This window comes from Xenopus tropicalis, chromosome 8, assembly GCF_000004195.4.
Source record: "Xenopus tropicalis strain Nigerian chromosome 8, UCB_Xtro_10.0, whole genome shotgun sequence".
Taxonomy (NCBI): domain Eukaryota; kingdom Metazoa; phylum Chordata; class Amphibia; order Anura; family Pipidae; genus Xenopus; species Xenopus tropicalis.
Window position 1 is genome coordinate 137,864,918 of NC_030684.2, and position 124,647 is coordinate 137,989,564.

Consider the following 124,647-nt stretch of genomic DNA (forward strand, 5'->3'; position numbering starts at 1 on the left):
CAGGCAAGAAGTATTTCCAAAGGTTCTAGTCAGGTTCTGATTGGGTTACCACAAATAGGAACAAAATGATCCATGCCTGGAGATGCAGCCCTCGCACGCCATTGGTGCCTTGGGAAAGGCCAACCTGGATTTTCCCTGATATCCTGGCAGCCCAACCCTGGTGCCGATATCCATTATTAACCAATGGTAAGATGCAACCAGCACCTGGTTTCCCCTGACTCCCCTAAAAAAGTAGATCTAGATATAAAGGCCCCTAGGTTTCTGTTGCCTGGGGCCCATGTAGATTGCCTTTCACATACCTGGGCCTGTGTTATTCTAACATTTCATAACAGAACCAAGTCCAGATGAACGATTCATGTCCCCATATTTCCTGTTTGTTCCTGAGCGTTCGAGACGGTGTTTAACCCTTATTGGTACATCTGTTCTACACTGTTACTCCTATATACATGCCAATAACCCAATGAACCCATGTAATGGCGGCCACCCTCAGGGACATGGATCTAAAAGGCTCAGCTACACCTGCGCCAACAAAAAGCACCCACAGACCTAATATTATAGACAGTGACTGATGATAAAGTTGCTACGACAGGGACCCATTCCCCATGTTTGGGGTAGAACAGGGAGACATTGGGGTGTCACTTCTGGAGTGTTCCGCTAGGCCGGCAGCTTACCTACAATAGTCTATGCCCAACAAAATCTATTGGGACCCAGGCTGACATACCTGTATACCCCTTCCTGCACCAATAGGCCCTTTCTCTTTTCCCAGAATCCCCTACCTGCTGGCACAGGTACATGGGGCAATAATATGGCTGCTGGCACAAGTACATGGGGCAATAATATAGCTGCTGGCACAGGTACATGGGGCAATAATATAGCTGCTGGCACAGGTACATGGGGCAATAATATAGCTGCTGGCACAGGTACATGGGGCAATAATATGGCTGCTGGCACAGGTACATGGGGCAATAATATGGCTGCTGGCACAGGTACATGGGGCAACAATATGGCTGCTGGCACAGGTACATGGGGCAATAATATGGCTGCTGGCACAGGTACATTGGGCAATAATATGGCTGCTGGCACAGGTACATTGGGCAATAATATGGCTGCTGGCACATGTACATGGGGCAATAATATAGCTGCTGGCACAGGTACATGGGGCAATAATATGGCTGCTGGCACAGGTATATGGGGCAACAATATGGCTGCTGGCACAAGTACATGCGGCAATAATATAGCTGCTGGCACAGGTACATGGGGCAATAATATGGCTGCTGGCACAGGTACACGGGGCAATAATATGGCTGCTGGCACAGGTACACGGGGCAATAATATGGCTGCTGGCACAGGTACATGGGGCAATAATATGGCTGCTGGCACAGGTACATGGGGCAATAATATGGCTGCTGGCTCAGGTACATGGGGCAATAATATGGCTGCTGGCACAGGTACATGGAGCAATAATATGGCTGCTGGCACAGGTACATGGGGCAATAATATGGCTGCTGGCACAGGTACATGGGGCAATAATATGGCTGCTGGCACAGGTACATGGGGCAATAATATGGCTGCTGGCACAGGTACATGGGGCAATAATATGGCTGCTGGCACAGGTACATGGGGCAATAATATGGCTGCTGGCACAGGTACATGGGGCAATAATATGGCTGCTGGCACAGGTACATGGGGCAATAATATGGCTGCTGGCACAGGTACATGGGGCAATAATATGGCTGCTGGCACAGGTACATGGGGCAATAATATGGCTGCTGGCACAGGTACATGGGCAATAATATGGCTGCTGGCACAGGTACATGGGGGCAATAATATGGCTGCTGGCACAGGTACATGGGGCAATAATATGGCTGCTGGCACAGGTACATGGGGCAATAATATAGCTGCTGGCACAGGTACATGGGGCAATAATATAGGCTGCTGGCACAGGTACATGGGGCAATAATATGGCTGCTGGCACAGGTACATGGGGCAATAATATGGCTGCTGGCACAGGTACATGGGGCAATAATATGGCTGCTGGCACAGGTACATGGGGGCAATAATATGGCTGCTGGCACAGGTACATGGGGCAATAATATAGCTGCTGGCACAGGTACATGGGGCAATAATATAGCTGCTGGCACAGGTACATGGGGCAATAATATAGCTGCTGGCACAGGTACATGGGGCAATAATATGGCTGCTGGCAGGTAATGGGCAAATGGGGCACAGGTACATGGGGCAATAATATGGCTGCTGGCACTCCAGCTCTGATAAAATGATATAAGAGCAAAGACAACTGAATTTTAGTGAGTTCAATAAATGTTTATCCTGTTCGCCCCGCAACCTAAAGTGTGTTTTGAATTTTGGCCCGCTGTGCAATTGAGTTTGACACCCCTGCTCTAGTGAGTGCCCCCCCCCCTCCCCAACCTGGGAGTTGCCTGTAACCAAAGAGAGGTCTGAAGGCCTCGGAGACGTGTTTATCTTGGGCAAGCGCTCAGGGAGCAAAGGTTTATGTTAGGGATGGGACTATTTATAGAGACATTTGGGTCATTTTTATCCTTATTATTACCACATCATTCTTTCCCATCTGTAAACAACAATATACAGAGCAGGATCTGCTGAATGCTTAATGGGAAAATCCACTTATAAGAGTTTATTTGGCCTTTAAACATCCTTATGGTCTCATTCATTATCTGTTAGTGGCACCTAAATACAAATACGCAATAACTCCCCCTCCCACGTCAGCACCTACAGGTAAGGCGCGCTGGCCGGTTTTCTGTTACACCGGGGATATTAATTATTGACACCACACCTCGGGACAAAAGAGTTCCTGACCTGAGCTGCAAGCGGCACTGGAATACATTACATTTGCCTAGAAAGTGCCAAGTCTATAGGGGCAATGTACGCAGGCAACACACACCCCTCTCTTATTTTATCAGATCCCTCCTGTTGTTTCTTACATTAAAATTTAAAGGTCACCGTGCCTTTAAAAAAAAAAAGAAGAGTAATAAATTTTGGTCCTGTGCTTCACTCCGCTCGAAAAAAACTTCCCAATATACACTCATTTAAAGTTACTTGTATCTATAATTACTACTGGGGGTAGCATCTGTTTAGTTCCCTGCACTGCTGGTTCTGACTCTGTATTGTGGGGAAGTACTGCAGGGCTGCTTAGAATCCAGTGTAGTTTATATTGGAACCTTGTTTGGAAAGGAGGGGTGGGATGATGTTGTAAAGGGGCATTAGGCAAGGCAAAAATTTGGGGCTGGGGGGGAATGGAGGGCCAGGAGAGGACATCTAGAGACTGGTATTGGAGTGCATGGTCGGATTGAGGGGTGCAGGGCCCACCGGGGCTGCCGCTCAGGGGCCTGGCAGGTGCCCCCTCTGGCCGAGTCCCCCACACCCCATAACCCCTCGCAGGGACCCCCAGCTGAGCCTCCCTAACCCCCCGCAGGGCCTCCCTAACCCCCCGCAGTGTCCCCCCGCTGAGCCTCCCTAACCCCCCTGCAAGGCCTCCCTAACCCCCTACAGGGACCCCCCGCTGAGCCTCCCTAAACCCCTGCAAGGCCTCCCAAACCCCCTACAGGGACCCCCCGCTGAGCCTCCCTAAACCCCTGCAAGGCCTCTCGAACCCCCTACAGGGACCCCCCGCTGAGCCTCCCTAAACCCCTGCAAGGCCTCCTGAAACCCCTACAGGGACCCCCCGCTGAGCCTCCCTAACCCCCCTGCAAGGCCTCTCGAACCCCCTACAGGGACCCCCCGCTGAGCCTCCCTAACCCCCTGCAAGGCCTCCCGAACCCCCCGCAGGGTCCCCTACCTGATGTCCTCCCCTGAGCACGCTTAAGTTTAATGCGTCAGGGGAGGAACAGTCGGCCGGGGGAGCTGTGGCAAGGGTCAGGTTGACCAGGTTTTGGGGTTCTGTTGGGGTACACTGGGAGCTTAACAGCAGGTAATTACAAATTTACCAGCAAGTACATTGCTGGTAAATTTGTAACACTGGCCTGGGCTTGGCTGGCATTTTACTGGCTAGGCCCGGTGAAATACGCCAAAAATGTACAAATGCTGCGGTGAAGCCAAAAATTGTTACCCATACACATGCAACCGCTTCTGATGACCGAAGGCTTGCTACTCAGTCGGGAGAATAGCATCGGGTGACGGGAGACAAGCTAAAATCAGGTAACTCCCCAAAAAAAGAGGGGGTTGACAGCTCTGCAGCTCTACTTATCTGTACCGACTAGGGATGCACCGAATTCAGAATTCAGTTCGGGATTTGGCCAAGATTCTGCCTTTTCAGCAGGACTCAGATATGACCGAATCCATGCCTCTGGCCGAACCAAATCCTTAAAATCATGTGACTTTTTGTCAAACACGGAAGTCTTTTTCACTACGAGTTCTGTTTAACCCTTCTATATCCTAACTTGCATAAGCAAATTAGGATTCAGATTCGGTTTAGTATTCACAAAGGATTCGGGTTCAGCCGGATCCTAACATAGTGGATTTGGTGCATCCCTAATACAAACTAGTAACCATCTCTGCAGGACTGGTGTATATATGTATAGGGGTTATTTCCACGCTAAAGTGGAAGCATTACTGCTAGGATAGATCAGAGTACTGGTATGGGCAGGGTCGGACTGGGCCGCCGGGACACCGGGAAAAATCTCGGTGGGCCCCGGCCCTAGTGGGCCCCAGCAGCCCAGTCCGACCTTTGCCGGCGCTCCCCCTACTGACTGTTCCTCCCCTGACGCGTTCAATTTATACGCGCTCGGGGAGGACGTCAGGCGGGGGCCCTGCGGGGGGGTTAGGGGACGCTGGCTGGGGCACCTGCAGGGCCCCCGGGGCGGGAGCCTCGGTGGGCCCTGCACCCCCCAGTCCGACCCTGGGTATGGGACCTGTTATCCAGAATGCTCTGGACCTGGGGTATTCCGGATAAGGGATCTTTCCGTAATTTGGATCTCCATAACTTAAGTCTGCTAAAAATCATTTAAATATTAAATAAACCCAATAGGGCTGTTCTGCCCCCAATAAGGGGTAATTATATCTTAGTTGGGATCAAGTACAGGTACTGCTTTATTATTACAGAGAAAATGAATCATTTAAACATGAAATAAACCCAATAGGGCTGTTCTGCCCCCAATAAGGGGTAATTATATCTTAGTTGGGATCAAGTACAGGTACTGTTTTATTATTACAGAGAAAAGGGAATCATTTAACCATGAAATAAACCCAATAGGGCTGTTCTGCCCCCAATAAGGGGTAATTATATCTTAGTTGGGATCAAGTACAGGTACTGTTTTATTATTACAGAGAAAAGGGAATCATTTAACCATGAAATAAACCCAATAGGGCTGTTCTGCCCCCAATAAGGGGTAATTATATCTTAGTTGGGATCAAGTACAGGTACTGTTTTATTATTACAGAAAAAAGGGAATCATTTAACCATTAAATAAACCCAATAGGGCTGTTCTGCCCCAATAAGGGGTAATTATATCTTAGTTGGGATCAAGTACAGGTACTGTTTTATTATTACAGAGAAAAGGGAATCATTTAACCATTAAATAAACCCAATAGGGCTGTTCTGCCCCCAATAAGGGGTAATTATATCCTACCTGTACAAATTATTGACTTTTTTTCCTGAGCTAATAGCAAGTAGGGCTAGGGAACTGGCAGCAATAGGAAAATAATAAACAAATGGACGGCCTCCCATGGGCCTCCTCCTTCTGGACCAGGTGCTTGATATATAGCCCCAGTCCTGTGAAACAATGGCACACCTCGCTCCCATTCATTCTGGCCTGCAGTGGAACAGATTTCTCAGAGAGGAAATAGAACTGTAACGCTGGTTTCCTGTCCTCTTCCTGTTTCTTCTCGCTTTTTGGTATCTTTGTAGAGGAAGTGCCTGTAAGGGGAGAGCAGCTACGCTGCGGGCCTTGCTTGGAGGGGAGAGACTTTGATTGTTTCTTTAGTTACAAACAATACTGCAGGTGTGTGACTGTGAGGTAATGCACAAAATGGCTGCCGCAAGGCCGAAGCCTGACTAAAGTTATAGTTTTATTTATCCACAAAGACCCAGATATTTCCAAGGCAATCAGTTCCCACACAGGAGTAGCTAGAACTGCTTCAACAAGGCCTAAATGCTCTAAATTGCCAGTAAATTTGTAATACCCTCAAGATAAGCCTTTGGTTCACCCTCAATCTGCCCCCAATCCACCCCTTACTTAAGTTTTTTTTCTTCCTGGATTGCTCCATATCCTGCCCTTTGGCCATTACGCATCATAGCACCGCTCCCTTTATGCCATAGGTCTGCTGGTAGGGGACCAAAATGTTTTACCTCATGTTAACTCCCACCCCACCCCCCTCCCCACCATATCACAAACTCCTCCTTACCTGCAAGCTTGGGACACAAGGATCAGGGGAAAGAGAAGCTTTAATTCTACTGATCCCTGGGGCATTGCAGGGAGTAACAACACTCCATATAGTCATTTATTGTTTGGATTGAATATTTGATGATGAAAATATGTTTATTGTCATTTAACCACCCTACTCATATCCATAAAAATCTCCTCAATTCAGCCATCAGTGATCAATACAGCCATTAGTGATGCCATAGCTTTTAAAAGGTAAAAATGGGATTGGCAGCAGTCAGAAAATAAACTTAAAATGCTAAGCAATGTTATATTTCTGAGGAGTTCCTGGGTAGCCAGTGAAGGGTTAAATGTGACATTGCTGAATGGTTGTCCCTGCACAGTAAACAAAGGGTTAAGTGATAGCTGTAGGCCATGCCCAGCCATGCATGCAGCCATGGAAGGGTTAAGAGCAGGCTCTTTACACACACAGGCTTCAGGGTCACTGTACAGCCCATTAGCCTGGGGGCAGGGTGGTGTGCGGAGGTGCTGCCTGTGGCGGAGGGATCGCCTGAGCCCAGTAACTATACAGTATATTCCTGCTATACCGGGTACGGTATGTGTCTGCATTTTGATTATAGCATCTTTTGGGGTGCAGAGAGGGAGCTTTAGGCTCATAGTGGGACCCAGCAGTTGTAGGTGGGGAAAAGAGAAGCATATGTAGGTATGGTAAGGCAAGATGGTGACAGTAGGACAAGATGGTGGCAGTAGGACAAGATGGTGACAGTAGGACAAGATGGAGACAGTAGGACAAGATTGTGGCAGTAGGACAAGATGGTGGCAGTAGGGCAAGACGGTGGCAGTAGGACAAGATGGTGGCAGTAGGACAAGATGGTGGCAGTAGGACAAGATGGTGACAGTAGGACAAGATGGAGACAGTAGGACAAGATTGTGGCAGTAGGACAAGATGGTGGCAGTAGGGCAAGACGGTGGCAGTAGGACAAGATGGTGGCAGTAGGACAAGACGGTGGTAGTAGGACAAGACGGTGGCAGTAGGACAAGACGGTGGTAGTAGGACAAGACGGTGGCAGTAGGACAAGTTGACAGCATTTTAATCATTATTAACACGTATTCATAAAGTGGCAACATATTCCACAGCGTAGTACATTAAATAGTGATTTTTACATCCAAAAACAACAAATAACTAATAAAAAGGGAAAAAGATTGAGACAGTAAGGCAAGATGGAGACAGTAGGGCAAGACGGAGACAGTAGGACAAGATGGAGACAGTAAGGCAAGATGGATACAGTAGGGCAAGATGGAGACATTAGGGCAAGATGGAGACAGTAGGACAAGATGGAGACATTAGGGCAAGATGGAGACAGTAGGACAAGATGGAGACAGTAGGGCAAGATGGAAACAGTAGGACAAGATGGAGACAGTAGGGCAAGATGGAGACAGTAAGGCAAGATGGAGACAGTAGGGCAAGACGGAGACAGTAGAACAAGATGGAGACAGTAGGGAAGATGGAGACAGCAGGTAAGGATGAAAACAGTAGGACAAAGATGGAGACAGTAAGGTAAGATGGAGACAGTAGGACAAGATGGAGACAGTAGGACAAGATGGAGACAGTAGGGAAGATGGAGACAGCAGGTAAGGATAAAAACAGTAGGACAAAGATGGAGACAGTAGGACAGGATGGTGAGCATAAGGAACAATAGATACAGTAGATGGAGACAATAGGACAAGATGCCAACACTAAGGCAAGATGGTAAAGTAGAACAACATGGACAGAGACACGATGAATACAATAGGGACAGCAGGGCAAGATAGTGACGATAAGGAAAAATGGATACAGTAGATGGAAAGAGTAGAGAAAGATGGAGACAGTAGAGGACGGTGGTTACAGTGGCATTCATTTGGAGGTGTTGAACTTGATGGACTTTGGTCTTTTTTCAAACCAACTTAACTGTGTAACAGTAGGGCAAGATGGAGTCATTACAACAAGGTGGCAATAGTATGGCAAGATGGTGCCCATAGGGAAAGACGGAGACAGTAGGGCACAACATCTCAAAAAATCTGGTGGCAGAGCTGAGTGGGACTGGGGATATGGCACAGGTGCCAAATGGGCAGAAGCAGCGGGCAAGGTCATGTGTCTAGGGCAGCACCATAAATTCATCTGTGGGTTATCCCCCCATCTATTAATTAGATATCTGCATTTTCTGTATGAATCTACTGACTCTCTGCCAGGACTATAGCACGTACAACTTGTATTTCCTGTTTATTTAGTAGTTTTCCCATCCTTGCTGAAATGAATGGGCTACTATCATTCCCCATATTGAATATATTGCTTCGTTTTATGCACTAATTAGTCTAAACACGCAGTTTTATATAATTATTTATAATTGCTCTAGAGTTGTTCTCTTCAACTCTCAAAGCCTTCTCATCTCAATTACTCTTCTAATTAATCCTCTAACAAGCTCACAATTTGCCATAATGGGTATCAGATAGAATCTGTGCCACTGTGACAGAATGCTCTGTTATACAGATAGCTAGAATCTCAGCCATAAAGCAGGGCAGGACTGCTGCTTACAATGGGGGGGGGGGTCAGATAGGATCTGTGCCACTGTGACAGAATGCTCTGTTATACAGATAGCTAGAATCTCAGCCATAAAGCAGGGCAGGATTGCTGCTTACAATGGGGGGGATCAGATAGGATCTGTGCCACTGTGACAGAATGCTCTGTTATACAGATAGCTAGAATCTCAGCCATAAAGCAGGGCAGGACTGCTGCTTACAATGGGGGGGATCAGATAGGATCTGTGCCACTGTGACAGAATGCTCTGTTATACAGATAGCTAGAATCTCAGCCATAAAGCAGGGCAGGACTGCTGCTTACAATGGGGGGGGGGGATAGGATCTGTGCCACTGTGACAGAATGCTCTGTTATACAGATAGCTAGAATCTCAGCCATAAAGCAGGGCAGGATTGCTGCTTACAATGGGGGGGATCAGATAGGATCTGTGCCACTGTGACAGAATGCTCTGTTATACAGATAGCTAGAATCTCAGCCATAAAGCAGGGCAGGACTGCTGCTTACAATGGGGGGGGGGGATAGGATCTGTGCCACTGTGACAGAATGCTCTGTTATACAGATAGCTAGAATCTCAGCCATAAAGCAGGGCAGGATTGCTGCTTACAATGGGGGGATCAGATAGGATCTGTGCCACTGTGACAGAATGCTCTGTTATACAGATAGCTAGAATCTCAGCCATAAAGCAGGGCAGGACTGCTGCTTACAATGGGGGGGATCAGATAGGATCTGTGCCACTGTGACAGAATGCTCTGTTATACAGATAGCTAGAATCTCAGCCATAAAGCAGGGCAGGACTGCTGCTTACAATGGGGGGATCAGATAGGATCTGTGCCACTGTGACAGAATGCTCTGTTATACAGATAGCTAGAATCTCAGCCATAAAGCAGGGCAGGACTGCTGCTTACAATGGGGGATCAGATAGGATCTGTGCCACTGTGACAGAATGCTCTGTTATACAGATAGCTAGAATCTCAGCCATAAAGCAGGGCAGGACTGCTGCTTACAATGGGGGGATCAGATAGGATCTGTGCCACTGTGACAGAATGCTCTGTTATACAGATAGCTAGAATCTCAGCCATAAAGCAGGGCAGGACTGCTGCTTACAATGGGGGGATCAGATAGGATCTGTGCCACTGTGACAGAATGCTCTGTTATACAGATAGCTAGAATCTCAGCCATAAAGCAGGGCAGGACTGCTGCTTACAATGGGGGGATCAGATAGGATCTGTGCCACTGTGACAGAATGCTCTGTTATACAGATAGCTAGAATCTCAGCCATAAAGCAGGGCAGGACTGCTGCTTACAATGGGGGGATCAGATAGGATCTGTGCCACTGTGACAGAATGCTCTGTTATACATGTAGCTACAACTGACTTTAGGGAGAGTTCCCCTTTAAGAGTTGGAAGACAAGGGATCTGTGTTATAACATCAGCTTATTCCCCTGATGAGAAATAGAATACATGAGCCAAAATGAATGAGGAACACATGTTCCTTAATCCCAAACACAAACCACATGTATTGGGGACTTCAAGCTAACAAGCACCCAGCTGTCCTGGGCTGTCCCACTAAGGATGCTGGGAATTCTGCTTTAAAACATCCTGAAGGCTGCTCATTGGCCGTCCCAGACAAAGAGAGCATTGGCTGTTTGGGAGCCTCTAGTAAAGGGGAAATATTCATTTTATTATTTCTCATTTTACTACTTGATCTGGCTCCGCTACTGCGCTAATATACCCCCTGTATGATTGTATATTACTTGTCTTTCTTTTAAGGCCCTTTCCTAGAGTCTTGTTGCTGGGGTCTGTGGCATCCTAGCAACCAGCTATTGAATTTTTTCTTTTTCCCTTTATTAAGCTATGCATTACTTGCCCTTTAAACTGATCCCCCACCTTCTCACTGGCGGCCTGTGCGAATGTAACCGTGCGTAGGTGCCGGCCTGACGGTAAGATGAGCCCTCGGTAATGACTTATTTAGGCGCTGTCAGTACAATGTGGCGCATCCTGGGCTGCCAGGTGGGGAGACGGCTCTGGGATCACAATGGCCGGGCTGAGGCTAACACAAAAGAAGGAAATTTCCATTAGCCCAGGACAAAAATAAAATGCTGTGACTGTGTATAAATGTGGGGCAGTGATATTTATACCCCATTACTTGTAATAGTCTATTCAGCCATCTGTCAGTAAGGGACTATAGAGATTTTATTGTAGCTTGTATGTTTCCTATATCTGTCTATCAGTAAGGCCAAGATGGAGACAGAGACTATGTATCATCTATCATTTATCTGTTAATCAACCAGTCAATCTATCTATCTATCTATCTATCATCTATCATCTACCTATCTATTAATCTATCTATCTATCTATCTATCTATCTATCATCTGTCTGTCTATCTATCTATCTATCATCTGTCTGTCTGTCTATCTATCTATCTATCTATCTATCTATCTATCTATCATCTCTCTGTCTGTCTATCAGTAAGCGCAAGATGGAGATAGACAGAAACTATGTATCATCTATGATTTATCTGTTAGTCAACCAGTCAATCTATCTATCTATCTATCATCTATCTATCTATCTATCTATCTATCTATCTATCATCTGTCTGTCTGTCTGTCTGTCTGTCTATCTATCTATCTATTTATCATCTATCTATCTATCTATCATCTATCTATCTATCTATCTATCATCTATCTATCTATCATCTATCTATCTATCTATCTATCTATATTACTATCTATCTATCTATCTATCTATATTACTATCTATCATCTATCTATCTATCTATCTATCATCTATCTATCTATCTATCTATCTATCATCTATCTATCTATCTATCTATCTATCTATCATCTCTCTGTCTGTCTATCAGTAAGCGCAAGATGGAGATAGACAGAAACTATGTATCATCTATGATTTATCTGTTAGTCAACCAGTCAATCTATCTATCTATCTATCATCTATCTATCTATCTATCTATCTATCATCTGTCTGTCTGTCTGTCTATCTATCTATCTATTTATCATCTATCTATCTATCTATCATCTATCTATCATCTATCTATCTATCTATCTATCTATCTATCTATCTATCTATCTATCATCTATCTATCATCTATCTATCTATCTATGTCTATCTATCTATCTATCTATCTATCTATCTATCTATCTATCTATCTATCTATCTATCTATCTATCTATATTACTATCTATCTATCTATCTATCTATCTATCTATCTATCTATCTATATTACTATCTATCATCTATCTATCTATCTATCTATCTATCATCTATCTATCTATCTATCTATCATCTATCTATCTATCTATCTATCTATCTATCTATCTATCTATCTATCTATCTATCTAATCTATCTAATTAAATCCCTCGCTCCAGTGTTAGAAATCCCATGGTCACTCCATAACCAGAGACCCTCAGTACTATTTATTAACTCAGTTGGCTGCTCTGGAACCTGAGACCCTGGCACTTTCAGATGCCCTCATTTTGCCAAATAAGACACCAATATTCACATAACATTCTGAAACCAACTGCAAATTCAGCTTGTTTAGCCGCTTTTAGTAGGTCCAACCTGTATTTCTTCTGAATATAACGATCCCTAACTAGTATTTAAGTCAGGGGTGGGCAAACTACGGCCCGCGTGCCACATCCGGCCCCTTTGCCTTTTTAATCCGGCCTGCCGACGACGCCAAGTCTCATCACGCGAGACTTGGTGTCATTGGCGTGCCGGAATTAAACAGAGAGGGGGGGCCGGTCCGGCCCGGGGGTGAGTAAATGTGGCCCAAGAGCCAAAAAGTTTGCCCACCCCTGATTTGAGTGGTACCTTTGGCCCACCTGTCCCCAAGGGTTCACCATAATGCCCCGCCCCTGCTAACCCTCACCAGGACTGGGGCCCACCAAGATTCTTCCAGTACCATAGTGAGCCACACCGACCTTGTCCTCCATGGACTCTCCTTGGACTGCACCGTAGCAGTGATTGCTTGTAGCCCTCAGGCCCAACCCATGAAGCCAAATCTTTCATCCTTCTTCTCACACAACTTTGTCATTCATTATAAGGAGTCCATGGTAGAACCTGTAGGGATGGAACTGCCTCACACCTCTTTATGGAGCTCCCAGCATGGGCAAAAGCCATTGGTCCCTCACGGAGAGGGTAGGTAGGAACTTGAACATCAGTACAAGAATAGAGGCTTATTAGACTCATGGGATATGGGTATATTGTCAGTGGGTGCTTCTAAGCATGGGGTTTGAGACAAGCAGTTATATTCTCAGGGTGGGGGTGCCTAACATATTGATACCCCCAATAAATAACACTTTCCTTGTCCATTAAACAACAGGCTCCTTGGATGCTTCTTCACTGGTGTAAAAAGGTTGGTGGATTATAGGCCCCATGTGCAACAGTTCTAGCCCCTGCCCCCTGGGGAAAAATAAATGTGTTAAACCTGAATTCCTCCTTAGCATAAAGTAGTCCGCACCAGCTTCAGGCAGGTGAAGGATTTTAGGTGGGAAACACAGGTGTGTAGGCGCCATCTCAGTGCATTGTGCCTGAGTCTGAGCTTTCAGAAGGAGCCAGCGCTACACATTAGAACTGCTTTCAGCTAACCTATTGTTTCTCCTACTCCCATGTAACTGGAGGAGTCCCAAGCCGGACTTGGATTTCTTACTATTGAGTGCTATTCTGATACCTACTGGGAGCTGCTATCTTGCTCCCTTCCCATTGTTCTGCTGATCGGCTGCTGGGGGTGAGGGGGGGGATATCACTCCAACTTGCAGCGCAGCAGTAAAGTGTGCCTGAGTCTGAGCTTTCAGAAGGAGCCAGCGCTACATATTAGAACTGCTTTCAGCTAACCTATTGTTTCTCCTACTCCCATGTAACTGGAGGAGTCCCAAGCCGGACTTGGATTTCTTACTATTGAGTGCTATTCTGATACCTACTGGGAGCTGCTATCTTGCTCCCTTCCCATTGTTCTGCTGATCGGCTGCTGGGGGTGAGGGGGGGATATCACTCCAACTTACAGCGCAGCAGTAAAGTGTGACTGAAGTTTATCAGAGCACAGGTCACATGGCTGTGGCACCCTGGGAAATGAAGAATATGGCTAGCTCCATGGGAAAAACAGTTTACAATGCTGGAGAAGCTCTATTAACTGAAATTGGCCAGATATCGATTGGGCACGTTAAAAAATTCAGTCTGATCAGGGACCACATCGGCTCGTTGATGCGGTTACCAAACCGACTTTGCCTATACCCGTCGTTATAATTCGATCGTTTGGCCCCAGGGCTAAACGACGAATTCCCCTGGATTCGCCCGATATCGCCCACCCGTAGGTGGGGATATCGGGAGAAGATCCGCTCGCTTGGCGACATCAGCAAGTGAGCGGATCTGAAGAGGTTTGGCCACCTTAAGAGTTAATGTAAAGGTAAACAACCCCCTTAATAAGCACTCACACCTTAAAAGGAAAAGGTGTTTTGTCGAGCCGTGGGTACCACTGTGGCACCCATCCCAGTCTCCTCTTGTGTTTGGTCAGGGCTGACAGCTGGGTTATCGGAGCATCCCTCCCGGCGGTGAGGAGGGCAGGCAGGCTCAGGTAACAGGAGATCCTTATGACAAGGGACTCAGGTTTGTGCTGAATTACGTCTCTTAAGGCAGCACTGCCCTCTTACCCCCACCTTCTCCCTCCTCCCCAGCAGATGGGCGGGCTGCCTCTCAAGTTCCTCAAGGAAGTATCTGAGGACTCAGCTGAGAAGTTTGTAGGTCTGAGCGAGGCGGGAGACTCTAACAGCCAAGGTACAACGAGCAGCTGGAGTGGCAGAGCGGCCCGGCACGGTAAGTCCAAGGGAAACGGAGGGGGTGGTTGCCATTACGGTGGGGCACTGCGGCCCCCCATTGCAGTTCCAATATCTCCGTTAGCCTCGCAGCTGACTGCCAGCCCGAGTTCATGAGTCACATCGTCTCTTAACTGCACAATTAAGATGAAGAAATAAGAGAAAAAGGAGAAGTCTGATGCTTTCGCTGCTGCAGCTGCTTCCACTTCTTTTGGGCAATGGTGCCAAGTGTCACCGTCTACATGCACCCAGCACTCAGGCACTAAGGAGCTGAGCGGGGCACATAACCCAGATATTATTAACATTTATTTATAAAGCGCCAACATATTCCGCAGTGCTGATATTGGGTACCATGAAGCTCCGGTGCCAGCTTGGTGTGTAATTACAGAAAGACGATTTTGATGGTGGATTTTGATGGTGGCCAAAAAATGATGTATTGGTAATATATACTGAAGCTGACAGGGGTTGCTGGGAGATGAAGCTGCAGTCGTAGTTGTGGGAATTACAGTCAAGCAATTGTAGGAATCAGCCAAGGCATCCATCAGCCCCCCAACAATGGAGCCCTGTGCCGAGTTGCTGCAGGATGCCGGTGTATATCTCCTAGCTAGCGGAGGATGCTGGGAATTGCAGTTGGAAAAGGGGGCTGTCTCCAGGTGTTGAGTTTCCATATGACAATGTAATGTTTGTATGTGACTGTCACTGCCTTCTGGGCAGGAATAGTGGGTGCTCCTCTGGCACCCGTGTAGATGCCATGCTGAGCGGAGCTAGGAGATGGCAGCAACATCAGCCCAGTTTAAGCACACAAAGTGCTCTTTGCTTCCTTTTTATTCTGCCTCCCAGGCTGGGGTTTCTTGTAGGGACACGCCGAGCGGAATGCAAGGATCTCTAGGAATTGCCACCTTCTCTGAGCTGGAGGGCAAATCCCTTTGCATTATAATTATACCATGTCAACCTTATGCGGGCGATGGAGAGTTAGGGGCAAACTATGGTGCCACTTCAGTATAAGACAATCCTTCTTATTGATGGGTTATACTCACCCATATCGGAGATAACACTGTTGCTAGAAGGAAACCGCAGCCTTCCTCCAATCTAATCATTTTCCTGTTTGTTGTAACGCACGAGGCTGAAAGTGACATCTTTATCTTATACAAATCAGCAGGGGGGCCCCTAACTCCTCATCAAGCCTTGGGCCGATCCGTATCACCACTGCCGAGGGACTAGCCCCTGTAGCCACCAATCTTTCTGGCTTGGTGATCCCTCCAGCATTCTCATGACTTCTTATGCATATGGTTTTTTAATCATTCACATTTTTTGGGGGGAGAGAGGGGTCACGGCACAGATGAAGTGCAATGGCAAAAACAACAGGTCAGAGGAAGAAGAGGAGGAAGCAAAGTGAAAAGGGGTCAAAATGTGAACAGGCTGTGAAAATAACCGATCCTGGCCATAGGCAGCCAGCGGGGGCGGCAATTGGCACAGCACAGGAACGGGCCGCTAAACATACATCCAGGCAGCATGGGCATTTTTGGCACGGGCACATTTGGCACAGGCATTTTTGGCATGGGCATGTTTGGCACGGGCACGCTTGCCTCTTTTGTTTGCATACAGTCACCAGGGTGTGGGTTACACCTCCCATCAATTACTTATCTTCATCTTATCTGCTCTGGTGATTGATGCCCGTTGGCTGGGGTGCACGGGATAGTTGCCATGCTGAATTTGATAACAGATAAGGACCAACTGATTAGCAGGCTCTCTGTCCCTGGCCAATACGGAGGAGATGTCATTCTATTGCAAATCCCAGATAAAGGGCTGTACATGGGTGCTGGGAATGGTGGTTTAACAATACATGGTGGTGAATTTTGTGTTTTTGTGTTTGGGTAAGATAATTAAATACAATTTTGATACAGATTACTTTACAGTAAGCCAAGAGCCAATTCCACCCTAACCCTAATACCCCACAACACATGGGGGATAAATTCCATGTATAATACCCCAGAATACACAGCAGCATAAATTCAGTGCCAATTCCATGTATAATGCCCCAGAACCCACAGCAGGATAAATACAGTGCCAATTCCATGTATAATACCCCAGAACCCACAGCAGGATAAATACAGTGCCAATTCCATGTATAATACCCCAGAACCCACAGCAGGATAAATACAGTGCCAATTCCATATATAATACCCCAGAACCCACAGCAGGATAAATACAGTGCCAATTCCATGTATAATACCCCAGAACCCACAGCAGGATAAATACAGCGCCAATTCCATGTATAATACCCCAGAACCCACAGCAGGATAAATATAGCACCAATTCCATGTATAATACCCCTGAACCCACAGCAGAATAAATACAGTGCCAATTCCATGTATAATACCCCAGAACCCACAGCAGGATAAATACAGTGCCAATTCCATGTATAATACCCCAGAACCCACAGCAGGATAAATACAGTGCCAATTCCATGTATAATACCCCAGAACCCACAGCAGGATAAATACAGTGCCAATTCCATGTATAATACCCCAGAACCAACAGCAGGATAAATACAGAGCCAGTTCCATGTATAATACCCCAGAACAGACAGCAGGATAAATACAGTGCCAATTCCATGTATAATACCCCAGAACCCACAGCAGGATAAATACAGCGCCAATTCCATGTATAATACCCCAGAACAGACAGCAGGATAAATACAGTGCCAATTCCATGTATAATACCCCAGAACCCACAGCAGGATAAATACAGTGCCAATTCCATGTATAATACCCCAGAACAGACAGCAGGATAAATACAGTGCCAATTCCATGTATAATACCCCAGAACCCACGGCAGGATAAATACAGTGCCAATTCCATGTATAATACCCCAGAACCCATGGCAGGATAAATACAGTGCCAATTCCATGTATAATACCCCAGAACCCACAGCAGGATAAATACAGCACCAATTCCATGTATAATACCCCAGAACCCACAGCAGGATAAATACAGTGCCAATTCCATGTATAATACCCCAGAACCCATGGCAGGATAAATACAGTGCCAATTCCATGTATAATACCCCAGAACACACAGCAGGATAAATACAGCACCAATTCCATGTATAATACCCCAGAACCCACAGCAGGATAAATACAGTGCCAATTCCATGTATAATACCCCAGAACCCACAGCAGGATAAATACAGTGCCAATTCCATGTATAATACCCCAGAACCCACAGCAGGATAAATACAGTGCCAATTCCATGTATAATACCCCAGAACCCACGGCAGGATAAATACAGTGCTGATTTTATGTAAAATACTCCTAAAATGAATTGTAGGATATATATAATGTATGGAGGGCCCCAGACTGCCATCGCTAATCTTTATAGACCTGACCCAATCACTGACAGGTTTCCTGGTTACAAAAGTCAGAACATCTCTAGAAACCAGATAATTTCCACCTCTAGAAGGTCAAATTGCCCTGCTGCTATACAATAAGCGTGAATATGATACCATAGTAATGAACAGCATGGTAGAACCCCAGGGTCTCACAAAGACATATCACAGGTTCCTCACATGTGTGAGTTTCTTGTATATATACTGTAGTATAAGTGAATCGCCCTAAACCAATATGGCGTCACCAGTATCACGTCAGATGTCTGTGACCAGCTCTGACATGTTTGTAGGGGAAACAAGTAGAACAGATGCCTTATTTTTATACAAGACTCTGCTCTGTAATGTACCGTTGTTTTCTTACCAGTGTTATGTGATTTTCCCTTTGGGTGTTGTGAGCAGTCGGCTCGGTATTGACATATGAGACTGTTAGTGACACATTAGCAGTAGAATGTGTGTTTCCAAGTAACAATATCCTGACAAACTCTTTGAGAAGCACATTCAGAGGATTGCCATAGGTGTGACTGGGAACAGAACTATATATCACAGGTGCCTAAAAGTCTCTGGGTACCACTGCCTCCTATCTAATCCCCCCATTGTAAGCAGCAGTCCTGCCCTGCTTTATGGCTGAGATTCTAGCTATCTGTATAACAGAGCATTCTGTCACAGTGGCACAGATCCTATCTGATCCCCCCCATTGTAAGCAGCAGTCCTGCCCTGCTTTATGGCTGAGATTCTAGCTATCTGTATAACAGAGCATTCTGTCACAGTGGCACAGATCCTATCTGATCCCCCCCATTGTAAGCAGCAGTCCTGCCCTGCTTTATGGCTGAGATTCTAGCTATCTGTATAACAGAGCATTCTGTCACAGTGGCACAGATCCTATCTGATCCCCCCCATTGTAAGCAGCAGTCCTGCCCTGCTTTATGGCTGAGATTCTAGCTATCTGTATAACAGAGCATTCTGTCACAGTGGCACAGATCCTATCTGATCCCCCCCCATTGTAAGCAGCAGTCCTGCCCTGCTTTATGGCTGAGATTCTAGCTATCTGTATAACAGAGCATTCTGTCACAGTGGCACAGATCCTATCTGATCCCCCCCATTGTAAGCAGCAGTCCTGCCCTGCTTTATGGCTGAGATTCTAGCTATCTGTATAACAGAGCATTCTGTCACAGTGGCACAGATCCTATCTGATCCCCCCATTGTAAGCAGCAGTCCTGCCCTGCTTTATGGCTGAGATTCTAGCTATCTGTATAACAGAGCATTCTGTCACAGTGACACAGATCCTATCTGATCCCCCCCCCCCCCCCCATTGTAAGCAGCAGTCCTGCCCTGCTTTATGGCTGAGATTCTAGCTATCTGTATAACAGAGCATTCTGTCACAGTGGCACAGATCCTATCTGATCCCCCCATTGTAAGCAGCAGTCCTGCCCTGCTTTATGGCTGAGATTCTATCTATCTGTATAACAGAGCATTCTGTCACAGTGGCACAGATCCTATCTGATCCCCCCATTGTAAGCAGCAGTCCTGCCCTGCTTTATGGCTAAGATTCTAGCTATCTGTATAACAGAGCATTCTGTCACAGTGGCACAACTCCTATCTGACCCCCCCCCATTGTAAGCAGCAGTCCTGCCCTGCTTTATGGCTATATTGATTAACAGAAAAGTGCCCAGAAATGAAGTGCATAAAGAATGGAATATAAATGTAGAGATGTAGGTATAGGCTTATCCTTTAATGCTCCTTGAATGATCCCCAGCAGACATCCTGGTGCCCTATATTAAGCATTACACTGGTTTCCCATTCATTGTACCCTGGTACTATTATTACCAATAACACCAATAATGTTGCACCCCGGCCCCACCTTGTTATGTGCATAAAGAATACATACAGTGTGGTCACGGAAAAATCCACCCGCGCCCCTGAGCCAATGGCACGACAAGGCTATATTTACAGGCAGACACGCTCTGTGCTTTGACATGTAGCTACACGGCCATTGCTAGAGTGTGGGAGAGTAAATAAGCCCTTCTTCCTGCGAGCTTGTCTATTCTACAGCTCCAGGGCAAGGGCAAACCTTGTTATAACCTGGTTATGGGCTAAGGGGGCCCAGCCTGAAGGCCAGTTAGGGGGGGATTTGGGGTGAGTGCTTATTTGTGCCCTGGGTACCCCTGGAACTATAGCGGGGTGACTGTTACCCCAATGTTTCTATATATCTGTAACCTTGTTATGGGCTAAGGGGGCCCAGCCTGAAGGCCAGTTAGGGGGGGATTTGGGGTGAGTGCTTATTTGTGCCCTGGGTACCCCTGGAACTATAGCAGGGTGACTGTTACCCCAATGTTTCTATATATCTGTAACCTTGTTATGGGCTAAGGGGGCCCAGCCTGAAGGCCAGTTAGGGGGGATTTGGGGTGAGTGTTTATTTGTGCCCTGGGTACCCCTGGAACTATAGCGGGGTGACTGTTACCCCAATGTTTCTATATATCTGTAACCTTGTTATGGGCTAAGGGGGCCCAGCCTGAAGGCCCGTTATGGGGGGATTTGGGGTGAGTGCTTATTTGTGCCCTGGGTACCCCTGGAACTATAGCAGGGTGACTGTTACCCCAATGTTTCTATATATCTGTAACCTTGTTATGGGCTAAGGGGGCCCAGCCTGAAGGCCAGTTAGGGGGGGATTTGGGGTGAGTGCTTATTTGTGCCCTGGGTACCCCTGGAACTATAGCAGGGTGACTGTTACCCCAATGTTTCTATATATCTGTAACCTTATTATGGGCTAAGGGGGCCCAGCCTGAAGGCCAGTTAGGGGGGATTTGGGGTGAGTGCTTATTTGTGCCCTGGGTACCCCTGGAACTATAGCAGGGTGACTGTTACCCCAATGTTTCTATATATCTGTAACCTTGTTATGGGCTAAGGGGGCCCAGCCTGAAGGCCAGTTAGGGGGGGATTTGGGGTGAGTGCTTATTTGTGCCCTGGTACCCCTGGAACTATAGCAGGGTGACTGTTACCCCAATGTTTCTATATATCTGTTCTATATAATCTGTTCCATTAAATCTAAAATATCAGTCCATCCCTTAATCTCAGACTCTGTGCCCCCCACCCCCCTGACACCCTTTATCCTGCCCTTCCCCATGGGTGCCACATCTGTCAGCTTCTGCTGCTTGAAATATTGTGGGATGTTCCATTGTAACAACATCCTCTTTCCCATTGTCCTGCATGCCCATGAGAGGCCTGGCTATTCCATGGCCAAGGTTACAGACCTGCCAATGGCTAGAGATTGCCAGGGTTGGACTGGGCCGGGGGGTACTAGGTGGGGGGATTGACATCACTACTGAGATGTGAGGGCCCCCATGTATCAGCCCTGGTTGGCCCCAGACACCCCAGTTCAACCCTGTCACTTGCTAGGGTCTTCCATAAACGTAACTGCTCTTACAGTACAAAAAGCCCTTCCTATGCTGATTGTGACATCCCCCTTCCTCCCCACCAATGAATCACCCTTCTTCTTCCTTTCTAGTACAATCTTTTCTGTCACTGCTGCCATATCTTTATCTCAGCATTAGTAAGACTTGATGCCAGAGACATGAAACTGAGGGCACGGGGCCTGGCAGAAAATTCGAAATCAGTTATGGGAATAGAGATTTCATTTGTCAGCTGCTGACGTGTTCCATGCATTGTATAGCCTGGCAGTGTGGCGCTGCCATGGAGCTGCCAGCTCCAGTTAATCACCAGTCTGCTGCCTGCCAGCTTGATTAATGGACGCCTTCAACATGTTAGTATTGGCGCTGGCACCACTCTGCAAGGGTTAATAATATGGTGAGGTAGAGACTTGGCCAGTTTAGTCTTTTGGATGCCTAGTGTACAGATAATATTGTGTGATTATTGGTCAGTTGATGCGCACAAGATGGCAGTGCCAGGCTCATTACATGGCACAATGGAGCAGGTACCGGGGCTGCATAAGAAACCATTTTGATTTTGTTTATTGTCCTGCGGTATCTGTGGCCCTTGGAAAGGAATGGATCCTATGGGGCCTACTGCTTCACCTTCACTGTGCTTGCTGCATCCGTTGCAGCCATTACAGGGACGTGCCCCAGTAAGAGACGTAATATGAGACTAATAGAGACTTCTCCTAACCCTGAGAATGGCTAAATTAGCGCTAATTGCCCATCTCATAAAGGGCCATTTCACTCAGAAAGGGGTGTGGCGCTGGAAGCAGGCCAACAGCCAATGGGGAAAGTGACATCTGCAGACAAGGAGCCAGTCAGAGATGCCTGGGGAAGCACACCTCTCCATATAGGCTGCTTCTTCCTGTTTCTTTTTAAACTCAGTAACACACCAACCATAGCACTGTTTAGTGCACCCCTCCCTCCCTGTTGTTTATTTGAGGGGTTCCCCATATCTAGGTGGGTTTTGCCCTCACTAATTCAGTGATACCATGTGACACACACACAGAATGATGGGTAAGTGGGAGGGGCCTGTAACAAGTAGTTTATATGAGGGGTTCCCCATATCTAGGTGGGTTTTGCCCTCACTGATTCAGTGATACCATGTGACACACACACAGAATGATGGGTAAGTGGGAGGGGCCTGTAACAAGTAGTTTATATGAGGGGTTCCCCATATCTAGGTGGGTTTTGCCCTCACTGATTCAGTGATACCATGTGACACACACACAGAATGATGGGTAAGTGGGAGGGGCCTGTAACAAGTAGTTTATATGAGGGGTTCCCCATATCTAGGTGGGTTTTGCCCTCACTGATTCAGTGATACCATGTGACACACACACAGAATGATGGGTAAGTGGGAGGGGCCTGTAACAAGTAGTTTATATGAGGGGTTCCCCATATCTAGGTGGGTTTTGCCCTCACTGATTCAGTGATACCATGTGACACACACAGAATGATGGGTAAGTGGGAGGGGCCTGTAACAAGCTGTTTATATGAGGGGTTCCCCATATCTAGGTGGGTTTTGCCCTCACTGATTCAGTGATACCATGTGACACACACACAGAATGATGGGTAAGTGGGAGGGGCCTGTAACAAGTAGTTTATATGAGGGGTTCCCCATATCTAGGTGGGTTTTGCCCTCACTGATTCAGTGATACCATGTGACACACACACAGAATGATGGGTAAGTGGGAGGGGCCTGTAACAAGTAGTTTATATGAGGGGTTCCCCATATCTAGGTGGGTTTTGCCCTCACTGATTCAGTGATACCATGTGACACACACACAGAATGATGGGTAAGTGGGAGGGGCCTGTAACAAGTAGTTTATATGAGGGGTTCCCCATATCTAGGTGGGTTTTGCCCTCACTGATTCAGTGATACCATGTGACACACACAGAATGATGGGTAAGTGGGAGGGGCCTGTAACAAGTAGTTTATATGAGGGGTTCCCCATATCTAGGTGGGTTTTGCCCTCACTGATTCAGTGATACCATGTGACACACACAGAATGATGGGTAAGTGGGAGGGGCCTGTAACAAGTAGTTTATATGAGGGGTTCCCCATATCTAGGTGAGTTTTTTCCTCACTGATTCAGTGATACCATGTGACACACACAGACTGATGGGTAAGTGGGAGGGGCCTGTAACAAGTAGTTGGAGGGGTTTCTCATATATGGGCTGGTTAGGGAGTTGCTGAGGCAGCGGTTGGTGTGAGTGTATGTAGCGCTGTGGCTAAACGGCTGTAAGGGAGGGGCCGCCCCATACAAGCAGCTTTGTTTTCCTGCTCAACTTACAAAACAACTGTAGTTTAAACTTTAACCCCAGTGTTCGCTGTGACTCCTGAATGGCCCCAGGGCGGCTGCAGACATGATGACATAACCTAGTAGCTTAGGCTGGGAAAAGACAGACGTTCATCAGGTTCAACTATATTCAGTCAGGGTGGCGGCACTCCGCTTTCTAAGCAAATTACATATATTTTAAAGGCCCCCTTATCAGCCATTGGCCTACAGCTCAGTACATCTTGTCACCTGTAGTGAGTAACCTCCTGTTAGCCCTAATTCTACTCTCAAATCAAGGCCCTTCCTATACTTCTCAAGGCAATCACCATTATACATGCACCATTTATGTGCTTCATAGACTGTAAGCTCTTCAGGAGAACCCCCTACATTTGCTCATAGCCTGTACAGAGAGATCCCATAAAACTATGGCACATAGGGATTCCCCTGTACTAAGCACAATTCAGCAGGAACAGCCCCCTAAGTTTGCCCATAGCCTGTACAGATAGATCCCATAAAACTATGGCACATAGGGATTCCCCTGTACTAAGCACAATTCAGCAGGAACAGCCCCCTAAGTTTGCTCATAGCCTGTACAGAGAGATCCCATAAAACTATGGCACATAGGGATTCCCCTGTACTAAGCACAATTCAGCAGGAACAGCCCCCTAAGTTTGCTCATAGCCTGTACAGAGAGATACCATAAAACTATGGCAGCATAGGGATTCCCCTGTACTAAGCACAATTCAGCAGGAACAGCCCCCTAAGTTTGCTCATAGCCTGTACAGAGAGATACCATAAAACTATGGCACATAGGGATTCCCCTGTACTAAGAACAATTCAGCAGGAACAGCCCCCTAAGTTTGCTCATAGCCTGTACAGAGAGATACCATAAAACTATGGCACATAGGGATTCCCCTGTACTAAGCACAATTCAGCAGGAACAGCCCCCTAAGTTTGCTCATAGCCTGTACAGAGAGATACCATAAAACTATGGCAGCATAGGGATTCCCCTGTACTAAGCACAATTCAGCAGGAACCGCCCACTAGTGCTCACCTGACCGTGTGTGCTGCTGGGTGCTGATCGCAGGTTGTGTGGTGCTCGTTGAGCTCAATCATGAGCAATTGCAGCCCTGGAGGGTGTGGTGCGCCCAGGGATGCTGATCCAGGAAAGCCCCAGGCCTCATCTGAGTCACCTAGGCCTCGGGGTGCTTCTGCAGAAGGAGGAGTTTCTGAGGGGCCCCAAGCGGAGTCCCCAGTGCAAGTTGCGGGGTTTGACCCTGACATGCTGCCGCATGAACCGGGATTCCAGGAAAATCTGGCCAAGGGAATTCAGAAGTTTAAGGAGAAAAGGGCTGAGCTTGCGGCTCTGAAATCTCTAATAAAGACCAAGAGGTATGAGTGCGCTAAGGCCTACAGCCTGGCCCGGCCCCGCAAGAAGGTAGAGATTGCTGCCCTGTGCGACAAACAGCGCACTCTGGAGCGGGAGCTGGACTTCCTTGGCAAGGGAATCGGTGCGGTAAAGGAATCGTTTGATAATGCCGAGCGGTTCCGGGAGATGGAGCAGAGGCGCCAGGAGGAAAAATACAGGGCATCGCTGAGAAGCAGAGCCATTACTGAGGTGTCCAGCGATGAGGAGCCTGAAAGCTCTGGGGCCCTCCAGCCAAACCGGCCAGTTCCAAAGAGCCCTGGGATCCCCACTGGCACTCCTACTGGTACCCCCACTGGTACCCCCTCAGGTACACCGGGCCTCCTAAGGGAGATCAGGCAGGTGGAGTCTCCTTGCTCCCTGAGACCGCAAAAAATGGTCTTTTCTATGGAAGAAATTGAAGATATTGACCCCAAGGAAAAGGTAAAAGCGAAGGAAAAGAAACAGCAGCTGGAAGTAAGTAGCTTTGTCTACACAGAATCTGATTTCCCTGTCCTGCCCTCACCCCAAAATCAGCCTATATCTATGGGTGTCTCCCAGGCTGCCCCTCAGTCAGCTGAGGATGTTGGGGTGCAGTCAGCCCCTGCTGCGTTGGCCAGTTGGGCACACAAAGCAAATGCCAATATGGCTGCAGCAGGGAACAGTGAGAATCTGCCATCTGGGAGGAATGTAGGGCAGCCGGCGCAGAACATGGCTGAAAGGGAATCAGTTTGCCACACTGCTGCAAATATCGGTGCAGAACAACTAGCGGGCCCTGAGGGTGTCATCTCACAGCAGCCAGAGGCCATTACATCCACTACTGTGTCTCTCCCAGAGCAGGAAAAAGCCAGTTGTGATGGGAACAACTCGGAGCGGAACCATAAAGGCAAAGCTGCAGTCGCTGAGCAGCAGGAGGAACAGCGAAAGGGAAAGAAGAAGAAGAAGACCAAGCCTGCTCCTAAATCTGGCAGGAAGAAGGCGGCTGCAAAAGACTCTGCAGCGGACTCTTGTAGTTCAGCAATTCCAACTGCTGCCATTTCCAATGGTGCAAGTGTGCGTGGGCGTGACTGCAGTGAGGGGATCGGTGAGCGACTGCCTGAGGCTGGTGAGTGCACTGGGAATGTGAATTCTGTGGGTGTAAATGTGTGTGGGGGGAAAGTGTTGGGGGGCTCGGGTCCAACTGTGCAAGGGTCAAATGCTGTTGTGCAAGAGGTGAATGTGGGTGCAGATACAAGTGTTGTGGGTGCAGGTATGAGTGCTGTGGGTACAAGTGCTGTGGGTGCAGGTACGAGTGCTGTGGGTGCAGGTATGAGTGCTGTGGGTGTGGGTACAAGTGCTGTGGGTGCAGGGGTGAATGACCCAACTGGTGCAGTTAATGCCACAGCGGCGGGTGCGAGTGCAGCGAATGAGGTGGCGGGAGTGAGTGGCCAAAGCTTTGCTAATATTGTCCGTGGCAAGGCTAAAGTGCCTGGCAGTGTGAATGTGGCGAAGGTGGCAGTGAGTGGGGCGCGTGTGGGTGACAAACCTGCAGTGGGGAATTACCCCCGACGTGGGAGGATCTACCCCGCAGACTCGGGGAGGCGCAGGAATGTGGTGCGGTTGCAGTGGGAGGGGGAGGGTCCCTTGCCTGAGGGAAATAATGTTATTGATAAGATCTGTGATATGGGCTTCACTGCAAATGATATTTATTGTTTTGTGCATAACAAAGTTTTCAAAGATTATACCATCAGCTTCATGAGGCCCCAGGAGTTAGATGAATTCTGGGAAAAGTTTAGGGATGCCACAGGGATGTGGGAGGGGTTTCGGGCAGTGCCCGTGTCTAGGCCGGGGGTCTGCAAGGTCACCATTCTAATAGAGAATGAGTCCATCCCCCCCGCAGACCTTAAGATCTGGCTCAGAAGGTATGGGGATGTGATAGGGGAGCTGGAGAGGGACTTTGGGTACAGGGGGATATGGACGGGGGGCTGGCAGGCTAAGGTGCGCCTACGCACAGTAGGCAATGTCACCCAGCACATCCCCAGCTCCGCATACATTGGCCGGGATTTAGTCTGCTGCTTTTATCCCGGGCAGCCCAGGGAATGTTGGAAGTGCGGCTCCACCAGGCATTTCAGTATTAGTTGCGATGTACTGAAATGCGCCATGTGCCTTGGGGTAGGTCATGTGGCAAAGCACTGTCCCAAAAGTATCCGGTGCAACTTGTGCGGAGAGCTCGGCCATGCGTACGGTTCCTGTCCTATGTCGTGGCAAAGCATTGATGAGGAATACCACAAGGAAATGGGGGTGCTGGAGTCCGAGGCCACACAGGGTCAGGTGGTTGGGGAAACTCAGCCTGTGCCTGATCCTGACCCCCCGTTCATCCCCCATAATTCATCTCAGCCTTCCCATGGCCCCCAGCCTCCCCAGGGCCCCCAGCCTTCCCGGGCCCCGCAGTCTTCCCAGGCCCCGCAGTCTTCCCGGGCCCCGCAGTCTTCCCGGGCCCCGCAGTCTTCCCAAGCCCCGCAGTCCTCCACATCCGTTAGGGCAACACGGGGAAGGGGGAGAGGACAACCTAGTGGACGGTCACTAATGTCCCAAAGGGTAGTTCAGGAGACCCCCCCTTCTGAGCGGCCTAGTGCGGCTAACAACACATTGGGGGATTGGGTCAAAGTAGGCGAACCCCAGAAAGCCACCTTGGCCAAGCAAAAGGCTACCAACTCGAGTGGGGGGAATCACAGAAAGAAAGAGGAGAGGGCAGAGGGTGCCCATACAAAGGAGGGGGCTGATCCCTTTCCTTTATCCGTAAACAGATTTGCTCCTTTATCTTGGGGGAGAGGGCAGAGTTGGAGGAGGAGGAGGAGCTAAACAGGGAGCTTGGCCAGTCTGATAACGCCAACTCTTCCTCTTCGGAATTTGAGGACATAAGTCCTGCTGAAGCTGAAAAGCTTCCATCTGGTCTCTCTGCAAAGAGGGAATGCTCTGACGATGATAGGAAGGTAAAAAGGAGGGTGGAAACCTCCTCATCTTAATCACCCTGTAAATGGCTGTTCCCCCTCCGATACGCGTCGTGACCATTAATGTCGCGAGCGTTAAGTCTGTAGGTGCAAGAGACACGGCCTTCTTTTTTCTCTCCCGAGTTGAGGCAGACATTTTATTTTTGCAAGAGACCAGATTATGCAATCTTCAGGTGCTCCATAGGGCCAAGAAGGAATGGGTGCACGGTCCTTCCTACTGGTCTCTTGCGGCCGAGATGTACAGCGGAGTGGCGGTCCTTTTTAAGACCAGTAAGGTAACAGTCAAACGGGTGATTGAGGTAGAGATGGGCAGATGTATGGTCTTAGACGTCCTGCTGAATGGGCAGAATCTTCGCCTTATTAATGTGTACGGTCCTCAGACCCTAAAGGCGAGGAGGGACCTGTTTAGCAGGATTAAGCCCTTTCTTTTTACAGCCCGGCCGATAATTTTTGGCGGTGACTTTAACACCGTGACTAGGCCTATGGATAGGGGAGGTGCCGCAGGTCGGCTGGGCTATGATAGCATTTACCTGAATAGCATAGTTAGTCAGGCCGGCCTAGAGGATGTGCACATTCGCCACTTCCCTGACCGCACGGGTTTCACTTTTTATAGAGGAACATGTAGAAGTAGGATAGACAGGTTTTTTGTTAAACAGGACTTCATAGTGTCTCCTCCTGAGGTGACAGCCGTGGAGTTCTCCGATCACTGTATGGTGAGTGTGTCCTTGAATGTTTCAGAGTCCCCTCAGAGGGGAAGGGGTCTTTGGCGCCTGAATTCGGCCCTCCTGGGGGAGGAGTGTGTAAATCAGTCCTTCAGGGAGTTCTTTCAGGCTCAGGAATCCTTATTAGATCTGTGCAACACTAAGGCGGAGTGGTGGGAGATGGTCAAAAAGAGGGCAGCAGGACTCTTTCGAGGCCTAGCAAACAAGATACAAATTGATAAAGATCGTGCCTACCAATCTCTCAGGAGAAAGTTAGACAGACTGGTGTCTGATGGGGCCCAAGGTGGGGAAGTTGCCAGGGTCCGTGCCCTCATGAAGGAGTATCAGTATGACAGGTACTCTTCCCTGGTTTTGGAGAGGGACTACGGGAAGCACCACTCGCCCGACCCTTACCAAAACTGCCGGGAAGTGTTTTCCCGCAAGTCCATACACGGCTTGCAAAATGAGGCTGGGGTGCTAGAGACTTCGGTCCCTGGTATTCTCAGAGTTGTTAAGAACTACTATGCTAAACTCCTGAAGGGGCAGGGGCTCTCCCGGGCCAGTATGTCTTCCTTTCTGGAAGAGACCCCTATTCTGCAAGATGAGAATATTTCTTTTGACGAATTGGAGTGTGAGATTGGAGTTGAGGAGGTCAGGAAGGCAATTGAAGGCTTAGGCCTCAAAAAGTCTCCAGGGCCTGACGGTTTAACAGCCGAATTTTATAAACAGTTTGTTGATGTCCTGGCCCCTCGTCTCACAGAGGTATTCAATAGCACCCTGGAAGAGGGCCTACTCCCTCCCTCTATGAGACACTCAGCTCTTATTCTCCTCTCCAAGGGTTTGGACCAGTCTAAGGTTGAGAACTGGCGCCCCATCGCTCTTCTCAATACAGACCGAAAGATTCTGGCAAAGGTCATGTTCAACCGCCTTTTTCCTTTTGCAGAAAGGCTTCTTTCCCCCTCTCAGCACTGCACAGTGAAGGGCCGCAGCACCTTTTCCGCTGTCCTTGGCATCCGGGAGGTCCTAGAGCGGTGCAGGATCTGCGAGTGGGGTAAGTATCTGCTGACTTTGGATCAGTCAAAGGCTTTCGATAGGGTAAACCACGAGTATCTCTGGTTGCTCCTTGACAGGTACGGTCTTCCGGGTAAATTTGTTAATTGGCTAAAGATTTTGTATAAAGGGGCCGAGAGTTTCCCACTTGTGAATGGTTGGTCCGGGGAGAGCTTTGGGGTTTCTTCTGGGGTCCGACAGGGCTGTCCTTTGAGCCCTTTGCTTTATGTATTTGCCATTGATCCCCTCATAAGGCGGATAGAGTGCGATGCATTAGCAGGGGTTCCTCTGTCTCCCGGGAGGGCCCTGAAGGTCTCCGCTTATGCAGACGATGTCACAGTAGTCGTGTCTAGTGGGGAGGAGGCAGAGACTGTGGCACGGGTGCTAAGGGACTACTCAAGGGCCTCTGGGTCCTTGATTAATCAGAATAAGTGCAAAACTTTCTGGATGGGGAAGGGAGATCCTGCCTTCGATCTTCCGGATGTCTTCCCAGTGGCCCAGCCCAAAATTAAAATTCTTGGTATCGAATTTGGCCATGGCGATTATGCCAAGCAAATTTGGGAGGGCAAGTTGGAAACCGCATCTGTTCTGGTGAACCGGTGGAAAGGGTTGAAATTTACCCTCAGAGAAAGGGTGGATCTTATCAAAACCTACCTGATTCCAATCTTTTTGTATCTCAGCCATGTGTGCCTTTTGCCAGAAGCTTTCTACGTTAAGATCAAAGGTCTCTTCTTCCAACTGTTATGGGGGAATAAGACAAACCTCATCAAAAGAAATATTACCTACCTACAAAGGAAGGAGGGGGGTCTCGGTATGGTGAACCCCGTTGTGTTCTTCGTGAACACCTTTATTAAGTATAACTATAACAACCTCCTGTTGGAGAAGCCTCCTTTGTGGGTGGAGATCTTCAGAGTTTGGGCCCTTCCTTTTCTTGAGTGTTGGAAGAGAGGCGGCTTGGTAAAGAGCGTGCGTGCTCCTCATGCCCCTCTCCCGCCTTATGTTGCCGTGAGTCTGAAGGTGATGAGGCGGTGGTGTGTGTCTGTTGGGGAGATCAGGGCTTCTCCAAGAAGGGACATCGATAGGAGAGTCTTGGGTTCCTACTTTCATGCATCACTGGCCCTGAAAGACTGTCCAGACGAGGTGTTGAGATCAGGGCTCTCTTTAGTCAATTCCCCAAGGGTTCCCCCGAAGCTCAGGGATGTCGTCTGGCGCTCCTTCCACGGGAAGCTCTATGTTAATGGGAATCTGAAGTACAGACGCACTGATGACCGTGACTGCCCACGAGAGGAATGCTCTGGGGAAGTGGAAACGATGGACCACTTCTTGCTTCAGTGCCCCTTTAACATAGATGTTTACAAACAAGTCTCTGCTGCCTTGGGCATTCCTTGCCTCTCTGGTTGTAATTACCAGGAGTGGGCCTATGGGGCATTCAAGCGACACAGGGGGTATGATTTGGGCACTCTTTTCTTAGTCAGCTCTGTTGTCCGCTTTTACACCTGGAACACACGGTGCAAGGTTTCTCTCAGGCGTGAAGTCCTCCCCTGTCCAGTGGTGGTGGATATGGTACTGGGTGAGCTCGGGAAGATACGCTCTTTGGAGAGACAAAGGATGGATGAAGCAAGGTGGAAGGGTCTGTGGAGGGGCATTCAGTTTGACCCACCGTGAGTCTCTTGCTAATTCTGATGTCTCTTTGGTGTTGGGCTAGTTCTTTTCACCCCCCTTAGATTTTTGCCTTCGTCGTATTTTTCTGATGGGGCTTCATACAGTTTTAGGTGAGTAGCCCAATCTTTTGTCTTCCTGGAGTCAGAGCCATGTTTTGTGTATATAGTTGTTTATAGTAGAGTGGCCCCCAGCCAGGCTGAGCCGCTCATTGAAGTTGAGTTAAAGTTGGAAATTGAGCAGCGTTGTATAGCTCAGGTGCGACTATACATCAGCTTTGTAACATTTGTACAGTTGCCCACAGAGCAAGCGGATACGTTTTATGGATAAGCTAATTATGTTTACTGCATGTAAATCTATTTAATGCTTTTGCTTATTTGTTATGTTATTTTAAGCTTTATTGTATTAGGATGCAAGAACTCAATAAACAAAAATTTCCCCTGTACTAAGCACAATTCAGCAGGAACAGCCCCCTAAGTTTGCTCATAGCCTGTACAGAGAGATACCATAAAACTATGGCAGCATAGGGATTCCCCTGTACTAAGCACAATTCAGCAGGAACAGCCCCCTAAGTTTGCTTATAGCCTGTACAGAGAGATACCATAAAACTATGGCAGCATAGGGATTCCCCTGTACTAAGCACAATTCAGCAGGAACAGCCCCCTAAGTTTGCTTATAGCCTGTACAGAGAGATACCATGAAAAATATACCAGTGTAGGTATTCAGTACTAAACTCCCAGCATCCCTTGAAAGCTCTCAGCGCCGCCTCTGTTGTTACACCTCTAGATGATACACAATACTGTGGCACAGCAGAGGTTAATGAGGTTCAATATAAAAGCCTATATAGAGCCCTATAGTACTAACACTCCTTTATTTAGCCCGGGGGCGGAAGCAGACAAAATCCCTTTTATTCAGCCTCTATGGTTAAACCAGTTTGGAAATGCGACACACAATCCAGTGACAATGGCCTGGGCGCACCTGATAGGACAATATGGCAGATTTGCTATATTTCCCTCCCCTGTGAGCCACTATCACTAATTGCAATGGGACAGACATAATAGCGTGCCGCTTCAAGGGCCCTTTTCTATTCTGATTGAACAGGAAATATTTCCTGCATCCTGCGAATGTCTGCAGTCTGCGCCGAGAGAGCCAAGAGAGAGAATGCGGAGGCAGGCAGGGAAGGGACAGCAGAACTGCTGCTTCTTTGCATCGTCAGAATAATTACATTACATTGCCTAATTAGTCCACCGGTGATCCAGCTGTTCCCGCAACCATTCATTAATCATTCCACGACTATCTGTAAATGTAACAGATGTTGAAAACGGTGTGGGTCTGTCCCTTTCGAAACTGCTGGTTCCGACTCCTGAACAATGTAGCCGAAGCCATGCCTTCCATGTTTCTTTATAGGTCTGTTAATCAGCTGACTGCCTTGTTTCAGGAGTCAGAGAATAGAAAGAGAAAAAGTGTTCATACCGCTATTTGTATGAGTCACATGGTATACGTGAATCTGTAATGGATATATTCTCAGCTTCAGGGTGAACTAAAAGAGACCAATTTTAACAAATTAGTAATAGCAAAACACAGCTATATAAAAGTAACACTTCATTTCAACTGCTTGTTTCAGGCCCCATCTACTTACCCATCCTCCATAGGCGGTTTATATGTTTATATGGGGAGGCTAATAAAATACATTTTCTGCACAGGTGCCTTCTTAGCATTTAAGGGCCAATTCCATGTATAATACCCCAGAACCCACAGCAGGATAAATACAGTGCCAATTCCATGTATAATACCCCAGAACCCACAGCAGGATAAATACAGTGCCAATTCCATGTATAATACCCCAGAACCCACAGCAGGATAAATACAGTGCCAATTCCATGTATAATACCCCAGAACCCACAGCAGGATAAATACAGTGCCAATTCCATGTATAATACCCCAGAACCCACAGCAGGATAAATACAGTGCCAATTCCATGTATAATACCCAGAACCCACAGCAGGATAAATACAGTGCCAATTCCATGTATAATACCCCAGAACCCACAGCAGGATAAATACAGTGCCAATTCCATGTATAATACCCCAGAACCCACAGCAGGATAAATACAGTGCCAATTCCATGTATAATACCCCAGAACCCACAGCAGGATAAATACAGTGCCAATTCCATGTATAATACCCCAGAACCCACAGCAGGATAAATACAGTGCCAATTCCATGTATAATACCCCAGAACCCACAGCAGGATAAATACAGTGCCAATTCCATGTATAATACCCCAGAACCCACAGCGGGATAAATACAGCGCCAATTCCATGTATAATACCCCAGACCCCACAGCAGGATAAATACAGTGCCAATTCCATGTATAATACCCCAGACCCCACAGCAGGATAAATGCAGTGCCAATTCCATGTATAATACCCCAGACCCCACAGCAGGATAAATACAGTGCCAATTCCATGTATAATACCCCAGACCCCACAGCAGGATAAATACAGTGCCAATTCCATGTATAATACCCCAGAACCCACAGCGGGATAAATACAGCGCCAATTCCATGTATAATACCCCAGACCCCACAGCAGGATAAATACAGTGCCAATTCCATGTATAATACCCCAGACCCCACAGCAGGATAAATGCAGTGCCAATTCCATGTATAATACCCCAGAACCCACAGCAGGATAAATACAGTGCCAATTCCATGTATAATACCCCAGAACCCACAGCAGGATAAATACAGTGCCAATTCCATGTATAATACCCCAGAACCCACAGCAGGATAAATGCAGTGCCAATTCCATGTATAATACCCCAGAACCCACAGCGGGATAAATACAGTGCCAATTCCATGTATAATACCCCAGACCCCACAGCAGGATAAATACAGTGCCAATTCCATGTATAATACCCCAGACCCCACAGCAGGATAAATGCAGTGCCAATTCCATGTATAATACCCCAGACCCCACAGCAGGATAAATGCAGTGCCAATTCCATGTATAATACCCCAGAACCCACAGCGGGATAAATACAGTGCCAATTCCATGTATAATACCCCAGACCCCACAGCAGGATAAATACAGTGCCAATTCCATGTATAATACCCCAGACCCCACAGCAGGATAAATGCAGTGCCAATTCCATGTATAATACCCCAGAACCCACAGCAGGATAAATACAGTGCCAATTCCATGTATAATACCCCAGAACCCACAGCGGGATAAATACAGCGCCAATTCCATGTATAATACCTCAGAACCCACAGCAGGATAAATACAGTGCCAATTCCATGTATAATACCTCAGAACCCACAGCAGGATAAATACAGTGCCAATTCCATGTATAATACCCCAGAACCCACAGCAGGATAAATACAGCGCCAATTCCATGTATAATACCCCAGAACCCACAGCAGGATAAATACAGTGCCAATTCCATGTATAATACCCCAGAACCCACAGCAGGATAAATACAGTGCCAATTCCATGTATAATACCCCAGAACCCACAGCAGGATAAATACAGCGCCAATTCCATGTATAATACCCCAGAACAGACAGCAGGATAAATACAGTGCCATATACATGTATTGGCAGTTTCATACTACAGTACAAATACCATGTATAATTTGTAATTCATTGTTTTTTTTATGCTCAGCAGACCATGGAGACTTTTAGTTCCAAGGACCTGGCTCTCCAGGCTCAGAAGAAGATACTCAGTCGTATGGCCTCCAAGTCTATGGTCAACATGTTCATCGATGAGACCAGCAGCGAGATCCTAGATGAGCTCTACAGAGTGTCCAAAGAGTACACAAAGAACAAGTCGGAATCCCAAAAAGTCATCAAGAATCTCATCAAGATTGCGGTGAAGATCGGTGTTCTCTTCCGTCACAACCGCTTCAGTCCAGAAGAGTTGGTCTTAGCCCAGGACTTCAAAAGTAAGCTGCACAACGGGGCCATGACAGCCATCAGCTTCTACGAGGTGGAGTTCACCTTTGAGAAAGATGTTTTGCCTGATATTCTCATGGAGTGTAAGAACCTGCTTCTCCGGCTTGTGGAGAAACATCTCACCCCCAAGTCCCACGGGCGCATTCAACACGTTTTCAATCACTTTGCAGACCCTGAGATGCTCTGCCAACTGTACGACCCAAAGGGAAGCCTTTGGCCTCACCTACAGAAAATTTGTCATGGACTCAACAAACTGATTGACGAGGGAAAACTGTGAAGGAGGAGGGATTAGGTCTGAACTCGTTCATAAGGAATGGAAAGGAGGTGATCATTCTGGTTTCTGTCCCTCCGCGGCAGCAACTTGGGTTTGGGTGGGACTTTCACCTCCCATTGATACTCATCAAAACGTATGATCCATATGTTTTTGCCAAAGAGAAGTCCGAGGCTTGCTGCCTTAGATCCATGGTTGGTCTGCCAACCATAATGGGACACCATTGAGTACTGGTTGTGCTTGCAAACTGATGAAAAGGGAACCTTGCCAACATCTTTTTCAGGCAACACCAATGGGAACTTTGCACCAACTTGAAGACAAGTTGTCGCGCACCAGAAACTGAGTACTGTTATGTTGAAGGACACCGCCCCACTTTGCCCTTCAAACCCCTTTATGTATAATAAGACTGCTGGGCTTGATTCCCAATTTCGGTTACAGAACAATGGTTTGACGATGCTGTTATTTTGTACAGCAATCATGTGAAATGAGTGGTGGTTCCTCTTGCTCCTGGAGACCAATACCTGTCCCACAGGATGACTATTAGACTGCTTGTTAGACTGTAACCCCTATCTTCTCCTGATTCTTGCTATTCTTTCACTTACTGAGATTTTCATTTGTCAAGTGTAGCCGAACCACAGTCTTGAAGACCCCTCAGCTAAACATATAAAGGGTGGTTGAAGAGCCTCTTGTTGTAGGAACAGGTTAGCTGCCCCTGCTATGGAATGTGTTTAATATCAGGGGATAACGTTTTACTGCAAAGTTTACATCAGGTCTAGTTACCCATAGCAACCAGTCAAGATGGAAATACCCATAATCATCAGCACACAAATCCCAACAGTTCCAGAAGCCCTCTCAGTTGACCAACCCAACATTGTGGCTGATCCTCTTGTTGTAGGAACAGGTTAGCTTCCCCTGCTATGGAATATATTTAATATCAGGGGGTAACGTAATACTGCAAAGTTTACACCAGGTCCAGTTACCTGTAGCAACCAGTCAAGATGGAAATACCCATAATCATCAGCACACAAGTCCTAACAGTTCCAGAAGCCCTCTCAGCTGACCAACCCAACATTGTGGCTGAAGATCCTCTTGTTGTAGGAACAGGTTAGCTTCCCCTGCTATGGAATATGTTTAATATCAGGGGGTAAAGTTATACTGCAAAGTTTACACCAGGTCCAGTTACCCATAGCAACCAGTCAAGATGGAAATACCCATAATCATCAGCACACAAGTCCTAATTGTCCCTATTGTGGCTGAAGATCCTCTTGTTGCAGGAACAGGTTAGCTTCAGAGGGTAACCGTATACTGCAAAGTTTACACCAGGCCTAGTAACCCATAGCAACCAATCAAGTGAGACATAACTGATTACGGTCCTGACAGTTCAAAGCCTTCAGCCCTAAAGTCTCCTTAGATGACCAACCCAACAGTGTGGGTCGAAGATCCTCTAGCTGTAGGAACACGTTAGCTTCCCCCCCCCCCCCCGCTATGTAATGGGAGTAACATTATCTTGCAAGGTTTACACCGGGTCCAGTAACCCGGAGCAACCAATCAAGATGAAACTAACCATAGTTATTAGCACACAGCTTGACAGTCCCGTTCCTTCAGCCGCCCCTATGTTTCTCCATCTCTGCAATTCCGGTACTTCTCTTTTCCTCCATTTTGTGGTTGACTTCCCCTTCTTAATGCTTATTCCTCTGTCTTGCCAGCTGCAACTGACTGTTGCGGACGTTGTGTTTACACTGTGATGCGGATAAAGCAAACGCGTGTCTTTAAAGTGCTTGGGCTGAATTGTATCTGTGTGTTATTGGATGGCCATCTCCGACCCTGACTCACTGGCTAATCCTCCTGATGCCACGACTAATACAGGAATCCGGCCGCGTGTGTATAAAATAAACTGCTGTCCTGCTGTTGTTTTATATACAGATTGCAGCTGTTTGCGCTCTCGAAACATGGAAAAAATCTGGGCAGAAATTCAGAAGTCTGTTTCTGCGGCGGGTGGAAACCTCTCGCTAAGGGACGGTAGGACCTTCTCCTTATAAGGGAAGAGACTGCTCCCGAGTGTAAGAAATGAGGTGAAAGGGCTGCTATAGAAATGTATAGGCTGCCCCGTCACTGGTATATTCCATAGGGCAAATGAGTTTGCATGGGTCCGGTCAGGTAGACCCATGCCCGACCCAGATCCACTGACCCGTTACCCAACCAACACCAGCCACCCAAATGTCCCGTTACCCAACCCTGACTGCAAATATGTAACTTACCTTCCCACCCGGGACCTGCAAAACCGGAAGTGATGTCACTCTGGAGCCAAATCAGTAGGCTAGGGGTCCCCAACCTTTCTTACTCGTGAGCCACAGTCAAATGTAAAAAGACTTGGGGAGCAACACAAGCACCATAAAAGTTCATGGAGGAGCCAAATATGGGCTGTGATTGGCTATTAGGGGCCTCTATGCACCCTATCAGCTTACAGGGGCTTTATTTGGTAGGAAATCTTGTTTTTATTCAACCTAAACTTGCCCCCAAGTCAGGAATTCAAAAATAACTCCCTGGTTTGGGGGCACTGAGAGCAACACCCAAGGGGTTGGGGAGCAACATGTTCCCCCCGAGCCACTGGTTGGGGATCACTGCAGTAGGGTAAGGGAAAAACTTACAGTATCCACAGGGGAGGTACCTCCCCCACACCTTAGCCAGGTACCCAGGGAGATTACCCATGGACTTTCTACCAGCTCTGCAGCTCCTCTGGCATTAGCCAGAACCCACAGATTGCCAGTCTGAGCTTGTCGGACTGGGCCGCTGGGGCACCAGGAAAAAACCCGGTGGGCCAGACCCAATCCCAGCAGAGCACTCCCCTGAGCTACCGGCTTTCTCCCCCAAAGCGTGGAAGTTTAATTTACACACTCTCCGGGGAGGGGGTTAGGCGGGTGGGGGCCCCGGCAGGAGGTGTGAAGGCTGCAGCAGAGGCGCATTAGGGGGTGCAGGGGCCCCTGCGGGAGATGTGGGGGTGCATTAGGGGGTGCAGGGGCCCCTGCGGGAGATGTGGGGGTGCATTAGGGGGTGCAGGGGCCCCTGTGGGAGATGTGGGGGTGCAGGGGCCCCTGCGGGAGATGTGGGGGTGCATTAGGGGGTGCAGGGGCCCCTGTGGGAGATGTGGGGGTGCATTAGGGGGTGCAGGGGCCCCTGTGGGAGATGTGGGGGTGCATTAGGGGGTGCAGGGGCCCCTGCGGGAGATGTGGGGGTGCATTAGGGGGTGCAGGGGCCCCTGCGGGAGATGTGGGGGTGCATTAGGGGGTGCAGGGGCCCCTGCGGGAGATGTGGGGGTGCATTAGGGGGTGCAGGGGCCCCTGCGGGAGATGTGGGGGTGCATTAGGGGGTGCAGGGGCCCCTGCGGGAGATGTGGGGGTGCATTAGGGGGTGCAGGGGCCCCTGCGGGAGATGTGGGGGTGCATTAGGGGGTGCAGGGGCCCCTGCGGGAGATGTGGGGGTGCATTAGGGGGTGCAGGGGCCCCTGCGGGAGATGTGGGGGTGCATTAGGGGGTGCAGGGGCCCCTGCGGGAGATGTGGGGGTGCATTAGGGGGTGCAGGGGCCCCTGTGGGAGATGTGGGGGTGCATTAGGGGGTGCAGGGGCCCCTGTGGGAGATGTGGGGGTGCATTAAGGGGTGCAGGGGCCCCTGTGGCAGTACTCCAGTGGACCCTGCACCCCCCACTCGAACTCTGTAGATACAGAATGAGTAACCTAATTTGTACCCTGCCCAGACTAAGTAAAGGGTAAGTGGTGCATACAGAATCAGTACCTGCCCAGACTGAGGACAAGGGGAGTGGTACATATATATAAGGAGTAACCACAGATGTTCCTTGCCCAGACAGAGGGCAGGCTGATTGGTGCTTATAGAATAACTACAGAGGTACCCTGCCCACACTGGGGGTAAAGTGAGTGTGACAAACAGAATGAGTAACCACGGATACACCTTAACCAGAGAGAGGGCAAGATGGAATTTGAAACCTGCCCCCACATACTCCTAGCCCTATATAAGATTTTGATGGAGCAAGTGCTCCCTCTAGTGGCTTCAGCTCCACCGCTTTTAAACCTCGCCAAATAGTTCTTTCAGCTCCAAGCTGTGCCCCAACATGACCATGGGAAAGAGAGCAGTCCAAGTCCGTCTTTTTTTTTTTTTTTATTGATAGTGTTTAAATTATATTTATTATCTATTGTCCAGCTCCCAGCTAGGGCTTAATTATACTAGCAACCAGGTAGCGGTTTGGAATTCACAGTAGACGGACAATAGTAGATGGACTGAATAGCAAGGTAAGCAGTAACAAATGACATTAATTGATTAATTGTGATTAATAATCTATGACAATGTTATATATGTGTTGCTATCTGTTGTGTATCATACAGAAGCTCTGTAACAGTGCTAAAGGGATAATGCAATGAAGGATGCAAAGCTTTCTACTGATCTAGCAATCAGCAGGCAGCTGGACCACTGTTTAAAAACCAATAGCTAATTGGTTGCTACTGGTTACTAGACCCGTGCAAATGTTGCTCCTTTTAGTACCCTGTATATCCATATGGAGTCTTTGTTTGGCCCCTACTGGTGCTATTAATGGGCATGGTTGGATTGGGGTGTCCGGATACTGTCTGGGGGCCCCCGAAACCTGGCCTCCTTGTGGCCATGATGGAGGAGGAGATTGAGGACTGGATCGGTGGAGGCTGTGGGGCCTATGGGGGTGGGGCCCACTGTGTTTACCCAGGTGCCCCACAGGCTCAGTCCAACCCTGTCAATGGGCAAGTAAGGGGGGTAACCAGAGACTTGGATTTTGAAGCTAGCTAAATGCTCTGACCTAACAGGGCCTAACTCGGTGTGGAGTAACCTCGACCTATATAGACCCCTGACTGGGCTTCTGCCAGTTCCGGCCTAGTTTTCAAGCCAGAATAACAGAATAATCACTGTATGTAAGATAAAAGCAAGATGGCTGACACAGTTCTCTCATTGGTCAGTTCTCTCGCATCTGTAATTAAGTTTTTCTTTAGAGAACTAGAGGGCGCTGTGGGGCAGTTTAGATGCATATTAATGCCCCATCTGCCTTTTAGACTGGAAACACGGAACACACGGAAACACGGATGCCTTTTATCTTACAAATAGTCGGCCCTTTAATAGCGCAGATAAAGGGCAACCGCAAAGTGCTGTCTTTCGATATCGTGGCCATCGTCTCGTCCCATTGGCCGGCAGGAGAAGGAGCTGCTCACGCCCCCAGTTCCGCCCCCTGCGGAACAAATCCAGTGACTGATTCTATAGGAATAAACCCGGCGTCTCGGACATTCGCAATAAATAAACGAACCAGTTCCGCCATTCACACACACACACATAAAAAGATCACACTCCCTGAACCGTAAAGACCCGGGGCGGGCACTTGGGGCGCTTGTTCGGAGGCTCACGCACAGTAGTACCAGTCGTTGCATTTTACAGCGTTTTCGCCTTCCTTGTAAACTTTTTGCCTTTGTTAAAAAAAAATAAAAAATACGAAGCGTAGACTTTTTTCACTGGGGGCGGGGTCAGAGTTTGAATATCTCGTCCTCGTGATCTCTGATGGTGGATGCCCGCGTGGTGATGGTGAGCGGCACGGGGCCCAGGAGAGAGCGCTGCTGGGTCTGCGGGGAAGACTGGCTGGAAGGGGTGCGGTTGGGCGACTGATAACCCCCGGCGCTGCCCGCCGTAGGCTCATCTTCCGTGGTGCTGGAAATAATGGTGGGCACACGTTACAGAATTGCTTTTCTCTGAAGTCAGGTGACTTTTTGGCAGCCTCAGACCCGACCCAGACCAACACACCTGCAACATGGACCTGTCTGGCCAATAGGTTTCCCCACAGCTGACCCGCCCACCCCGCCACAAGCCCCTTAATCAGGAAGTGACATCTGAATTAGCGGGACCAACGATGGGAATCAGAGAGTGAGGTCACTACTAGTGATGAGCGAATCTGTCCCATTACGCTTCGCCGAAAAATTCACGGATCTTTCAAAAGATTTGCGAAACAGCTGTTTCGCGTTAAAAAATTTCGCCCGTGACTATTCTTTTGTCGCCCGCGCCTATTATTTTGTTGCGTGGCTATTCTTTTGGTGCACGGCTATTCTTTTGTTGCGCGGCTATTCTTTTGTCACCCGTGGCTATTCTTTTGGCGCCCGCGGCTATTCTTTTGTTGCTCGGCTATTCTTTTGTCACCCGTGGCTATTCTTTTGTCACCCGTGGCTATTCTTTTGTTGCGCGGCTATTCTTTTATCACCCGTGGCTATTCTTTTGTCGCCCGTGGCTATTCTTTTGGCGCCCGCGGCTATTCTTTTGGCGCCCGCGGCTATTCTTTTGTTGGGCGGCTATTCTTTTGTCACCCGTGGCTATTCTTTTGGCGCCCGCGGCTATTCTTTTGGGGCCCGCGGCTATTCTTTTGTCGCCCGCGGCTATTCTTTTGTCATTTTTTCATTTGTTTCACTAAACAATCCACCAATGGAAAAACGCGGAAATTCGCCGCGAATCCATGCCTGCCAAAACATTTCGCCCATCACCAGTCACTACTTGTTTGGGAGACCGGAAGTGACATCACCAACAGGCTAGATCACCAGGGGAACTCTAATTTGCCCCATTCTCACCCTGCCACCCGTATTAACAGCCCAGTAACCCTCTGTCATGATTTCAACCCTAATTTTACTTACCTGCCCCCCCTAAGTCCTCTAAATCAGGCAGAGCAGGGAATATGGTTAGGGGCAGGACTGGGGCAAGTATGTGGGTGGTAAAGGCGTGACCTGGGAGAAAAGGGGGTGTGGTTAGGAGGCACTGCAGTACTTTACAGCTGTGCCCAACTCCCTCTGTTGGGTACCCACAGACCGCCCACACACTCAGGGCATCAGGGCTTTTCTGCTCAAATCTTGTCCATATTCCGTGGCTACCCGGTCCGATGCAGGACTCAGCTATGTGACTACCAAATCAAAGGGCAGTTGAATCCTAACAACCACCAAATGTAACCCATAATGCCACAAGCACGGGACACTTAATGGAGAAGTGAACCTAAGAGAGCCAGTAAAGGGGAAGTAAAGCGGTTTATACATCAAACCATGCGTGGGAATGAACGTAGAGCTGGCTTGGTGGCTGCCATATTGTAACCTAAGGCTAACTAGCCCTATTCCGAGGTTCCCAGCATACTCACAAGGACTCCCCTTCCCGGAGTTTCTTCACCGCCGCCCTCTTGGAAACACGGATGTTGGTGTCCAACCTGCTCATGAAGTCCAATGGCGACATCTCGTCCTTCTGGGCAGCATGGTGTCGGCTCTTCTGCTTCTCGCCCCTCTCCGGCTGCTGCTGTATGGGAGACCCTTCGGCCCCTGAACCGTCCTGAGAATTCTGGTCGTCGGAGAGATGCAATTGGTCGGCCAGCACCGGGATGCAAAGGGACTTCTTGAGGAATATGGAGTCGTTTGTGTAGAGCCTGTTGGCTCGCTTGATCTGCTCCATCTGGAGACAAATGGCATTTATTTTGTGATTGGTCCAATTGACCCCCCCGAATACATTGACAAAGAGTGACAATTGGACCATTTGCCATTTCTTCTATGGGCATTTCGTGGGAATTTCCTGCAGTGCAGTTGTGTAAAGGGGAAGTGGTGGCTCGGAAAGAGGGATTTCTCAATCTCTGGCCACATCCCGGCCGACTGTCGGCTGCGCAGGGTGCGTCTAGTTTCCCTGCAACTTCCCCAGGAGGGGTCACTCAGCAAGGCTGCCCTTAGCTTAGCTGGGGATGTACCCAGTACCCTGCCAGCCTTACCCACTGCTAATCCCCCTGCCCATGTACCCAGTACCCTGCCAGCCTTACCCACTGCTAATCCCTCTGCCCATGTACCCTGCCAGCCTTACCCACTGCTAATCCCTCTGCCCATGTACCCAGTACCCTGCCAGCCTTACCCACTGCTAATCCCTCTACCCATGTACCCTGCCAGCCTTACCCACTGCTAATCCCTCTGCCCATGTACCCAGTACCCTGCCAGCCTTACCCACTGCTAATCCCTCTGCCCATGTACCCTGCCAACCTTACCCACTACTAATCCCTCTGCCCATGTACCCAGTACCCTGCCAGCCTTACCCACTGCTAATCCCTCTGCCCATGTACCCAGTACCCTGCCAGCCTTACCCACTGCTAATCCCTCTGCCCATGTACCCAGTACCCTGCCAGCCTTGCCCACTGCTAATGACTCTACCCATGTACCCGGCAGAGCTTCCCTCTTTGAAGACAGATTGTAGGGAAGAGAGGTGGGAGTCTGGGAGGCTGGTTAGTAGGAGATTGCAGTAATCTAAGCGAGAAAGGATAAGGGCATGGATTAGTGTTTTAGCTGTTACTTGTGAAAGAAAGGGGCGTATCTTGGCAATATTGCAGAGGAAAAATGGCAGATAACCCCAAGGCAGCGTGCAGAATTAACAGGGTTAACGGTCATGCCATCAATAGTCATGGTGAAAGGAGGAGAAGTGATATTTAAGACCAAAAGAAGAAATAAGGTCTCCTAAAGAGAGAGTGTACAGGGAGAACAGCAAAGGGCCAAGCAAAGGGCCCCACACTGAGCTGAACCCCCACACTGAGCTGAGCCCCCACACTAAGCAGAACCGGGGTAGGGGATTGGTTAGTAAGAGCGACAGAGAAGGAGCGGTTAGAGAGATAGGAAGAGAACCAGGATGCAGCCTGATCCCGGATACCCAGAGAATGGAGACTTTGTATAAGGACTGAATGTGCCCTGACAGTGTCGTGCACCAAATTCACCATATTTTCATTTCCCTTCATGTTTATCAGGCCCACCGGCTGTATCTGAACCCAATGCCTTCCTGATAACATCCTGGGGGGTTGGTTCTAGGGTGGGGCAGGTAAGGCATGTCCCCTGGGGGGGGGAGTAGAGAACTGTACAAAGGGCATATGAGACTAACAGCTGTTAGATATTACCAGTTATACACAAGGGGTCTCCAGCTGTTGCTAAACTGCAACTCCCAGCACCCTACACCCTATAATAGGAAGGTACCGTACTCACCGTGACGCCGTATCTGAGTGCCAAGCCCTGCAGTGTGTCCCCGGGCTGGACCTGGTGCTCCAGTTTGCGGATCCGGGCCGGTGAATAGGGCGACTGGACTAGGCTGCCATAGGAACGGGTCCTGGTTCCATGGAGAAGCCCAGAGTCTCTGTGCCCAGAGTTGGATGCCATGGCTTGTGAGCTCTAAAGGGCAAGTTAACTATACATTGTCTGACTGGGCAGAGGTGGAGGCAGAAGTGGAGGCAGAGATGGAGTCCCTGCAGCCCTCAGTCACATGCTGGGCTACTAATTCAATCAGACTGAAAGAAAAAGGGAGAATTCATTAGTATCACATGACAGCACTGACAGGGGTTTGCCCAAGGGGGTTGGGCTGGGCTAAAAGCTGCCCCAATACCCCCAGCACAGACCCACAGCCCTTCCAGCTGCCCAGCACAGGCAAGTACCCAATAATACACAGCTCACTGCTGGGCAGGGGTGACAGGAGCAAGGCATGCCGGGAGCAGTAGTGCAGCACAGGCTCTGCCCCAGGATTCGCGGCTCTCACGGAACTACAAGTCCCATAATGCCCGGACTCCGCCTCCTCCTCTCCGGAAATAAACTACATTTCCCGTAAGGCCGCAGAAAGGAGTACGGTGGCCGCGCAGGGTTACAGCTCTCAAAGGGGGCGCTACAGGCTGGGCTATGTCGTTTAAACGGGATGGGGATGATCTGAGCCAGCTGAACGTTCTAAAGGTACGGGGTGATACCCATACAGGGGAGGGGAGGGTGTCTGGGGGGGGAAGGGTAGGGTATGGTGTCTAGAGGTGGGGGGAAGGGTGGGGTAGGGAAAGGTAGGGTGCCTGGGGGTGGGGGGAAGGGTAGGGTGTCTGTGGGTGGGTGGGGTAGGGTGCCTGTGGGTGGGGGTAAGGAAGAGTAGGGTGCCTGGGGGTGGGGGTAAGGAAGAGTAGGGTGCCTGGGGGTGGGGGTAGGGAAGGGTAGGGCGCGTGGGGGTAGGGAAGGGTAGGGTGCCTGTGGGTGGGGGTAAGGAAGAGTAGGGTGCCTGGGGGTGGGGGTAAGGAAGGGTAGGGTGCCTGGGGGTGGGGGTAGGGAAGGGTAGGGCGCGTGGGGGTAGGGAAGGGTAGGGCGCGTGGGGGTAGGGAAGGGTAGGGCGCGTGGGGGTAAGGAAGAGTAGGGTGCCTGTGGGTGGGGGTAAGGAAGAGTAGGGTGCCTGTGGGTGGGGGTAAGGAAGAGTAGGGTGCCTGGGGGTGGGGGTAGGGAAGGGTAGGGTGCCTGGGGGTGGGGGTAGGGAAGGGTAGGGTGCCTGGGGGTGGGGGTAGGGAAGGGTAGGGCGCGTGGGGGTAGGGAAGGGTAGGGTGCGTGTGGGTGGGGGTAAGGAAGAGTAGGGTGCCTGTGGGTGGGGGTAAGGAAGAGTAGGGTGCCTGTGGGTGGGGGTAAGGAAGAGTAGGGTGCCTGTGGGTGGGGAAGGGTAAGGTGTCTGTGGTTTTGGTTTGGGGTGTGGGTAGGGTGCCTGTGGCAGAGTAGGGTGCAGTTGTAAGGGGGAAGGGTTAATTTAATATCCCATTTCCTGTCTCCCTACAGAAGAGGCGAGTGGCGGATCTGCTGGCCAGTTACATCCCGGAGGATGAGGCTTTGCTTCTTAAAAATGGCAGGTAAGGGTCTCTCCACTGATTGGTTCCCTCGGTGTGGGCCCCTGGGAGGGCTTGCTTCTATATACCCTTATATTCCGGGGCCCCTGCCTATCCCTCTGTGTAACTGTGTTGTGTATATAACAGCTACGCTTGCACCGTGTGCCATCACCGGCCCGTCTTCAGTACCATCGATATGTTGTCTGTGCACAGAAGCGGGAAGAAGCACTTAGCCGGTAAGTTACTGACTAGAAAAGAGATCCATTTCCTGTCTTATGACTTCATTTCCTCTCCAGATTTCTGACATAACGTCCTGTCTGGCATTTGCGGATCCGAAGACTTGCCTAGGGATGTTCCCCTGTTGATTTATTAATTATTTATTTTTGTATTTATAACTTCCTGTCTGACTTTGTGACTTAACTTCCTGTTATGACTTCATTTCCTGTATGCCATTTTAATGTGGAGCCTGTAGCTACTGGTCTCTGCCCCAATACCAGGTTTTATTCTGTCTCCTCCCCCATTATCTTTCTATACAGGCCCTCTTCTGTTCATATACCAGTTTCTCATTCATTCTGCTGCCTGGTTGCTAAGGTAGTTTGAACCCTAGCAACCACATAGCTGCGGAAAACTGCAAATAATAAAAAATGAAGACCAATTGCAGATTGTCTTAGAATATTCTCTATATCATACTAAAAGTTAACTCAAAGGTGAACATCCCCTTTAATGACTGGTCACATGTCTATAATACATATTTGTGCAATGGGCCGCTGACTCCCTCTCAACTCTCCTACAGGTCAGCAGCGGTATTACGGCAAGAAGCTGGAGCATAACAATGAGATCCAGAAGAGGCGCCATTTTGATTTTGTACAGGCAGAAGATGCAGGAGAACAGGTGGGCAGATTTCTCTTTCTCCAGGCTATTGGCTATTAGGGGGCTGTTCCTGCTGAATTGTGCTTAGTACAGGGGAATCCCTATGTGCCATAGTTTTATGGTATCTCTCTGTACAGGCTATGAGCAAACTTAGGGGGTTGTTCCTGCTGAATTGCGCTTAGTACAGGGGAATCCCTATGTGCCATAGTTTTATGGTATCTCTCTGTACAGGCTATGAGCAAACTTAGGGGGCTGTTCCTGCTGAATTGTGCTTAGTACAGGGGAATCCCTATGTGCCATAGTTTTATGGTATCTCTCTGTACAGGCTATGAGCAAACTTAGGGGGCTGTTCCTGCTGAATTGTGCTTAGTACAGGGGAATCCCTATGTGCCATAGTTTTATGGTATCTCTCTGTACAGGCTATGAGCAAACTTAATGGGCTGTTCCTGCTGAATTGTGCTTAGTACAGGGGAATCCCTATGTGCCATAGTTTTATGGTATCTCTCTGTACAGGCTATGAGCAAACTTAGGGGGCTGTTCCTGCTGAATTGTGCTTAGTACAGGGGAATCCCTATGCTGCCATAGTTTTATGGTATCTCTCTGTACAGGCTATGAGCAAACTTAGGGGGCTGTTCCTGCTGAATTGTGCTTAGTACAGGAGAATCCCTATGTGCCATAGTTTTATGGTATCTCTCTGTACAGGCTATGAGCAAACTTAGGGGGCTGTTCCTGCTGAATTGTGCTTAGTACAGGGGAATCCCTATGTGCCATAGTTTTATGGTATCTCTCTGTACAGGCTATGAGCAAACTTAGGGGGCTGTTCCTGCTGAATTGTGCTTAGTACAGGGGAATCCCTATGCTGCCATAGTTTTGAGTAACTTTTTTTTATTTGCTCTCATATCTGCCAGCGTCCACCAGGTCCCGCCCCTTTGCTGGTCCAGACAAGGAAGATTACCCAGCATGCTCTGCTGAAATCTGCCCCGTACAACAGCTGCTGCTCTCACAAGTAAATCAGTTGGGGCTGAGCATTATGTGAATGATTGATATAATAATGACCCATTGCTAATGGCCCCCGGATTTCTCTGTTCTTATGGCCAAACCATATTATCGACAATTATATTTCTCTGCTGTTTCTCATTTGCAGATCAGTAGCCAATAGCAGGAAAGTCTATGATTGCCATTCCAGCCTACCCACAGGCTTAAACCATCCCCAGTCTGGGCCCAGTGCATCTGATGCCTCCCTACATTCTCCCCCTAGTGGACACTGCAGCAGCCCTACAGGTGAGCCATTCGCCAGAGAGGATTCTGGGAGATTAAGATGACAACTGGACACTTTATTTATAGGGAGCCAATACCAATCTTAGCCAGGCTGCTACTGTATACACAAGTAAATCTGATCTGTATATAGGGCAAACCTGTGCTCCTAATGTAGCCAAACTACAACTCCCAGCATTACTGTGAATTGCACTCATTCATTCTCAGCCTCTCTTCGTTCCCCTATCCAGAGATTCCCAAGCAGGAGGTCCCGGCAGAAAAGCACGGCAGTCAGCACAAGAAGAAGGGCGAGGAGAAAGTCAAGAAGGAAATTCCAGACCCAGAGAGGGAGAGGACTATGGAGCACTACCTGCGACTGAAGAGGTAGGAGTTACCTTGCTGGGATTGCTAACCCCTGTTGGGGCAACATAGCAGCTCCCAGTAGGTATCAGAATAGCACTCAATAGTAAGAAATCCAAGTCCGGCTTGGGACTCCTCCAGTTACATGGGAGTAGGAGAAACAATAGGTTAGCTGAAAGCAGTTCTAATGTGTAGCGCTGGCTCCTTCTGAAAGCTCAGACTCAGGCACACTTTACTGCTGCGCTGCAAGTTGGAGTGATATCCCCCCCTTCCCTCACCCCCAGCAGCCGATCAGCAGAACAATGGGAAGGGAGCAAGATAGCAGCTCCCAGTAGGTATCAGAATAGCACTCAATAGTAAGAAATCCAAGTCCGGCTTGGGACTCCCCCAGTTACATGGGAGTAGGAGAAACAATAGGTTAGCTGAAAGCAGTTCTAATGTGTAGCGCTGGCTGAAAGCTCAGACTCAGGCACAGTGCACTGAGATGGCGCCTACACACCAATATTACAGCTACAAATACATTTGTTGGTTCAAGAATAAAATGTTAAATGGCAGAGGGAATTATTTGCTGTGTAACAGTGTCTCTTCCCCACAGCTCTGGGTGGCTACCTGACGGCACTGGCAAGTGGGTAAAGGATGAGAATGTCGAATTTGACTCTGATGAGGAGGAACCTCCACCCTTGCCCCCCTCCTGATTGGTGGGTTCTCCGTGTGATGTGACAGTAGCAACCCTGAAGGTGTAACGTCATCCACTTGGGGACAAAAGCAGCCGTGTGGGTACAGCATTAGCGACTGTAATACAGCCGGTGTGAAACAAGTGGGTGGGTGGCAGCACAGCTTGGCATTGCCTACAGGAACAGCGCCCACTGGTGTAATGACTGGGCACAAAATGACATTAGAATTCATGCACAGTCCTGCATTACCATACTCTGCCCATTAGAGGGCACTGCAGCCCAAGCATCCACTCTCGGATCTGTTTTCCAAAACCTTCCCGTCCCTTGGCATCTGTGCACTGCGTGAAACTGAGACACCTTGTTACTATATATGCCTTAAGGGCCACATTTCTGCGCTATTTATTGGTTCGGAGCCTGACTCTGAAACCTGAACCACACACAGATATATGGACTTTTATATGCAGGAATAAACCAGGCGCAGCCCCTTCCCAGAATAGAGTTAGCCCCAGTCAGTTGCACTTTCCCTTTAATCACATTTCTCTATTATGCCCAGTTTATGAAGGCGAAACATCTGGTTGATGTGGTTTACAGAGCAGGAGGATTTTCTCAGTAAGGAGCAGCAGTTCAACAGACGGGAGGGGGGGGGGGGGGGGGGTGACTGTACTTGCCGAGCTGTGAGTCCCCCACCCCACAAACCTTAGCCCTTCACCAACTGCTGATTCTTCATTATATAAATACACCACATGACCTCAGAGGCCGAGAGCCGAGCAGCAGTGGCTTTTTATAGAGCAAGGAGCTTGCAGACGTGTAAAGGAGCCCGGGGGAAGATATACCCCAGGGAACCACCATGATATTAACCGGGGGGGGGTCGGACTACGCGGGTGGCTAGCACCCAACCCAACCAGCTCTTGGGGTGCAATCTACTTGCCGATGGATCTATCTAGAATGCATTATGCAGCCATTGAGTTCAAAGTCACTTTATTTACAACTTGTTAAATATAATGTATTTATTTCCCCCCCAAACCCGTGGTATTGGCGTCACTTCAGCTCCGTCGCAGCCTTCGGCACAATGTCGTGAGCGTTAAAGTGCAGCCTGTAAGGAAAGAAGGTGCTGTACATGGAGGAAAAGGGCGGGGCTTAAGAGGGAGATAAGCAGCGGGGCAGCATGGGAAGTATCTGAGAAGGCCACTGAGATGATGATGATGATAACATAGTGGGGTAGAAACGTATATACAAGAGGAAAGACCCTAGTGTGCCCTGTTTATTCCACTTTATAGTCTCCTGAATATTCTCCGTGAATTACGCCCGTGGGGCCTAGCCAAATCCGCCCTCCGTCCAATCAATGCGCTGTACACAAACATGACACATCACAGAACAGAGCCTATTTATAGGTAACGGGAGAACACTGACATTTCGACAATCAGGAGGGCAACGGACTCCTTAGACCTTCTTCTGCTTGCGACCTAGAAAACAAAAGGAAGAGGCGGTTACACCGTCCCGCTGCTGAGGTCACAGGGAGCCCGAACCAATAAAAACAGGCGTAAGAAGTTTTAAATTTCTAAAATTACTCTGTACAACCCCTGGAATAATATATTTTTTTTCTACATGCAGATTTACTGTTTTGCTGAACAGCAGTTCTTTTAGTTACTTCCTTGTCTAGCATAAAGCTCAGAAAAGAGGGCGGGTCTTCAGACTAGGAAGTCGGTAAAAGAGCTGCAGTTCAGCTTATAATAGGAAAACGAAATAAATATGCAGACAGGGAGAAAGGTATGTTTTTCTGGGGGTTGTACAGAGTAGTTTTGGGGCCTTTAAAACTACTAGTTGTATCTAGCAGTACCACTGTGTCAGGGAGCTGGGCTCTGGAGTAATGGAGATGCTTGTTATGCTTGGAGGTCCCACAGCTCTTTACAACAACCTGACATTGAGCTGATATCTTAAATAAGATACTCCAGGATAGGCCACCGCCCACCCTGAGGTCACATGGTGCTGATTAGGAATGGACACTTACGAAGTTCCAGGTTCTTTGTGATGGCTGTGGCGGCTCGGGCTCTTGGTCCTTGTCGTGTGAAGTGATACCCAAATCTTATGATGGAAGGGCAATTTTCCAGCATGGAGGCCATCTCCATCTCAACTGTATCTCCCAGGTTCTGGCGCTAGGGGGCAGGAGAGTGCAACATGTTTCAGTCCATAACAACCCCCGACCCACAGAGTAAGATGAGGAGAATTGGAGTTACCTGGTTGTCCACCTTGAGCTCCGAGAGCATGTTGTTGCTCCTCATGGCCTGGAGGATAGCTAGCATCCCGGCGCTGGTGATGAAGTTGGACTCAATGTTCAGACTTTGGAGGGTCTTGTTTTCCTTCAGCATTTCTGCCACAGCCTGGGGGCAAAGAGGTTTAATTTTTAAGACGGTATTGTGGTGAAACTATAAGGATATTGCGTTGTATGTAAACGGTAGTGCAGACTCACATAGGCCACAGGGTCATTGCTACGCGTCGCCACCAAGGACAGAATTTTCACGTGGCTGTTGCTTTTCATGGCCTGGCAAATCTCCTTTAGCGTCGGGACGGGAATGTCCTGCAAAGCAACCGGGCACCCCATTCAGTCTGATTATTCACCATATGTTGTAGCCTCCATCTTTGCAGGTGTGACTTGGCCACTCACCTTGATGTTATTCAGGTTAACCTCCTCTAGATCCGATGCATTGCTCTGGATCTTTTTCAGAGTCTCTTCCACGTTGGTGGGATTTGGGGGTTCATCGGGGACTGGTTTGTATGAGTCTGGCTTGACCACACCTGGAGGAGAAGACACACAAGTTGAGTTTCCCATCTGCCTGGTTTCTAAATAGAACTTTCTAGTCTTTAGAGAAATCTCTTTGGTCTTCTGACCATTGGACACATCTTGAACCATGCTTGGCCCTCACTGCCAAAATCCCTTTTTTTATTTAATCCCACCCAAACTTTGTACCTCCATTCCAACCATGAAGCAAAGGCCTGTCCTCCATAATTAACCCCAGTCAATCATAACCTACTCCCTCATCCCATTAGTCCATACCACCGCCTCACTTATTTCACCTAAATGAGGTGGTGCTTGGAATAATGAGATTTGATCTTACATTATTAGCAGTTTTACACTGCTAATATGCTTTTGTAGCCCCCAGAGCTGGTTAACTGACTGATGCAGAAGGTGTGTCCACCCACTTCACTATATAGTTGTCTCCTTCCTCTTGTTTGAACTTTAAAGCTGAAAGCTGGAACACTGAGATTTTCAGAGAAGCCTCCATAGATGCCTCCTATACCGGTCATTTTACCCTTGATATAGAGATATTTTTGTTTGTGCTGTACTTACTGTTGATGCCCTCCTTATTAGTAATGATTCCAGTTGTGATAGCGTCGTAGTACTGTTTGTTACTCATCAGGGTGTACATGCCCAGGATAGCTGCAAGAAAAGGCACAATAACACACTTAGAGATCTGCTATGGGGCTCATATTGGCCCCACAGCCTAAACTTGCTGATCACTCCAACACTGTAGGGCTGTCAATAAAACAAAGGTGCCCAACAATTTGATGACCTTACTGAGACCTTCTTCAGGCATTAACTAGGGAGCCATGGCAGAGTTTCTAGGTGTTGGGTATATGCAATGGGGCTCACGTTGACCCCAGCTGGATATATGTACTATATGGATACTGTACTCTGTATGTAGGTAAGGGGATCCTCCCCCTGCCTTACTCTCTGGCCCTACATTACTGAATATAGTAACTGGGCAGCATCCAGCTGCTTCTCCCAGATCTGCTGAGCGTGTGGAATTGGAGACGTGGGTAACGCGTCCGAACACGAGAGTGTACAGTACAGGGAGAATATAAAAGAGCCTGCTGGCCTCGGGCTTTTACTGGAGAACATCTATCCCATGTCTCTTGACTAGGCACAATCAAAAGGGGTTTTCATTGGTTGTTATAGGCCATATCTGAGCTTCCTTGCCCTGGGCATCCTTCAGCCATATTGATAACACCGGTGACCATGTAATACAGAGTTATCCTAAAGCCTTGGCTTATTAGGACCAGAGATGGTCTCAGTACCCCCAAAATGTTAGCGACGTATACAAACAATTTCAGTTTTGGGGCAGACTCCTTAGCTTTTTTTTATCTCTATCTATAACTTGGGGCGTAACCAAGTTGAAACTGGGAGTGTTTGACTTGAGTTTGAGACCATGATGATTTTAGAAGATCACATAATTGATATGCTAGTATTAACCCCATACCTACCTGCAATGTCGCACATCTCTGCATCCGTGGCATTGGCCAACGCCTCCTCCAGCTCTGGCTCTAATGTGATCTGCTCTTCCTTGGGGATCTCACGTTTGGCTTGTTTGGGTACAAAAACCTTCCCTAAGGCATGAAATCAGACATTTACAGTTAAGGTTGGCAAAGGAATAACATGTCGGATCACCCCAGAAAGTTAATGACCGATCTTTTCTTGACCGGAAAGCCATCATTCCTTTGAGAAGATTCTACTTCCTGGTTTCTGTTTGTGCGCTACACCTACACCCCCCAGAAAAATAAAATCCTTCACAACAATCCTACGGCTGCCCCCAACTATATACATCAGGAACATTCAAGTTTTCAGAAATAGCAAAGAATCAAATATCCGCATCCTCCACCACAGTTGTTCTTGGACCTCTAATGCTGCAAAAGCAGAACCCAGTTATGTTGCTACAAGTATAACCATTGTCGGGAAAAGCCTAAAGCTGGCCACATGTTGCTGCCTGATGTAGCTACCTGAATATGGGTGATCCGGTGGCTTGCCAATGATTAGAACATAATAGAAGCCTATACAGGCCCATCAGAAGAGGATCTTTTCAATAGCTTAATGTTCTTCTCACCCACAGGTGATATAGTCCAGTAAGTTGTTAACTCCGTCTTAGTGGGAATTCCTATCTAGTGGCCAAGTATGACCTTCAACACTGGGTGAGGAAAACATTTGGTTCACCTTTTTTTCTCCCCAGTGAAAGGTACCAGGTCATCTCTATCTGAACATTCCTGCCTAGGTGGCCACAACATGGCTTCTCTGTCTAGTGGCCAGGTCAGATTCTTGTATGGCCACCAACAGTGCCACCAAAACATTACCCTTTATCAGAATTACCACTGGATGCGATTCCAGAGCCAACGGGTACAGCTTTGAATCTTCATCTGATCAACAAGGCCACCAGAAGTATGACCTTCAACATGGAGGTGAGGGAAACCCATTGGCTCATCTTTTTTCTCCCCATTGAAGGGTACCAGGTCATCTCTGGGCATCCCTGTCTAGTGGCCAGGTCAGATTCTTGAATGGCCACCAACAGTGCCACCAAAACATTACCCTTTATCAGAATCACCACTGGATGTGATTCAAAAGCCAACGGGTACAGCTTTGAATCTTCATCAGATCAACAAGGCCACCAGAAGTATGACCTTCAACATGGAGGTGAGGGAAACCCATTGGCTCACCTTTTTTCTCCCCAGTGAAAGGTACCAGGTCATCTCTGTCTGGGCATCCCTGTCTACTGGCCAGGTCAGATTCTGAAATGGCCCCCAACAGTGCCACCAGAACATTACCCTTTATCAGAATCACCACTGGATGTGATTCAAGACCCAACAGGTACAGCTTTGGATCTTCATCAGATCAACAAGGCCACCAGAAATATGACCTTCAACATGGAGGTGGGGGAAACCCATTGGCTCACCTTTTTTCTCCCCAGTAAATGGTACCAGGTCATCTCTTTCCTTGTACTCTATAGCTTCCTTCTCCAGATGGTGCAGGAGGGCATCCCTGTCTAGTGGCCCAGTCGGATTCTTTGTGGTTTGGTCTTTCTGACGCATGCCTGCTGGGAGAAGGACGTTCTGGAGAAAAAAAAAATCAAGATCAGCAAGTCATAACTAAAATTAAATGGTGGCCAATGGTGACCACCACTAACTGCTCTGTGGGTCGACCAGTAGTCAGTATATTTTGCATTATGGCGGTGGTTAAAGTCATGTTCAGAGGTTTTAAGTCAAAGAACCTAGGGGTAGAGATACCTTGATGGATACCTTGATACAACTAATGGGACTGGCAAAACCACTAGATATATCTACTGAGCTTATGTTATGGTGGACACGATGGAGAGCTCTTGGGCAATGACTATGGCTGTGTCTGTGTGAGCAGGTCCTACCTCTGGGTCCATCTCCTGGAGCTCAAAGTCCAGCTGAGCCAGTTCTTCAGGGGACATCGCCTTCATTAACTCATCCTCATCTATGTCCCGGTACTTCTCAAGCTCCTTCTGGTAAGACATGTTGGTGCTGGTGGTGAGCACGAGTGACAGCCCCTCCTTGATGGGAAGACACATGGACAGAATGTCAGCATGTTGGGACGGGACCCTCTATCACACCAGAGAATTGCCCCCCCCCCCACAATTTTACGGTAGTGTCCTCCCACATCCAATGAAATGGCAGCGCCCTATACATTCAAATTTACACACAAGGAATGTACCATAACGGTCCTTTGCACCCAGACAGCTGCCCCCCAGGCCTTATCACTAGCTGACACCCGGGTGAATGATAACGGCCAACTGCCGGCTGCTGGTTACACCCTTTCACTCCCAGGGCAATAGATGAACTTGTAAATGGCAGAAGGGATGGGGCTACATATTTTCCAATGAACCAAAACACTAAATTAACCACCAGGCATATCTATTGTTGCCACTTACAGTTCTAGGCGCAATACCTATTTCCCCTACATTAATGGGGGGTATCAGACCCCTGGGAAATTCCTGGCCGCTCACAGCCGCTAGACCCTAAGGCTGCAGCAGGTTATTTTGGGGGTTGCCCCCGTATTCACCCCACTGGTTGCATGCTTGGCTGTAAGGATTTATAACGGCACAAGGTGCTTGGGGGAAGCCTCTGGGCAGAAGGCAGCGGTGCTGGCAGGCAGGGTGTAGGGTATCAGAGCAGAAGCAGCTGTCAGTCAAAGAGAACACAGCAAGTCTCCAGCTCTGGAGATGGGGGGTCCCTATAGGATCTGGAAGTGCGTGGCTTTCCGGGCTTTATGCCATTTTTGCTGCCCACATTAGTGAATGAGCCCCAACATATTAATAATCAGTGGGCATGTGGTTTCCATGGATACCCAGTAACGTATCCGGGTTGGCAGACCAGCTCCATGCCAGCTGTGACATCATCCACTAGCCCCCCCACACAGATAAACCCCCCTTAGTTACACACTGGGTTGGTTACTGCGTGTAGGAGCTGCCATATCGCTTCATATGGGTCGGCCCTTTATTATTCAGCAGTAAAAGTCTTGTAACCTGAACTCTAAACTACATTTCTATTGGTTATTATATCCATAATGTGTTAGTGCCGTGCTCCTATACATTATATCATGGCTGGCCCAGGGGCGCTGCTGCCATGCAGAGAGTTGGGGCTCTCACCCCCGGGTTACCTGGGGGGGGGCAATAAGCCAATCATGGTAGCAAAGCCCCCCAAGATCCGCTCCAACTCATTTTCTGATTACAGTGGGGTGAGGGGAGGGGGTGACATCGGGACCTGGGGGTCTGAAATGCCTGTGCCTCGTACTGTTGCCCCGGGGCCCTGTACCTATAGCATGGAACCCCCCCCAACAAGAGCTCTAAATGATGGGACAATGTTCCGTAGTGCCCCTTATGCCTATTGCTACAGGGGGCGCTGTGTAGGTGGGTGGGTGAATCTGAGGGAGGAAATAAAAAAAGGGGGTGGGAAAGTGAATGGGAATAGAATGTAGGAGATGGGAAGGTGGGATTATGGGAAGGTAGGATTATGGGAAGGTGGGATTTATGGAAAGGAGGGTAAAGGAAGGGAAGGAATAATAAGGAAAAGCATGGGATGGATAGGGTATGAGGCAAGGGAAGTATTAAGGAATTGTATAGGAAGGGGAGGCATAAGGGGAGGGAAGGAATAAGAAAAAAAAAATAAGTCATGGGATAGGAAGAAATAAGGAAAGGCATGGGGTGCATAGGGTAGGGATGGGAGGAATAGGGAAGGAATATGGGAGAGAAGAGGATGGGAAGGAATATGGGAGAGAAGAAGGAAAGGAATATGGGAGAAAAGAGGATGGGAAGGAATATGGGAGAGAAGAAGGAAAGGAATATGGGAGAGAAGAAGAAGGAATATGGGAGAGAAGAGGATGGGAAGGAATATGGGAGAGAAGAGGATGGGAAGGAATATGGGAGAGAAGAGGATGGGAAGGAATATGGGAGAGAAGAGGGTGGGAAGGAATATGGGAGAGAAGAGGGTGGGAAGGAATATGGGAGAGAAGAGGATGGGAAGGAATATGGGAGAGAAGAGGATGGGAAGGAATATGGGAGAGAAGAAGGGAAGGAATATGGGAGAGAAGAGGATGGGAAGGAATATGGGAGAGAAGAAGGGAAGGAATATGGGAGAGAAGAGGATGGGAAGGAATGGGAGAGAAGAAGGGAAGGAATATGGGAGAGAAGAGGATGGGAAGGAATATGGGAGAGAAGAGGATGGGAAGGAATATGGGAGAGAAGAGGATGGGAAGGAATATGGGAGAGAAGAAGGGAAGGAATATGGGAGAGAAGAGGATGGGAAGGAATATGGGAGAGAAGAAGGGAAGGAATATGGGAGAGAAGAGGATGGGAAGGAATATGGGAGAGAAGAGGGTGGGAAGGAATATGGGAGAGAAGAGGATGGGAAGGAATATGGGAGAGAAGAAGGGAAGGAATATGGGAGAGAAGAAGGGAAGGAATATGGGAGAGAAGAAGGGAAGGAATATGGGAGAGAAGAAGAAGGGAAGGAATATGGGAGAGAAGAAGGGAAGGAATATGGGAGAGAAGAAGAAGGGAACGAATATGGGAGAGAAGAGGATGGGAAGGAATATGGGAGAGAAGAGGGTGGGAAGGAATATGGGAGAGAAGAGGATGGGAAGGAATATGGGAGAGAAGAGGGTGGGAAGGAATATGGGAGAGAAGAGGGTGGGAAGGAATATGGGAGAGAAGAGGGTGGGAAGGAATATGGGAGAGAAGAGGGTGGGAAGGAATATGGGAGAGAAGAGGGTGGGAAGGAATATGGGAGAGAAGAGGGTGGGAAGGAATATGGGAGAGAAGAGGATGGGAAGGAATATGGGAGAGAAGAGGATGGGAAGGAATATGGGAGAGAAGAGGGTGGGAAGGAATATGGGAGAGAAGAGGGTGGGAAGGAATATGGGAGAGAAGAGGGTGGGAAGGAATATGGGAGAGAAGAGGGTGGGAAGGAATATGGGAGAGAAGAGGATGGGAAGGAATATGGGAAAGAAGAAGAAGGGAAGGAATATGGGAGGGAAGAAGAAGGGAAGGAATATGGGAGAGAAGAAGAAGGGAAGGAATATGGGAGAGAAGAAGAAGGGAAGGAATATGGGAGAGAAGAAGGGAAGGAATATGGGAGAAAAGAGGGTGGGAAGGAATATGGGAGAGAAGAAGGGAAGGAATATGGGAGAAAAGAGGGTGGGAAGGAATATGGGAGAGAAGAAGAAGGGAAGGAATATGGGAGAGAAGAAGAAGGGAAGGAATATGGGAGAGAAGAAGAAGGGAAGGAATATGGGAGAACAGAAGGGAAGAAATATGGGAGAGAAGAAGAAGGGAAGGAATATGGGAGAAAAGAGGATGGGAAGGAATATGGGAGAGAGAAAGGGAAGGAATATGGGAGAGAAGAGGATGGGAAGGAATATGGGAGAGAAGAGGATGGGAAGGAATATGGGAGAGAAGAGGATGGGAAGGAATATGGGAGAGAAGAGGGTGGGAAGGAATATGGGAGAGAAGAGGATGGGAAGGAATATGGGAGAGAAGAGGATGGGAAGGAATATGGGAGAGAAGAGGATGGGAAGGAAAATGGGAGAGAAGAGGGTGGAGGAATGGGATGGGATGGGAGAAATAATGAAGGAAAGGGAAAGAGTAAGTTAAGGAAAGGGGATGAGAGATGGAAGTAAATGGGAAGGGGAATGAATGAATAAGGAAATCAGAGAAAGAAGAAGAGGCAGAGAGGGAGGAATAAGGAAAAGAAAGTAACGGAGACGAGGTTTGGCTGAAGGGGAAGGTGTAAGGGACAAATGGGAAATCATGGGATGGGGAGGAATAAGGAAGGGAGGGAAAGGAATGAGTAAAGAAAGGGAAGGCGTGGGATTGGGAGGGAAGGGGTGAGAGTAATCAGGGAAGGGAGGAGGAGAAGGATAGGGAGCAGCCAAACAAATGGAGAGCAAAAATCTAAAAGGGGAGAAACAGGGAGAATAAGGCAGTTGGGAGGTAGAAAGGTGACGGTATAAATAAAAGGGGAAGAAGGGAAAGGCGGAGCAGGAGAGTGGGGCAGGCTATGGGGGCAGGAGAGTGGGGCAGGCTATGGGGGCAGGAGAGTGGGGCAGGCTATGGGGGCAGGAGAGTGGGGCAGGCTATGGGGGCAGGAGAGTGGGGCAGGAGAGTGGGGCAGGCTATGGGGGCAGGAGAGTGGGGCAGGCTATGGGGGCAGGAGAGTGGGGCAGGCTATGGGGGCAGGAGAGTGGGGCAGGCTATGGGGGCAGGAGAGTGGGGCAGGCTATGGGGGCAGGAGAGTGGGGCAGGCTTATGGGGGCAGGAGAGTGGGGCAGGCTATGGGGCAGGAGAGTGGGGCAGGCTATGGGGGCAGAGAGTGGGGCAGGCTATGGGGCAGGAGAGTGGGGCAGGCTATGGGGCAGGAGAGTGGGGCAGGCTATGGGGCAGGAGAGTGGGCAGGCTATGGGGGCAGGAGAGTGGGGCAGGCTATGGGGGGCAGGCTATGGGGGCAGGAGAGTGGGGCAGGCTATGGGGGCAGGAGAGTGGGGCAGGCTATGGGGGGCAGGCTATGGGGGCAGGAGAGTGGGGCAGGAGAGTGGGGCAGGCTATGGGGGCAGGAGAGTGGGGCAGGCTATGGGGGCAGGAGAGGTGGGGCAGGCTATGGGGGCAGGAGAGTGGGGCAGGCAGAGTGGGGCAGGCTATGGGGGCAGGAGAGTGGGGCAGGCTATGGGGGCAGGAGAGTGGGGCAGGCTATGGGGGGCAGGAGAGTGGGGCAGGCTATGGGGGCAGGAGAGTGGGGCAGGCTATGGGGCAGGAGAGTGGGGCAGGCTATGGGGGCAGGAGAGTGGGGCAGGCTATGGGGGCAGGAGAGTGGGGCAGGCTATGGGGGCAGGAGAGTGGGGCAGGAGAGTGGGGCAGGCTATGGGGGCAGGAGAGTGGGGCAGGCTATGGGGGCAGGAGAGTGGGGCAGGCTATGGGGGCAGGAGAGTGGGGCAGGCTATGGGGGCAGTTATGGAGGGGAGAACAAGGTTTCCCTGCAGCCCAGGCCAGTGTGTCGGAGGGGGATAGAAAGGATCATCCTGGGAAGCCAGAGACTCCCTGCTCTCTAACCCACACCCCCAGCTGATTGGTGCCAGGGGCACTGGGGGTCTCTAATGAGACGGCTAATGGCTTTGGTACCTTAGGGCTCAGCGACAGGAAACCTAAAGCTGATTCCCAAATAAATCTCATGTGGCATAGTAACTGAGCATGGCAACCCCACTAATAGTGATATGAAATGATATGAAAAAGCAGATCCTATCTGATCCCCCCATTGTAAGCAGCAGTCCTGCCCTGCTTTATGGCTGAGATTCTAGCTATCTGTATAACAGAGCATTCTGTCACAGTGGCACAGATCCTATCTGATCCCCCCATTGTAAGCAGCAGTCCTGCCCTGCTTTATGGCTGAGATTCTAGCTATCTGTATAACAGAGCATTCTGTCACAGTGGCACAGATCCTATCTGACCCCCCCCCCCATTGTAAGCAGCAGTCCTGCCCTGCTTTATGGCTGAGATTCTAGCTATCTGTATAACAGAGCATTCTGTCACAGTGGCACAGATCCTATCTGATCCCCCCATTGTAAGCAGCTGTCCTGCCCTGCTTTATGGCTGAGATTCTAGCTATCTGTATAACAGAGCATTCTGTCACAGTGGCACAGATCCTATCTGATCCCCCCCATTGTAAGCAGCAGTCCTGCCCTGCTTTATGGCTGAGATTCTAGCTATCTGTATAACAGAGCATTCTGTCACAGTGGCACAGATCCTATCTGATCCCCCCATTGTAAGCAGCAGTCCTGCCCTGCTTTATGGCTGAGATTCTAGCTATCTGTATAACAGAGCATTCTGTCACAGTGGCACAGATCCTATCTGATCCCCCCATTGTAAGCAGCAGTCCTGCCCTGCTTTATGGCTGAGATTCTAGCTATCTGTATAACAGAGCATTCTGTCACAGTGGCACAGATCCTATCTGATCCCCCCATTGTAAGCAGCAGTCCTGCCCTGCTTTATGGCTGAGATTCTAGCTATCTGTATAACAGAGCATTCTGTCACAGTGGCATAATTATACATATAATAAGGAATATATATATATAATCAAAGAAAAATCGGCACTCACCGTTTCACGAGCACTCGCCGGGTGCTAACCAAAAAAGTAAACAGTGGATGTGTAGAAAGCACTCACAGCATATAAAAGTAAAACAAAAGTTTGTTTGTTTATTAGCTCATCGCATCAACGCGTTTCGATCCTAATAGGATCGAAAACGCGTTGATGCGATGAGCTAATAAACAAACAAACTTTTGTTTTACTTTTATATGCTGTGAGTGCTTTCTACACATCCACTATATATATATATATAGTGGATGTTGCCATGTTGTTATCTTTTCAGTGTGCAGAGAAGCCGTGAGAAAAAAAGTCAAGCGATTATCCAAAGCGCTTACTGTCGGGGGGCGTGACCTGGCGAGGGATTATCCCGTTACATACGCATGGCTGAATCTCATAGGCTCTCCCAAAACACATGGCGTCTCTCTATCCTGTATCTGCCGACCAGCCCAGGGGACTCATCCCCTCTGCCAAAAAAAAGTTCTAAAACAGACAGGACTATGGGCATCACACGTATAGACACAATATGGCTTGTTGTTTATATATATATATTCCCTGCCATAAAGCAAGACTGCACTGCTGCGCTGTATCCAGAAAGGAAGTACAGGCAGTCATATACATGTGAGCATACAGAATGACGCCTATCGGATATAAAAGGCAGGTATGGCCAAGGAGCAAGAGAAATAGATCCTTTGTGGGCCCTCTCCCACCCCCACCATGGCAGCTGCTACTGTTTACCAAGGAGTCACAAATGGCCGAGTAAATAACAAGGAGGAGCAGAAGGACACAAGGACTGTTGCAAGAAAATGGTGATGTGAAGTCCTATTTTTTTTGCAATCAGAACCAATACATGCTGCAGGCTGCACTGGCTTCTAAGCAGCCCTGCAACGTACAGTAACCAAAAAGCCATATAACTACAAGGCATTGTTTTCCAAGCCTGCGACCAAAAACCCTACAAATCTGAGAAATAAAAGCCCAGTCATTTAAACAAAGTGGTTGCTAGGGTCCCACACACCCTAGCAACCATGCTTAAATGACATTTAAAGTGACGGGAAGTAAAATAAGCATAAATATTATACAGCTCCGAAAACACGGGACTACTTTGTAGGGTGCCCACCCCTCTTCCAACATGGAGCCGGGATACAATTGGCAAGGGCCTGGGTATACTGGTGAGAGTTATAGTTCAGAAAGGAGTCAAATCATTTAAAAACCACAAACACAGAAAAAAGAAAGACCAACTGCAGCTGTTAATAGCATGTCCCACATGTACATTCATCGTAGCATGTATACTTCCCCTTTAAACGCCTCTAGCGCTTCACCCCGGGTAACATTTGGGCTAATAATAGCCGCGTCCCCATAGGTATTCCTGCGCCTCCTTCTGCACGGCGGCCTCAATATTTCGCGGAATATTTATTTTTAGGGCAGAATTGGGTCCCGTTTAACCCCTCGCTGTAAGGAACAGCCCTATAGTAGTGAGCATGTATAAGTAGCAGTAACGGGGAACTGATAGCTTCACTCACAAAGGAATATCACAGAGGCGCCCAATTACAGCAGAGTAACCCACACACCCACCCATAATAACAGCCACGGGGGGGGGGGGGTTCCCTATATTAAGTCTGCAATAATTTTATGATGATGATGATGATGATGATGATGATTTTCCTGTGGTTGAAGGCTGACCCAGTGCAAAGCACAGAAGGTAGAAATGCCCAAGCCCTCAGGGGCCCATGCTTACCTTGTGACTTCCCTGCCTGCTGTGTGAGGGCTCTGATCTGAGCTGCAACAGGGGGGCAACACTTTGAGAAGGGGTGTGACTCCTGCGCCTGTCATTGCTCCACAGCTGCTACTCACATCAGTCTCATGGAACGACACCTAGTGGCCAACAGGCAGAACTGCACCCACAGCTAAGGCACCAAAAGGAGGAGAGGCAAGCCATAAACATTACAGGAAAGGTAAAGTTTTATGGGCAAACTTAGGGGGCTGTTCCTGCTGAATTGTGCTTAGTACAGGGGAATCCCTAAGTGCCATAGTTTTATGGTATCTCTCTGTACAGGCTATGAGCAAACTTAGGGGGCTGTTCCTGCTGAATTGTGCTTAGTACAGGGGAATCCCTATGTGCCATAGTTTTATGGTATCTCTCTGTACAGGCTATGGGCAAACTTAGGGGGCTGTTCCTGCTGAATTGTGCTTAGTACAGGGGAATCCCTATGTGCCATAGTTTTATGGGATCTCTCTGTACAGGCTATGGGCAAACTTAGGGGGCTGTTCCTGCTGAATTGTGCTTAGTACAGGGGAATCCCTATGTGCCATAGTTTTATGGGATCTCTCTGTACAGGCTATGAGCAAACTTAGGGGGCTGTTCCTGCTGAATTGTGCTTAGTACAGGGGAATCCCTATGCTGCCATAGTTTAATGGTATATCTCTGTACAGGCTATGGGCAAACTTAGGGGGCTGTTCCTGCTGAATTGTACTTAGTACAGGGGAATCCCTATGTGCCATAGTTTTATGGTATCTCTCTGTACAGGCTATGGGCAAACTTAGGGGGCTGTTCCTGCTGAATTGTGCTTAGTACAGGGGAATCCCTATGTGCCATAGTTTAATGGTATATCTCTGTACAGGCTATGGGCAAACTTAGGGGGCTGTTCCTGCTGAATTGTGCTTAGTACAGGGGAATCCCTATGTGCCATAGTTTTATGGTATCTCTCTGTACAGGCTAAGAGCAAACTTAGGGGGCTGTTCCTGCTGAATTGTGCTTAGTACAGGGGAATCCCTATGTGCCATAGTTTTATGGTATCTCTCTGTACAGGCTATGGGCAAACTTAGGGGGCTGTTCCTGCTGAATTGTGCTTAGTACAGGGGAATCCCTATGCTGCCACTGGCGCCCTGTACTTTTACTCAGCATGAAAAGCCATAATAAAACTCACAACTAACTACAATTCACAGAAATTACTAATCAAATTTATTATAATGTACATAACAGACAGTCCCCCCCCCCCCCCCCCAGTGCTCTAGGAGCATTTAACCAACAAAACATCTCTGGAAACCAAAATGCAAACTGACTTCAATTTTTATAGTGTGTTATCGGACCTGGTGTGTGGTTGCTAGGGTAATCAAGCCCTAGCAACCAGATAGTAGCCTATAGAGAGAGCTCAGCCCTATATAACATACAGTACGTCAGTCAGGTTAAAGCCACCCTGGTAACTGCATCTGTGCCTTTGCCCCACCCCCCATACTGTTTGTTTAGCTGCTATTGGAAGCAGGTGTCCCAGTCCCCTGTGTGTGTTTGGGGTGGGCGGGGTTTACCATTTGGTAATTTGAACTGAATGGCGGCCAATTACATTACTGCTAAGGGGAGCAGCCCCCCCCCCCCCAAATGTGAGGGGGCTCATTAAGAAATTCAACCCCCTGGCCCCTCCCATTTCTTCTACTCCAGGAATCAGAGGAGCAATGTGGCCCCTGTAGATGTTCTACAGCTTCCCAATGGGAATAATCCTTTGTACATAACTCTCTCAGAGTGCTGTAATGGCCGGCAGACGCTAGAGGGCGCTGTATCAGGCGCTTGGCACGCTCTGCTTGATAATGATTTTCTGCCTCGTGTTGCGTTGGGCGGCGTCAGCAGAACTGGGGGCGGGGCCCATAGCGGCCGCCATGGCGGCGTTAGGCAGGCCGTGCGTGGTGATGTATTTTTTGTAAGCGTCCCGGATGATTTTGAAGGCTTTGGCGTTATAGTAGGGGATGTCTGTGATGGGGTCTCGGTACTGGGCCGGCTTATGGGTAACGGGGCAGATGTCCCGGACTGAGAACTTGCCCTGCTTGGTCCTGGGGAAGAATCGCTCGAAGGATTCGTCGTCGCTGAATGTTATGAAAGTGCGGGAGCATTTGCCCGCGGACGAAACTTGGGCGCCGTCCCCTGTCTGCTCCTGATCCAGCCTGTGGCCCCCAACACATAAAAGAAAAGCAACAAGAGAAAACGTTGTAATGGTTAAGAAAGTGAGTATCTGGTTGCTAGGGTCACTGACCCTAACAACCAGGCGTTTGCTTCAATATCAAGGATGGAAATGTAATGTACACAGGGCAGCATCACATGACTGATGGGTTTGCCCACTGAGGATGCCCCTTGTTACACATAACAAATGGGAAGAGGGAATTGTACAAAGTAGGAGCTGCCATGTTGCACCTACCCTTCCACATCCACATTCTCCTCCTTCACGTTGAGCTCGGTGATGAGGGGCATGACCAGCGAGTGGTGGCGGATGGTGGGGCCGACGCACCGTCGCTTCTTGTGGACCTGCTTCTTCCTGTCGGCTTCCAGGCGCTCGTAATTCTCTGTGGGAGAAAGGGAGAAACCATTGGAGCACGGGGGGGGGGGGGGGGAGGGCACCGGAGCGGGACGGGGAGTGGCGGTACTCACGCACCTAGGGAGCGGATGTTGATCTCCTCGGTGATCTTGGCTTCTTCCAGCAGCTCCACCTGGGTCAGCGGTCGGTCCTGGTGGGGCCCCTTCTTTTTCTTGGACTGGATCTGCCGCTCTTTTACTCGCAGGAAAGTCTGCCGCGTGTGCTCCGTCGTCGATTGGCGCATTTGTTTGCGGCCTGAGAGTTTAAAGGGGAAGACTAGTTAGGAGAGCCAATCGGATTCTGAGCATAGGAAACCCCCTAGCTCACTGCCCGCGGCATACTCACTGTCTACTGCGTCCTCTGGTGTCTCCTGAGGGTGAGGCTTTTCTGGGCGGCTTTTTGCTGCACTGCTGGGAGGGGCATCTGCTTTCTTGGGCTTTGGTTTAAGGAGTTGAATTGGCTCCTGTTTGGGGAATACAAGGAAATATTAAAAAAGTAGCATAGCCTGGCTATAAAAGAAAGGCTGCATGGCTCTCAGTAAGTACAAGACACACAGATATAAAAGAAAGGCTGCATGGCTCTCAGTAAGTACAAGACACACACGGCTATAAAAGAAAGGCTGCATGGCTCTCAGTAAGTACAAGACACACACAGATATAAAAGAAAGGCTGCATGGCTCTCAGTAAGTACAAGACACACACAGATATAAAAGAAAGGCTGCATGGCTCTCAGTAAGTACAAGACACACACAGATATAAAAGAAAGGCTGCATGGCTCTCAGTAAGTACAAGACACACACAGATATAAAAGAAAGGCTGCATGGCTCTCAGTAAGTACAAGACACACACAGATATAAAAGAAAGGCTGCATGGCTCTCAGTAAGTACAAGACACACACAGATATAAAAGAAAGGCTGCATGGCTCTCAGTAAGTACAAGACACACGGCTATAAAAGAAAGGCTGCATGGCTCTCAGTAAGTACAAGACACACACAGATATAAAAGAAAGGCTGCATGGCTCTCAGTAAGTACAAGACACACACAGATATAAAAGAAAGGCTGCATGGCTCTCAGTAAGTACAAGACACACACAGATATAAAAGAAAGGCTGCATGGCTCTCAGTAAGTACAAGACACACACAGATATAAAAGAAAGGCCGCATGGCTCTCAGTAAGTACAAGACACACACAGATATAAAAGAAAGGCTGCATGGCTCTCAGTAAGTACAAGACACACACAGATATAAAAGAAAGGCTGCATGGCTCTCAGTAAGTACAAGACACACAGATATAAAAGAAAGGCTGCATGGCTCTCAGTAAGTACAAGACACACACAGATATAAAAGAAAGGCTGCATGGCTCTCAGTAAGTACAAGACACACACAGATATAAAAGAAAGGCTGCATGGCTCTCAGTAAGTACAAGACACACACAGATATAGAAGAAAGGCTGCATGGCTCTCAGTAAGTACAAGACACACACAGATATAAAAGAAAGGCTGCATGGCTCTCAGTAAGTACAAGACACACACAGATATAAAAGAAAGGCTGCATGGCTCTCAGTAAGTACAAGACACACAGATATAAAAGAAAGGCTGCATGGCTCTCAGTAAGTACAAGACACACACTGATATAAAAGAAAGGCTGCATGGCTCTCAGTAAGTACAAGACACACAGATATAAAAGAAAGGCTGCATGGCTCTCAGTAAGTACAAGACACACACTGATATAAAAGAAAGGCTGCATGGCTCTCAGTGCTTAGTATTAGCAGGGAGCGGAGAACCTGATAAATACATAAACTGAAGCTCACCTTATATGCCTTGGTCACTACTCTGCGCTTCTTCTTGGGTTCGTCCTCCTCATGGTCGCTTGTTGGTTCGTCCCCTTCGTCAATATCGAAATCGGAGTCAACTTCATCCTCACTCTCTGAGCGATCTTCATTGTATTCCTCATCCCCCGATTCCTGTCAATATATGTACATTACATGCAGATCTACCATGTTACCCTCCGATACGTGTCTGGGGCAGCTAGAGAATATGGGCCACTGAGGGGGCCCCCCATGCTACTTCCTGCAAGGATCTATGGAGAGAATGGGGTAAGGAAAGGACTATACTGCCCCTTCCTTTCGGGGGGGGGGGGGGGGTGTTGTTTATCAACACTGGGCAAATATGCCCACGGGCAGCAACTCATAGAAACCAATCAGTGAAGGTCTTTTTCCAGCCAGCTGCTGGAGAAACAATAAATAAAACTATTTGATTGGCTGCCATGGGTTACTGCCCATGGGCTAATTTGCCCTGAGTTGATAAATGAGCCCCAGGGGCTCAAATGAGCTTGGACTTCTTTGGGGCTAGAAAATATAATTTCCTTACAATTAATTACAGGCTGAGGAAAACGCCTGCACATGGATGACTACAGGAGGGTTACTGTTGCACTAAGCCTGTTGTGCCCCCAACTACAGTGCGTATATACAGCAAAGGATTCTGGGAAATGTAGTCCAACAACATCTGTAAACTCAAGATTAAGTGACTATTATATTATCATCCTATTATCTGGGCAACTAGCCCTTGCACCCACACCCCATGCCAAAGCGCCACTCTTATTGGCTTATTGTCCATTGACTTACATGCACGCTGCAGGCTGCACTGATCTCTATATGGCCATACGTTGGCCTATCTGGCAAATGTCCCGGGGGTGGGCATGAAGCACTACATACAGGTAGCCTTCCCTCAAATAACTATACCCATTTGGCCACTATTATATATCTATAAAGCTACAGAACAAGTGATTTTAAAGGGGAAGTGCACCATTAAATGAACTTTATCCTGTACCAACCCCCACGGGCCCATCACCTACACAAAAGCCTTCTGATTTATTGCTCGTCTTTATTTCCAGGCCCTCTCCTATTCATATTTAATGCTGATCCCTTGCTGCTATGTGGTTGCTAAGGTAATCAAGCCTTAGCAACCAGATAAAAGGTTAACTTCCAAGCCTAAGAGAACAAGTGATTTTAAAGGGGAAGTGCACCATTAAATGAACTTTACCAACCCCCAGGGGCCCATCACCTACACAAGAGGCTACAGATTTATTGCTCGTCTTTATTTCCAGGCCCTCTCCTATTCCTATTTAATCCTGATCCCTTGCTGCTATGTGGTTGCTAAGGTAATCAAGCCTTAGCAACCAGATAAAAGGTTAACTCCCAAGCCTAAGAGAACAAGTGATTTTAAAGGGGAAGTGCACCATTAAATGAACTTTATCCTGTACCAACCCCCAGGGGCCCATCACCTACACAAGTGACAAATGCTCGTCTTTCTTTCCAGGCCCTCTCCTATTCCTATTTAATGCTGATCCCTTGCTGCTATGTGGTTGCTAAGGTAATCAAGCCTTAGCAACCAGATAAAAGGTTAACTCCCAAGCCTTAGAGATGGAAATACACCCCCCTCCCCCCCAGCCGGTATTGGGAAGTCAAGTTCATCAGCAACAAAGACTCAGTTCCCCCCCCCTGTGTTACAGTGAGTGAGGCTTAAGGCGCCATTGCGTTCCCATAGGGCTCAGCGCTGCCAACCCGCGTCCCTCACCTCGTTGAACCCCCCGTACGTGGTCTTGTAGAAATCATCTTCCTCTTCCGCCTTCAGCAGGCCGGACATGCGGTTCCCCGCCGTCTTTCGCGGTGCCCGACCCTCCGCCAGATTCATCTTTGCGCTTCCGCGGAGCGACTCAGGCGGCCTGGCTGGGAAGGCGTGAGCAATCGAGCGCCGAGCGGCAGCGATCCGCCAACCAGGAGACGGCAGAGATCAGCCAATCAGGGAAAGGGGCATAAAACCACTATACTAAATCCGCACAGAATACAGGGAGATGTTTCCCTATAGCTTTTCAGTTTCTGTTTTCGGCAATGCAGCAAAAAGGAATAAAACAAACGCAAAATAACGTTTTCTTCTACTTTTATTGACTGACTTGAACTTTTTTTTAAGGTCTAAAATATAGAGGTGCAAATAGGGAATAAAAATGTTAATTTTCACACACTATGGGGCACATTTACTAATCCACCAACGTCCAAAAAGCATCCAAATGCGGTTTTTTTTTCCGTAATGATCGGTGTTTGGGACTTTTTCGAGCGCTCAATACGAAAGTCGCGACTTTTCCATAGCCAGTACGACTTTGGCGAATTGTCGCAACTTTCGTATTGAGCGCTCGAAAAAGTCCCAAATACCGATCATTACGAAAAAAATTCGGACGCTTTTCGGACGTTAGTGGATTAGAATTTGCGGAAGTCATAATGGCTATGAAAAAGTCGCGACAATTCGCGCAAGTCGTACTGGCTATGAAAAAGTCGCAACAATTCGCGCAAGTCGTACTGGCTATGAAAAAGTCGCGACAATTCGCGCAAGTCGTACTGGCTATGAAAAAGTCGCAACAATTCGCGCAAGTCGTACTGGCTATGAAAAAGTCGCAACAATTCGCGCAAGTCGTACTGGCTATGAAAAAGTCGCAACAATTCGCGCAAGTCGTACTGGCTATGAAAAAGTAGCGACAATTCGCGCAAGTCGTACTGGCTATGAAAAAGTCGCAACAATTCGCGCAAGTCGTACTGGCTATGAAAAAGTCGCGACAATTCACGAAATTTGTAATGGCTACGGAAAAGTAGTGACAATTCGCGCAAGTCGTAACGGCTACGAAAAAGTCGCAAAAAATACAAAAAAGTCGCAAAATGTTTGTTTTCCAATCCGAATTTTTCCCGTTCGGATTCGTGGATTAGTAAATCAGCCCCTATGAGTTAAAATCCTTCAAAACTATATTTAGGGGCTGATTTACTAATCCACGAATCCGAATGGGAAAAATTCGGATTGGAAAACAAACATTTTGCGACTTTTCCATAGCCGTTATGACTTTCGTGAATTGTCACAACTTTTACATAGCCATTATGACTTTCGTGAATTGTGGCGACTTTTCCATAGTCATTATGACTTTCACGAATTGTCGCAACTTTTACATAGCCATTATGAGTTTCGTGAATTGTGGCGACTTTTCCATAGCCATTATGACTTTCGCGAATTGTGGCGACTTTTACATAGCCATTATGACTTTCGCGAATTGTGGCGACTTTTACATAGCCATTATGACTTTCGTGAATTGTGGCGACTTTTACATAGCCATTATGACTTTCGCGAATTGTGGCGACTTTTCCATAGCCATTATGACTTTCGCGAATTGTGGCGACTTTTACATAGCCATTATGACTTTCGTGAATTGTCGCGACTTTTCCATAGCCATTATGACTTTCGCGAATTGTGGCGACTTTTACATAGCCATTATGACTTTCGCGAATTGTGGCGACTTTTACATAGCCATTATGACTTTCGTGAATTGTGGCAACTTTTACATAGCCATTATGACTTTCGCGAATTGTGGCAACTTTTACATAGCCATTATGACTTTCGCGAATTGTGGCGACTTTTCCATAGTCATTATGACTTTCGTGAATTGTGGCGACTTTTCCATAGCCATTATGACTTTCGCGAATTGTGGCGACTTTTACATAGCCATTATGACTTTCGCGAATTGTCACAACTTTTACATAGCCATTATGACTTTCGTGAATTGTGGCAACTTTTACATAGCCATTATGACTTTCGCGAATTGTGGCGACTTTTCCATAGTCATTATGACTTTCGTGAATTGTGGCGACTTTTCCATAGCCATTATGACTTTGTCGCGACTTTCGTATTGAGTGCTCGAAAAAGTCGCAACAAATACCAATCATTACGAAAAAAATGCATTCGGACGCTTTTCGGACGTTGGTGGATTAGTAAATGTGCCCCTATGAGTAAATGTCACCACACAGCAGGACTGGCACCTTCTCTGCATATAAAATATCCCCCTCTGTATCTTCCCGTTTAATAGCATTGCATACCTCCCAACATTTAAGACTGAGAAAGAGGGAAATTTTTTGACACCTCCATATGCCACGCCCATGTTTTTAAAACCACACCCCTTTTCCATGGTTGACCACAGTGGTCCCCATTATTTTTATGACAGACTCGGACCTTAATTTATTTTATTATTCTATTAAACTTATAAGCTTAAATGTTCAAAACCCAAATCTGGAGAGCTACAGACAATTCAAACAAGAACTTGCTGTATATACTCGAGTATAAGCCTAGTTTTTTAGCACCCAAAATGTGCTGAAAAAGTCACCCTCAGCTTATACTCGAGTCGGGTGCCATGGGTCCCTCCAAACTAGCACCCTGTGTCCTTTGTGTGCAAATTAGGCCCCCCGCAACCAGACCCTCCAGTGCCCTGGCCCGCTCCCAAATTCATCTTCATCTACCATCCTCACCTGCCCCATTCTGCACTAGACATGGCACTTTATATACTATATAAACTATGGGGCACATTTACTAATCCACGAACATCCGAAAAGCGCCCGAATGCATTTTTTCCGATCAGTATTTTGCGACTTTTTCGAGCGCTCAATACGAAAGTCGCGACAATTCGCCAAAGTCGTACTGGCTATGAAAAAGTCGCGACAATTCACGAAAGTCATAATGATGCCTCATTTAATGTAATTTTTTTGGTATTTATTTTTTCCCACCCTAGGCTTATACTCGAGTCAATAAGTTTTTCCAGCTTTCTCAGGTAAAATTAGGTACCTCGGCTTATACTCGAGTATATACGGTATACAGTGTACAATAGTTTGGGTTTTTTTCCCTACAAATTATAACACAAGTCGCAAAACAGTAAGGAGGCATGGAGTAGTTCCAGGCAGAGCAGCAGTAGCACCAGCGTTTGTGACCCACAACCGGCGCAACCCCAGCACCCCAGCACCCCCCGCACCCATGACTCCTCTTGTAGAACCCTAAACTGAAATGGCTTGCAGCGATCCCATACTCTCATCTGGCGAGACTTGCAGGAACCCAGACGAAGCATCTGAAGGAGCCGCAAAGAGCCGAAGAGAAGCCCCAGAAGAAGCTATGAAGATCCAAAGACTGCGGTGACGGAAGAAGCCGAGAAAACCCGAAGAAATCCGAGAAGACACGGAGACGAGTACGATACTTAAAGGCACCGCGGGACAATTCTATAAGTATCCGGGACAGGGTGAAAAAAAAAACAGTTGGGAGGTATGGCATTGGCATCAACTACCCACTGACTGGGTATAACACAAACAAGATGGCTGCCTTACATTAAAGGTGCCTTGCCCTGATCTGGCATCTGTCTCTGTAGCCACCCAGCTTCTTTACCTTTATTTAGACAGCTCCCAATGGCTGAGCAGGAAAAAATGTCCTTTTGTTGACAGTGTGTATATTCTATAATGTAGCCATACGGATTCATATGAAACATACGACCTCTCACGTGTCCAAACATTCACAGTGTGTAACCCAGAGACAAGCACAGCCCACATTAATATATGAAATATTGTTTTAATATAAACAAAGGTGTTTTAACATATACAATAATATTGAAGTCTGCAGCAAACCTGTAAGATCATAAAGACTAATGAAAGGATTAAGGCATATGAGCCCATAGCGGCAGGACTAGCCTGGGAATACAGGGACCCCCTCACAGTCATCCGGGTCCCCATTGTTAGGCTGATGCCACACGTGGCGTTTTTCCGCTGCGTATTTTCTAATTCTCTCAGCGGCTGAAAAACGCCCGATATCATCATCCATAGAAATAACTTGAAAAGACACGAAGCAAACCACACAATGCGGAAATACGCTAGAAAACGCCTTAGCACAGATTTTTCAAGCGTTTGCCGAAATACGCCAGTATTTGCACAGCAAGCTATTCCTATGTATACACAAAGGCAGCTGCCAGACCTAGCGGAAATACGTGGTGTTTTTACTATTTCGCACTATTAGCACCATGGAAACGGGATTTGCTTACGTCACCAGTACTAGGCTGCAAAACGCCATAGTCAGGGGCTGTGTGGCTTGTGCGGCGTTTTTAGGCTGAGAAAATACGCCACGTGTGGCATCGGCCTTACCCTATAACTATAAGCTCCATATCATGATAGAGTCCAGCTCATTACATGTTAATCAACAAGGGAAGGGGTTCTGTTGTAACGCTACATCCAGACTTCCGGCAGATTTATGGCTGATTCAAGTCCTGGCTTGAACTGCCAACTCAGCACCATGTTGGCAATGGCTTAGAGCCGGCAGTCAGTTCATTCAAATGTCTCTTCAGTCCTCCAGGATCTCAGAGAACATCTTGCGGCGCTTGTTCTCCCCCAGCTGGTGCTCCTCCCAGTCTTTCCTCCGCTTGACAAAGTGCGTCAGGGCGAAGTTGCGGGCGATGTGGTGACCGACTGGATCGTTCTGCAGTTGGTGGAGCTTCTCGACTGTCGGAGAGAGAATACATGAAATATAATGCCATATTACGGGAAGGGATCTCTGGCTCCCCCCAGTATAGCTGTATAGCAGACATACCCAGCTGCTGCGCTATCTCCTCTTTGACCCCCAAGGTCGACGCCGTCCACATGCGATCTAACACGCGGCTGCCATATTTATTGCACGCCAACTGCATACAGTGACCCTAGGGAAACACAGCAAAATAAATGAGGATGATGAAGGTGATACTTAGCACTGATAGGCAGGTCATGTTTAGATGGTATTTCCCCTACTGGGCACAATAACTGCCAATAATTCCACATTCTTCACTGCTCATTTAAAAGGGGTGGTTCACTTTCAAGATAACTTTTACTATGTTATACAATGTACTGTTCTTAGCAACTTTGCAACTTATTTATTTGTAGTCATATTGGGTTTATTTCATGGTTAAATGATTCCCTTTTCTCTGTAATAATAAAACAGTACCTGTACTTGATCCCAACTAAGATATAATTACCCCTTATTGGGGGCAGAACAGCCCTATTGGGTTTATTTAATGGTTAAATGATTCCCTTTTCTCTGTAATAATAAAACAGTACCTGTACTTGATCCCAACTAAGATATAATTACCCCTTATTGGGGGCAGAACAGCCCTATTGGGTTTATTTAATGGTTAAATGATTCCCTTTTCTCTGTAATAATAAAACAGTACCTGTACTTGATCCCAACTAAGATATAATTACCCCTTATTGGGGGCAGAACAGCCCTATTGGGTTTATTTAATGGTTAAATGATCCCCTTTTCTCTGTAATAATAAAACAGTACCTGTACTTGATCCCAACTAAGATATAATTACCCCTTATTGGGGGCAGAACAGCCCTATTGGGTTTATTTAATGGTTAAATGATTCCCTTTTCTCTATAATAATAAAACAGTACCTGTACTTGATCCCAACTAAGATATAATTACCCCTTATTGGGGGCAGAACAGCCCTATTGGGTTTATTTCATGGTTAAATGATTCCCTTTTCTCTATAATAATAAAACAGTACCTGTACTTGATCCCAACTAAGATATAATTACCCCTTATTGGGGGCAGAACAGCCCTATTGGGTTTATTTCATGGTTAAGTGATTCCCTTTTCTCTGTAATAATAAAACAGTACCTGTACTTGATCCCAACTAAGATATAATTACCCCTTATTGGGGCAGAACAGCCCTATTGGGTTTATTTAATGGTTAAATGATTCCCTTTTCTCTGTAATAATAAAACAGTACCTGTACTTGATCCCAACTAAGATATAATTACCCCTTATTGGGGGAAGAACAGCCCTATTGGGTTTATTTCATGGTTAAATGATTCCCTTTTCTCTGTAATAATAAAACAGTACCTGTACTTGATCCCAACTAAGATATAATTACCCCTTATTGGGGCAGAACAGCCCTATTGGGTTTATTTAATGGTTAAATGATTCCCTTTTCTCTGTAATAATAAAACAGTACCTGTACTTGATCCCAACTAAGATATAATTACCCCTTATTGGGGCAGAACAGCCCTATTGGGTTTATTTAATGGTTAAATGATTCCCTTTTCTCTGTAATAATAAAACAGTACCTGTACTTGATCCCAACTAAGATATAATTACCCCTTATTGGGGGCAGAACAGCCCTATTGGGTTTATTTCATGGTTAAATGATTCCTTTTTCTCTGTAATAATAAAAATAACTATAAAAAATGAAAACCAATTGGAAATGGGCTCATACTAAAAGTTAATTTCAAGGTGAACATCCCTTATACTTTAAGTGCTTGTGCACCAATAGGTGGCGCTGTTGCTCCAGGAAACACCATAAATGTTCTCACCCTCAGCCTCCTCAGGATTTTCTTTCTCTGCTTGTCGGATATGGTGGCGCTGCCCAGCAGGGAGTCAAGAACATGGCATCCAGCCTGGCTACAAGCCACAGTGAGAAGGTCAGCATCTGTCAGGGAGCCGAGGCTTTTCAGGGCCACAGAAGGGTCTTCAAAATGGAGGAGGTGCTGCACAAGTAGGGAGCCGTGATAATTCACGTTTTCCAGCTTCCTATCGGCATCGCCCTGCACCATGTGGGACACAATACAATTAATTAGCTGCCTGTAATAGACTTAGCCAAGGTAGAAGGCAGCCTATCAGGAGCCACCTTTAGTGTTACGGGATGATTTTAGCCCCTCCTCTCAAAGTACTAATTCTAGTGCTACTTACCTGGTGCTCTGATGGCTCCTCCTCTTCCTCTTTGTTATAATAAACCTCATAGGTGAGCAGAGAGAGGAAGAGAGGGATGCTGGCCACCTGGCGGGAGAGCGGCGCTGCACAGTGGAAAGCCTGGGGGAGGCAAAAATACATTTAAATGACACTTTTAGGGCAACATGGGGTAGTTTGGTAACTGTGTGATGCTCCTAATTGCCCCTCTATTGGCTGCAATGGCAATGGCTGGCACTCACAGGCTATTATCATTCAGAAACATGGCAGCGATTCTTGATTCTACAAACCACCTCATAGGTCATTGCCGAGACGGCGAATGGGAGCAATTGATACAACACTCACCTCCATTAGTTGGGAGAGGAGCTCTCGCTGGCGGCATTTCAGCCTCTTGCAAGTGTCGGCCAGGGTTGTGATAATTCCCATGTGGCCTTTGGCTAAAGCATCCTCCAGCCCTGGGGACAGCTCATCAAAAAGCACCGCAAACTATAGAAATAATGGTAAGATAAGAGAATAGGTTTCATGCAGTTTTACACCGCTGTTGTGCTGGCTGCCCAATACGGTTAGGTTACAGGAAACCCCCCCTCATGGCAACTCACCAGTTTCTTAGTCTGGACGGCACTGAGGAGCCTTTGTACGGTGTAGTTGGCAATGGGATGTGCGGCGAGTGCCCGCAGCTGGCCCTGGAAGTGGGCCTTGAACACCCGGCGCAGCTGCTTTTTTTCCGACACCTCCAGGATCCTCTCCAACAAGCGGCTGCTGGTCTCATCCTTCAGGAACACCAAGAGGGAGCTGTCGGGGCAGCACAAAGGTGGCAGTGCCAGTTAGAACAAGTTGTTATGGGGCAGGGGTGGCGCTTTCTCCTGGGCGCCGCCTATAGGATGCATTCCTGCTTCTGTGTTTAGTTAATGACCCTTTCTGCCCACAGAGAACACCATGGTGCCACAGGAGGGGTCATTAACTAAATACAGAAGCAGGAATGCATCCTATAGGCGGCGCCCAGGAGAAAGGCACCACCCCTGACCCAAATGGGGGCAGAACTTGAATGCCAATTGCACCCATTCCCCCCCCCCTCCGGCTCCTCACCTGCTCTCTGCGGACACATTGCGGGAGGCTAAATACTCAATCATCTGATCACACAGCTGGGCACACACAGGGGGCATCTTCCTCTGCAGCACCCGCAGGGCAACCTGCATGCCCAAGCTGGCCACTTTATGTGTGGCAAACACTGTTACAGGAGAGAGAGAATCAGTGGCCGCTCTGAATGGCGCGGCGAGGGGCAGATAAAAAGGGATTATGGGAACTCACCGCCGACGTGATCCCCGAAACAGCCGCACAGCTCTTGCAACTGATGCAGGAAACTTTCCGGGACCTCAAACTCCGACGCAACTGAAGAAACAGAGAGGGGCAAACTGGTTATTATGGGTCACGGGGGCAAGAACGGAACAGGTTCATATAATCCTATACGTGTTCAATAGCCTACAGTTATAGGTTATACTACTAGTCATTGGGAAGAACTGGAAGGCTGGTCTGGTTTGAGACTGGGCCGGTGCTGGTTCTGGGAGGTTATCCAGTTTATATCTATTATGAAGAATGAGCAGAACAGAGAAAGGCCCCAAAGTCTGTGACCATCAAACATTTCCATTATCCTTTATATATGGGGGGGCACAATGTTCTGCACTAGAGCCACAGAGGGTTTTGGATATTATAAGGCTATGTGCCCCCACACCTACTGTACCAGAACTGTGGTGTGTAAAACATCATTTTGGCTCCCTTCTGTTTAAAAGGGCAAGCATTGGCCAGTGAGCAGCAGGAAAGGGCACACATTGGTCAGTGAGCAGCAGGAAAGGGCACACATTGGTCAGTGAGCAGCAGGAAAGGGCACGCATTGGTCAGTGAGCAGCAGGAAAGGGCACACATTGGTCAGTGAGCAGCAGGAAAGGGCCATCATTGGTCAGTGAGCAGCAGGAAAGGGCCATCATTGGTCAGTGAGCAGCAGGAAAGGGCCATCATTGGTCAGTGAGCAGCAGGAAAGGGCACGCATTGGTCAGTGAGCAGCAGGAAAGGGCACACATTGGTCAGTGAGCAGCAGGAAAGGGCCATCATTGGTCAGTGAGCAGCAGGAAAGGGCCATCATTGGTCAGTGAGCAGCAGGAAAGGGCCATCATTGGTCAGTGAGCGGCAGGAAAGGGCCATCATTGGTCAGTGAGCGGCAGGAAAGGGCCATCATTGGTCAGTGAGCGGCAGGAAAGGGCCATCATTGGTCAGTGAGCAGCAGGAAAGGGCCATCATTGGTCAGTGAGTGGCAGGAAAGGGCACGCATTGGTCAGTGAGCAGCAGGAAAGGGCACACATTGGTCAGTGAGCAGCAGAAAAGGGCACACATTGGTCAGTGAGCAGCAGAAAAGGGCACAGTTGTCCCTGTAAGGCCTGGGTGGGGCCAATAAACAAACGAGGAGCTTACATCCACTTGGGCTGGAATATATGTAAATCCAGTTTCCCATCAGAACATTCCTGGGAATAGAGCACCCAGACAGCTTTCTTTCCCATAGGTAAGAGAGGGGCGTGGCCAGAACATGAGTTTTTCCCATGAACTCTGTGGCCAATAGGAATCAGGGTGAAGCAGTGCGCTTTAGGATACTCGCAAATATCCCTTTTCCTATTTACCCCATAGGGGAAACCCTCGGACAAGCTGCTCATCTGGGGCAAGCGCTGCCCTCAGCGTGACCATGGGAAAGAGAGCAGCCCAGATAGAAGTGGAGCTCTGTATGGGGGGTCGGATTGGATGAACTTGCCAAGGGGGGCGGATTCAGTGCATTCTCTCTGTACCTGTTGGGCCTTTAGCTGCTTTCCTGCCGGTATCCTGGCTGAGGACGGTGCCGCCCAACACCTGGAAAAGCGTCCGTACAATGAAACTCCCGTGCGTGTCCTTGTTATACAGCAGGAACTTCCCTTTCAGCTCCGCGCACAGACCCAAAACCAGATCTTCCAGGGTTCCGACCGGCTCAGCTTCACCTTCTTCCTCCGTCTCCTCCTCTTCCTCCGCCCCCTGCTGCTTCTGAAGCCGAGGGAACTGCAGGAGGGCCGTCTGTACAACATGAGCCCCACTCCGATGGCAGCACACTGCCTGCCACTGCTTGCTCAGCGCGGCGACGACTCGGCACAGCTGCACGGAAGTGGCGACCGCGAGGAGCTTCTGTAGCACCAGGCTCCCCGACATGTCCGTCGCCAGCGGCAACTCGTTCCCCTGCACCTCGTGGAACACATTGCGGATAAAGATACCTGAAAGGTAAATACGGGAGAGTCAGGCCGAGGTGCCCGGATACAGACAGACAGTGGCCCTCGGCTTTTCACTGCTTAAAGGGGCGGTTCACCTTAATATGTTACTGAACGGCCTATTCTCAGCAACTTTTCAATTGGTCTTCATTATTTCTTATAGTTTTCTTTATCTATTTGCCTTCTTCCGACTCACAGAAAACGGCCAAACCCCGAATCCTTCATAAAGATATATAAATTAGGATTCAGATTCGGTTCGGCATTCGGACGAATCCTTTACGAAGGATTTGGGGGTTCGGCTAAATCTGAAAATAGTACATCCCGTGCATCCCTACAAAAACCATTGCTCTGTGAGGCTACAGTTTCATTTTTATTATTACTTTTTATTTCCATTCATTTACCAGCCTCTCATTCAAACTGCTCCCTGGTCGCTAAGGTAATCTGAACCCTAGCAACCAGCTAGCTGCTGAAACTGCAAATTGTAGAGTTGTTTGAATAAAAAGCAAAATAACTAAAAAACTACAAATAAAAAAATGAAGACCAATTGCAAATTGTCGCAGAATATTACTCTCTACAGCATACTAAAAGTCAACTAAAGGGTGAACAACCCCTTTTAAAGCTGGCTACACCCCCAAAGGGCAGCCATTTAGTTTCATGGGATCAGGGACAGGCAATGATAGGGGCTACCTGCATTCTGTGCCTCAGTGTCTCCCCACAGAGGCTGAAACAGGAGCTGCAAGTGGAAGAGAGAAGCTGAGGGGCAGCACACACACTGGGGGAGGCCTTTAGTATTGGGGGTACCACTCACCTGGGCTAATAAAGCAGATGGGCAGTAGCCAAATCAATATGTCACAGTCTATTTTATTACAGTTATCCATGGAAAAACAGATTTATCTGACAGATCAGTGTTATCAACTGCTGAGGAAAGGGTGGAAACACTATATACATATATTATATATTTACTCCGTACCTTTCTCTTCATCTGACTCAAACGGCTGCTGTAGGGTTTCCCCCACCCTGCGGAAATAACCCACAGACTTGGGGTCCAATCGGGGGATCTGTAGCTCCTGGGGCGCCTTCTTCCCTTCCTGGGTGGGTAGTGGCTCAGCGCCCTTCCGTTGTTTCTTGGCGGGAGTGCTGCCCTCATCTGGAGATTTGGGGGGCTGTCCTTCAGCCTCTCGTTTTTTCCCCTGAGGCTTCTTCTTCTGAGCCCCCATTATCACTTGCCTTCCATGTGTCAGGGAGGGAAAGCCAAGAGTTATTATATACTCATGTGTCAGGGAGGGAAAGACAAGGGTTATTATATACTCATGTGTCAGGGAGGGAAAGACAAGGGTTATTATATATTCATGTGTCAGGGAGGGAAAGCCAAGAGTTATTATATACTCATGTGTCAGGGAGGGAAAGCCAAGGGTTATTATATACTCATGTGTCAGGGAGGGAAAGACAAGGGTTATTATATATGCATGTGTCAGGGAGGGAAAGACAAGGGTTATTATATACTCATGTGTCAGGGAGGGAAAGACAAGGGTTATTATATACTCATGTGTCAGGGAGGGAAAGACAAGGGTTATTATATATGCATGTGTCAGGGAGGGAAAGACAAGGGTTATTATATACTCATGTGTCAGGGAGGGAAAGACAAGGGTTATTATATACTCATGTGTCAGGGAGGGAAAGACAAGGGTTATTATATACTCATGTGTCAGGGAGGGAAAGACAAGGGTTATTATATACTCATGTGTCAGGGAGGGAAAGACAAGGGTTATTATATACTCATGTGTCAGGGAGGGAAAGACAAGGGTTATTATATATGCATGTGTCAGGGAGGGAAAGACAAGGGTTATTATATACTCATGTGTCAGGGAGGGAAAGACAAGGGTTATTATATACTCATGTGTCAGGGAGGGAAAGACAAGGGTTATTATATACTCATGTGTCAGGGAGGGAAAGACAAGGGTTATTATATACTCATGTGTCAGGGAGGGAAAGACAAGGGTTATTATATATGCATGTGTCAGGGAGGGAAAGACAAGGGTTATTATACATGCATTTGCCTACTACAACTCCCAGTACCCTCTAGCAGACTGCGATCAGGGCATGCTGGGAGGTGCAGTTCAGTAAGCTAGCTTTTAGTATGTTATCCAATTACCTATTCTAAGCAACGTTTCAGTTGGTCTTTATTATTTATCATAGTTTTTAATTTATTTACCTTCTTCTTGCAACTCGTTGCCGTTTTTAAATGGGGGTCACTGACCCCGGCAGACAAAAAACTATCGCTCTGTGAGACTACGTTTTATTGTTATTGTTACTTTTTGTACCTTTCTTGTCTATTCAGCCCCTCTCCTATTCATATACCAGTCTCTCATCCAAACCACTCCCTGGTTGTCAAGGTAACTTGGACCACAGCAACCAAATAATGGCTAAAACTCCAAATGGGAGAACTCCTGAACTGAAATCCCTAAAATACTACAAATAATACAAAGTAAAGACCAATTGCAAATTGCCCCAGAATATTACTCTCTCCATACTAAAAGTTAACTCAAAGGTGAACAAACCCCTTAATAGACTTGAATGAAGTTTTATTTACAGAGAGATCTATAGATAAACAGGTATACACACAGGGAGAGGGGCACTGCTGTATATATCTAGCCTTTGCTTACTGACACACAGACGTATATAGCTGGCAGGACACACAGACTGTATTGCTACAGAGATACAGACAGACAGTAGTGCAGGGACAGACAGACAACCTCTCTCTCCTTCCCTACCTCTGTCTCTATGAATCCAGCATGGAAGCAGTCCCTGCGCTACCGGAAGTGGTCACATGTGAAGCCAGCGCACACTGATGACATCACCCAATAGACGCCGCACTACGTACTACGTGTCAGAAGCGGAAATCGGCGCCTTGTTTGCGACCCGCTGCTAATAAACTACAATTCCCATGATTCCCCGGGACGAGTAGTTTGTAGTATGGCATTGGCTGCATATTCCCCCACGCAATATGGTATCCCTCATACTATGCCATTATGTCTGGTAACCCCTGTATATTTCCCCACACAAAATGGTATCCCCCATACTATGCCATTATGTCTGGTAACCCCTGTATATTCCCCCACACAATATGGTATCCCCCATACTATGCCATTATGTCTGGTAACCCCTGTATATTCCCCCACACAATATGGTATCCCCCATACTATGCCATTATGTCTGGTAACCCCTGTATATTCCCCCACACAATATGGTATCCCCCATACTATGCCATTATGTCTGGTAACCCCTGTATATTCCCCCACAATATGGTATCCCCCATACTATGCCATTATGTCTGGTAACCCCTGTATATTCCCCCACACAATATGGTATCCCCCATACTATGCCATTATGTCTGGTAACATTGTTGCTGCCATGCTGTGCAGGCTCAGCCAATAGCCAATGCAATATAGAAAAGGGAAAGTAAACCTTATGGATTGCAGCCCCTCATTTGATCCAGAAACTCAAGTTCTGGATCAAAATCTCAAAGGGGTGGGTCATCTTTTTAGTATGTTATTCAATAATTTGCCCTCCTGACTCTTTCCAACATTCTGTAACCCCTGTTTGGCTGTAAAACAGACAGTAGTACTACAGATAGTAGGACTCTGAGGGCAACAAGAGAGGGTGCACACTGGTTTATCCCACCTCTTTGGGAGACTGGGCAGGGTAAATGCATCTGGTCAGCTTGATACCCCTATGGAAGCAGTCACGATAGATACCTCAGTCCTCAGGTTGATAACCCCTAGCTTGAGAGTCCTACAGCCGACTGTTTAACAGGGTTCAGATACTGCCTGTATCCTGTGTCTTAAACCGTGGCCCTATGCTGAGGCAACAGTGTCTGTATGGAAGGTACTTCCAGCTACTTTCCTTGGTGGAGCCGAAACTGCTGTTTCTTCCCTCCCTCTCTATCTCACTTTCCTAGAAAGTGCTCCACAAGAGTAACTATCTGGTCCTCGTTCACAGGGTCCCTGTCCCCAACTTCTCTAGAGTATAAGATGGTGACTCTAGGGTAAATTATGGCTTTACTGGGCTCAGTGGACCTTCATCTGAGACACAGAGGCAGCCAAAGAGGAAGCCCCACCCCTTTGCTAAACACTATATGAGATTGCAAGGGGTGTGGTCAACCTAAATAACCAATAAGGCAAACTCTAAACGGACACATGGGTCTGTGCCCAGTAACAGCATAAACTAAGGAAGTTGTAGGGTTTAAAGCCATAGGGGCATATTAACCCTATGGGTCCCTACAATTCAAATGGGGGTCACTCAGAGCTGTCAACTTTAGAGAGACTTTAAAGCCAGAGACTGTGCTTTAAACTGGAGGCAGGTAGGAAACATGTCAGCCAATGATTAACAGCTACTTGATTGACTTGAAAACCACACAGACTGGCAGATACAGTCTCCCATCATTGGTCAGCTGCCTTAGAACCACATCTGCACCTTTGCTGGCCAGTCTATCTGCTAGCAAGGCTTGCACCCCTCAGTGACTGATGCCATTCAGTTCTATAGGTTTTCAATTATTTGCCTTCCTCTTCTGCCCCTTTGTACCTTTTAAAGGGGAACTAAAGCCTAACTAAGGAAGTAGGGCAGAAATATTGTACATTATATGTTTTGGGCCCCTGTACCTGCCCAAGGTACCCACAGCCCTTTAGCAGGGAAGATCTGTGCCCCCAAAGATGCCCCAGTAGCCCCCCCCCCCCCCATCTTCTTTTCTGCTCTGTGCTGCTGACAGTTACCTGAGCTTAGGGGCCGACGCACAATATACTTTACATATAGAATATAAGTGTCACAATATTGGGCTGATTAGTAATTAATTCATTACATGAAAACCAGTGCAACTAGCACTGTAGCATCAGCTTATATGACAGCTCAGCTTCTCAGCAGCTGCCCAGAGCCCACTGAGCACGTGCAGTGCCATGGACACTCCTGACAGAATCAAAGTACTGAATCATTGCTGCTATTGAAATGCTGAAACACAAGGCTGGTGCAAGAAATTCAGTATATAAAATATGGCATTTTTAGGGTTAAGTCCTCCTTTAAAATGGTGGTCACGGACCCCAGCAGCCAAATGCTACTGCTCTGTAAAGCTACAATGCTACTGGTACTTTAGCTTCCTATCCTATTCATCTTCCAGCCTTATATTTACACCACAGCCCGGTTGCTAGGGGAGACTAGACCCACAGGGCAAAACAGAACGAAAGCAACACAAAGTCCAAGCTGTATAATTATTCATTTATTTACAATAAAAGTAAAACTGAAATATTTACAGCAAAAAGAATACTCATTGGGAAGTAGGGAGCAGTGTTGGCCGACAGAAGCGACACAGATGCTGTGGGACCCCAGAATCTGGTATAGTTCAACTTGTTGGGGGGATAAACAGGTCAAATGGTTTGTGCCGGGGGGGGGGGGGGGGTTGCTTGATGCATAGAGAGCTGAATGCAGGCAGAGCTAGTGCAAGAGCTGAAGGCAGAGGAACACAAGGCGGAGCTAGTTTCCTAAATACAGAAGCCTTAAAGCTGGTATTGTCTCTATAGGGGGCCCTACTGCTCTAGGAAATTAAATGGAATACTGGGGATTTTCCCCTCACTGGAAGCCACATTAAACTGCTGCCATTTCATTTAAAGGGGAAGTATCATAAAAGACAGAAAATCTTAATACAACAAACGACTCTTCCCTATCCCCGCTACATTGCGCCAACTACCTGCGCTCAGGTAAGTTTTCTTTCACAGGCACAAAGCCGACCGACTGCTGCAAGGGGAGAGCGAAGAGTAACAATAAATACATTATGTGGAAGCGTTTTATTTGGAGCAGATGAAGATTTTTGCCTTCATGTCAGTTCCCCTTTAAACACTGCACCACCGGGTGGGAATACTGCTGGGTATATACACTGGGAGTGCCCCCATGGAGCTGGCACCTTAATAAAACATGGTAGCCTAAAACTTTCTTTTATCAGAAATAGAATGCTGGCAGCCTATACGTATCTAGCTGAGGATTTGTAGCCTTGCCCTGATAGAGAGGCCATAGTGGCAACAAACTGAGGACAGTATTTGCTCTCTGGCTTAGATTAAAAGGAAAATCTGCTGTTTGTGGTACTGTTTGTCCCTGACCAAATGTTAAACTGCAACTCCCAAGTAACCACTATGACACTGGGAGTTGCAGTTGACCATTGCTAGTCTCCTCCCCTAATCTCACAAGGGGGCGGTGCTTTGGTGGCACTCCTCCAATGAAGACAGACTCCTGAACTCCTACGTATAAATAAAAGTCTATAAATAAAAAATATTGATGGCCTGCCTACGTCGTGGTGGGAGGAGCCCAAACCATTCCCCAGAGTGGAGGATCTGCTTGGGAACCATCTCTGGCTCACTGGGGCTGTTGGATTGTGGGTAATTAAAAGGGGGCGAGGGATCCCACTTTCCATACAAACTCCTGTTACTTTACCAAGTCCCGTTGTTTAAAAAAAAAAAAAATCAGCAAAGTAAAAAGGGCCCTTGTGTAATGTACATGCTGGATTATTGCTACAGGCGGTTCCGGGAGGATGAGGTTCTGATAGAGTCCTACGGCGCCATCCAGAATGGCATCTGTGGCTTGGCGCGCTGCTGCTGCTGGCTAGCTGGGTACTGGTATCCTGCATTCCAGCCTTGGGATAAAGAACCAGAGCTCTTTAGCACACCATGATCTTCCTCCTCGTCGGACGAGTCCCCGGCGTAAGCGACCAAGCCGAAGGTTTTACCTGAGCTCTTCAGCTTTTTTACTGGATAATCTGGAAAAGAAAGAAAAGAAAAAAGGGGCGGGGCGGGGCAAATTGTGCATTGGGGAGGGGAGGAGGGGGGATATAAGAATACATTCCAGCAGGTTCCGTTATAGAAATGGAATAATAGGCAAATTCGTTAGTCGAACACCCATTGGAAGATTGCAACAGGAGTCAGGATCACCCCAGGTCACGGCGCAGAGGGTCACGCGCAACGCCGGGCGGGCCGGTCCAATCACGAGCATGGAAGAGAAGAGAGAATGGAGAAAAAAAAAAAAAAAAAAAAGAGAAAGACACAAAGAATACAAAAATATGCAGTTAGCGATGAACCAGAGACGGGAGCCTTTGTGTTTCCAGTTAATAGCTCCCCCCAAGCCCAAGGGTGTGATACCCAACACTCACAGGGGGGGGGCGGGGATGCCCGTGTGTAATTGGCACGTTAGAATTTGGCAGGGCAATCGGGAGGAGGGGGTGGGAAGTGTAAGGCCCTTAGATTCCAGAGGAAATCTGATTGGCAGGGACACATGAAGCTGTCTGTGCAACATCTGAGCTGCCTGTTCTGCACCAGGTTCCTACTCACCATCTGCAACCCCAACGGTCCCGGGTGATGACTTTTCCTCCGGCTCCTTCTGTGCAGAGACTGGCATACCGGGCGGAGGCATCAACTGCCTGCGGGCAAATAAAATTGTACAGCTGAACTACTACAGGCACCCAGGCTACTGCTGCCCAAGCCGACCAGCACTCGTAAGGCTTTGGCACCCCAAGATTAAAGGGAAACTATACCCCCAAACAATGTAAGTCTCTATAAAAATATCTCTCTCTCTCTCTATATATATATATATCTATATATATATCTATATATATTATATATAGTATGTGCTATTGGGTAATTCTAAATAGAAAACTGCCATTTTAAGTACTAAGGGCCACCCCCTGGGATCATAGGAGTCACAGTGCACACAAACAAGCCAAGGCACACATACATGCTAGGCCCCATCAGCCAATGAATGGGCAGAGTTCTGCCTTTTGCTCCCACACTACTTCCTGTTAGTTAGAGCTGCATCACTTCCTGTCAGCTGATCTCTGAGGGAGCACACAGCCCATCACAAAATGGCAGCTCAAGGGAAAGGATGTAAAAGGGCAATATTTACTGATATATATATATTCCAGTTTGGGGAGATTCTTTAATAGGTCACTTAACATACTGTAATCTGTCTGTTGGCAGGTATAGTTTTCCTTTAAACAACCCCCAACAGCACTTACCTGTCCCTCTCTCGCTCTTTGACGACCATGGTGTCCGATTTGATTGTCGCTCCATCCACCTTGCTTTGGGCCGGGAAGCCTGTACCTAAATTAGTCATATGAATGGGTCCATGCTATGAGCAGAAAAATACACAGTGGCATTAGCAATCCTACAGGCGCTCCGTATCCTGCTCCTCACTCTTAGCCCCTCCCCTTCCTCTGCCAAAGGAAACCTGCAACATAGCAGCTCCCAGGCCGCACAGCTCTCTGCCAGGGAAGGGGGGGGGGGGGGACTAGAACTGGTCTTACTGTAAGAAGTGGGGGTAAGGAGGAGGAGCCTATTATTCAGTACTACAAGGGAGCATGGCTACAGAGCAGCCTCATAGTGACAGTGCGGCATTTGGTGGCCCTCGATTCTGATCACTCACATGCCAGTCAATGCAAGAGACAGCCGTCAGGGTTACACATGCTACAGATGTGATAGGACGCTCAGATTTGGTTAAGAGAGACAAGATCATTAATTACATATATGCATTAAAAACAGCATGGCCCAGAATCCTTTGCTCTCACCTAGGCATCTGCATCAAAGTTTAGAAAATAAATTAACTCGTTACTGTGCCGACACAATGGGTGCTTTCGTTGCACATTTGTGTTACTGAAATCTAACCCCACCCCCACGCTGCTTAGGACCAATTGCAGCAGTGCCATACTAATACAGGTATAGGACCCATTATCCAGAATGCTTGGGACCAAGGGTATTCTGGATAAGGGGTCTTTCCATAATTTGGATCTCCATACCTTAAGTCTACTAAAAACTCAATAAACCCAATAGGACTGTTCTGCCCCCAATAAGGGGTAATTATATCTTAGTTGGGATCAAGTACAGGTACTGTTTTATTATTACAGAGAAAAGGGAATCATTTAACCATTAAATAAACCCAATAGGGCTGTTCTGCCCCCAATAAGGGGTAATTATATCTTAGTTGGGATCAAGTACAGGTACTGTTTTATTATTACAGAGAAAAGGGAAATAAGTTTTAAAATTCTGATTTGATTAAAATGGAGTCTATGGGAGACGGGCTTTCCGTAATTCAAAGCTTTCTGGATAAGGGATCCCATACCTGTACAGCATTAAACTACTATGGATTGGCCAAAGCCTTGGGCTTCCTGCAACAAACAAAGCGGTAAAGAAAAACAGCTCCACCTTCTTACTAATGGCACAGGCATAAGCAAGTAGCTTGCTTCTCTTCCACAGGCCAGCCTGCCGAGCCAGTAAGGAGCCAGTCTAGGGGTGCAGCGGATAACCTATATCTCACAGTGCTCCTAAGCCTGCAATAATGTGTATCAAAGCAAGTGTGTGGTATAGCACCTGGTAACCCAGCAGCCCGGAGTCCCTCTCCTCTGGAAGCTCTTCCGTGAAGCGTCGCTTCTGACCTTGGAGCGGAGCCTGTGTCACTACGGCAGCGGCATGTTTACCATGGGGTGCAGGCATATACGGAGCAGTCAGCTGAGCCTGGATAGGGCAGAGGAATCATATAAATAACGGATAAGTGAAAGATCGCAAAAGTGCTTAGCACCCTGAGCACTTGTACATTTTTTTTTTTAAAAAAGGTTTACTTATCCTTTAATCTTATTGGAAGCACAGAATGGTCTGCACGGATGCGATGCCAGCTTTTTATAGCTACCAGAGGTTTACTTATCCTTTAATCTTATAGGGAGCACAGAATGGTCTGCACTGATGTGACACCAGCCTTTTGTAGCTACCAGAGGTTTACTTATCCTTTAATCTTAAAGGGAGCACAGAATGGTCTGCACTGATGTGACACCAGCATTTTGTAGCTACCAGAGGTTTACTTATCCTTTAATCTTATAGGGAGCATAGAATCTGTACTGTACTGATGTGACGCCAGCATTTTGTAGGTACCCAAGGGTTTCTGTGGGCACAAACTTTTTTTTTTTTTTTTTTTTTTTTTTACACACTGCCTGGTTCAGATCTCCATCTATTAAATAGCAGCAAGATATTTTCTTGGAAAATTAGGAAGGGGAACCAAGAGGGCATTTGTGGATCTATAACTCCGATTGCTTAAGCTGTGGCCACACAACCCCAAAAGGCACCACAGAAAGAAAAAAACTTACTGGAACAGTGGAACCTGGCGGCTGCACCTGTGGGATTGGATAACGGGTTGGCACAGCTGGAACAGGAGGCACCGGAGCTGCCATGGTAGGTACAACTCCAGGCAGTGGGGGCACTGGGCTGCCAATGGGTGTAGAAACCACATAGGGAACCTGTACAGCCGGCTGGGGTGCAGGTTGTTGGACCACGGGAAAGCCAGTCTGGTAGCCATTAGGAGGGTAGTACTGCGGCTGCATGGGCACTGCACCGATCTGAGGCGGCTGTGCGTAACCTAAGGAAAACGGAAAGTTAAATAAAACAGCAGGAGGTGGATACGGCCGTATAAAGGGCTTTATAAAGCAACATACCAGTCAGAGGTGCGGTGGTGGCGATCTGGTTGACAAACCTATTGTATTCTGAATGGACCTGCAGCATAAGGAGAAACGCAGGGGTTAACAGCCACTTGGAGACTGGACAGTTGGGCAAAGGATTCCGCGGGAACACTTACTGTTTGCAAGAGATTCTCACAGAGCTTCTTGGCAGCCGCTAGTCCCTCTGGCTTTGGGTGGCTGTGCAGAGAACCAGAACATACGGTTAAAACAGAGGATTTACTGCAAATAAAGCCCAATTGGCAGAGGCATTAAAGGGGAACTCCATTTTTTTGCATCATTTGAAATCCTCTCAGGGGAGGAGGGACTAAAACACTGTTACAAATTGTAACAACTACAGAGAGCATGCGGGAACTACATAACCCACAATGCATTGCACTGTGATGTTCCTTTCCTTATTGCCATCACGTGTGCAGCAAGGAATTTATGGGATTGGGAGGATGCAGGCTGAGGACAGGTGACTACTGTTACATTTTATTTGAGCCTCAAAGTAGTTAGCCAGATTAGTAGGGGGCGGGGCTTAGGGCTGCATATTTTTCAACTGATGTATATTGCAAAGTTGTTTGAAATTACTAATACTTTTCAAAAAGCTTAAAGGTGGCCACACACGTGGCGATTTCCGATCGTACAATTGGCCACTAACCGTTCAGGGCTGAAACGGCAGATAAGGAGGTAGACACAATAGTATTTCTATCTCCTTCTTCTGATTCAGCCCTGAAGGCAGATTTTGATCTATGGCGCCCGATCGGCGAGCCGACTGATATCAGCAGCCTCCTGCGATATTGGTCGAATCACCGACTTGCCATACACGCACTGAATATCGTACGAAACGGGGTTTCGTAAGATACTATCGGTGCGTGTATGGCCAGCTTAAGATGTGTGTGGATGGAGTTCCCCTTTAATGGGGCAGGGCGCAGAGTTAGAGACAATATCAATCATGGAGACATTATGTTGGTTCTAGTACCTGATATAAATATACATTGGCTCGAAGGCCTCCCTCCCCGAGGCTGGCTCAATACAACCCGACCCTTTGCCTCGTAGGAAGACCTTGGCCCCCGTTTCCAGCTGAATGTGCTGGAGATACGAGCACCCTGGGCCTTCCACCTTCTCCTTCACATTGAAAGTGGCCACCGCGTGTTCCAGGCCCACGAACAGCTTATCTTGTACATAATGCATCTGGGGAAGAAAAAGTTGGATCAGGGTAAAAAAAAACCTGCCCCTCCCACGATACAAAAACAGCCTAACCCCCTTATGTAATAAAAGGTACTGAGTTTGCCCAGAAGCAGTAATGCATAGCAACCAATAAGATGCTTGCTCTTAAACAGGTGATCAGTAAATGCTATGGGTTAAGGTCCATACACGGGCCGATTGTAGCTGCCTATATCAGTCCCTTGGACCGATTCAGCAGCTTATGGGCCCATGTAGGGGCAGAAACGAGGGGCCTGTCGACCGATATCTGGCCTAAAATGGGCCAGATATCGATCAGGCAGGTTAAGAGATTCAGTCGGATCGGCAACCGCATCGGCTTGTTGATCGGTCCCCGAACCAACTGCCCCATTGCCGCCAATACAATTAGATTGGCCCCAGGGCCAAACGATCGAACTAGCCTAAACGCTCCACGATATCGTCCACCCATAGGTGGGGATATCGGGTGAAGATCCGCTAGCTTGGCGATCTCGCCAAGCGAGCGAATCTTAACGTGTATGGGGACCTTTACTGTTCCTGGGCAAACAGTGCCTAGTTAGTTATTATATTACCCCCTAAGGGAGCTGCTAAAACATACAGATGAGTTGCCCAACTAGCCAGCCTACACACACTAGCTATTTGCCAGATGCCAAGGTGGCACTGCCTACACAGAGCTGATGTTGGACAGTGCAGGGAGCAGCAGCTGAACCTTAGAGCCGAGCTGCTCTCTCTCCGCCCCGTTACTCTAGGAGGGTGGTATCAGCAGAGCCTCACTTCTCAGACTTTGCTTTCTTATCCCTCCGGCTCACAGCTACATACACCGCACAAAGGCTAGCAATCACACTAGTCACGTACCCCTGACTGGAACTGAGGTTTGGGAGGAGCAACGGGCGCCACGGGGGCCGGCTGGTGATACACGGTTACTGTGGCTCCGTTAAAGGTCGGGCTGGAGCCGGTGGCTGCTTTTACCACTCCGTTGGTGATGATTTCCTTGATTCTGTTCACGGCTCCTAATGGACAAAGCGACAGTCTGAATGACAAACTATAAGCATTGCTGGCTTTTTCTTCACCTGAGCTTGCTCATTTCTCCTACTCTAATCGTATGAAGGCCTCCCCAGGCCAGAGAGGTGTAAATAACTACAATGGTACAGAGGAACCCCTTTGAGTCTAACCCCCATATGTAATAAAAGGCACCAAGATTGCCCAGGAGCAGTAACCAATAAGATGCTTGCTTTTAAACAGGTGACCAGTAAATGCTACCTGCTGATTGGTTGCTATAGGTTACTGCTCCTGGTCAAGTGCCTTTTTTCCATAACCCCATACGGGTTGGTCGTCATACAGTAATCCCTAGAGTGGCTGCATGTCTGCTTTGCCCAGCAGCATAGAACAAATAGAATCTCAGTATTAACCCCATCGACAGAAGGGAGGTGCCTGGGAGCCACACCAAAGGGTCCACATAAGGGGGGGGGGGGGGGGGGGGGGGGGGAGAAAGAGATGCTGTAGCCAATGCCTTCCCCTTTCACCTCATATTAAAAGCCACCCCATCCCACAGTGGGGACCCAAGGGATCTCTAGCTTAGCTGCCACTAAATGAGTATGTTATAGAATTGCCTATTCTCAGCTACTTTTCAATTGGTCTTCATAATTCTTATAGTTTTTGATCTATTAGCCATATTCTTCTAACTCTTTGCAGCTTTCAAACAGGGGTCACTGACCCCGGCAGCCAAAAAACTATTACTCTGTGAGGCTTCAATTTTACTGTTATTGTTACTTTTTATAACTTGTCTATTTAGGCCCTTTCCTATTCATTTACCCTCATCTCATTCAAACTGCTCCCTGGTCACTAGGGTCATTTGGACCCTAGCAACCAGATAGCAGCTGAAACTTGAAACTGCAGAACTGCTGAACAAAAACACACATAAAAATGAAGACCAGTTGCAAATTGCCTCAGAATATTACTCTCTACAATACTCATATCTACGTTACTTACGATCAACAAGTTCCCGTGTCTGGCCCTGGACATGCAGATAGAGAGGCCGATCTCTGCAAACAGATACATAGGGGTCAGAATATGGCCGCGCAGCCCCCGCAGCTGCCATTACGCGCAGCCCCCGCAGCTGCCATTACGCGCAGCCCCCGCAGCTGCCATTACGCGCAGCCCCCGCAGCTGCCATTACGCGCAGCCCCCGCAGCTGCCATTACGCGCAGCCCCCGCAGCTGCCATCAATAGTAGCAGTAGTGTATATATAGGCACCATACATACCCAGGCCCTATTTTGGCTTTCTCTTCTGCAGTCATGTAGCGCCCCCGTGTCGATACCGCCGCGCCGCTCATGCGACTTATCTGCAAGGCATAAGCAGGGACAGAATGAGCAGTCTCAGACGGCGGTTGAATGGGCACAACATTTAGGCTTATCGGGTACCCACCTCATCCTGCGTCTGCCCCCTTGTAAGAAGATTCCGGCACGTCAGGGGTACGTCGTTGATCTCCACTTCTGCCACTACCAGGTCATCTTTGCTTTTGGCTGCAGAGGGCGCTTTGCCGGGTACTTGAACCTGAGGAGAGAGCAGACAGCGCCATGTAGAGTCACATTGGGGGCAGGGAACCTACCTGCTTGGTTACAGCGGCAAACTGCCCAATGACACTTACCTTTTCGGGGGCATTCTGCGTTGGCTTTATCTTCCCCTTGGCCATAAGCATGGCATTTATTTTAGCTGCCACGGCTGCTGCGGCATCCAGGGCCCCAGATGGAGCGCTGACGGACTCACATGTGGCAGTTACAGGTGGCATTTCGGGTGGGCTGAGGAAGGCGCCAGCAGTAAAGGGGACAATGGCGGGCAGGACGCCGGGGAGGAGGAGTGTGGTGCTGGGGGGGCCTGGCTGGTCCCATTTGCTTCTTCGTCTACAAACAAATAACAGTCATAAGTTGAATACATCACTGCTCATTTGTAGTAGTTAGTGGCCCTATAATGAACCTTGGTCATAAGGGACCCTTGCCCTAGAGGCTGCTGGGAATTGTAGTACAACAATGCCTGTTGGTAAGCCTGCACTATAGGAAGCTGGAGGGCTGAATAACACAAATCCCTGCCCTAGAGGCTGCTGGGAATTGTAGTACAACAATGCGTGTTGGTAAGCCTGCACTATAGGCGGCTGGAGAGCTGAATAACACAAACCCTTGCCCTAGAGGCTGCTGGGAATTGTAGTACAACAATGCTTGTTGGTAAGCCTGCCTATAGGCGGCTGGAGAGCTGACTAACACAAACCCCTGCCCCAGAGGCTGCTGGGAATTGTAGTACAACAATGCTTGTTGGTAAGCCTGCACTATAGGCGGCTGGAGGGCTGAATAACACAAACCCCTGCCCTAGAGGCTGCTGGGAATTGTAGAACAACAATGCTTGTTGGTAAGCCTGCACTATAGGCGGCTGGAGGGCTGAATAACACAAACCCCTGCCCTAGAGGCTGCTGGGAATTGTAGTACAACAATGCTTGTTGGTAAGCCTGCACTATAGGCGGCTGGAGGGCTGAATAACACAAACCCTTGCCCTAGAGGCTGCTGGGAATTGTAGTACAACAATGCTTGTTGGTAAGCCTGCACTATAGGAAGCTGGAGGGCTGAATAACACAAACCCCTGCCCTAGAGGCTGCTGGAAATTGTAGTACAACAATGCGTGTTGGTAAGCCTGCACTATAGGCGGCTGGAGAGCTGAATAACACAAACCCTTGCCCTAGAGGCTGCTGGGAATTGTAGTACAACAATGCTTGTCGGTAAGCCTGCACTATAGGAGACTGGCGAGCTGAATAACACAAACCCTTGCCCAAGAGGCTTCTGGGAATTGTAGTACAACAATGCTTGTTGGTAAGCCTGCCTATAGGCGGCTGGAGAGCTGACTAACACAAACCCCTGCCCCAGAGGCTGCTGGGAATTGTAGTTCAACAATGCGTGTTGGTAAGCCTGCACTATAGGAGGCTGGAGGGCTGAATAACACAAACCCTTGCCCTAGAGGCTGCTGGGAATTGTAGTACAACAATGCGTGTTGGTAAGCATGCACTATAGGAGGCTGGAGAGCTGAATAACACTAACCCTTGCCCTAGAGGCTGCTGGGAATTGTAGTACAACAATGCGTGTTGGTAAGCCTGCACTATAGGCGGCTGGAGAGCTGAATAACACAAACCCCTGCCCTAGAGGCTGCTGGGAATTGTAGTACAACAATGCGTGTTGGTAAGCCTGCACTATAGGATACTGGAGAGCTGAATAACACAAACCCCTGCCCTAGAGGCTGCTGGGAATTGTAGTACAACAATGCTTGTTGGTAAGCCTGCACTATAGGCGGCTGGAGAGCTGAATAACACAAACCCCTGCCCTAGAGGCTGCTGGGAATTGTAGTTTAACAATGCTTGTTGGTAAGCCTGCCTATAGGCGGCTGGAGAGCTGAATAACACAAACCCTTGCCCTAGAGGCTGCTGGGAGTTGTAGTTCATGAGACAGGGCTCTACATATGGGACAGGGCCTGGGCAGGCTGGATAGTGCAACACTTTGGCTGGAATGCCCCACAGCATGCTGGGAAGTGTGCTTAACCAGAGGCGCCACGGTGGAACTCCCTTGCCGTAAAGCAAACGGAGACAGAAGCGCTAATTCACCCACACAGGTCCAAGCTGATACTTTCCCCACACATTTCCCTTCCAGGCACCCCCATTCCATAGGCACCCCCATCCCCAGTGCGCTTCCCACAGCACTAGCCCCGCCGGGTACCTCTCCGCGGCCACAATAAACCCCGCCCCATCCCACAGCCCCGGCAGCCCTCTCCTACCCCCATACAACCATCGTTCTACCCCTCATCATACCCGCTTCCCGCTGACATGGCGACCACTTAGCCAACTGCCCGCTTCTGCGTCCCTCCCACCGCGTCGTCACGCACGCACAACGCCAAGCCCCGCCCACTCGCCCTACGCCTCGTACTAAAACCACGCCCCTCGGCGAGACCCGCTGAAACATCGCGATACCTTTGCTATAGGCCGTGGGCTTGTCATGTGACCGATAGGAGGCTGTCTCCCATGATGCATTGGGGCTAGAAAGTAACGTGATGGTTGTTTGTAAGCAGAGCTGAGCTGGATTTCTGGGCTGGGGCTGCCTTGAATCGTATCTGAGGGCCTGCTGGGAAATTGTGGCCCTTAGGGGCCACATATATGGTCCATTAACCACTGTGGTGTATTATTATGAAGTGCTGCTGGATTGAGAGGCATTTGGGATACAGTTAGACATTGGGGCCAATGGGATAGCCTTAAGCTTTTGAGGCTTACCTGGGATGCAATACTGAATTATAGGGTTTTTGGGGGGGCCCATATGGACTTCTACTATTAGGGTCCCAGGTATGAGGTCAGAGTAGGTCTGAGCTGTAGCTGTGAGGGCCAATGGGATAGCCTTAAGCTTTATGAGGCTTGCCTGGGATGCAATACTGAATTATAGGGTTTTTGGGGGGGCCCATATGGACTTCTACTATTAGGGTCCCAGGTATGAGGTCAGAGTAGGTCTGAGCTGTAGCTGTGAGGGCCAATGGGATAGCCTTAAGCTTTATGAGGCTTACCTGGGATGCAATAGTGAATTATAGGGATTTTGGGGGGCCCATATGGACTTCTACTATTAGGGTCCCAGGTATGAGGTCAAGGTAAGCCTGAGCTGTAGCTGTGAGGGCCAATGGGATAGCCTTAAGCTTTATGAGGCTTACCTGGGATGCAATACTGAATTACAGGGTTTTTGGGGGGGCCCATATGGACTTGTACTATTAGGGTCCCAGGTATGAGGTCAAAGTAGGCCTGAGCTGTAGCTGTGAGGGCCCCTTGGTCACAATGAGCCCGTCTAAACGGCAGAAAGCCCGGGCGGCTGTGGCCCTCCTCATAGTCAACTACGTCCAAAAGAAGAGAAGGATCAAGAGGAAGCGAGCGTGTTGGACCCAGGAGTGGCTGAAGGTCCGGGACGTGCTGCCCGAGGAGTCGCCGGCCGCGGAGATCCCGGAGAACTACCCCGACGACTTCAGGAACTACCTGCAGATGTCCGACGCCAGCTTCGATTGGCTGCTGCGTGCCGTCACCCCCCTCATCCAGAAGAAGGACACCTGCATGAGAAAGTCCATCTCGGCACACCAACGGCTGGTAGCCACGCTGCGCTTCCTGGCCACCGGCAGGTCTCTGGAGGATCTCAAATTCTCCACCGCCATCTCTGCCCAGGCGCTGGGGGTCCTCATCCCCGAGACCTGCTGCGCCATCATGCAGGTGCTGAGAGAGGAATACCTGCAGGTAACTGGCTTTAGTCTCATTTGTTTCAATACAATATACAGTTGGGTCATTTCCCTATGAGACCAAACTGTAAATGATATCCTTATAAACGGTGCTTAGTGATGTCATCAGTTATAATCGGAGCTTAGTGATGTAATATCTATCACATGACTCCCTGACACTTGTATATTATAATAATTAAAGTACCCCCTGTTGTAAAATATAGGGATATTATAAGGCACAGAGGGGTTCCATGGCCATATAAAGGTTATTTGTGGCTCCTGTATATTATATAGTGAATAAAGTACCCCCTATTGTAACATATAGGGATATTATAAGGCACAGAGGGGTTCCATGGCCATATAAAGGTTATTTGTGGCTCTTGTATATTATATAGTGAATAAAGTGCCCCCTATTGTAACATATAGGGATATTATAAGTCACAGAGGGGTTCCATGGCCATATAAAGGTTATTTGTGGCTCTTGTATATTATATAGTGAATAATGTACCCCCTATTGTAACATATAGGGATATTATAAGGCACAGAGGGGTTCCATGGCCATATAAAGGTTATTTGTGGCTCTTGTATATTATATAGTGAATAAAGTACCCCCTATTGTAACATATAGGGATATTATAAGTCACAGAGGGGTTCCTTATAATATATAGTGAATAAAGTACCCCCTATTGTAACATATAGGGATATTATAAGGCACAGAGGGGTTCCATGGCCATATAAAGGTTATTTGTGGCTCTTGTATATTATATAGTGAATAAAGTACCCCCTATTGTAACATATAGGGATATTATAAGTCACAGAGGGGTTCTATGGCCATATAAAAGTTATTTGTGGCTCTTGTATATTATATAGTGAATAAAGTACCCCCTGTTGTAACATATAGGGATATTATAAGTCACAGAGGGGTTCCTTATAATATATAGTGAATAAAGTATCCCCTATTGTAACATATAGGGATATTATAAGTCACAGAGGGGTTCCATGGCCATATAAAGGGTATTTGTGGCTCTTGTATAATATATAGTGAATAAAGTACCCCCTATTGTAACATATAGGGATATTATAAGGCACAGAGGGGTTCCTTATAATATATAGTGAATAAAGTGCCCCCTATTGTAACATGTAGGGATATTATAAGTCACAGAGGGGTTCCATGGCCATATAAAGGTTATTTGTGGCTCCTGTATATTATATAGTGAATAAAGTACCCCCTATTGTAAAATATAGGGATATTATAAGGCACAGAGGGGTTCCATGGCCATATAAAGGTTATTTGTGGCTCCTGTATATTATATAGTGAATAAAGTACCCCCTATTGTAACATATAGGGATATTATAAGGCACAGAGGGGTTCCATGGCCATATAAAGGTTATTTGTGGCTCTTGTATATTATATAGTGAATAAAGTACCCCCTGTTGTAAAATATGGTGATATGAGAGGTCGTAACCTGTAGAAAAGCACTCGGCCTTCGGGTACTTTATTCATTATATTGTTACCAACTGTGACCAGCCTGGGGGACAGAGCAATTTTAGTCACTTGGGGGCCCAAGGTGAGAAGTTGGATGGATGATGGCCAGCTAATTGGGGAGAATGGGGGCTTCTGTATTGAGAAATGGTACAACACCCCCCCGGCACCGATACATATTAAATTAAGCTTTTTGAGGTGGAACTTAATTGGCCTTTAAACAATTGACTACTACTGAGGTGCTCAACTTTTCATGTGTAGTTGGCCGATTATCACTTATACCCCATGTTTGAAGGCCAGGTTGTATAAAAGGGTAAGTAAAGGTTAATTTACTGGGAGTGCCAATTGGTTAGGAACCCCCTAATGAGCCAAAACGCTCACCTTCTGACACAGGCCCATGATCCTCTTCAAGGACTGCTTGGGAGATGAATGCTGGTCTCCTGCTGGTGTTTCCTTATGAAAGGGGTGCACTGGGCTCGAGGGAGAAGGTTAGAATTTTTTGCTCATTGCTGGGGTACCTAACAACTTGCCACTCCCAGTTATTTCAACTTTTACTGATAATGCTTAGAAATCCATGAAACAGACTGCGGGCCATGAAAATACCGTGAAGGGTCTACAGCCCTCAAGTGGAACAGCCCCAGTCATGTTTATCTTTTACGCCACTTTCGACTATTTTTGTTGCAATTAATAAAATACATTTTTCAAATGATTAAAATAACCCATATCACCAGTCCTACCGATTTATAATTCATAATAGTCCCCAGTTTAACCCGGGCTTAATGCTCTCCCTACATTTCCTTGGCAGCTTCCAAAAACACCCGAAGAGTGGAAACAAGTTTCCCAAGAATTTGAGGATTACTGGAACTTCCCAAACTGCGGAGGAGCAATAGGGGGGAAACACGTGCACATCAACCCTCCTGCTCACAGTGGTTCCTTCTACCTTAACTACAAAGGATTCTTCAGCGTTGTCCTCCTGGCGATAGTCAATGCCAAATACGAGTTCATGATGATCGACGTTGGCAAAAACGGGAGGCTCTCGGACAGCGGTGTCATTGAGCAAACCCGCTTTTACCGCGCCCTAAAGGAAAGCAAGTTAAACCTGCCGCCAGTAACAGAGACAACGAAGGGGCTTAATTTTCACTTTGTGGCGGATGAGGCCTTTACATTACACGAGCACTTGCTGAAACCTTTTCCTCCACCGGTTTTAAGCAAAGACAGGACCGTTTTCAACTACAGGCTTTCAAGAGCAAGACACGTGGTTGAAAACGCCTTTGGTATTCTGGCCAGCCGCTTTCGTATCTTCCATATGCCCATCAATCTCTCGCCGGAGAAGATTGGCATTGTAGTAACGGCGTGTTGTGTGCTGCACAATTTCCTCCGGCGCAACGACACCGAGGGCTATGCACCCCTTAATATGCTGGACCGTGAGAACATAGATAACGGAACTTTTATACCTGGTGAGTGGAGGTCTGAACGCCCGAGGCTCGTCCCACTGCAAAGCGTTGAGCCAGAAACCATTGAATCAGCTGCCGAGCGGAATAGGGACAAGTACATGGAGTATTTTAATGGCCCCGGGGCTGTGGAGTGGCAAGATTTTATATTGTGAAACAATGCTTGGCCGTCGGTGCCGGGCCACAGAGCTGTTGAACCGAGGTTGAAATGTTCGACTGTTTGTCCTAGTGAATCCTGCTTAGCTTCTAGCTCATCTTTTGATACCAAAATCTTGACCAGATTTTGTGCCTTCTTGATAACATACTCCCTGTGTGTCCAACTATTTATATCACATCAGTGGCTAATGTGTAGTCTCTGATGCCAACTTATCACTTAGGGGTTCATTTATTGAAGGCCGAGGTCGGAGATTTGTATTTAATAATTTAATAAATGCATGATCTGTCAACGGAAGCTTTATCTCTATGGTTCAGATCGACCCGGATACCATTGAAATCAATCAGTTTTTCCATCATGTCACCTGACTTCTCTGAATGCTGGGATTGGAGAAAACGCCTGCGAATCTTCAGGGACACTTTCTTGAGATGTCCTTGATATAAAGTCATTTGAAATCTTCATTGAGAATTTGTGGTCCATCGATTGACGCCATGCAGGATTATTAAACACAACCGCACAATGTTTGATAAACGGGCCCCTTAATATTCCTTTCCATTTCTGACTTCTCTGCATGTTGCCAGTAGGGGTGCACCGAATCCAATATCCTGTTTGGGATTCAGCCTTTTTCAGCAAGATTTGGTCGAATCCAAGCGTCTCTCTGATCCCAATCCAAATCTTTAAAATCCCTTGACTTTTGGTTACATGATAGGGATGCACCAAATCCACTATTTTTTGGATTTGGCCGAATCCTTTGTAAAAGATTTGATCAAATAGAATTTAATGGTATCAGGGTAGACCTGAGCCATAGAGATGAAGTTTCTGATTGACCGACCATTCATAAATCAAGTAGGGGTCCACCGAATCCAAGAACCCGTTCGGGATTCAGCCTTTTTAAACAAGATTTGAATATGGCCGAATCCAAGCATCTGTCTGATCCTAATCTGAATCTTTAAAATCGTGTGACTTTTGGTTACGTTATAGGGATGCTCCGAATCCACTATTTTTGGATTTGGCCAAACCCTGAATCCTTCATAAAAGATTCAGCCGAATACCGAACCAAATTTAATGGTGTCAGGGTAGATCTGAGCCGTAGAGATGAAGCTTCCGATTGACCGACCATTCATAAATCAAGGGAAAAATGCATTAGGCTTATTAAATGCAAATCTCCGACCTCTGCCTTCGATACGGAAGGGTTAAAGAGTGCACTTGGCGAAAAATATTCAACTGCCGTGTTTGTTTCATAAAGTCACGTGGTTTTAAGGATTCAGATTCGCTGAACAAGGCTGAATCCCAAACTGAATCCTGGATTCGGTGCATCCCTATTACATGAACTCGGTCGTAAAAATTTTTTTAACCACACGCTCTATTTAACCCTTCTGTAGCCTAATGTCTATATTCAAATAAGGATTTGGATTCGGTTCAATATTCGCCAACCCACAGAATTTCTTACACTTAATAATGGCCCAGTTTGGGGACATTTCTGTATCTGGCACCGGCACCAAAGTTCTACTAAACCTTAAGTTATTCTTTTATTTTTTTTTTGGAATTTACTTTTTAGGCTGCTTTGATGATGTATAGAGAGGGGCTTATATACTGCATTTACATCAGCCGCCTATTCACTAATGAAGAGGAACGCCCTAGATCGCTTAGAGAATTCCATACAAAGCTGATGTGGCAATAAAGAGCCAAGATTTAGATCCAAACTTGCACAGTATTCTCATTCCTGTTGGCAGTACCAGGCTTGGATAGCCAATAGGGTCCTAGCCAACTTCATATAGATTTAAAATTGCTGAGCTTTGGCATTGATGAAATGCCTTCTGTGTTGTGTTTTTTTTAATCAAGATGGGAAATACGAACAGTAACACCAAAAAGAAATAAAAATATAATGTACTGGTGCCCTGCACTGGGAAAAGTTTCATGTTTGCTACAGAAGACTTCTATAGTTTGTGTAAGTAAGCTGCTGTGTAGCCATTCAAGCTGCAAAAGGAGAAAAGGCACAGATTACATAGCAGATAACCGTTAAACTCTGTAGAATACAATGGCGTTTTACCTGTTATCTGCTATGTAACCTATGCCTTTTCCAGCTTGTATGGATACACAGCAGCTTTGTTTATATAAACTATAGTAGTGATGTGAAGCAAACACATAACTTTTACCAGCACAGGGCAATAGAACATAATATATTAATTACTTTTATTCTCTTTTTATTTTCTGGTGTTACTGTTACTTTAAAACGGAGATACCATAAACTGAGGAGAGGGAGTCGAAGGGACTCCACCGCCCTGTTGGGAACACAAATACAAAGATGTTTGGAAAATAAAGGTGGATGTTTGTTTTGCTGTAAACATTTGCTTTGTTTCCACAATAACAACAACAATTCCCGTGTAGGTAAGTGATTCCCCCCAGTACTGACCCATAGATAAATTCCCTGTATTCCCTATTAAGGGGCTGCTCGTTCTCTTGTGGTCAGAGGGGGGTGGGTTTTGGTCGAACTGGTCAAGCCAAAGTGTGGAATCCCCCCGTGGATGTGGAGAAGAGATCCATCGAAGAGCAAGATGTAGAGGGAATCAGAACTTTGTAACATTTTGGGGAAACTGGATTCATTTACCCAGTGGTAGGTTCCCTTGTAACCATGGGTAACATTAGAAAGGCCGGGCCAATCCTGCATGTAGCTTCTCAACCAGATCACCGACATCAATGCGGTCAACTGCCAATCTTCACCATGTTTGCATATTTGCCAGGTGATGGGCCACATTGGGCCGATTTGATTTCCTCAACTCTGGGCCAATGATCTCATTGCACCAGAGGCAAATGCCCCTCATTGGAAGAGGACTACATCAATGGGCAGATATGGTCCTTTTCTGGTAGAATTTTCTAGCCAGCCCCATGAAGTCTCCGCCAGATGTCAATCGCCAGTTAGTTTTGGCTCCGTACACTGGCCAATGAGCTTCTTCCTTGGTCAGCAGGCAGTACTTAGTAGCTATATGGGTATATTCCAAACTTGCATCTGGCCACTGGGTGTCGCTGTTGACCTACATGAAGTCACCATAACCGACAAGCGCAAACTCTGGGGTTGTGTTGGGATTGTAGGAAAGTTTTTATTTTAAGATAAATATGGCTCACATGTTGCCATAGTAACACACGGCGCATTAATAAGTTTGCTGTAATATGCATGATATGAATAAGTAACGTTATAGGGGGTAACTCAACATTATGGAAGGTTAGGGGCTCTGTCATGTACAGTGTGCTGCCCCCTAGTGACAGATAACATTATTCCCAATTTCATTTACTACTTGCTTTACATTCAACTGATGAAGATCAACTGCAAGGAGCTTGGAAACCACCATATTTACCTGGAATCGATATTGTCTCCTATAACTGATGGAAGAAAGAGTTTTTTGGGGGACATTTGCTATCCGCAGGAATCTCCTGACGTTACAGCTCTGCTTCCAGGAGGCTGGTCAGTGAAGAAGAAATCAGAGTGTTGCCCGTCTAGAAGAACCACTATATGGGGAGAAGCCTTATGGGTTTCACAGATAGTAAGGCGACTTAATGGTAGAAGTATGGGACGGACCCCCTTGTATATGTAAAGGCATGGGAATCGTAATACTGCCGGCACATTTAAGGGTAACAAGTTTATAAATGTGCTACGTGACAAATTCATGTCACAGGTTGTAGAAAGGGTGCTGTATTGGATCTAGTGACCTCTGGAGAGTAAGGAACTGATTGCATCCCAAGCAAAGACTAATCATGAAAGTAGAAATATATCAGTGGTAAAAAAGATTTGGATTGAGAATGTGGCTTGATTAAACAAATGACATTAAATGATATAACACAGCCCCAGTCCCTTCCCAGAGGCTATTATCCCCCCACTGTTACTATAGGCACCATCTCTCCCTACTATACCTGCTATCCCACAGCCCCAGTCCCTTCCCAGAGGCTATTATCCCTCCCACTGTTACTATAGGCACCATCTCTCCCTACTATACCTGCTATCCCACAGCCCCAGTCCCTTCCCAGAGGCTATTATCCCACTGCTACTATAGGCACCATCTCTCCCTACTATACCTGCTATCCCACAGCCCCAGTCCCTTCCCAGAGGCTATTATCCCACTGCTACTATAGGCACCATCTCTCCCTACTATACCTGCTATCCCACAGCCCCAGTCCCTTCCCAGAGGCTATTATCCCACTGCTACTATAGGCACCATCTCTCCCTACTATACCTGCTATCCCACAGCCCAGTCCCTTCCCAGAGGCTATTATCCCCCCACTGCTACTATAGGCACCATCTCTCCCTACTATACCTGCTATCCCACAGCCCCACTCCCTTCCCAGAGGCTATTATCCCCCCACTGCTACTATAGGCACCATCTCTCCCTACTATACCTGCTATCCCACAGCCCCAGTCCCTTCCCAGAGGCTATTATCCCCCACTGCTACTATAGGCACCATCTCTCCCTACTATACCTGCTATCCCACAGCCCCAGTCCCTTCCCAGAGGCTATTATCCCCCCACTGCTACTATAGGCACCATCTCTCCCTACTATACCTGCTATCCCACAGCCCCAGTCCCTTCCCAGAGGCTATTATCCCCCCACTGCTACTATAGGCACCATCTCTCCCTACTATACCTGCTATCCCACAGCCCCAGTCCCTTCCCAGAGGCTATTATCCCCCACTGCTACTATAGGCACCATCTCTCCCTACTATACCTGCTATCCCACAGCCCCAGTCCCTTCCCAGAGGCTATTATCCCCCCACTGCTACTATAGGCACCATCTCTCCCTACTATACCTGCTATCCCACAGCCCCAGTCCCTTCCCAGAGGCTATTATCCCCCCACTGCTACTATAGGCACCATCTCTCCCTACTATACCTGCTATCCCACAGCCCCAGTCCCTTCCCAGAGGCTATTATCCCCCCACTGCTACTATAGGCACCATCTCTCCCTACTATACCTGCTATCCCACAGCCCCAGTCCCTTCCCAGAGGCTATTATCTCCCCACTGCTACTATAGGCACCATCTCTCCCTACTATACCTGCTATCCCACAGCCCCAGTCCCTTCCCAGAGGCTATTATCCCCCCACTGCTACTATAGGCACCATCTCTCCCTACTATACCTGCTATCCCACAGCCCCAGTCCCTTCCCAGAGGCTATTATCTCCCCACTGCTACTATAGGCACCATCTCTCCCTACTATACCTGCTATCCCACAGCCCCAGTCCCTTCCCAGAGGCTATTATCTCCCCACTGCTACTATAGGCACCATCTCTCCCTACTATACCTGCTATCCCACAGCCCCAGTCCCTTCCCAGAGGCTATTATCCCCCCACTGCTACTATAGGCACCATCTCTCCCTACTATACCTGCTATCCCACAGCCCCAGTCCCTTCCCAGAGGCTATTATCCCCCCACTGCTACTATAGGCACCATCTCTCCCTACTATACCTGCTATCCCACAGCCCCACTCCCTTCCCAGAGGCTATTATCCCCCCACTGCTACTATAGGCACCATCTCTCCCTACTATACCTGCTATCCCACAGCCCCAGTCCCTTCCCAGAGGCTATTATCCCCCCACTGCTACTATAGGCACCATCTCTCCCTACTATAACCTGCTATCCCACAGCCCCAGTCCCTTCCCAGAGGCTATTATCCCCCACTGCTACTATAGGCACCATCTCTCCCTACTATACCTGCTATCCCACAGCCCCAGTCCCTTCCCAGAGGCTATTATCCCCCACTGCTACTATAGGCACCATCTCTCCCTACTATACCTGCTATCCCACAGCCCCAGTCCCTTCCCAGAGGCTATTATCCCCACTGCTACTATAGGCACCATCTCTCCCTACTATACCTGCTATCCCACAGCCCCAGTCCCTTCCCAGAGGCTATTATCCCCCACTGCTACTATAGGCACCATCTCTCCCTACTATACCTGCTATCCCACAGCCCCAGTCCCTTCCCAGAGGCTATTATCCCACTGCTACTATAGGCACCATCTCTCCCTACTATACCTGCTATCCCACAGCCCCAGTCCCTTCCCAGAGGCTATTATCCCCCCACTGCTACTATAGGCACCATCTCTCCCTACTATACCTGCTATCCCACAGCCCCAGTCCCTTCCCAGAGGCTATTATCCCCACTACTCCAGGCAGTGCTAGAATCCCTCTTCCCGGACACTGGTTCCCAGAATATAAGTGCTATACATGTTGGTACCCAGGGAAACAGAGCCCCCCAGTGATTAATGCTGTGAGAACACAACCTCCTGCCTTTATACAGACAGAGCAGCTCTGGGGGGGGGGGAATGATTAAGAAACACCAGAGGGGGGCAGTACCACTCACATTGTGTGCGGGGGACACTGATGTATGGTGCTGCTACTCACATCAGTGGCAGAAACAAGTCACTCTTTGTTGCCTGTGTGGGAAAAGGATCACTTCAGGGGAACTCCATCCTCCCCAGCATTGTGCCCTCTTCCTGTTACCTAAATGTGTGGGTGCTTATTTGAAACTAATTAGGGCCCCCTACTACCAAGTAGTTACACACCTGGGACCCCTAGTGACTTCCTGAACTGTGGAATGGGAGGACTGTGTGTATAGTAGCCAAGATGGCACCTAGAGTATGAACTGAACTTGTTATTTATTTTATCCCCCCCCCCCAGTCTTAGGCGCAGAGTTGAGCAATATTGAGAACTGCTTTGTTTATGAGCCCCAGCAAGATTTACTGCTGCTTATTTTAGGCCTCTCTGGGATCTCTGTAGGGAAACCGATCTGCCACCCTACAGTGTGAAGTCATTTTCCTATAATAACTAAAGCTGGGGGTAAACATTATACATGAATTCATTAATCTGATGTTAGCTTATAACAGATATATAGAAACATTGGGGTAACAGTCACCCTGCTATAGTTCCAGGGGTACCCAGGGCACAAATAAGCACTCACCCCAAATCCCCCCCTAACTGGCCTTCAGGCTGGGCCCCCTTAGCCCATAACAAGGTTACAGATATATAGAAACATTGGGGTAACAGTCACCCTGCTATAGTTCCAGGGGTACCCAGGGCACAAATAAGCACTCACCCCAAATCCCCCCCTAACTGGCCTTCAGGCTGGGCCCCCTTAGCCCATAACAAGGTTACAGATATATAGAAACATTGGGGTAACAGTCACCCTGCTATAGTTCCAGGGGTACCCAGGGCACAAATAAGCACTCACCCCAAATCCCCCCCTAACTGGCCTTCAGGCTGGGCCCCCTTAGCCCATAACAAGGTTACAGATATATAGAAACATTGGGGTAACAGTCACCCTGCTATAGTTCCAGGGGTACCCAGGGCATAACCCCTAGTGTTGGGGTGCATTGGATGCATAAAATCAATTTTAGGTTAATTTCCCCTTTAGAAGGGGGGGTGAGATTAGGGAAGGGGATTGTGGGAAAGCGGTGCTGGAATGCCAGCCTGTAGCACAACATAATTATAACTATTTAGACTGGGGCCCATTATCCTAATGATGGAATGGTACCCACAATGCACTGCTGCCCTTCCCTACAATAGAATGGGCCCAGCAGGCTGAATGGCAGGGGAAACCATGCCCATACCCTTCTCTGCCAGAGATGCCAGCCTGCCCCCAAGCTGGGTGACCTTGCTGAGATCTTGTGTGCCAACATGGCAGGGGTCCTGCTGGTTCCCATGGAGACAAAGCCAGGCTGGCTGTGGGGCAGAGGAATAAGGGTTAGAGCAGGGGGGCAGCAGGGGGGGCACAGACTGGCGCTGATGTGCAGGAATCAGACAGCACTATTAACCCCCTGTCACACTGGGGCAACTCCAGCGCTGCTGATTAGCCGGGCACAGCCCCTCGGGGGTCAGGGAGCTGAGAGACTGTGCTTAATGCCCTGTCTGGGTGCCACCCTGCTGCTTGCCCGGCTTAACCTCATGTGTGCCTCCCTTCTCCTATTTAACCTCATGTGTGCCTCCCTTCTCCTATTTAACACCTTGTGTGCCTCCCTTCTCCTATTTAACCTCATGTGTGCCTCCCTTCTCCTATTTAACACCTTGTGTGCCTCCCTTCTCCTATTTAACCTCATGTGTGCCTCCCTTCTCCTATTTAACACTTTGTGTGCCACCCTGCTGCTCTGATCTCTGTAACCCCTTGTGTGCCACCCTGCTGCTCTGATCTCTGTAACCCCTTGTGTGCCACCCTGCTGCTCTGATCTCTGTAACCCCTTGTGTGCCACCCTGCTGCTCTGATCTCTGTACCCCTTGTGTGCCACCCTGCTGCTGTGGTCTCTGTAACCCCTTGTGTGCCACCCTGCTGCTCTGATCTCTGTAACCCCTTGTGTGCCACCCTGCTGCTCTGATCTCTGTAACCCCTTGTGTGCCACCCTGCTGCTCTGATCTCTGTAACCCCTTGTGTGCCACCCTGCTGCTCTGATCTCTGTAACCCCTTGTGTGCCACCCTGCTGCTCTGATCTCTGTACCCCTTGTGTGCCACCCTGCTGCTGTGGTCTCTGTAACCCCTTGTGTGCCACCCTGCTGCTCTGATCTCTGTAACCCCTTGTGTGCCACCCTGCTGCTGTGGTCTCTGTAACCCCTTGCGTGCCACCCTGCTGCTCTGATCTCTGTAACCCCTTGTGTGCCACCCTGCTGCTCTGATCTCTGTACCCCTTGTGTGCCACCCTGCTGCTCTGATCTCTGTAACCCCTTGTGTGCCACCCTGCTGCTCTGATCTCTGTAACCCCTTGTGTGCCACCCTGCTGCTCTGATCTCTGTAACCCCTTGTGTGCCACCCTGCTGCTCTGATCTCTGTACCCCTTGTGTGCCACCCTGCTGCTCTGATCTCTGTAACCCCTTGTGTGCCACCCTGCTGCTCTGATCTCTGTAACCCCTTGTGTGCCACCCTGCTGCTCTGATCTCTGTACCCCTTGTGTGCCACCCTGCTGCTGTGGTCTCTGTAACCCCTTGTGTGCCACCCTGCTGCTCTGATCTCTGTAACCCCTTGTGTGCCACCCTGCTGCTGTGGTCTCTGTAACCCCTTGCGTGCCACCCTGCTGCTCTGATCTCTGTAACCCCTTGTGTGCCACCCTACTGCTGTGGTCTCTGTAACCCCTTGTGTGCCACCCTGCTGCTCTGATCTCTGTAACCCCTTGTGTGCCACCCTGCTGCTCTGATCTCTGTAACCCCTTGCGTGCCACCCTGCTGCTCTGATCTCTGTAACCCCTTGTGTGCCACCCTGCTGCTCTGATCTCTGTAACCCCTTGTGTGCCACCCTGCTGCTCTGATCTCTGTAACCCCTTGTGTGCCACCCTGCTGCTCTGATCTCTGTAACCCCTTGTGTGCCACCCTGCTGCTCTGATCTCTGTAACCCCTTGTGTGCCACCCTGCTGCTCTGATCTCTGTAACCCCTTGTGTGCCACCCTGCTGCTGTGGTCTCTGTAACCCCTTGTGTGCCACCCTGCTGCTCTGATTTCTGTAACCCCTTGTGTGCCACCCTGCTGCTCTGATCTCTGTAACCCCTTGTGTGCCACCCTGCTGCTCTGATCTCTGTAACCCCTTGTGTGCCACCCTGCTGCTCTGATCTCTGTACCCCTTGTGTGCCACCCTACTGCTGTGGTCTCTGTAACCCCTTGCGTGCCACCCTGCTGCTCTGATCTCTGTAACCCCTTGTGTGCCACCCTGCTGCTCTGATTTCTGTAACCCCTTGTGTGCCACCCTGCTGCTCTGATCTCTGTAACCCCTTGTGTGCCACCCTGCTGCTCTGATCTCTGTAACCCCTTGTGTGCCACCCTGCTGCTCTGATTTCTGTAACCCCTTGTGTGCCACCCTGCTGCTCTGATCTCTGTAACCCCTTGTGTGCCACCCTGCTGCTCTGATCTCTGTAACCCCTTGTGTGCCACCCTGCTGCTCTGATCTCTGTAACCCCTTGTGTGCCACCCTGCTGCTGTGATCTCTGTAACCCCTTGTGTGCCACCCTGCTGCTGTGATCTCTGTAACCCCTTGTGTGCCACCCTGCTGCTCTGATCTCTGTAACCCCTTGTGTGCCACCCTGCTGCTCTGATCTCTGTAACCCCTTGCGTGCCACCCTGCTGCTCTGATCTCTGTAACCCCTCGTGTGCCACCCTGCTGCTCTGATCTCTGTAACCCCTCATGTGCCACCCTGCTGCTCTGATCTCTGTAACCCCTTGTGTGCCACCCTGCTGCTCTGATCTCTGTAACCCCTTGTGTGCCACCCTGCTGCTGTGGTCTCTGTAACCCCTTGTGTGCCACCCTGCTGCTCTGGTCTCTGTAACCCCTTGCGTGCTGCCCTGCTGCTCTGGTCTCTGTAACCCCTTGCCTGCCACCCTGCTGCTCTGGTCTCTGTAACCCCTTGCCTGCCACCCTGCTGCTCTGGTCTCTGTAACCCCTTGTGTGCCACCCTGCTGCTGTGGTCTCTGTAACCCCTTGTGTGCCACCCTGCTGCTCTGGTCTCTGTAACCCCTTGCCTGCCACCCTGCTGCTCTGGTCTCTGTAACCCCTTGCCTGCCACCCTGCTGCTGTGGTCTCTGTAACCCCTTGCCTGCCACCCTGCTGCTCTGGTCTCTGTAACCCCTTGTGTGCCACCCTGCTGCTGTGGTCTCTGTAACCCCTTGTGTGCCACCCTGCTGCTCTGGTCTCTGTAACCCCTTGCGTGCTGCCCTGCTGCTCTGGTCTCTGTAACCCCTTGCCTGCCACCCTGCTGCTCTGGTCTCTGTAACCCCTTGTGTGCCACCCTGCTGCTGTGGTCTCTGTAACCCCTTGCGTGCCGCCCTGCTGCTCTGATCTCTGTAACCCCTTGTGTGCCACCCTGCTGCTCTGATCTCTGTAACCCCTTGTGTGCCACCCTGCTGCTCTGATCTCTGTAACCCCTTGTGTGCCACCCTGCTGCTCTGATCTCTGTAACCCCTTGCGTGCCACCCTGCTGCTCTGATCTCTGTAACCCCTTGTGTGCCACCCTGCTGCTCTGATCTCTGTAACCCCTTGTGTGCCACCCTGCTGCTCTGATCTCTGTAACCCCTTGTGTGCCACCCTGCTGCTCTGATCTCTGTAACCCCTTGCGTGCCACCCTGCTGCTCTGATCTCTGTAACCCCTCGTGTGCCACCCTGCTGCTCTGATCTCTGTAACCCCTCATGTGCCACCCTGCTGCTCTGATCTCTGTAACCCCTTGTGTGCCACCCTGCTGCTCTGATCTCTGTAACCCCTTGTGTGCCACCCTGCTGCTGTGGTCTCTGTAACCCCTTGTGTGCCGCCCTGCTGCTCTGGTCTCTGTAACCCCTTGCGTGCTGCCCTGCTGCTCTGGTCTCTGTAACCCCTTGCCTGCCACCCTGCTGCTCTGGTCTCTGTAACCCCTTGTGTGCCACCCTGCTGCTGTGGTCTCTGTAACCCCTTGCGTGCCGCCCTGCTGCTCTGATCTCTGTAACCCCTTGTGTGTCACCCTGCTGCTGTGGTCTCTGTAACCCCTTGCGTGCCGCCCTGCTGCTCTGATCTCTGTAACCCCTTGTGTGCCACCCTGCTGCTCTGATCTCTGTAACCCCTTGTGTGCCACCCTGCTGCTCTGGTCTCTGTAACCCCTTGTGTGCCACCCTGCTGCTCTGGTCTCTGTAACCCCTTGTGTGCCACCCTGCTGCTCTGGTCTCTGTAACTCCTTGCGTGCTGCCCTGCTGCTCTGATCTCTGTAACCCTTTGTGTGCCACCCTGCTGCTCTGGTCTCTGTAACCCCTTGCGTGCCGCCCTGCTGCTCTGATCTCTATAACCCCTTGTCTGCCATCTTGCTCTTTACCCCTTAACCTCTTCTGTGCCACCCTGCTGCTCAAATTCGCATAACCCCATGTGTGCCACCCTGCTGTTCACTTACCTTAACCCCATCTGTGCCACCCTGCTGCTCAAACTAGCATAACCTCTTGTGTCCCACCCTTCTGTGCAGCTGGTTTAACCCCTGGTGTGCCACCATTGCGACAAAATTAGCATAACCCCTTGTGTGCTGCCCTTTTGCACATTCAGTTTAACCCCTTGTGTGCCACTCATCTGCCCGAATTAGCATAACCCTTTATGTTCCACCCTGCTGCCACCCTGATGTCTGCCAGTGCTTAAGAAGCCAAAAAAAAACCCCAAAACACATTTAAAGGGACAGTATGCATGTGCTTCTATTCTGCTTCCCTGCTGCTGTGCCTCGAGTATTTATCTACTGGCCACATTCACTTAGACTGTAAGCTCTACGGGGCAGGGACCTCCTTCCTACTGTGTCTCATACCTCATGGCACTTATTCCCTGTGCATTTATACTTATTTATTGTATTTATTATAACACTTGCCCCCCCTGTGTGTAATTGTGTATATTGTAAGATTGTACAGCGCTGCGTACCCTTGTGGCGCTTTATAAATAAAGTTATACATACATACATACACACATACATACATACATTACATACATACATTACATACATATATACATTCAGGCCAGAGAACAGCTTAGGACTTCTAGACTCTGCCCTCTGCTGGCCAGTCAGTCAGAGTCATAGTGGCAACAATGTCAGCTTAGGCAAGGCTGAAACCGCAAGCTAACCCAATCCTGTATATATATATATATAAGTATAGTGCCCCTTTGCCTGCTTGCATATCCATATACTGTATCTCAGTGAGACTAGCCCAGTGTGTGACACTGCCGATAAGCAGCACTTAGTGGGCCATACACTGATAAATTGCACTTTACTGCTGGCCTGAAGCCCCCTGGTATTTCCTACCCATTTCCCAACCCTCCATCTGCAGCCTGAATGGAAAATAAAAGCTGCCCTGCATCTGCCCTTGGATTACAAATCATTTAGTGGATTTACTTTGGTTGGAAAATGTCACAGGACGGGGCCCTGCATCCAAATAAAGAGTTGTTATGGGACAAACCGCAGCAGCCTTGGCACGGAGCGGGCATTCCCAGGCTCTCTAATGATGGGCAATAGTGACCCTCCTATAGTATAAACACAAGTCTTTGTTTATGGTGGTACAGTCCTGGGGGGGTAGAAAATGCAGCCAAAAGAGGATGGGGGGCAACTAATTCCTTTCTGCCCCAACATTTTGTGCTTTCCACATCCCTATAGTGATGTGCAGGACGATACCTGCAGGATGCAGGACGGTTGGGTTTGGGCCGACCTCAACACATTATTTGCGGGTCGCTCCCAGCTTCCGGGTTTATAGGCGTGTCCCTGCTCTGCCCCACCCCTTTTGTGACATCATTGATGGGGCAGGGTGGGCGTGGGTCTATAAATAAAGGTGAGAAGCTGGGTAGGGTAGGGTCTGGGTTGGGAGTGGGCAGTTGGGGGTTTCTCGAGTTTTTATCGACCCACTAGCGCCCTAAGTTCAGCCTTTCCACCCCCCTCCTCCAAATTGTTCCAGATTCCAGCGCAGAAAGGGTTAGGAGCAGTTCCGCCATTAGTCCCAAAAAGAGAGGTGGGAGGTGTAAAGATGCCGCCACACACAGAGAGGAACAAGGAGCGGCATTGTGAGGCCGATACAAAGATGATGAGTAAAGAGAATTATCCTGCCCCGGCAAACAAGCACAGAGCCACATTCTATAAAGGTTACAAGCGAGTGGGATGTTGGGCTCAATAGTCAGTATCAGGCACCCGGAATGGACTCTCCCAGCGCAAATACTATTATTATTCTCTAATGTCCCTTTCCTTGTAATATTTGTCACTGTGACAGAATGCTCTGTTATACAGATAGCTAGAATCTCAGCCATAAAGCAGGGCAGGACTGCTGCTTACAATGGGGGGATCAGAAAGGATCTGTGCCACTGTGACAGAATGCTCTGTTATACAGATAGCTAGAATCTCAGCCATAAAGCAGGGCAGGACTGCTGCTTACAATGGGGGGATCAGATAGGATCTGTGCCACTGTGACAGAATGCTCTGTTATACAGATAGCTAGAATCTCAGCCATAAAGCAGGGCAGGACTGCTGCTTACAATGGGGGGGATCAGATAGGATCTGTGCCACTGTGACAGAATGCTCTGTTATACAGATAGCTAGAATCTCAGCCATAAAGCAGGGCAGGACTGCTGCTTACAATGGGGGGATCAGATAGGATCTGTGCCACTGTGACAGAATGCTCTGTTATACAGATAGCTAGAATCTCAGCCATAAAGCAGGGCAGGACTGCTGCTTACAATGGGGGGATCAGATAGGATCTGTGCCACTGTGACAGAATGCTCTGTTATACAGATAGCTAGAATCTCAGCCATAAAGCAGGGCAGGACTGCTGCTTACAATGGGGGGGATCAGATAGGGTCTGTGCCACTGTGACAGAATGCTCTGTTATACAGATAGCTAGAATCTCAGCCATAAAGCAGGGCAGGACTGCTGCTTACAATGGGGGGGGGGGTCAGATAGGATCTGTGCCACTGTGACAGAATGCTCTGTTATACAGATAGCTAGAATCTCAGCCATAAAGCAGGGCAGGACTGCTGCTTACAATGGGGGGATCAGATAGGATCTGTGCCACTGTGACAGAATGCTCTGTTATACAGATAGCTAGAATCTCAGCCATAAAGCAGGGCAGGACTGCTGCTTACAATGGGGGGATCAGATAGGATCTGTGCCACTGTGACAGAATGCTCTGTTATACAGATAGCTAGAATCTCAGCCATAAAGCAGGGCAGGACTGCTGACATTCCCTTTGTATTTCCGTGTATATAGAACAAGCTACTATTACCAATCTCTCATTCTCCATAAGCTGAAGTAGTACGTTGTAGCTGGGGGGCGCCTGGGCTTTCATTACCCAAGTCCCCTTTCTCTGCATTTAAACACACCTGATTGGTTCCCTTTTATCTGGGCATCTGGGCCCCTCACAGTTCATTAACCTCAGGGACGTGCCATTATATAAGAATGTGGGCGCCCGAGAGCAGCTAGCGGCCCCTCGCTTAATGCCTAATTACTAGCAGTACAGTGCACATACATTGTATCCATTAGCGAGATGCCAACAACAGGCAAACAGACCCCCCCCCCCATGTCTCTGTATTCATTTAAAGGGATATACCTCTTTCACTAAACTCACTGCCAGCTAAGGCTCTGCCTCTGTAGCAGAACTGACAGTTTCAATATCATGTTTTGTTGGTGCCTTTTTCCTTTAGCTTCTATGACAGTAGACAACCTTCCCTAAGCTTTCATTTTATTACTTTCCATAACCCCCCTACTGTGTTACCCTCCCTCCCAAAAACTTGAGGATGTCTGATTCTTCTCCAGACCACACCAACCAACCAATCAGATCTCAAGTGTAGGGTTCTCCTATCTGAGCATATGAGCAGTTCTTTGATTGATTTAGCCACCCATACACAGTATATTGGGCATCGGCCTTGGGCCAATCAGCTGTTTTTGGCCCTTTGGGTCAGCAGTCAGGTCATACTTCTGGTTTAGAGAGACCCTTCAGAAGAGGACTGTATCTACACAATTTAGTCGTTGTCTGATGAGTTTCTGATAGGGCTGCTGCCTATTGCCGTGGCTAAAGGTGCCCATACACGTGAAGATTCACTCGCTTGGCCAGGTCGCCTACGGGGAAAGTGTAGGGCCAAATGATCGAGTTATAATGGCGGCAATAGGGCAGTCGGTTCGGGGACTGCATCAGCGACCCGATGCGGTCCCTGATCCGATTGAATCTTTTAACCTGCCAGATCAATATCTGCCCAATTTCAGGCCAGATATCGGACAGGTATGGCCGTTGTTTCTGCCCCTACACGGCCCGATAAGCTGGCAAATCGGCCCAAGGGACCCATATCAGCAGCTACAATTGGCCCGTGTATGGGGACTTTAACTCTGGGCAGGGGGCGGGGTGTGATGTCAGTGGGCGGGGCCGTGGGGGGGCAGACCGCCTCCCCATAAACTTACCTTTTGCGCATTGGAGGAGGGAACTGGCGGCTCGGGGGAGCACCCTGTGGGGATCAAGTCTGGGCCACCGGGGCTCATTGGGTTTTTCCTGGTGCCCCGGTGGCCCAGTTCGACCCTGGACAACTTGGGCAAGAGGGGCAACTTTTATCTGTCCAAGTTCGGCCAGCAGTAACTTTCTTATCTATCTCCACAGTTGTTGCTTCCATGGGCACCGTGCCCACTCCAACAATTTCTACTGCCAAATATTCATGTGGGGGCCCTAAAACTTGGCCAAGGCTGATCTTTCTTGGCCCATGTTGTTCTGCTGCAGGAAAGCTTAAGCCGACCCATATAGGCTGCCGGGTTTGGAATGGTTCTGTTGCTTTACGGCACTTACCCAGTGCATAAATCCCACCCATCCTGCCATATAAACTGGAGAAGCCATTTGCAAAGGGGCCCCCCGCTCCTGCTTGGCCAGTGTTCTGTCATGTAGTCACTCCTTGGGGGACACCAAGTCCAACATGACCCGGGGTGCACAGGGATCTCAATGGGAGACATTGCACGTTGCAAGTGGTCCGGGAACATCAAAAAGTTGCCGACATCTGTACAGGTCAAGGGTCCAGTGGAAAACCACAGGCAAATCTATGTCGGTGCCAATTAAAATGTCCAAGGGACAAAGAGACAAACAAAGGCGTCCGGCGGGTCGGGTCTAATAGTGCCAGGTATGTAGCAACTATGTTCATTAAAAGCAGATTTCCAGCTCCCAGGGATAAGTGTTGGCGCGGCACCAGTGGGGGTGCCATAATAATACTGGTATGTGAGCGGCTGGGGGGCCGGCAAGGGGCATTCGCTGTCCTTGTAGGCAGGGGTCACGGTGCCAGTATATGTGCCCCCAGTGTATATATCTGTAACCTTGTTATGGGCTAAGGGGGCCCAGCCTGAAGGCCAGTTAGGGGGGGATTTGGGGTGAGTGCTTATTTGTGCCCTGGGTACCCCTGGAACTATAGCGGGGTGACTGTTACCCCAATGTTTCTATATATCTGTAACCTTGTTATGGGCTAAGGGGGCCCAGCCTGAAGGCCAGTTAGGGGGGGATTTGGGGTGAGTGCTTATTTGTGCCCTGGGTACCCCTGGAACTATAGCGGGGTGATTGTTACCCCCAATGTTTCTATATATCTGTAACCTTGTTATGGGCTAAGGGGGCCCAGCCTGAAGGCCAGTTAGGGGGGGATTTGGGGTGAGTGCTTATTTGTGCCCTGGGTACCCCTGGAACTATAGCGGGGTGATTGTTACCCCAATGTTTCTATATATCTGTAACCTTGTTATGGGCTAAGGGGGCCCAGCCTGAAGGCCAGTTAGGGGGGGATTTGGGGTGAGTGCTTATTTGTGCCCTGGGTACCCCTGGAACTATAGCAGGGTGACTGTTACCCCAATGTTTCTATATATCTGTAACCTTGTTATGGGCTAAGGGGGCTCAGCTTGAAGGCCAGTTAGGGGGGGATTTGGGGTGAGTGCTTATTTGTGCCCTGGGTACCCCTGGAACTATAGCAGGGTGACTGTTACCCCAATGTTTCTATATATCTGTAACCTTGTTATGGGCTAAAGGGGCCCAGCCTGAAGGCCAGTTAGGGGGGGATTTGGGGTGAGTGCTTATTTGTGCCCTGGGTACCCCTGGAACTATAGCAGGGTGACTGTTACCCCAATGTTTCTATATATCTGTAACCTTGTTATGGGCTAAGGGGGCCCAGCCTGAAGGCCAGTTAGGGGGGGATTTGGGGTGAGGGCTTATTTGTGCCCTGGGTACCCCTGGAACTATAGCAGGGTGACTGTTACCCCAATGTTTCTATATATCTGTAACCTTGTTATGGGCTAAGGGGGCCCAGCCTGAAGGCCAGTTAGGGGGGGATTTGGGGTGAGTGCTTATTTGTGCCCTGGGTACCCCTGGAACTATAGCAGGGTGACTGTTACCCCAATGTTTCTATCTATCTGTAACTTTTATATTGGAATAGAGACCTCTCCCGTTCCCTCGTGTCTCTCTCGGGTTTCGGGGATTTGATCTGTATGCAGCATGAGGGGGAAGTCGGGGAAATGAAATGGAGAGTTGGCAGCTGGTTACATTCTCAGAGCGCTGGGATATAACTGACAGTGACCAGGGAGGCAGCTGGGTGAAACCTGTCAGTGCTGAGGGCCACAACATATCATTTCAATTTGATAGGATGGTACTAGTGACACATATTCAACCTGATTACTGAATGACTAGATCTCCGGTCAGAATGGCTAACCATACGGGGGTCCGAATATGTAGAGTTGCACATTGTATATGTGTTTAAACATATATATATATTTATGTAATAATTATTTGGGTGGGATAATCTGATTAAAAACCTTAAATACTCAAGAACCAAGGAGACAGGACCCTGACAAATCTCAATGAAGTAAAACATTAGACATATTTGCTTGTGGAACCATTATCCTTTCCCTCTATCTACACACACGTGTATCCAGTGGGTTATTGGCATATACACAAAGGGGCGGAGTTTGTTCTCTCACGTAATTAGCAGATATCATTAGTGGTATTTAGGGGGTGTGGACACAAAAATTGGTGTGGTCAAAACATTTTTCTTTAATTTTTTTCCGTCATTCTTTACATTTTTCAAATGTTGGGAGTATGAGTATGGCAAGACTGCAGCGGTAGGGAAGATAAAGACAAGAGGAGAAGATGGTGAGATTTGGGCAGGGTGGTGTAGAGCAAGAGACAGACAGTAAAGGGAGCCATACATGGGCAGATTGAAGCTGACAGTTTGGACAATTCAGACCAATTCAGCAGCTTTCCTGCCTGTGTAAGGGACCCTCCAATGGGCCCACCCAAAAATTGACCAGATGTTGATTGGGCAGGTTTGATTTTCCCGTTGGATTGAAGAGCTCATGCAGTCCTTGTCCAATGTCTCATTTCCATCATTGTAATACAATAGTTTGGCCCAAATGATGGGATTAGCCCAATATTGCCCACCGTAGCTCTCTCTGGATCCCTTTAGTGCTCTTTGGAGTAGTGCATGGCCGGCTTAAGAGAAGATGGTAACAGAGAGAGTAGGGTGGGATGGAGAGAGTTGGGCAAGATGGTAACAGTAGGGCAATACAGAGACAATAGGGCAAGACTAACAGTTGGAACAAGATAGAGAGAGGGGAAAAGGGGAGTAGGGTAAGATGGAGACAACAGGGCATGAAGGTAATATCTACAGGTAATACAGATTAAGGCTTGTGACAAGATGGAGACAGTAGGGCGAGACGGAGAGTTGCTAATAGAGACAGTACAGCAAGTTGGTAACAGGTGGCAAGATGGAGACAGTAGGGCAAGATGGAGGCAGTAGGGCAAGATGGAGGCAGTAGGGCAAGATGGAGGCAGTAGGGGGCAAGATAAAGGCAGCAGGGCAAGATGGAGGCAGCAGGGCAAGATGGAGGCAGTAGGGCAAGATGGAGACAGTAGGGCAAGATGGAGACAGTAGGGTAAGATGGAGACAGTAGGGTAAGATGGAGACAGTAGGGCAAGATGGAGACAGTAGGGCAAGATAAAGGCAGCAGGGCAAGATGGAGGCAGTAGGGCAAGATGGGGACAGTAGGGCAAGATGAAGACAGTAGGGCAAGATGGAGGCAGCAGGGCAAGATGGAGGCAGTAGGGCAAGAAGGAGGCAGCAGGGCAAGATGGAGGCAGTAGGGCAAGAAGGAGGCAGCAGGGCAAGATGGAGGCAGTAGGGGGCAAGATGGAGGCAGCAGGGCAAGATGGAGGCAGTAGGGCAAGAAGGAGGCAGCAGGGCAAGATGGAGGCAGTAGGGGGCAAGATGGAGGCAGCAGGGCAAGACAGTAACAGCTGGCAAGATGGAGACCACAAAAGAAAATGGCAAAAGTTGGAAAGAAAGAGTAGAACAAGATGGAGACAGTCAGAAACTACATATCACCTGTTTGTTTATCATCTATCATTTATCTGTCAATCAACCAGTCTATCTCACTATCTATCTATCTATCTATCTATCTATCTATCATCTATCTTTCTATGTATCTATGTATCTATCTATCTGTCTATCATCTATCTATCTATCTATCTATCTATCTTTCTATCTATCTATCTATCTATCTATATCTATCATCTATCATATATCTATCTATCATCTATCTATCTATGTATCTATCCATCTATCTATCTATCTATCTATCTTTCTATGTATCTATGTATCTATCTATCTGTCTATCATCTATCTATCTATCTATCAATCTATCTATCCATCTATATATGTATCTATCTATCTATCTTTCTATCTATCTATCTATCTATCTATCTATCTATGTATCTATCTATCTATCTATCTATAATCTATCTTTCTATCTATCTATCTTTCTATCTATCTATCTATCTATCTTTCTATCTATCTATCTATCTATCTATCTATCTATCTATATCTATCATCTATCATATATCTATCTATCATCTATCTATCTATGTATCTATCCATCTATCTATCTATCTATCTATCTATCTATCTATATCTATCATCTATCATATATCTATCTATCATCTATCTTTCTATGTATCTATGTATCTATCTATCTGTCTATCATCTATCTATCTATCTATCAATCTATCTATCCATCTATATATGTATCTATCTATCTATCTTTCTATCTATCTATCTATCTATCTATCTATCTATCTATCTATGTATCTATCTATCTATCTATCTATCTATCTATAATCTATCTTTCTATCTATCTATCTATCTATCATCTATCTATCTATCTATCTATCTATCTCTCTAATTATCTATCTATCTAAAAAAAAACAAAAACCAATTTAAGCCATGCCTACTTTTGGCCACACCCCTAAATACCGCACCCATTTTATCAAAACATTAACCAGACTTGCCACTCTCCAGTTTGGTATTTTAGAAGCTATTTGGTTGTGATGGTGCAATTTACCATAGCAACCAGGCAGTTGTTTGAACAAGAGTTGGGAATATGAATAAAGGAGGGCCTACATAGAAATATAACTAATAAAAAGTAACAATAACAATAAAACTGCAGCCTCGTGGACCAATAGTTTTTTGGCTGCCGGGGTCAGTGACCCCCATTTAAAAGCTGGAAAGAGGCAGAAGAAAAAGGTGAATAATTCAAAAACTATAAAAAATAAATAATGAAGACCATTTGCAAAGTTGCTAAGAATGGGACATTCTATAACATAAAAATTAACGTTAAGCCTATAAAGAGGCGAACAGCGGAACACAAGGCGGAGAAAAAAAAAAGACACAAAGGCAAAAACCCAGAAGAAGTAATAGGGATAGAATGAAAGTGATAGAATGAAAGTGACAAATTGTCTATGGAATGAAAGGCATATAAATCTCCAAATGGCTGGAGGCTTTTGCCCCCAAAGGCAGTGATATTATCCATCAGATGGGGCTTCTCCGAGGGAAACGCCAGGCAGGGACTTGTAGCCGGCAGCAGGGAGAAAGTTCTTTGTATTCTCAGAGCCTCGGTGCTATTGACTCAGCTGCACGGGAGCAGCGGGGGTCTCTCACCAGGGCAGGAACACAAGCACAAAGCCTGGGGACAGCGTGGGGGGGGGTGGGGGTGGGACAGAGAATGGATAGGAAAAACACATGTGGGGAGATGTTACAGGAGAAGAACCCGGCCACAGATGGAATATAATAATTCCCATTATATAATGGCACATACAGTAGATGGGATTAAAGGATGCAGTCTTGTTCCTTGGGCACCCTCATCCCTATATGTAATAAATGGCACTCAGTTTGCCCCGGTGCAGTTACCCATAGCAACCAATAAGATGCTTGCTTTTAAACCGGTGACCAGTAAATGCTACCTGCTGATTGGTTGCTATAGAATTGCACCTGGACAAACTGAGTGCCTTTTATTACATCACCCCTAAGTGCTATGGGATGGGGGGAGTGAAAGACCTTAGATTGTAAGCTCACTGGGGCAGGGACTGATGGGAATGGGATAGGGACCTTAGATTGTAAGCTCACTGGGGCAGGGACTGATGGGAATGGGATAGGGACCTTAGATTGTAAGCTCACTGGGGCAGGGGCTGATGGGAATGTGATAGGGACCTTAGATTGTAAGCTCACTGGGGCAGGGACTGATGGGAATGGGATAGGGACCTTAGATTGTAAGCTCACTGGGGCAGGGACTGATGGGAATGTGATAGGGACCTTAGATTGTAAGCTCACTGGGGCAAGGACTGATGGGAATGTGATAGGGACCTTAGATTGTAAGCTCACTGGGGCAGGGGCTGATGGGAATGGGATAGGGACCTTAGATTGTAAGCTCACTGGGGCAGGGACTGATGGGAATGTGATAGGGACCTTAGATTGTAAGCTCACTGGGGCAGGGACTGATGGGAATGGGATAGGGACCTTAGATTGTAAGCTCACTGGGGCAGGGACTGATGGGAATGGGATAGGGACCTTAGATTGTAAGCTCACTGGGGCAGGGACTGATGGGAATGTGATAGGGACCTTAGATTGTAAGCTCACTGGGGCAGGGACTGATGGGAATGTGATAGGGACCTTAGATTGTAAGCTCACTGGGGCAGGGACTGATGGGAATGGGATAGGGACCTTAGATTGTAAGCTCACTGGGGCAGGGACTGATGGGAATGGGATAGGGACCTTAGATTGTAAGCTCACTGGGGCAGGGACTGATGGGAATGGGATAGGGACCTTAGATTGTAAGCCCACTGAGGCAGGAACTGATGGGAATGTGATAGGGACCTTAGATTGTAAGCTCACTGGGGCAGGGACTGATGGGAATGGGATAGGGACCTTAGATTGTAAGCTCACTGGGGCAGGGACTGATGGGAATGGGATAGGGACCTTAGATTGTAAGCCCCACTGAGGCAGGAACTGATGGGAATGTGATAGGGACCTTAGATTGTAAGCTCACTGGGGCAGGGACTGATGGGAATGGGATAGGGACCTTAGATTGTAAGCTCACTGGGGCAGGGACTGATGGGAATGTGATAGGGGCCTTAGATTGTAAGCTCACTGGGGCAGGGGCTGATGGGAATGTAATAGGGACCTTAGATTGTAAGCTCACTGGGGCAGGGACTGATGGGAATGGGATAGGGGCCTTAGATTGTAAGCTCACTGGGGCAGGGGCTGATGGGAATGTAATAGGGACCTTAGATTGTAAGCTCACTGGGGCAGGGACTGATGGGAATGGGATAGGGACCTTAGATTGTAAGCTCACTGGGGCAGGGACTGATGGGAATGTGATAGGGACCTTAGATTGTAAGCTCACTGGGGCAGGGACTGATGGGAATGGGATAGGGACCTTAGATTGTAAGCTCACTGGGGCAGGGGCTGATGGGAATGGGATAGGGACCTTAGATTGTAAGTTCACTGGGGCAGCGACTGA

General features: G+C 48.2%; 8 protein-coding genes and 1 non-coding gene across 16 annotated transcripts; 3 read left to right on the forward strand and 6 right to left on the reverse strand.

Annotated features, from left to right (window-relative positions):
• The first annotated feature begins 6,866 nt into the window (after nt 1–6,866).
• Nucleotides 6,867–37,806, forward strand: tnfaip8l2 (TNF alpha induced protein 8 like 2). Of its 5 annotated transcripts, none has more exons than XM_012969840.2 (3): nt 6,867–6,951; nt 14,623–14,761; nt 35,333–37,806. In XM_012969840.2, exon 3 carries the CDS (start codon nt 35,336–35,338, stop codon nt 35,894–35,896), a length of 561 nt encoding a protein of 186 aa, XP_012825294.1. In that variant the 5' UTR covers nt 6,867–6,951; nt 14,623–14,761; nt 35,333–35,335; the 3' UTR covers nt 35,897–37,806.
• Nucleotides 37,807–40,047: 2,241 nt separating this feature from the next.
• Nucleotides 40,048–45,342, reverse strand: lysmd1 (LysM, putative peptidoglycan-binding, domain containing 1). The gene is made up of 3 exons (NM_001102871.1): nt 44,938–45,342; nt 43,080–43,384; nt 40,048–41,620 (listed from the first exon to the last, which is right to left on the reverse strand). Exons 1-3 carry the CDS (start codon nt 45,106–45,108, stop codon nt 41,440–41,442), a joined length of 657 nt encoding a protein of 218 aa, NP_001096341.1. The 5' UTR covers nt 45,109–45,342; the 3' UTR covers nt 40,048–41,439.
• A 181-nt stretch (nt 45,343–45,523) lies between these two features.
• On the forward strand, nt 45,524–51,242 carry scnm1 (sodium channel modifier 1). The gene is made up of 8 exons (XM_002937263.5): nt 45,524–45,669; nt 46,516–46,586; nt 46,710–46,798; nt 47,356–47,453; nt 48,341–48,438; nt 48,577–48,713; nt 48,938–49,070; nt 49,642–51,242. The coding sequence occupies exons 1-8, from the start codon at nt 45,619–45,621 to the stop codon at nt 49,739–49,741; spliced, it is 777 nt and encodes a 258-aa protein (XP_002937309.2). The 5' UTR covers nt 45,524–45,618; the 3' UTR covers nt 49,742–51,242.
• Nucleotides 50,682–63,971, reverse strand: tmod4 (tropomodulin 4). 2 transcript variants are annotated; one of them, XM_031890465.1, is made up of 10 exons: nt 63,870–63,971; nt 55,903–56,058; nt 55,438–55,594; nt 53,981–54,103; nt 53,067–53,156; nt 52,383–52,513; nt 52,188–52,295; nt 51,955–52,098; nt 51,729–51,873; nt 50,682–51,183 (listed from the first exon to the last, which is right to left on the reverse strand). In XM_031890465.1, the coding sequence occupies exons 2-10, from the start codon at nt 56,020–56,022 to the stop codon at nt 51,161–51,163; spliced, it is 1,041 nt and encodes a 346-aa protein (XP_031746325.1). In that variant the 5' UTR covers nt 56,023–56,058; nt 63,870–63,971; the 3' UTR covers nt 50,682–51,160.
• A 1,099-nt stretch (nt 63,972–65,070) lies between these two features.
• On the reverse strand, nt 65,071–70,250 carry vps72 (vacuolar protein sorting 72 homolog). Its single transcript, XM_002937270.5, has 6 exons — nt 70,045–70,250; nt 68,280–68,432; nt 66,817–66,934; nt 66,550–66,726; nt 66,316–66,460; nt 65,071–66,064 (listed from the first exon to the last, which is right to left on the reverse strand). The coding sequence occupies exons 1-6, from the start codon at nt 70,159–70,161 to the stop codon at nt 65,686–65,688; spliced, it is 1,089 nt and encodes a 362-aa protein (XP_002937316.2). The 5' UTR covers nt 70,162–70,250; the 3' UTR covers nt 65,071–65,685.
• A 3,614-nt stretch (nt 70,251–73,864) lies between these two features.
• nop9 (NOP9 nucleolar protein) lies at nt 73,865–83,091 on the reverse strand. Its single transcript, NM_001128031.1, has 11 exons — nt 83,072–83,091; nt 81,271–81,527; nt 79,854–80,306; nt 78,334–78,414; nt 78,112–78,253; nt 77,625–77,817; nt 77,371–77,511; nt 77,029–77,148; nt 76,653–76,883; nt 74,893–74,998; nt 73,865–74,804 (listed from the first exon to the last, which is right to left on the reverse strand). Exons 2-11 carry the CDS (start codon nt 81,515–81,517, stop codon nt 74,647–74,649), a joined length of 1,872 nt encoding a protein of 623 aa, NP_001121503.1. The 5' UTR covers nt 81,518–81,527; nt 83,072–83,091; the 3' UTR covers nt 73,865–74,646.
• A 2,453-nt stretch (nt 83,092–85,544) lies between these two features.
• khdc4 (KH domain containing 4, pre-mRNA splicing factor) lies at nt 85,545–96,918 on the reverse strand. 3 transcript variants are annotated; one of them, XR_001171726.2, is made up of 14 exons: nt 96,818–96,848; nt 94,659–94,911; nt 94,436–94,564; nt 94,273–94,352; nt 94,000–94,052; nt 92,866–93,020; nt 91,790–92,001; nt 90,945–91,005; nt 90,805–90,862; nt 90,460–90,728; nt 89,693–89,836; nt 88,345–88,429; nt 87,662–87,750; nt 85,545–87,093 (listed from the first exon to the last, which is right to left on the reverse strand). XR_001171726.2 is itself a non-coding variant. In XM_012969847.2 (14 exons), the coding sequence occupies exons 1-14, from the start codon at nt 96,844–96,846 to the stop codon at nt 86,888–86,890; spliced, it is 1,851 nt and encodes a 616-aa protein (XP_012825301.2). In that variant the 5' UTR covers nt 96,847–96,848; the 3' UTR covers nt 85,547–86,887.
• Nucleotides 92,686–92,815, reverse strand: LOC116407415. The gene has a single exon (XR_004220321.1).
• Nucleotides 96,919–97,053: 135 nt separating the features above from the next.
• Nucleotides 97,054–103,072, forward strand: LOC101731903. Its single transcript, XM_004917578.4, has 2 exons — nt 97,054–98,300; nt 100,570–103,072. The coding sequence occupies exons 1-2, from the start codon at nt 97,854–97,856 to the stop codon at nt 101,368–101,370; spliced, it is 1,248 nt and encodes a 415-aa protein (XP_004917635.1). The 5' UTR covers nt 97,054–97,853; the 3' UTR covers nt 101,371–103,072.
• Nucleotides 103,073–124,647: the final 21,575 nt, after the last annotated feature.

Excerpts from the sequence above, each read along its gene's own strand:
- vps72 (XM_002937270.5), bottom strand. The coding sequence starts at position 70,161 with ATGAATCTGGCGGAGGGTCGGGCACCGCGAAAGACGGCGGGGAACCGC. Across the intron at positions 68,433-70,044 it reads CGTACGGGGGGTTCAACGAG|GAATCGGGGGATGAGGAATA; the intron begins GTGAGGGACGCG and ends ATATATTGACAG. Across the intron at positions 66,935-68,279 it reads TAGTGACCAAGGCATATAAG|GAGCCAATTCAACTCCTTAA; the intron begins GTGAGCTTCAGT and ends TTCCCCAAACAG.
- tmod4 (XM_031890465.1), bottom strand. The coding sequence starts at position 56,022 with ATGTCTTACCAGAAGGAGCTTGAGAAGTACCGGGACATAGATGAGGAT. Across the intron at positions 55,595-55,902 it reads TCCAGGAGATGGACCCAGAG|AACGTCCTTCTCCCAGCAGG; the intron begins GTAGGACCTGCT and ends TTTTTTCTCCAG. Across the intron at positions 52,296-52,382 it reads TTAACCTGAATAACATCAAG|GACATTCCCGTCCCGACGCT; the intron begins GTGAGTGGCCAA and ends GTTGCTTTGCAG.
- nop9 (NM_001128031.1), bottom strand. The coding sequence starts at position 81,517 with ATGGGGGCTCAGAAGAAGAAGCCTCAGGGGAAAAAACGAGAGGCTGAA. Across the intron at positions 77,818-78,111 it reads AATGTGTCCGCAGAGAGCAG|CTCCCTCTTGGTGTTCCTGA; the intron begins GTGAGGAGCCGG and ends CTGCCCCGACAG. Across the intron at positions 77,149-77,370 it reads TCCTCTCCCAACTAATGGAG|GCTTTCCACTGTGCAGCGCC; the intron begins GTGAGTGTTGTA and ends TGCCTCCCCCAG.
- khdc4 (XM_012969847.2), bottom strand. The coding sequence starts at position 96,846 with ATGAGGGGTAGAACGATGGTTGTATGGGG. Across the intron at positions 90,863-90,944 it reads GTGAGAATCTCTTGCAAACA|GTCCATTCAGAATACAATAG; the intron begins GTAAGTGTTCCC and ends CTTATGCTGCAG. Across the intron at positions 87,094-87,661 it reads GACCGTTGGGGTTGCAGATG|ATTATCCAGTAAAAAAGCTG; the intron begins GTGAGTAGGAAC and ends TTTCTTTTCCAG.
- lysmd1 (NM_001102871.1), bottom strand. The coding sequence starts at position 45,108 with ATGGCATCCAACTCTGGGCACAGAGACTCTGGGCTTCTCCATGGAACC. Across the intron at positions 43,385-44,937 it reads CACTCAGATACGGCGTCACG|ATGGAGCAGATCAAGCGAGC; the intron begins GTGAGTACGGTA and ends ATTTGTCTCCAG. Across the intron at positions 41,621-43,079 it reads CTCCGGGAAGGGGAGTCCTT|CACCACGGAAGATGAGCCTA; the intron begins GTGAGTATGCTG and ends CATTATTTCCAG.
- LOC101731903 (XM_004917578.4), top strand. The coding sequence starts at position 97,854 with ATGAGCCCGTCTAAACGGCAGAAAGCCCGGGCGGCTGTGGCCCTCCTC. Across the intron at positions 98,301-100,569 it reads TGAGAGAGGAATACCTGCAG|CTTCCAAAAACACCCGAAGA; the intron begins GTAACTGGCTTT and ends TTTCCTTGGCAG.
- tnfaip8l2 (XM_012969840.2), top strand. The coding sequence starts at position 35,336 with ATGGAGACTTTTAGTTCCAAGGACCTGGCTCTCCAGGCTCAGAAGAAG.
- scnm1 (XM_002937263.5), top strand. The coding sequence starts at position 45,619 with ATGTCGTTTAAACGGGATGGGGATGATCTGAGCCAGCTGAACGTTCTA. Across the intron at positions 46,587-46,709 it reads TTGCTTCTTAAAAATGGCAG|CTACGCTTGCACCGTGTGCC; the intron begins GTAAGGGTCTCT and ends TGTATATAACAG. Across the intron at positions 47,454-48,340 it reads CAGAAGATGCAGGAGAACAG|CGTCCACCAGGTCCCGCCCC; the intron begins GTGGGCAGATTT and ends CATATCTGCCAG.